Genomic DNA, 144,179 nt, shown 5'->3' on the forward strand with positions numbered 1-144,179 from the left:
TTTGAATGGTTGTTAGCCTTGACTTTGTGTTGTTTGCTAAAAAATACATTAACTGGTAAAATAACCAAAATATGCTAAAAAGCCTTCTGAATTTTTCCAGTGAGAAATTCTGCATAAGCAAGTTTTCTGGATAGCTGATCCTGAAGTTTTCTGAAGTTCTTGCATTTTTTTTTTCATTTTTATTGAAAAATCCTTCAGGAATGTGTTAAATCCCTTTACTTTTTAAAAATTTTTTAATTAAAAATAATGTTTTTTATTTGAGAGAGAGCATGGGGCAGGGGGTCAGAGGGGGAGGGAGGGAAGGAGAGAGAGAGAGAGAGAGAGAGAGAGAGAGAGAATCCCAAGAAGCTTCCATGCTGTCAGCGCAGAGCCCAACACGGGGCTTGAACTCAAGAACTGTGAGATCACGACCTGAGCCAAAATTAAGAGTCAGACGCTCAACCGACCGAGCTACCCCGGCACCCCTGACTCCCTTTCTTTAGACATTAGACATCCATTAAAGCCCACTGTCAGCAGACGGTCAGCTTGGACGAACACCGGTCCCCACCCCTCGGTGATACAGAGATGCCATGGCTGAGGGGAGTGGGGCTCCTGGCCTCGGTGTCACGCACCTCCATCTGGCCACTTGTACTTTATTTTTCTGATTGCTTTACTTCCTCCTTGGTGTCAGTTGCCACTTCTGGGTTATTACTCTTCTCTCTCCACTCTATTTGCAGATTCCCATATGACGTGAGGTAACCAGGTGTATTCACAGAATGACTGCTAAGCAAACTCCCATTTTCTGAGGGCCCGCTGCACACTAGGCACTTTGCCTGTCAGAATATACTTCATCTTTCTAATCCTTACACAACTCAGTGAATTAGATATTATACCCATTTTATAGGTGAGGAAACTGGGGCTCAAATAGTTTGTCCGAATTTGCACAGCGAGTCCGAGGCAGGATGTAAGATGGGTCCTCAGACCCCAGGCTGACCTGCCTCCCCCCGCCGGCTCCCCAGGTGCCACCAGAGCCTGCCTGCTTGCTGAGAATCTCTCTGAAGCGAGAACAGAACAGCACCGACCATGCAGAGGGCTCTCTGATCTTTAGAGTTTGTGAGCACGGTGAGCTTGCATTGTGGACACGTCGGCCAATTGTGTTCACCTCCTGGGTCAAAGGAGGAAATCAACGAAACCTTTTGCAAAATGTGAAACAGTCCATACAGATGTTGCCCTTGTCTTTTTTGGACTCATAAAGTGTTAACAGTAATAAAACTCACATTTTAATCCATTTTAGAAGCAAGCGAACAATTGGAGTAGAGTTGAGGCGAGAGATGGGATCCAGAGCTCACTGGCTGGCTCGTGGACCCTGAATTCCCCAGACAGAAGGTGTCCTCACCCTACATCAGACCTGGGAGTGTGACCCAGCAACCCCAGGGCAGGGACGGCATGGAAACAGATTTCAATGAGGATTCTCAATACCAGCTTTTGCCAATTTTATTGGAAAACAAGTACAGTCCATCGATCAGTGATACATGCTGTACATGAATCTGGTGTTTTACTATATAAAAATACTTGGTATCTGCTTAGAATTGTACAAACAAGTTTTTAAAAACCCTTCATCATTAACCAATAAAAATATAATTTATCAAAAATACCACTGAGAAAAATGGCTCACTACCTTTTCTGTTATTGCAAATAAACAAAGGGAGGTGGAAGAAGGAAGATATAAATTCTGCTAAGCCAGTTTTTGACAACTGGAAGCGAAATGCTTTATGGCAAACTCTCCTTTAAACACTCACACAAACAAAAAAAAATTACCATCAGATAATGCAGTAAAATCTAATTAATGGGAAAGGCCTGAAAGGAAGAGCTTAAAAGAGGTTTTCAGGGAAAACAATAAAACAAAGGAAGTTCCCAGGGAACTAGGAGTGTAGCGCCTTCCCCCGGAATCCCCCCTGGAAGGACTGGGAGTGACAGGCGACATGCACTTTCCTGTTGGGGCTCCTCCTGGTCCCAGGGCACATCCCCTGATTCTTGTCCCTCCAGAAATTCCAGGTGCAAATGCCACTGGTAATTCTTGGTAGTTCTCCCCACTCCTTACTTTCTGGCCAACTTTGCTGCTAAGTCTAATGTTTGGAATTGGCTTTCGTGACACTACATAGCAAGTATATTTTACAGATGACGGACTAAAAATGATCAGCAACATAATTTTTAAGCATCTGATAGGCCTTTTGGGGGCATAACAGCCCCCCCACCCGAGCCCCACAGACTTCTGGCTACAGTTCGTGTATATGCTGGCAAATAAAGATAAGGCAGTTTTTTAAAAACAACAACAACAACAACAACAGTCTCAAAACAGCACTATTACGCAATGCTGTCAGATTGGATCTAAGAAAAAGCAGGTAGAAAGAGAAGAGGCAAAGCATTCAACTCTGTTTCTGTCTGGCTCTAACTGCTTTCAGGGGGAAAAAATATGCTATATAAGACTGTGTTCACCCATAGCATTAAGCATAAAAAATAAAAAAAAACATAGGGCCTGTCCATGTTCACGCAACTTCTAAAAATGGCGCCCGTGCCCCTCAGCAAATGGCACATGAACTTGGCTTTGCAGTTTTCCAGGGTTTCTCTAAGGACTATCATCACGTTTTAAAAAACCGTGTCCTAGACCAAAACAGCAACTTGCTTTCATTTTTAATTCACTAAGAAATATCTACCTTTTGGGAAAGACTATATGACAGCAGAAATGTTTTCCGTAAACTCAAAACAATTTTTGTAAATTCCAACACTCAAAAGTTTAGAATTTGGCTTCTTAAAGACAGCATCTCTAGACTCAGCCACCATCTCAGAAAACAGTCATTTCTTCTCACAAAAGTGCCAGGGTAGGGGCGAAGGGGACACTCAATGACCTGAAGTCAAGCGTTCAGGACACTGCACTAAGAAGCCAGCGACGGAGCCAGAAGCCCTACGTCTGACAGCACTAAGCGTGATTTAAAAAACAAAAAACAAACAAAAACAAAACAAAACAAAACAAAAAATAGGTCACTTCTTTTCTCTATAAAATTAGGATGATTGTAAAACTTAAATATGAGAATCTGTGGACAGTTTTCAACAAGAAAGCCCCACACAAATCTATGTCACATGTGCTAATTACTGGTGAAGCCACCGCAGACTACAAGAGACAGCCCCTCCTGCAGAGAGCAGGGTCTCTCTAGTTGGGACACAGAACCACCTTCTCATAAAGTGACGGCCAGCAGACTAAGTGCTATCAGACTCAGAGCAGAGAGCAGGTGTCTCAGGGCAGTTTCTTGGGGAAGTCTCTTAGAGAAACAGAGTTGGGGTAAATTTTGAATTTCATACAACTCTGGGGGGTTGGAGAAAATTCCAGAAGACATTCTGGTCGGAGGAGACTGGAAGGAGAAGCAGAGATGAAGGAACACTAGGGGCAGGTGTAGAAGTGCGCAAAGGCCGACCTGGGAGTTCACAGAGCTGGACAGTGAGAGGCACAGCTGTGCGGACAGACTGGGGGTTTGGGGGCAGCAGTGGTGAAATGCAAATGCGTAATTGGGCTTTAGGTCCTAAACCAGGAGAGGTGTTTTCAGTAGGAACAGGAGGAGCTTGGAGCAGCATTTTATGAAGGAAGGGTAATCCGTGGACCAGGTGTGTGACAGAGAGGGGGGAGGAAGGGATTGGGAAGCTGTCCTTCCAAAGACATGATGAGTCAAGTGGAATGCACAAGAGGAAGGTGCTACAGAAGGGTCATTCCAGGGGGGAAGGTGTCCAGAGTGGATCTATTCTCTGCTACTCCTGCTTTTGAAATGCCCTCTCTCCAGCAGAAAGCTAAGGTGATTTCAAAAACATGCAATCCTTTTTTCACTGAAATGAGAATTTTAAAGGGCTGTGAAATGAAATTCAGTCTCTGGAAACAGACTGCTGGCTGTTGATGGGTAGGGAAAGTGCGAAGCAAATGGAAAGTTCTCCAAGCATACTTCTTCCCTCCTCTGTGAAATACCAGTCTCACTTTGCCTGCAGCACTGCCAAGGAAAGCCTCTGGGGGGGCCAGTGACCATGCTATCCCCGGGGGCTGGGTCATAGCCGCCCTCCTTGGACTGTGGACAGCTCCATAAAAACATTTATAGATGATAAATATTTCCTGATTGTTCTTTCCTCTCATTTGCTGTCCTGGTGCCTGTTCTCAGCAGTTCAAACATTTGGACAGGGCATTTGTTACCTTTTAAAAGGGACTGCCAAGCTCTCAGCTCTGAATTGCCCTGACCTGCTATTGTCACCACATCCTACTCCCTTAGCAATCCGATTCCAGGTGACCTCAAGGATAAGAGACTCTACACGTGCATTTTATGACTGTACAGTCAGTGAGGGCACAGCCTGGCCTGCAATGCCAGAAGACAGGAGTCACCCAAGGAACTCTTGGCCAAGCTTCTCCCTGCTACCCGAGAGGCACATGCACCTCCCTCTGAAGCTTTTTCTTCGAGTCTGGTCTCATGGCCAAGGACAGTAACTGGTGTTTGGATGAAGGTGGCTGCCGCTGGACAGGCATGTGGTACCTAACATTCTTCCAGAACCTTGTCTTTGCAGACTGCACGTCCTCTCTAAAGTCCCCTGACCAGCGTATGGCCCCATGTTTCTGCTTAATGAATTTAATGGTTTCTGGCATGTTCTCATAGTCTTGGATCGTCTCCAGTTCAAGCAGGACAACTTTAATCCCATCCTGAATGAAAGCATTGTACATTGCTATCTGCTCTTCAGATGAATTCTCCAGCCAGCCCAATCCTGATGCCTCTGGGACCAAAACGATGATCAGTCTTCTGCTTTTCTTTATGTTTTCATTAGTGACATCAACAATGTCTGAAAACAGGAAGCCCAGCAGAGTAAGTAAAATTTCAATTTATATCATTCTCTCCCAAACCAAGACCAGACCCCCATCCCCTATGTTGTACAATGTTTTTTTCTCATCCTAATTAAGATTAAAGAAGCTTCTGATTTTATAGACCAGCTTAACACCTGGCCCACAAAAGCTGAATATTTCACTTAGAACTCAGAATACTCCTGGTATAAACTTTAAAGCCTTAAACCATTTGATCTATTCCACTCTTATTTTACTGTCTCAGTTGTAAAGTAACCAGTGGATCTAACTAGTTCTGAAGTTTTCCAAAACTAAATAAAACTTCGTCAATTCTTGTGCCAACAAAATACAAGAAAAGTAAGTACTTTTTGCAGTTAATAGATGCAGAAATCATCACTACCAACCACTGAGGCGTTCTTAAAACTGCCAAATATATACACCTATGCCACAGTTCTTCTAAAAAGATGAAACCTAGCTTTAGCAATTATTTTTACAACCAGACTGGTTTTTTTTCCGTGACACACATACCTTCCCCAACATAGGCGTCCCTTCCATAAATGAACAGCTTATATCCACACTGTTTTTCCAAGACCTCAGGCAAGACTTTAAACACAAAGATATCTGAGTTCGAGGTGGACCCTTCCCCAAGGGTCTTTGGATATAGTATATATGCATCATAGGTCTTTCCATCTGAAGCTAGAGGGGAAAGTAGAATATTTAGATGGATTTGGATCCAATCTATCTGGACCAAAAGATTTGGTAAAGTCAATACCCCAAACATGCATTTTGGAATGAATTATTAATTTTGTGTGGGGGATGGTATGAACGAAGCAGCAATGCCAAAGTACAACAACTTTTTAAAGTGTTCATCGACAAGTTTCTATTTATTGTGCTTTACACTATGAAGGTGTTCTTATGTTATTGAATGGCCACCTCAGGTGCAGAGATTGTCTATCTCTTGGTCTGGGAACTATCCTTACCTCACTGGTCTTATCTTCTTCCCCAGTGTCTTGGCCCTGAATTCTATCATTCTTCCTTTTATGTATTATTGCAGTCTTGGGTTTTTTGTGGTTTTTTTTTTTTTTTTTTTTTGCAAGATTTAAACAAAAGAGAAAGCGAGAGGTTCCCTGACACATGAAAATATTTCTTTCTTTCTTTTGAAGACAGATCATGGGGTCATCTATGTCCTAACCAGCATGGAGCAGGCCCTCAACAATGCATATTGGATTTACAAACAGATGCTCTCAATGCCTGTCTACCCCACCATTATGAACACTAAAGCAGTAACCTGGAAAACAATGCTATTTAGTCTATTCAGTTCCAAAACTATAATTATGTACACGAATAGCTACTATTCTTGCATATGCCACATTTCATTTTAAAATTTAAGTAAACACCCTCTCAGCCATCTTCTACATCGCTTGACTACCCCTTATCTCCAACAAGGAAATATTGCATAGAATACAAAGTTGTACCTTTTGGAGGGAGAAAATCATAGCAAGAATCCCTGTACCAAAGCACAATGTCAACCTTGAAGATTTTGTAGATGAAAACAGAGCATGTAATTACTAGAGTTAACATGACAAACACACCAATTGTGTGCTTCTTGAAATCAGGGACTAAGGCAGAAAAGAGGGAAAAAATATATTAGAATCAAAATAATTAAAAACTTGAGCATACCAAATTAAATATCATCATCCCAGAGAAACCATTTTTGGGATTGGCCTGCAATCCCAAATCCCAGGTAATATTAACCTATTCATTATCACAACTTAGTAATGCATACTAATGTACAAAGCCGTCTAGAATTGATACTGTATAAAACTGAGATGCATTGTATTAAATTTCCACCTAAATCTTATAATACAGTTGACCCTTGAACAATACAGGTTTGAACTGTGTGAGTCCATTTATATGCATTTTGTTTTTTTTTTTTACAATACCATACTGTAAATGTATTTTCCTTATGATTTTCTTAATAGCACTTTCTTTTTCCTAGCTTACTTTATTATAAGAATACAGTATGTAATACATACAATATACAAAGTATGTGTTAATCAACGGTTCATGTTATCCATCACGTTTCCAGTCAACAGTAGACTATTAGTAGTTAAGTTTGGGGAAGTCAAATTTATACTCAAATTTTTGACTGGGAATGGGGGTGTTGGTGCTCCTAATTCCCATGTTGTTCAAGGGTGCACTGTATACAATAACACAGAAAAAAATGCCAAAGACCATAGGATAGAGCACTTCAGAGTAAAACAAGTCAAAGTCACACAAAAGCCTATACAAAAGTTTCTGGAGGTGCAAGAGTTAGCTGGGGAAAGCTGAAGTTTGGGGGTAAGGAAAGAAAGGGCTTAGGGATGCCATACAGTATGTTTCACTCTTCCACACTCTCTCAGCTTCACTCTCTAATTATTCATCCAAAGATTACAGTGGAGGAGGGACAGAGAAGTAAGGTGAAGGAGGGGTAATGGGGTGCGGTGTAGAGAAGAAAGAAGACAGTGGCTTCTAAATGTCAGGGGCCATGCGGAAAAGAGAAATCTAACAGTTACATCACTCTATTTTCCCAGTTTGGGTCTTTGATCCATCCGTAGCTGATTCGGGTATGAAACAGAAATCAGGATTGCACATTTTCCAGACCAATATCCAGTTGGCCCAATGAACAGTTCACATTTACAGCCTTAATTAGTGTAGCTTCACACAAGATCATGATACCTGTAGTGTAAATCTTCCAGATTTCTTGTTTTTATTCAAGGCCACCTTGATTATTCTTGTTCTGTTGCATTTCCATGTGACTTTTATTTTTTATTTTTTTTAATTTTTTTTTTTTAACATTTATTTATTTTTGAGACAGGGAGAGACAGAGCATGAACAGGGGAGGGTCAGAGAGAGGGAGACACAGAATCTGAAGTAGGCTCCAGGCTCTGAGCTGTCAGCACAGAGCCCGAAGCGGGGCTAGAACCCACGGACCGTGAGATCATGGCCTGAGCTGAAGTTGGCCGCTTAACCAACTGAGCCACCCAGGCGCCCCTCCATGTGACTTTTAGAATAAAACTGCCCACAACAACACACCCACCCGAACACATACCCACACTTGCACAAATACTGTTGAAATTTGGATTGGAATTTTTTTGAATCCATAGATTCATTTGGGGAGAACTGATATCTTTATAATACTGAGTCTTACAATCTATGAACATTGTATAACCTTAGGTCTTCTCTAATTTATCTCAATAATGTTTTGTTTCTTTTTTAGTTTGTATCACACTTTTGAACAGACTTTGCTAGACTTATTCCTCAGTATTTGATAATTGTTGAAACTATTGTAAATGTAATCTTCTAAATTTAGTTTGTTTGTTGTTGGTATTTATAGACATACATAGAAATACCATATATATGCACATATATGCATATGTTTACATATAGACGGAAAGACCAGTGATCTTGCTAAATTCATTTACTAATTCTAATAATTTGTCTATAGGTTTTTAAATTTTCCTCCATGTACACATTTATAAATACCCTATTTTTAGTTCAACTACAAACAACCAAAATATTGCACAAAGATTTTCAGTACTGTGTTTGATTACACAGTTGAAGAGAACTAGTGATTTCTGACTTCCTTTCTGGAAAGTGGATATTTAGGCTTCCCCTGTTCATCCATTATTCTGTCATTTACCTAAAAATATTCATCAGATACCTATGATATGCCAGATTTAAGTCACTACTAGCTCTGGATATAGAATGAATGGTAAGATAAATGGTCAGCACCATCACACAATTTAAGTCAAGGAAAGAAAACTAAGTATGACAGATACTGTGACAGGGACATAGGGTTCTCTGAAGTATGTAACAGAGACACTAACCTCGTCTCTTTGGGCAGAGAGCTTGTTAAGAGCAGGCAGCAAGACAGAAAGCTTCCTAGAGGTAGTTCAGCTGACAAGTGAAAGAATAGAAATTTGCCAGGTTAAGAGGAATCCAAGAGCTTCTAAGCAGAGGAAATAGCATTGCAAATCTCAAAGTCATGGAATCTTGCAACAGGAAACCAAAACTTCATTTCAAATATTTTGTTGTTTACCTGGATGTATCAATTGGATATATGCTGAATTTATACCATCTGTATTCTTGGCTACACAGGTAAATGGATATAGATAAAATCTACTTTCCACTTCTGAAATATTAAGTACTGTGATGATTGTGTTCTTTCTTTTGGTTGAAGGATTTTCCACTCTGTTCAAAAGAAAGAGAATACATGAAGTTGTTTGAGTAAAACTACTACAACTGAGACATATACACATGGTTTATCTCTTTATTCGCCACATGAATTACAGCAGAAGTTATCACCAGCCCTAAGCACAGGGATAATAATCAGGCTGTTGGCAACACTGATCTGAGATTTTATAGCCCAAAGACCACAGTCAGTGAAAGATTCAGTAGCAGAGATCATGTTAAAATTATCAGCTTCCAAGAAGAAAAAAATGGACGCACATGCTAGTCACCATGGGGCACTGAGAAGAACACACGAAACAGGAGATTGGGACAGATGACCAAGGAGAATGTTAAGGAGTCAGGAGCTGATCCCTAGAGAGGAATCAGAAAGCCACTAGAGACTTGAGAGGTAGAGTGCCAGGCTCTTGGCCTACCTAATAAGTCTTTCCTAAACTGCTTTTAAAAAACCAGAATATCATGAAGGGTAATTCAGGAAAGTTGCTTCATTAGAATTCTGTAACACATCTACCTATGGTCAAGAGAAAGCCTTCCAAGTGGTTCGGAATTTACACCACGAGGACATGTATTTTTACCTTAAGTGTGTAAGTTCTTATAAATCCTGTTTAGCTCAGCAAAACTCAATATGGGCAGCAAAGGGTCAAGGGCCAGTCAACTGCCAACTAACTCTTGCTATTCAATGAAACCATCAAGGTTGTATAAAGCATGATATGAAGTGTAATACCAAAACTTTTCAGTTGCACGATAGGCTTTTAGCATACTTACGGCAAATAATCCTCCACCAACACTGGGTCGTCTTCATCAATTAATGACCCATTCCACTTCCAGTAGACAAAGTCACTCAACTGGCCACTGACATTGCAGATCAACTGTAGCCTGGATCCTGCAAAGCAATGTATTTTTAATCAGAGCTATTGATTTTTATCTGATCTATCTAGATTAGTAAATAGCTATTGATTAAAAATTTTAAATTATAGAAAAGTACAAACAGAGGGGCGCCTGGGTGGCTCAGTCAGTTAAGCGTCCAACTTCGGCTCAGGTCACGATCTCACAGTCTGTGAGTTCGAGCCCCGCGTCGGGCTCTGGGCTGATGGCTCAGAGCCTGGAGCCTGCTTCTGATTCTGTGTCTCCCTCTCTCTCTGCCCCTCCCCCATTCATGCTCTGTCTCTCTCTGTCTCAAAAATAAATAAAAACGTTAAAAATAAATAAATAAATAAATAAAAGTACAAACAGAAAGAAAAATTGCCCTTAAACCTGCCACTTGGAGAGAATCGTGATTAGTAACTTCATGTATCTCATTCTTTGTGTATACGTGAAATTTTTTAAATGAAACATTATTGTCTACCATTTATAAATATTGTATACTGGGAACTTCAGCTCACATGATCAGCCTTCCAAAAGAGGCCGTTTCATGGCTGCTTAGTATTCTGTAATACAGATCTACTATGATTAATGGCTTTTCTATTGCTAAACACAATTTGCTTCTAATTTTTCATTATTAGGATTAATATTCTAATGAACACCCTTGTGCATCAATATTGTACATATCCTGAAGTATTACTTTGAATCTGGAAGTAGAATTAAGAGATAAACATGTTTAAAAACTCATCCTCCCTCTTCCAAATGAGACTGTACATATCTACACTTTGTCCAGCAGGGTATGTGAATGCTATCTCACCCCCAAGCCCTCAGATTCCAAATATATTTGCTTAGTCATTGTCCAATGAGATAATTCAAAACGCCATTTAAATTTTTGTGTGAATTTCTTGGGATACCTAGGTGGCTCAGACAGTTAAGCGTCTGACTCTTCATGTTGGCTCAGGCCATGACCTCACGCTTTGTGAGTTGAGCCCCACATCAGGCTCTGCACAGACAGTGTGGAGCCTGCTTGGGATTCTTTCTCTCTGCCCTTCCCTGCCTCTCTCTCTCTCTCTCTCTCTCTCTCTCTCTCTCAAAATAATAAAGAAAGAAACTTTAAAAAAAAAACAAAAATGTTTCTGCATTTCTTGAAATCATGGTGAATGGACATCTTTTATAAGTTCAGTATCAGTTTGTTTTTAAGAACTGTTTGTTATGCTTACTGTCCATTATTTAATTGCTTCTCATATTAACTCCACTGCTGTATGGGAGCTCTTTATTCACTGAGGATATTAACGTTTTATCATACATGAAAACTATTCCAAATAACTTTCAGAGTTCGTTGCTTTTGTTTTATTTCTGTCTATGGAAATTCTTTGATATTTCTCTCTCTCTCTCTCTCTCTCCCTCCCTCCCTCCCTCCCTCCCTCCCCTTTTTTGGTCAAATTTCTGTTTTATATGTTTTCACAATTTTTTCTAAAAGCTTTACCACCAAATCAGGAAAATACCCAAGTACATTTTCATTGAGGTATATAATGTTTTCATTGTTCTGACTGTTTTAGTTCTTTACTCTGTCTAGAATGTAATTGGGTACGGTGTGAGGGAGAGATTTAACTTCATGTTTTTATCCAAATAGCTCATTTATAATTTCAGAACCCCTTATTGGATAATAATTTGTAATGCCACTTTTGTCATAAAATAAATTATTTGGGACTTTCTTGGTTGAGCTAAATGTGTATACTGATGTCAAGGGTACCACAATCTTAATTACTATAGTTTTAGGGTAAACATTGGTATTATTTAGAGCTCTTCTTGTCAATACTATTTTAAAAATCTCATCATTTTAATATTCTGGGTGAATTTAAGAATCACTTGCAAACTTTTGAGCCCATTCATATTTTTGTCAGAATTCCATTAAAACTATAATTTTAGGGGAGCCTGGGTGGCCCAGTTGGATAAGCATCCACCTTCAACTCAGGTCATGATCTCACAGCTCTGGGTTTGAGCCCTACATGGGGCTCTGTGCTGACAGCTCAGAGCCTGGAGCCTGCTTCAGATTCTCTGTCTCCCTCTCTCTCTGCCCCTCCCATGCTCACACTCTATGTGTCCCTCTCTCTCTCAAAAATAAATAACCACTTAAAAAATTAAAAAAAAAATAAAACTACAATTTTAAGAGTTGATATCTTTACAATCTCTAGTTTTCCATACAGGAAAAACATACATTTCTATTAAAGTTTTCCTTAAATTGGTGTTTCTCAAGACTGGTTCCATTATTGCTCCCTTTTGAGTCTTTTTAGACATTTTTACCCTAATTGACTGCCTCCCCATGAATTTTTAATACCACAGATATACAGTATATCTGTTGATTGAGATTTTTTTCCTCTAAATACCAATTTTATCCCCACTGGAAACAACATAGCTCCCACTCCTTGTCAATATGCATGCTTTAAATCTCAGTTTTCCTGATATTTATATGTCAGAATTTTTTTCTCCCCTAAAAATCCTATTTATTTTTAAAAGATTTTGCCAAGAAACTATAGACATCTCTATGACATGTTGCAAACAGGATCTCTTTCCCCATTATGTTTTCTAGTTGGTTACTGCCAAACAAGTTCACCATTTTTAGAATAGTGATTTTGTTACAAGCATTTTATGTATTTTAATGAAGTTGTTATAGACAATGTCCATTTAAAACCCATATCCCCAGGCCAAAAAGTACAAATACAATTAAAAAGTGCAGTGTTCTGTGGTATACACTTGTGTATGAATAACTTTACTGACTGCTTATGAAAAGCAGAACTTTTCGGGGATCTTCTGACAAGATTTTTCTTTAATCTTAAAATGCTTTCTCTTCAGTGACACCATCTTTGGAGTCAGTCACTATTCTCACCATCTCAATGCCACCTCGACTCAAACCTGCTATTCCTCTTCTTTGGGGTCAGACCCCCTGATTTTAAAAGCAGCTTTAAATTAAGGAAAGGCCATTTTGCCACAGCTCAGTTCTCTGAGAAACTTCCATCTCCCACTGAAAGCCACAAGTCAGGAGGGAAACAATCACGTGCTGGAGCTTCAGGGCCAACTGGAAAGCCAGTATGAACACTCACGTCGGTCTTATTCACCACAAGCCTGAAGAAGCATGGTCCTGGAAAAGATGGCCCCTCTGTGCACACACGTAATTTATAAAAAGGAGAGGGCAAAGGAAGGAGACTGAGGCTCGATTACTAAAAATCAGCACCATGAAAACAAATGATAATGACTAATGGACACCAGAACTCAAATTACCAGAGGTTTTAACGAGGTGAGGTGACAGTCTTCAGTTCCACCTTGAACGCCACAAAAGAACTGTTTTTAAAAGTAAAAAGGGACTGACGGGAAAGAAGGAAAGATAAAAAGAATATCTAAACTGCTGAAGGACCCTATTTGCTCCTGATATCCTGATAAACCTCCATCACTTCTTCTTCCTCCATTCCCAACTCCTTCCGACTGTGATTATCAGCAATTCTCTGACCTTTGAAGAGAGGCCTGAGTGAATTCACTGGAACTCCCAGTCTTTGACAGTATGGTTCTTGGCGTTTCTTGAGACACGTTGTCTGTCCTCTTCATTTCAAAGTGAATCTCACTGCGATCCTGGCCAATGACTCTGAGTTTAATGTATGCTCTTTCCTTCTTATCCCGCAAGTCCCCACTTGCAGGCTTTGACTCCTGGTCAGACATGGTGATGATGGCTTCACCCAGGGTCTCCTCCTCACAGCAGTGGCCTCGGAGAAGTAGGCCTTCACTCTGGGATTCACAAATCTATCTCTTCCCCACAGTACACCACCACAGCTGGAGGGACTTCTGCTATACCTAGAATATTAATTTTATATCTGGCCAATTAGTAATATACTAATTCTAATTTTAATAATAAAGTCATTTTCTCCCTTACAGTAAGCATGACTTGGTTCCTTTACTTATGGTTGTATCGGTGGCACTTCTGAAATATGTTAAGTAATGCTGGTTATGTGGGCATCTTTGTCTTGCTCTTGACTTCAGTGAGGGGGTCTATACCTGTAGAAGGTCTAACACAACAGTGGCTCACCATGAAGAATGTTAGTGACTATTGGTTTGAACTGATGTTATTTATTAAGTTAAGGAAGTATCCCTCAGTTCCTAAGTTATTTTACTGGTAATTTGTATTGAATCTTATCAAATGCCTGTTAGACCTACAGGGTAATCATAGGACAGGGTGATGGGTGCATTGGACCAACATGATACATTAAAATATAATAACATATGATATATTAAAATATGTTTCTGAATATGAAGCTATTTTTAGATTTGGAGATCAATGTCACCTAAACTATAGAGCTCTAAAGTGTACACATCTAGAACAAGAATTCTTAACAGAGGCTATGGCCACCAGGGCAAAAAGTGGATCTTGGGCAAGAAAATCCTTAGATATTGCAATGGTTTGTGACCCTGCAAAGTGCACGGTACATCAATAGATATACAATATATCTGTAGCATTAGAAAACTGAAGAAGGGAAGAAGATAGGGTGGGGGTAGGGTGAGTGCCTTTTTAGGCTCTACAGGGGAGCAGTAATGAGGAGAAACAAAAAAGCATTGCTCTAGATTACTAGAATACTGCTCTAGATTCTATATTGGCTTATATGTAATTGTGAGTTTTCACATCTTTGTTTTTTTTATATCTGTGAATGCCTTTATATTACCTCCCACCATTAATAAACTGCTTGGACACATACAGCATCCACTGGTCCCAAACTTTTACCTCTAATCTCTGTACAACTATTCACGGTCTTCATGCAGCCTGGTGTTTTATCCTCTGATATAAAAATCTGTTTTTATGTTTGGGCCAGTGGTTTTCCATAAAATTTTCAGTGACAGCCGAAATGTTCTATATTTGTGCTAATGCGGTAATCACTTGTCACATATGGTTATTAAGCCCTTGAAATATGGCTACCATGACTGAAGAACTAATTTTTAATTGAACTAAATTAACTAATTTACTTAATTTAAATTTACATGTACATAGTCACATATCGCTGGTGGCTATCGCATTGTATAGTTTAGGTCTGGATGCTTATAGGATTATGTCTTTGTTCCTGAAATAAAAAATTTTCACTGACTTGATGGTCATCCTAGAAAAAAAAACTTATCCTTTTTGGTCTCTTATCTTATTCTTCTGCCTGAAAACTTAGCTCTGGTCATAAGAAATCCATCCTGTACCAGTCAGATAAATTACACTTCTCATTTTTAGTCCTTTTGAACTTGGCCTCTGGCTAATGTTTCCATGGGTAATAAGTATCCACAGGAGAGTGGGGGTGGACAAATCAGACAAGGCTAGATTTTTGTCCTGAGAGGCAGGAAATCCAAAGAAACATTTAAAGACATAATCTGTGCCACTTTCTCACTAATGGTAGGTGTATTCAGTAAATGATTTAGGTTATGTGTAGTGAAGGCAGAGTTTATCTTAATCTTGAGTTTAAAATAATGATTTCAGCATATTCTGATTGGAGCCCACTTACCCAGACTTGCTTCTATTGTCTCATTAGTTGGACTCACAATTATAGGCTTCACAGGCTTGTCTTCCTCTGAAAGACAAACATCAGCAGGGGTTCTTAGTCTCTTACAGAGCAGAATCTCAGCGGATGACAACAGTTAGCAAAATATACCAAAATATATCACATGGAGTCTGGCCAGATATTCCCCTGAGAGCCCAGCGCATATATGGCAGGAGAGAGAGGGCAAGAAGTGAAAGAAGGAGGCCACCACAGAGGCCACGGCAAAACCATGAACGCCTGCCAGAAAGCCTGGGCCCTGCTGAGTCCATCAAGTTTGGTGCTACAAACACACAGATCACCAGGACTCCAGACAAGTGCCTCTTCCTAAAGCAAATCAGGAAAAGCGAGTAGCCGTGGCAAGGTACTTCTGTGGATGAAGCATTATTAACCAGAAGGACCGTCCAGTGCTAGACCTGCTTGTATTTCGTAATTTTAGTAATGACCCATGAGTGGAGTGCCAAGAAATTTGGCATCATTTATTAAAAAGGGTGGAAAAGTATTAAGGAGCTCCAGAAATCCATCTGAGTTTTATTTACAAGAAGACAGACTTCAAAGGTTGATCTGTAGCCAAGCCTGAGAAACTATGAGCTGGAATGGCCAGGATTCCACCACAGTCAAAACAAAACAAAACACAAAAGGCAAAAAAACAAAAACAACAACAACAACAACAAAGCAAACTCCATCAGAGCAGGATATTGTCTCTTTTGTCCCCTGACATATACGTAGAACAGTGTGCCTGGCATAGAGTAGATGCTCAATTAATATTTTTGAATCTGCCTTTATGAAAACAAAATATGACCTCATCTCTGATGAAGTATATTATTTCTATAGAAGGGATCAGAAAATGAGACAGAGGGTATTTAAAACATATTTGACCTATCTAAAAAATTCTCTAGTTCTCTCTAAAATTTTGTCTGCCGCTCTGGTTGCCGTATGTCAAGAAAGACAAGCCAGAGCTACACAACGGCCAGAGAGAAGCTGCTAAAATCTCAGGATGGTAGTGATATAAAGACTGCTGGAAATTATAATGCACTGGTGCTTGTAGGATGTGGGCAAGGAATTAATTTTGATTCAATAAAATTAACGTTTAAAAAATATAAATTATTAGATGATTGAGAACACCTAGCTATAGGTAGGGTGATCATATTTTGGAATTACCTGAGATAGTCCCCATTTTTTCCTCTTGTCCCAGCATAATTACTAATAAGACTCCTTTAACTTTTAAAGTCCTGGTTAAAGTAACTCTTCTATTACTGAAAGTTTACGAAATCTGACATAGAAAGGTTGAACATTCTGCCCATCCCCAGGTAATGTAGGAGTGCATTTTCTTGTAAAATAGCTTCTAGGGGAAACATAGTTAATAGAGAATTGAAAGCCTCGAGAAGATTTACTAGAAAAATCATCATACACCTTTTTACTTCTCCTCTGTTCTGCACCAGGCACATGACCACACGATGAGCATACCTGATTGCTGATCTCCCCAACAGTCTTGGAAGGTTGTATCCCATTACAGAGGAGGAAACAGGCTTAGAGAGGTCAGGCAAGCTAACAAGAAACTAACAAGAGGTAGAGCATGCTCTGGGAGTGCAACGTGTTCCAAAGCCCATCAGCGTCCACCCCATCACACCAACAACCCTCACTGCTACACACTCAGACTCCCCAAGCGAAAGACCTTGGAACTACTCTTCCTCATACACCAGCCACAGGGAACTCCAGAGCTCTCTGGAAGAACCATCTTTAGCCATGCCAAAGAACAAGCCTCTTGCTTCCATTGGAAAACAGCTCTTAACTGTTGGTCGAATTAGCCCTGCATCTGAGGCAGGAATGCAAAATACAGACGCAGTATTAGCAACAAAGACTCAACTAACAGCCATGTGACATTTGGCAAGTCGCCAAGCTGCTCTTGGGTTTAGCTCTTCCATTAACAACGAAGGGAATACTAGAATCATGATTTCTGGGCCTTCCCAGGTTCAAACTCCTAGGACTGGACCTATGACTCACCTAGAGTGAGAAGTTCTATAACCCGGGTAATACGATACTGCTTTCCCAAGTATGTATAGGATGCTTGACAAGTATAGTTCCCCTTATGTGCTGCAGTCACATTCGTCATGATGAGTCTATTTGTCAGTCCAGTAAAGTTCACATTGTCAAGTAGTAGAGGTTTGCAATCCTAGACAGAGGGAGAGGAAGGGAGTATTGAAAACCAATTAATGAATTCCCCCTGCCTACCAGCAAAAGAAACTCTGTTTTTTCACATTGGTAAATGTTTTACAAATGTGTCTATTTATGTGTATGTATGTGTATACACACGCACACACATATGTATACATGCATATTTATGTTCATATATATTCATACATATGTGAATTGAAAACCTCAGGAGAATTTACAAAAATAATCTCACATGCCTATTTATTTCTCTTCTGTTTTGCGCCAGGCACATGATCACAAGCTGAGCACATGTATGAATACATATATGACCATGTTCCTTACGTACAAGTTTTAATATAGTACGTTTTTGGCAATACTCACAATTACATTTCCAGGATATTAAATGTTTATGCCTATGAGCCTTGCACTTTGAAGACAAGTGAAGACAAATTTATTTGCAAGAAAAACATGTTTGAGGAAAGAATGCTAACACCATATTTTCTTAGTAATGCTGTACTTCCTTTCTTCATTGACATTATTTATTTTGTATTTCTTCACCCCTATAAGATGATTCCCCACATAAGCTCCAACCAACTAGGTAGAGCAAAAGTACCAAAAAACGTGATGTGTTCCATGGAGTGCTAGCCAATCCACTTTCAAGATAGTCACAGAAACCACTAAGTTATTTCAGGATCACTTAATATTTTTAATAAGGCAAAAATACATACGTTTTATGATAAATAGGGATCTCTTAAAAACCTTAAATTTATAATCAGTCTTATCTTTAAATATCTTTTATTTCTACTATACTTTTCTCAATCTTATTAAATCAAATAAAATTAAGAGAAAGTAAGATTTTTATTAAGCTGCAAATTAAATGTATGTAGTCTTACAACTTTTTTAAAAATTTCTAATAGGTTTCACACACAAAAGCAAACAACATGTCACATGAAAAAGTCCTCTGCAGATTCACCCTATGGTCCAAGACAGAAAACTGATTTTATCTGACAGAAAAGTAAAATACCATATGTAATATAAAATTACCTTATGCCACTGTATTTTGGGTAACTCATGTTTTTCGTCTCTAAAAAAATCCAAATAAGGACACACAAGTTGTCCATCTCTTGCAATGGGTAGTTTCTGTGTAAATATAGCTTCTGCATTGTAACACAAGTTAGGTTCATGCTGCACAAACTTAATAGCTATTTTAATTTTGAGGCAGTAAGTTGAATTTCTAAAACAAATCAAAATAGATGAATTAAGCACCATTAAAGATGTTTCCATCCTTAACGACTGCAGCCACACAGAACACATGTTTGTAACATTATTAATCCCTTTCTTACCTTACTGCACAATAGTAATGTCCCGAATCCTCTACCTTAGCGGGAACAAACCAAAGTTTATCTTTGTGCTGATGAATTCTGGAGTCTACTTCCATAGATATAGGTGTCTTGCTGTCATTTTTATACCAAATTATAGTGCCTTTCTTTTCGTTCGGGTTAAGAAGACATGAACGAACATCAATTTCATACGCAGATGAAACTAAAACTACTTTTTCTTCACGTTCCTCACAAGTATCTTTAAAAGGGAAAAAGGGAAAGCAATTTCCATGAGAAATTCGTCAGTGATTTTTAATGTAATATCTACATATAAACACGTCAATTATAAAATACATCAATTCATATTATATATGTTTTAATGGCTTTATGATTAAAAGTATAATCTTGGGGGCACCTGAGTGACTCAGCTGGTTAAGTGTCCAACTCTTGGTTTCGGCTCAGGTCATGATCTCACGATTTGTGGGTCTGAGGCCTGCTAGGCTCTGTACTGACAGTGCAGAGCCTGCTTGGAATTCTCTCTCTCCCCCTCTCTCTCTGCTCCCCTTTGCTCGTGCTCTTTCTCTCTCAAAATAATTCAATAAACTTAAAAAAACTTAAAAAAAATAACTTAAAAACTTAAAAACTTAAAAAAAAAATTTTAAATAAAAATACCATCTTGGAAGTCTGAAAGATTTATGTACAAATCCAGTTGTGTCACTGACTAGCTGTGTGTCCTTGGGAAAGCTATTTAACCTCTCTTATCCCTTCCTGTCCATCTAAAATTTGGTGCTAATGTAGCAGGGGAGATATCTACTTCAGTACAAAATGGACTGGATTTGGTCTCCCACATAAACAATTTTAAAAATGGAACATCAGGGAACAAAAGACAGAAATACTAGAAAGATGGAAAACAAAACAGGTGAGCCCTACAATTTTCCCAAGTTACTGCCTAGAGAAAGATTCTAGGTCATGATATTGCAAGGAGGAAACACAGGCAAAGCCCAGTGTTCTCTCTGAATGGAGAAAATAGAGCTGGAAATCCAGGTAAACCATAAGTTTGCAGGACAGAATACCAAAGGGATTATAACTGTATAGATAGATAGAGCTTTGGAGATAAGTCTCCCTTAAGCTTTCAGCTGAGTACCAATTAGCATAAGCACATTAGAAGTGCCAAGGCCAGAGTGAAAACTGTCAAAAGGATTAGAGTGAATATCCACTGGAGCACACACTGGCTAGTAACATTTGATGTTTTCAACAGGCAGAATGAAAAGCCTCCTTAATCATGGGGCATCAGGTAAAGTACCCAGATGATTCCGACCCACCAGATGGGACGTATTAGGCCCCATACAAAACCTCGTACTGATCATGACTAATAAAGCTTAAAATCAAAACTTGAAAAGACCAACTACTTCCAAGTCATAACCTTGTGGCCGAACAGTTCAAGAACATTTTTAACAATACAAAAATATCCAGCACCCAAAATGGTAAAATTTACAATGACCAGCATTCAATCAAAAATTATCAGGTGTGCAAAGAAGTGGGACAATACAATCAATAAGAAGAAGAAAATAATCAGTCAATCAAAACTGACCCAGAATTGACACAGATGATAGAATGGATTGAAGAATTAAAATAGTTATTACTACTCAGTTCCATTTGTCCAAGATACTAGATCAAGCATGTTGAGTGGAGACACGAAAGAGATGTTTTAATGAAATTTAAATCAAATTTCTAGTAATGAAAACCACAATGTTGACTTAAAAAAAACACTGGATATGATTAATGGCAGATTTGACAATACAGAAAAAAAGATTAGTGAACCTAAAGGCACAGCATTAGAAACTATCCAGAATTAAACACAGAAAGAAAAATAACAGAAATTTTACAAAATAAAATTAGTTAGCTGCAGGACAACTTCAATACATGTAATATAAATTCCTGAAGAAAAAGGAGAAGAGAGGTGGGTGAAACATAAAAAGTACTTGAAGAAATACAGGCTTTCAAGATTTTATTAAAATAATGTACACACAGATCCCAAAATCACAATAAACCCTAAGGAAAAAAAAAAAAACCATGACAAAAACTACACAAAACACAAAAATGATGCAGCCTTCTTGTCAAAAACAATACAAACCAGAAAAGAGTAAAATAACGATAAGTACTGAAAGAAAAAATTACCAACCTAGAATTCATGATCTAGTAAAAATATCTTTCAAAAACAGGAGCAAAATAAACACTTTTTTTTCAAATTTATAAAAGCTGTAAAAATTCACCACCAGTACATCTATGCTAAAAAAAAAAAAAAAATATGTAAGGAAGTTCTTCATAAAGAAGGAAAATAGTATCAGATGAAAAATGAATCTATATAAAGGAATAAATTCTCAGAAATGTTTCTTACATGGGTAGTTATAAAATAATTTTTATTATTTAAATATCTTTAAAGATAACTGAATGTTTAAAGCAAAAATTTTTTAAAAAGCATTGTGAGATTTATAACACGTAAAGAAGTAAAATATATGGGAACAATAAGGCAAAGTTCAATAAAGGAGAAGCGGATGTATATTGTTCTAAATTTTTTATACTATAATTGAAATAGTATAGTATCACTTAAAAGTGGATAGCAGTAAGTTAAAGATGGATACCATAATCCTGAGAGCAGTTATTTTAAAAACAAACAAGTTATTAGTATAAGCCAGACATAGGAGATAAATATGAATTATGAAAATTCTCAATCCAAAAGGCAGCAAAAAAGTGAAACAAAAATGAAAAGAATTTATAGGACAAAGAGAAAATAAAATATGATGCTAAATTAAACCCAAATGTATTAACAATCATATTAAAATATTTTAATGGTCTAAATACCCCAACCAAAAGGCAAAGATAGTTAGACTGAATAAAGAAAGAAGGACCCAACTATATGCTGCCTATTATACACACACTCTCACACATACACACACTTAAGTATAAAGACACAAATACATTAAAAGTAAAAAAGAGAAAATATCTACCATAATACTAATCAAAGGAAAGTATGAATGATTATTATATTATCCAATTTTACAGTAAAGAACATTACCAGGATAAAAATGGCCACTTCATTACAATAAAGGAGTCATTTATCAAGAGGTACACAGTAATCCTAAATGTTTATTCACCTACTAACAGTGCTTCAAAATACATAAAGCAAAACGTGATAGAACTTCAAGGAGAAATAAAGAAACTCACAATTACAGTCAAAGATTTCAACACCATACTCACAATAATTGATAGAACAAGTAAAACAGCCATATAATGATAATGATATAAAAGATGTGAGCACTGTCAATGAATTTGGCATAATCAATTTTTTTAACTTGTTTTTAATGTTTATTTTTGAGAGAGAGACTGACAGAGCATGAGTCAGGGAAGAACAAAGAGAGAGAGGGAGACATAGAATCCGAAGCGGGCTTCAGGCTCCAAGCGGTCAGCACAAAACCCGACGCGGGGCTTGAACTCACAAACTGTGATATAACGACCTGAGTTGAATTCTGATGCTTAACCAACTGAGCCACTTAGGCACCCCTGGTGCAATCAATATTTCTAGGTAATTCTACCCAACAGAGCAGAAGACACATTTTTTTGAGTGCACACAAAAAATTTTATCATATTCTTGTTCATAATCTAATATTCAATAAATTCAAAAGGATTCAAATTAGACAAAGTATGTTCCCTGGTGACAACGGGACTAAACTAGAAATCAATAATAGAAAGAAATCTAGAAATTCCCCATATATTTGAAGGATGTAAACCCCTTCTAGATAACCCATGAGTTAAAAAGAAAGAAAAAGGGAAATTAGAAAGTAATTTAACCTGAATAAGGAAAACAAAACATATCAAAACTTGTGGCATGCACTGGCAGCAGTACCTAGAGGAAAGAAGACAGCACTAAATGTCTACAGAAGAAAAAAGATCTCAGATTACTAACTTCAGTTTCCACTTAAGAAACTAGAAAAAATATATATACCCAAAAGATCTGAGAGAAAAACTGATGAAATAAAAAACAGAAAAATAATAAAGTCAAAGATACCAAAAACTAGTTCTTTCAGAAAATCCATCAAATTGATATATGTCTAGCCACTGATCAGGAAAAAAGAGGGTGACACCTCTTATTACAAATATTTTAAAGAGATAATAAGAAAATCTTATGAACAATTTTATACCAGTAAATTTAAGAATTTGAATAAAATGAGCAAATTCCTTGACTATAAACTTCTCAGAAGAAAAAGATAACCCGAAGAGACTTGTAAATACTAAATAAAGTAAATCTGTACTCAAAAAACTTCCAAAGAGAAAACTTCAGGCCCACATGGCTTCACTAGGAGAAATAACACCAATTTTATATAGTCTTCCAGAAAATTGAAGAGTCAATAACACTTCCTGGTTTACTTTGAGCTCGGCAGTATTCAAATGTCAAAAACAAAGACACGACCAAAAAAGAAGCCCACAAGCCACTCCTCATCGTGAACATAGATGTAAATGGTTTTTAAAATATTTTAGCAAACTGAATCCTACAATAATATCAAAAAAGGATAATGCATTATAATGTACATAACATCAAAGGAATACAAAGTTGGATCCACCTCTTTTAAAAACTCTATGAAATTCCATATTTGAACACCTTTTAAAAGAAAAATTATATGATCATCTCAACAGTGCAGAAAAAGCACTTGACAAAATCCAACATCCGTTCCTGATAAAGACTCTCAGCAAACTAGAAATGGAGGGGAACTTTCTGAACCTGATAAAAGACAGGTATGAAAAACCTACAGCTAATCATATAGTAAGATTAGGAACAAAGCAAGGATGTCCACTGTAACCACTTCAATATTATCCTGGAAGATCCAATTAGTACATTAAGGCAACAAAAAGAAATAAATGGCATCCAGATTGAAGGGGAAAGAAAAATGTCTTTATTTGCAGACAATATGACCATCTGTGTAGACTATGCTATGAAATCTACATAAGACCTGGAAGGATTAATAAATTGTAGGATATGAATATGCAAAATTAAACGTGTTTGTATACACAAGCAAAAAATAAATGAAAACTGAATTTTTAAAATATCACTTTTAATAGCGTCAAAAGATATGACTAAAGAATAAATCTGACAAAAGATGCTTCAGACCTATCCAATGAAAATTACAAAATGTTGCTTAAATAAAGTTCTAAATAAATGAAGAAATGTATAATCTGTTCATGGGTCAGAAGAATCAATTTTGTCAAGATGTCACTTCCCTCCAAATCGATTTATATTCAATTCCATTTCATTCCAAATATGAGCAGGATTTTTTTTGTAAAAATTGGCAAGCTGATTCTAAAATTCATACAGAATGAGTCAACAGTTTTGATTTTTTAAAAATGTTTTAAGAAGTTACACTGCTTTATTTCAGCATTTATTGTAAAGCCACAGGAATTAAGACAGTGCAGTATTGGTATACAGATAAAGAGGTCACTGGAATAGAAGTCTCAGAAATAAGACTGGAAATTTTTTTCCATCAAAGGCTTCCAATAATCAAAACATTTATTTAAGGGCGCCTGGGTGGTTCAGTTAGCTAAGCATCCTGATTCTTGCTTGATCTCGGCTCAGATCATGATCTCAGGGTCATAGGATCAAGTTCTGCTTTAGACTCCAAGCTGAGTGTGGAGCCAGCTTAAGATTCTCTCTCTCTCTCTCTCTCTCTCTCTCTCTCTCTCTCTCTCTCTGCCTTTCCCCCACTCCCTCTCTCTCTCTTAAAAAAAATACAAAAACAAACAAACAAAAAAACACATTTATTTAATAACAAACCAGCTAAATCTCAGTGGAACAGAACAGTTTGTGTCTTTGTAACTTAAAATACTGTCATCCCCTTTTCCCAGCTCCACTCTAGCCTTGAAAACAGAAGCCTGGAAAACACAACAGCTGTGAAAAACAGCAGGCTTTCAAGAGGAGACCAGGTTTGGAGCTCCTCAGAAAGCCCTATTCTTAGAGCACTGCCATGAATTTACCTGACTGGAAGCTCCTTGGAAAAGTCACAGAGTGGTGTTGTACCAAAAAATAAATAATCCAATTAAAAAATGGGCAGAAGACATGAACAGATATTTTTCCAAAGAAGACATACAGATGGTCAACAGATACATGAAAAAAATGCTCAACGTCATTCATCATCAGGGAAATGTAAATCAAAACTACAATGAGATGTCACCTCACACCTGTCAGGGTGGCTAAACTCAACAACACAAGAAACAACAGGTGTTGATGAGGATGTGGAGACAAAGGAACCCTCTTGCACTGTTGGTGGGAATGCAAACTGGTGCAGCCACTCTGGAAAACAGTATGGAGGTTCCTCAAAAAGTTAAAAATAGAACTACCCTAAGATATAGGAATTGCACTACTAGGTATTTACCCAAAGAATACAAAAATACGAATTCAAAGGAATATGGGCACACCAACAGTGCAGAGCCTGCTTGGGATTCTCTCCCTCTCTCTCTGACCCTTCCCTGCTCACACTCTCTGCCTCTCAAAGTAAATAACTAAACATTAGGGAAAAAAAACATAAAATTGAGATAAAAGTGGACAGGGGCGCCTGGGTGGCTCAGTCGGTTAAGCGTCCGACTTCGGCTCAGGTCACGATCTCGCGGTCCGTGAGTTTGAGCCCCGCGTCGGGCTCTGGGCTGATGGCTCAGAGCCTGGAGCCTGCTTCCGATTCTGTGTCTCCCTCTCTCTCTGCCCCTCCCCCGTTCATGCTCTGTCTCTCTCTGTCTCAAAAATAAATAAACGTTAAAAAAATTAAAAAAAAAAAAAGAGAGATAAAAGTGGACAGGTTAGCATGGTACCCTGTGAGGACTTCTAAATATTTAGCTACTAGGAATGGCGGTAGCAAAAACAGTGTATGATAAAAAGAGTAAACTTTAAGAAGGTCTCAGCTAGACACCCTGTTCTGTTTATCTGGGATCTGCCCCACCACTCTACTGACATTGTTCTGATCTATAAGTTTTAAGCTGACACATCAAATAAACAACTCTAAGATATCATCTTACTTAACTTATTTAAGTATCTGCATTTGACACATATGATCCACTCATCCTTGAAACGCTTTCTTCACTTGGATCTCAGGACACTTGTCTGCTTCTCTTCTACATTTCAGGTCTGTCTTTCACTGAGTCTCTGATGAGTAGAAATTTGACCACCAACCTTGGAGATCTACAGTGTTGAGTCCTTGAAGGTCTTATCTTTTCCAACCACATTCAGGTGACCCCATCTCGTCTCATGGTTCTAGTACCAGCTGCTTTCTGAGGTCTCCAATTTTATATCCAGCCCAGAACTCTCCCCTGGGCTCCGGACTGCTTAGTCAACATCACTATTTCCACACGGAATGGAGCTAAACTTAACACGTGTGGTCTGAACATGGATCTTCCCCTGCCCCGTCAAGGGCAACTCCACCTTGCACTTGGCTCAGGCCAAAACCCTTAGAGTCAGCCGTGATTCTCTTTCTCTCATACCCACATCCAATTTATCTTAAAATCCTGTTGGCTCTATCATCAAAATATACCCAAATTTTGAGTACTTCTCACTTCTCCTTGCCACCCTTGAACACGCTCCCATCAATCCTTGCCTAGATCACTGCAACAGCTCTTAAATGGTCTGTTTCTGCCTTTGCCTCCCCACGATCTATTCACCATGTAAGAACCGGAATGATCCTGTTAAAATAGAAGTCAGATCATCTCTCTGGTTTTGAACACAGAACCCTGCAGTTTTCTATCTCACACAGAGTATAAGCCAAGATCCTTAGAAAGGTCTATGGGTTCTACACAAACAACCCTCCACCATCCTCCCCCCACCACCATTATCCACATGACCTCGGCCTTTATCACATCCCTCACCTTTCACTCTGCTCCAACCACACTGGTATTTTAGTTCCTAGAACATGCAAGTACTCCTGGCCTCAGGGCCTTGGCACATGCTGTCTGAAATGTTTCTCCACTCCCAACCTGATATCTATATAGCTCCTGCCTCCCCCCACTTCAGGTTTGACTCAAAGGTCAACTTCTCAGTGAGGCCTTTTCTGGCCACACTATCAAAATCTTTAACCTTTTGCCCACCCCAGTCTCCAAACTTTATCCAAACTTTATATATCCTTTTCCTGATTTTTTTCTATGTATGCTTCTTAGCATATGACATAATATATACTTACTTATCTAATGCATTGTATCTCTTCCCTAGTGGAATGCAAACCCCATGCAGGCAGATATTTCTATTGGGGTTATTCACTGTGTCCCCAGCACCTAGAGCCTAGCACACAGTAAGGGCTAAATGCATTTGCAGTATGGTAAGAAGAGGAAAAAAGGAAAAAAAAAATGAAGAAATCGAGAAAACAAAGAACTGTCTTATGATGGTTTTCAGTTCAGTTGTGGGTTCATAGTGAATTTTGATACTTCTTGTGAATGAGAGCCAGGATTTCCCTTATCACACTCTTCAATCAGCAACAAAGTCGGAGAAGGCTTGGCCCTGACATTGGAGACCTGGACTTTAGCTCCTGCTCTGACACTAGCTACGTGAGCTTGGGCTTGTAAGCTCACTGTGCCCTAGTCTACCGTTCCATAAGTGAGAGAATGAGGAAGGAACATCCAGCAGTACGGTTTTGCGACCAGGAGGTCACAGATTCAATAGAACAGGAGAGAAAAAAATGACTCCATCACAGAAGGTACTTCATGAATTCTAAATAACAGAGTTTCTCAGCAAACAGGAACACAAGGAAATGCTTACTTACCGGCTTCCAGAGAAGAAATCAGTACAGCTATGAAACAAAGCCTGAGTAACACTTTCATATTCTCCTGGAAAAGACAGAAATCGAAGAAAAACCAAAATAAAAATGTTACTATTCCAGAAAAATCTCTAAAACCACACACGCTAACTCCCACCTGCCTCCACCCTCCTCCCCAAGTCACACTGATGGGTTAGTGCCCTGCATCAATGTGATCATGCTTCTGGACAGAAGTGGGGACAAATTCAAACAACTTAAGGTTAAGAAAGCATCCATCATCTGTCCCAACATTCATTTCCCACCTTGTTTCCCATTCAAATTTCCCCCCAAGCTAATCTATGCTATATCCAAAGTGACTAGGCCCTAAACCAGCTTGCTTCTACTTGTGTGGATTTGTTCCCCACCCAGAATGTACCCTATTGCTAGGACCCACTTGCAAAAGTCTTCCCATACTCCCAGGTCCAGCTGAAAGGCCACACCTTCATTCTATAAGGTAAGATACTAAATCATTGGTACCAAATGGTATACTTAGTAGAGATGCCCCAAAGAAGACTTCAAAAAAATAGTAACAACATGTATAGAAAATATTGGTTTTCGCTTCTCTGAAGCTATTTAAAATTTCTACAGTGAGCATGTATTTGTCTTGTCACAAAGGAAAAACAAAACAAAACAAAACAAAACAAAAAAAGACTCCACAGGCCCTGGGTGATTTAGAAGACCACACCAACATAGCATCGGCCTCAACAGGTATCTGTCAGCCATAGGGTTACATGTGGGATGCAACCACATCAGGTACTTGATTGATACTGGAAAGAAAACGTGCCCACTGCCTCATCAATAAAACAATGTCACTAAAATCATATCAATTGGATGTAAAAAGAAAAAAACCCAATTTTTCCTACTCTTCTAAACTTCTCAAACCCCAATGAAGTTAATTTTCAGGATAGCCTCATTTTCCTTCTGAATGTTCCTCGTGGGTGCTCCTGAACAGGGCATACAGTAAGTTCTAGTCTCACACCTCCAGTGAACTTCTGCACAAATTGAGGGCCTGTGAATACCTCAGACTCAGTAGGCCCCCACCCAAACTCATCTTCTCCCCACCTCAATGACAGGCACAGCACTGCCCTGCACAGGCCACACATACTCCCACCCAACAAGAGATCTAGGCCAATGACCTTGAATCTACCACCGCCCCCCCCAGAGCTGCTCTCTTAACCACCCTAACCATTATCAAGTGGCCCCGTTCACTCACACCCACTGCCGATGCCTCTAGCTCAGGCGATCACCAGCTCCTGCCTGGATCAATTATGGCAACAGACTTCTCATCGGTCTCTTTGCCTGTGGACATACCACTTCCCCCTCATCCAGAGAGCCCACAGACCCACAGTTACCAAATGATCTTTTCAAAATACCTCCACTGGCCCCCCAGTGCACACAACAAAGTCCAAACTTCTTAGTAAGTACATACAGGTTCTTTGTGCCAAGGCTCTGACTTTCTTTTTCAAACTCAATGCCCCGCCTCCTTGTCCCCCACCGTGGTCCACGGCCTGTTCTTCACCTCAGAGACTTTGCCTTCCCTAGTCCCTCCTCCCTTCACCTGGCTACCTCCCTCATCTATCAGGTCTCAACGCCATCACCATCATCCCCGACAGACCCCCAGGCCGGCTGGGCCTTCCTCCTCTGTGCTCATGCAGGTCATAGCCCCCACCCGGCACATCTTACTGTGGTTATCCCAGGACAGGAAGCATCATGAGGGCAGGCACCATGACAGGCCCCTCACTGCCCCCACAGAATGCCACTACACTTGGAGCTCAAGCCCTTAATAAATTTGCATGGAAAAATGAAAAAATTAACAAAAGAAATAGCTCCCCCCTCTAACCCAATTTCAGGGGCAATGTCCAGAGTAAACCATGCAATTTCACATTTTAACAACACCTGTCTGTTAATTTTTACAGGAGATGAAATCTGTCTATATTATCTGAGGCTACAAGTTAATTGCAAGCACAAAACAAATTGTAACAAAGACATCACTAATTCAGACACTAATGACGTGCAATCATTTAAATATTATCTGAAAAATGTTCTATTTAAGAAGTGGTATTAAAACCCATAAAAAATGTCACAAGGTGCTTTTTCATAAATGCTGAGAGAAAAAAAAGACTTTCTCAGTATGATAGATGCTCCCATTTATAGTCTCCCCACTTTACCCCCAGCATGAAGACTATGATCCTTAAGCCTGGTTCAAGCCTTGAAACCTACCTCAGAGCAGTAAGACTGCATTCCTTAAATATCCTGTAATTCTGACATTTCATTCACGTAAACTGGCCTTCTCCCAAGTTAGCCGAGGTTAATCGCGCTATTATCATTATATATTGCCTTTAAACTATATTCAGATTATCAGCAGCCTGGCTTATTAGCTCTTTCTGTAGCTCTGTGGAAGTGTTTTAAGTCTCCCTGATAGAGAGGCAGAAAAATAAAGGTTTACATGATTTCCCAATGACCAGGTCCAGGCCAATCAACTACTCACGTTACTTTCTCTGAAACAATATAAAGGCACTATGAACCAACTGAACAGTGCCAGCTATTATTTCATGCAGTTACAAGATCTGACTTGTGTGATTACGGAACAGGGAAGAAAAGGAAGATGCCCAGGTGAATTTTATGTATAGACTGTATCTCAGGATCTAATTCCAAATTACTCGTAGGGTTGTAAGGGTTGTAGAGAATTACTTGGAGAGAGCTACATGATGACGCAGGGGTGTCCACCCCCAGGGCCCTAACTCAGCCTGGAGGAGGGCTCTTGGATGAGGTGTTACCTGAACCTCAGGAGGTGGTGGGGAGCCCATGGAAGAGATCAGCCCCATCCTGTTTCAGAGTATAAACCAAAGGTGGGAAGTTGAGAGGCAAAGCTGGGGAGGCCCAAAGTGCCCAGAACACGGAGTCTCGCTGTGGAGATGACTGCAATTTGTAGGTGGCAAAAAAGAAAATCACTTAAGCCACAGGGTGGTGTGCGATCAGATTTTCATGTTTTATAGAAATCTTGGCACCCATGTGGAATACAAAGCAGAGATAAGAGGGTTGGCGGGGAGAGCAGGCTGCTGTGAAAGGGAGTCCAGACGAGAGGGCATGGGGCCATGAGTCAGCGGCAGTGATGGGGTGTATCTGAGACCCAGTCAGAGGCAAGCGAGAAGAAGGGTGACAGAGGGGGTCTGGAATGCACCAGCCCCTGTTGATTCAGGTGGAGACCAGCAAGGGGCAGGCCAGAAAAGGGGGACAGGCTCCAGAACCCACAGACAACCCGAGGAGATGCCCAAAGGGTGTCACTCACAGCACGACTGGGCCTGGGTCTCCTGTGGCTAGCTAGCAGTGTGGCCTCCAACAGAGACCGAGAACCCCAGTGTCAGCTGAAAGCTGAGTGACATGGACACAAGGCCTGGAATGTGCCAGAACTGGAGAGCATACAGAGCACTGGGAGCCATCATCACACAGGTCGTAATCGTAGTGACAGGTAAGTGACCTGGTCACTGGGAAAGTGACTGAGCGGTGACCCTCAGAGGGGCCACAGACCCCTTCAGAAATCAGATAAAACCATGGAGCTGACCCAAAGGAAAATGTCCGGACAGCTGTCCAATATTCGGTATACAATGAGAGATATGCCAGGATCACCTGAAGCTGAGGCTGAAGACTGCAGCTGTCTGTGAGAAAAGGCCGGTGAGCCCCTCACCCCTCGAGAGGTGTGAACTGGTGTGTGAGGTGCTCCTGCTTCTCAGGATGGAGTCAGCATCTTTAAGGGGCGAGTCTACCTGGGGAAGGAAGCACACACACCAGTGTAAGCTCGACTGAGGAAGCTTAGTCACCGACCGACCACTGCACAGATCTCAAGAGGTGTCCAAAAAACCCTCAACAAGCTGGAAAAATGTGCCATACGTTTAAAGAGCAAGATGTCCCACGGTCCTCTGAGACGACGGTTTCAGAAGATCGAATCGGGGGCGTGAGAGATGCCAAGAGGTGAACAACCACCATCCCTTCTGGGAAAAAAAAAAAACACATACAACCTGGCTCTTTGCCAGCCTCAGGGATGCAGAAAAATGGAGCCACCTGTGGGGATCTCACCGCTTTCTGCACTTGGAGAAGAAAGCTCAGAGAAAGACCCAGATGCCAGGAAGAAATGAACAGGTCCCTTGTAAGAACAGGCACACTGGGAGTCCTTCCTTACATCAAGTGTATTGATACACCTGCATTCCAAATTACAGAATTTGAAACAACTTCCAAAAAGCTGAGCTGTTATGTCCTGTAGACATTCCACAATTCTTTCCCTGGTTTTACGGTTTACTTTCAATATGTTGGAGTCTGACATTTTCTTCAGGTCTGATTCATTTCCTTAGGCCCTGGAAATGCTGGTAAGACTGAGGCATAAGGCCTTTTAATGTCCAATCAATAAAACAGCCTAATGCAACACCAAACACGTTGCTTAGGTTAAATAGACTAACTACTGCCTGATTATTCACATTAGATTTATGAGAAGATACAGCATAACGTGAAGGGGTCAGAGGCACAGTGGCTTGTCCACATGAATCACACAGAACACAAAATCAAAGACTCCCTGATCTTCCTGCCCCCTGTCCTAAGCACAGTGCCCTCTCGGTCTCCAGGAGTATGGCCCAGAAATGAGTGCAGCGGGGGGCAATTACCTGAGGAATGTCAGAGAAATTAATAGAGGTGGGGGGGGGGGGGGGGGGCGGGGAGAGGATGGGCAAGAGGAATGAATCTACTTGGAAAGTCCAGGAAATCTTTTGCAGAATTGACTTCCCACCTCCCCTAAACCACTTCACTTTCCCTCTTCCTCTTTGCCCCAGAAAGTTGTTTAAAAGAACTTTTATATTCTGTCTCCACTTCCCATCCTCTGCTGTTTGGGTTATAGGGTCTTCTCCTTGCCCATCTGCAAGCACGCTGCCTTCCGCTTCCACCACGCCTCTCCAGTGCTTCTCAGGGCTGTCACTTCGTTCTACTGCTCCCAGTCCACCTGCTTCTTCTGTGATGTCCAACCAGCTCTGAGCCGATTCTGATCTCAGGCCTTTCCCAGGGGCCCTGTAGAGGCCCCTGCCCTCAATGGCCAGGACCACAAGTCACATAGGGCACAGGGCACCGCATGCCTCAGACCTCTGGCTCTGGGACCCAGGGCTTGGGCAGCAGTGGTGGTTCGTCCCAGTTGCTGGCCTTCCCTACCTGGGCCGGGAGAGAAAGGTACAGAGAGGACCCTCTACCTCTCCTATGTTCCTGTGAGGGGGGGCCCATCCTACTCACCTTGCATGTGGTAAGAGCTCAGGAAGGAAGGGAGGGAGGGAGGGAGAGAGGAAGGGATTCACCCACCATCTTCACATTAGACTACACGAAATCTGGCCTTGAAGCAAGGGGGAGAAAGGATAGAATATAGGTACTCAGTGTGAGTCAGAGAAGAGAAATGCAAGGGAACCACCCTGGACAAGGAAGACTACCACTTCAGGGGTTACACAAAGGACGCACAGCCAGGAAGCCACGCAGGACGCTGGGGGACAGCAGACGGAGCAGGAGCAGACACTGGGAGCGATTCCTGCCAGAAGGGATACTGGCCAAGTCACCCTCCCTTGTTCAGAGGCAACTGAGCAAAGCCTGCAGTGATTTTTGAAATTGGTTTATAAGTAAAATTCAAAATATTTTTAGAAAGTATTGACAATAAAAACCGTCATGTATTTATTCCACTGTGTTATTTTTCAGATGCGTTTTTCACATAAAAAAAAATGACTAAGGAAGGGGAAAGGATTAATGCTCCCAATAAATTAACAATCCCTAACACAATGCTCCCGTCCTGCCCGCAGGTGCCGTGATGTCTGTGTTCCATAGGAAATTTCCCACCCTGCCTACCCTCCTCTCCATGGCAGCTTCCAGCTGGTGTGCAGAGACCCAGCTGTGCACTGAGGTGCTGATGCCCAACCAGGGTAGTCAGCCAGGGCCTGGCATGACAGGAGGCCTCGGCTGGTCAGCCCCCTGCCCCCAGCAACCTGGTCTATTCACTGCAGTGCCCCGGGGTGTGAAAATGGGAAACACAGCTTTCTATGACAATTACATGAAATGTATAGTTCCCCTTGCATTTTGGTGATTATAACGTATCTGGAAACTGGAAACTGGTACATCACACCACGATTATGTGTCATATGAAAAATATGTATGAAGCTACTTGTTTATTGACAATAAAATGGAGGGACTCCTGGGTGGCTTGGTAGGCTGAGCATCTGACTCTTGATTTTGTCTCAGGTCAGGATCCCAGGGTCAGGGGATCGAGCCTTGCATGGGGCTCCGAGCTGAGTGTGGAACCTGCTTAAGATTCTCTCTCTCCTCCTCCTCTGCCCTTCTCCCCTGCTTGCACATGTGTACTGTCTCTCTCTCCCTCTAAAATTAAAAAAAAAAAAAGATAAAATGGAAATGTGAATTTGAGGCATAAAGCAATGTCCTACCAGACCTAGAAGGACAAACTTCAACGTGAACTAAATTACAAAAGCAGAGATCAAGTACAAGAATTAATAATGAACATACAGGCCCCCAGCAGAAGCGTCCCACTTCACCACACAGTGCTGTCCTGTCAGTCTGCAAGGAACTCCATATCCAGCACTGACACAGGAAGGGTGACAGCTGGGGGACAGAGTGACTGTCACCAGAACCCAAGTGGTTTCCACGAGGCCCAGGGCCCCAGTGCAGAGGGAAGGGGCATTTATTCCTACTTTGTGGCCACACTGCATCTATTAACGCCTTCTTGTTCTGGAAGAATTTCCCACAACCTCGAGGAATTTCCTTCCTATTGCTGAGGAATCCCCCCACATTGTGAACCTGGCTTTCCAGGACAGAAGCCAGGCCCAGGACAGAGGTGGCATGCACCAGACATCATGAAGAGGCAGGTGCTGTGTGGGCCCACTTCTGGGAGAGGGGCAGCGGAGGCACCAGGCTCTGAGAGCAGCGTCTGAGCCCAGGCTGTATTGCCCCGCAAAGGACCTGTGGGGAGCAGACCCTGGGATGGTTCACGCTCTCCCTGCCTACATTAACCTCTGAGATGGATTCCCTGATTGCCCCCAGCTCGGTCACATATCATGAGGGGCCCTGCACGTGCACACAGGTAGACATTCCAATCCACATATCCAAGTTCACCCCCGCCATACAGCCTTGGCCACTCAGCAGACCAAGGAGGCATACCGGCAGCAGAGTCCATAGGGGAACGACTTAAGAAAGAGACCTGTTATACTCTGTCCAGGCTGTCTGGACAAGGCATTTAGGGGGGCCCGGGTACCTGGGTCATGGCCATGCTGCCGTTCCATTACATGTTCCAAGTAGGCACATCCTTTTGGTTCTACAGACTCCTGGCCATGCTAAGGCACACAGCTGGTTGAGAAGCAGAGCAGAACCCTCCAAAGTACAGAACCTCGGAGGGACCACTTTTGCCTGCCTCTAAGGGAAGTTCCGCAGCAGCCAAGCCTCCACAGAAACCCAGGAAGAGAGAGAAGACAGCAGCAGATGCCCCCTCCTTCCTCCAGGGACCTGAAGAGCCCCACATCTGAAATTTAAGTGGAAATCCTAACAGTACTTTCACATTTCCACCTCATACCAGCTCACTGTTCACAATGAGTGCCTTACAAATACATATGCAGCATCATCTAATAAAACTTCTCATCCCAAACATTATTCAACGTGTGTATATATGTATATTTGACCTAAGAGAAATATTCAGAGAATTAGGCTTCAACTAAGTGACTGTAACTAAGAAGCGACTGTGGATAGCCCCTGGAAGAAACAAGGACTAAATCAGGTTCTTCAGCTCAGGAATCACCACAACCTCCATGCTCTATTGAAAACCATCTTGTTGTGGCACCTGGGTGGCTCAGTCAGTTGGGCATCTGACTCATGACTGCTCAGGTCATGATCTCACGGTTTGTGGGTTCGAGCCCCGCATCAGACTCTGTGCTGGCAGTGGGGAGCCTGCTTGGGACTCTGTCTCCCTCTCTATGCCCCTCCCCTACTCACTATCTCTCAAAATAAATAAACATCAAAAAAAAAAACCCATTGTGAACACATATGGGGAATGGAATATGGCATTAAAATCAGGTCCATAATTTTGACCTTTACCTGTTACAAGGATTCAAACAGTAATTAAACAGGCTCCAATAATGTTAGGACCCAAAACGTTAGGTTTAAAGACAAGGCATAAAGAAACTTGCTCATAAAGCCATAGAACCACAAAACTGTGGAAAATACTTTAGAATTCTGGACTTACACAAATCCCTCTTTCATAATCTAGAATCCGCAAATCCCCAAGGAGAAGCTGTAGACAGCCAGGGAACTTGGAGTCTAACTTCCTAGGGTACTGATTTTACTCAAGGATTCTCTGGGCAGAGTTATATTTCTATTAGAGAAAACATGGCTATATTATGAAATGGAAAGAAAGATCTCCAAAAGGTAATGCATGAGTCATCAAAGAAGCCCTGAAGGTGAGTCACTTTGGAGTGCTAGGTTGAGCATTTACTCCTTTGGTGGTAAAATCTGAGAGGCATTGCCCTATATAAATACCCGCAGTCATCTCTGTTCGGCCCCAGTCATGAGAAAGGGAACAACGAGGGCCACACAAAGTCACACGTGTGGGGCCAGACTGTCAGAGCAACCTAACCCTAACACTGAGACACCTCCCCAGGAAGGTTCCATGCCCGAGACAGGGAAGGAGAACAAGGATGTGAACACAAAGGGGGTCACCACAGTGTGATACAATGATTTCCGTTCTGCAGAGAGGAGAACCATGTACCCCACCACACACAGGGCTCCTAAAACCCAACTGTGTGTTCAGCGTGGCTATCACTGATTTTCCCCCAGAGACAAAGTTATATAAAACTATGAGCTAACAAAACCACTCCCACAACAGAGGCCACAGAAACACGCATCATCTCAGAAAGTCTGAGAAACACTGAAACTTTGGCGACTTTCCTTTCAGATGATCCAAAAGCCCGGCTCACCGCAGATTCATCCGGCGTATTTACCCACACGAATGAGGCAAGGAAAGTTTTTTTAATCACCAAAGGCTATCACGCACAGGGATATGGAGATAAAGTAAACACAGTCACAGAGGTTTTAGATGTTGCTGTATAGTCTAAGTTGTTCCGCTATTACAAGGCACAAAGCCACCGGATTGGTGGTTTCGTGTGGGTTTCAGGGACAACGGGGAAAATAAAGCAGAAGGACGGGACTGCCATCACTAGAGGGCTACAAACAGGAATCGGCCAGACCTATCTCTTGGTTGGACTTGAATTTTAACACAGTCCAATTTCTCCCCAGTGAACCCTCTAGGGCTCCTGGACCACAGCAACCAGACCCAGTTGACAGGAAGGGCTCTGCTCTCCTGTCCCTTGTCCCCCTTTCAAATGCTCTGCCTGGCCCTGTCAGCTCTCCAGCACAGCTCCAATGCAGTGCTTGCAAGGGGCCTGATACTGAGTCTGGCCTCACACAGCTTGCCCTTAAGCACTGCCTTCCAGTTGTGAGAACGGTTCTGTTGCTCTAAGTGGCAGCTACAGGTAGCCTCAGGGGACTAGACATTCTCCATACGAATTTTTCTTTGTTTTCACGCCTGTGTTTTTTTTACCGAGATGAAATATGCATACAGTGAAACACACAGTAAATCTTAAGTGTATAATTCCATTAACTATGATAACTGTATACACCAGAATACCCCATCAAGATACAGACCGTCTCCATCCTCCCCTAAAGTTCTTTTGTGTCCCTTACTAGCCACCCCTCACTGCACAGGACTCCACGTTCTGATTTCTATCATCACCAATATGACCTTTTAACAGTTAACTTTGGACGGCTGGCTTGCACCCAATCAGTGCCCTGCTATGTTAGGGCACACAGGGGCATGAAGGCTTCAGTCACTCACTACCAAGTGATGCAAGGGAAGCACTAGTTCTCAAAGGGGCCAGTGTGGCTGCTAAGGTAGCACTTTTGGAAGTGTGGAGAAGGGGACACCTTGGGTGATCACAACGAAGCATTTAGTGGTAGAGGCCCTTCCACAACAACTCGAGGCAGTTCCACAAAGTAAAGATGGACTCTTGTCCTGCATGACTTCGAAGCATCTCATGTCATTTATCATCTGGGGAGGCTAGTGCCTAATTCCGTCCTACACTTACAGATTGTTGGCACACTTTTCGTACATACTAAATTTTTCAGGAATGCAAATATGGTGAAAACAGAGAGGACTGACTTTGACAACCACTTAGACCTTGAGCAAGAGTCACTCATCATTCAGTGGTACTTGGATCCCCCACCAGGATGTCTCTGATCCGGACCAAACTTGGAGTTGTCCTCTGTGATCCTACAGTCCAGCCTACATAACCCATTTGGCAGCCTCATTGGGTTCTAGTTTGGTTCTGCCCAAGCATCCATCCACACAGTGATCCTTTACATCTAGCTATTATAGTGGCTATTTGGAAATTACATTGTCGGTAAGTTTTATTATATTATTTCAGAATTGCAAATATTTGCATTAGTAAGGGGTAAGTGATGAATCACAGGAATCTACTCCCAAAGCCAAGAGCACACTGCATACACTGTATGTTAGCTAACTTGACAATAAACTATATATTTAAAAAGAGGGGTAAGGGGTTCTGAATGAGCCAAGAAGCACTGCTCAAAGTGACAGAATTTAACTCTGGATTGAACTCAGGGGCAGGAATCATGGGCTGTATTTGCTGGTGGCCTTCAGTGCTCTGGTTTGCCAGGCCACACGTGCAGAGCTCACGATGCATAGGCCACCTCCCCCACCTCCTACTAGCACCCTAAGTCCAGCTGAAACTCGGCTACCAAACCGCACTGTCGATGGGGAATCGTTTCAAGAGACACCCTAAAAGTTTCTCTTTGTACCTCTTCAACAGGGACCCTGTGGGGGGGGGGGGAAGGTCCCACTTTTCTCTGTTACCAGGCATCCTTTTACTTCTCCTAAGCACTTCATTTACAGCTTGAAGACACAGACAATTGTGTCCCACCAGGTTTCCTCTCTCCCACTGCCTGCAGGAAGCTACACTGGGGTTGTCAACCTTGGTCACACGTTTAGAACGCCCAGGGGGCTTTAAAAACACCAGTGCTTGGGCGCACCCCCAGAGACGCTGCTTTGTTTGCTCTGGAGTCCTGGCATTTCTCGTCAGAGTACCTCAGGCAATGCTAAGTAAGGTACAGGCAAGGCCGGGGTACCCAGCTTACCTCCAGATTTATAGCCCCACTTGGCAACTTTGCAAATAGTTCAGGAAGGTTTACGTTTGACACTTTTCTAGACTCACTGCAGGCTCCACTTCCTCTCCACTCTTGTTTTTCTTTCATCCTATTTTTCATTTATGGCATCTTGTAAATCCTTTCTGGAACAGGTAGGAATGGGGAAAGCCTCCATCACCCTGCCACGTGTATTAGAAGCGCAGAGTTCAGGCGTTCAAACCTTCAGGAACCCCAGCCCCTTTCAACACTTGGTGAGCTCACTCTGGTTCCAGGGCTCCCCCACAGGCTCCCCAGTGCCGAGCACGGCCAGGAGGCTGCAGCAGCATTTTCTGGGGTCACAGCCGGCAAGGGCAGGGTGGAAGGAGCAGGCGAACAAAGCTGCTGACAGCACAGATCCTGTAAGCCGGCCGACAAACTCGAAACCTCAAGGGAAAACACAAACCCAAATACAAACGACAGCAGATGGAGAACATCATGAGGCTGGGCCATGGCCAGTGAGTCTCAGTGCCTTCTGATGGCAGCTGTCCTTCAAAGTGGCAAGTTCACAGTGAGTCTGTCATGTAGCATAATCTCTGTACTTCCCTCCTCCCTATGCTGGGGTAGTTGCAACTGTCCGGCTTTGGCACTTTGATTAATAAAACACTCTGTTTACAACATCATCTCTTCCTGCTTCCAGGAGGACACCCATCTCCCACTGGTGCATCCCAGCCACACGGTTTCCATTTTCCATGATCCAAGTGCACGGCCAAGCCCTAGAGTATATCTCAGCATCCTTGGGAACCACCCATATAAGTTGTATCTGTATCCATTACCTTCTTGCCCTCTCCAGTGGAGACACTGAACGGTGTCCTGCCTGTGGGTGGCCAGCGTGCCCACTCTCCATTCAAAGAGGCATAGTTCAAAGAACCCCCTTAGGCAGAGAGACTGCAGTTGCCCTGTGACTTCACCAAGAGGACTCACATCCATTAGAGGGCAGAGATTTTCATCTATCCCATTCACTGCTCTGTCCTCAGTACTCGGAACAGTGCCTGGCACAAAGTAGGTATTCAATAAACATTTGTTAAATAAATAAGTGAATCTAATATTAAGTAGTATTTCACCAACAGTAAAAGAATTACTGACAAGATGCTATTTTAAAAAGCCATAAAGAAAGCCTTTCCGCATTATGCCACACAGAGCTGAGTAGAGCCTGTTTAAAAAGGAGGGTTTAGGGGCACCTGGGTGGCTCAGTCGGTTAAGTGTCTGACTTGATTTCAGTTCAGGTCATGATCTCATGGTTTGTGAGTTCGAGCCCCCCCTCCGGCACTGACAGCTCAGAGGCTGCTTGGGATTCTCTCTGCCTCTCTCTCTCTCTCTCTCTCTTTCTCTCTCTCTCTCTCAAAACAAATAAATAAACTTAAAAAAAAAAAAAGAAAGAAAAAGGAGAATTTAGTTTTGCCCTGCCAAGATCATGTGAAAATTCAGGTCAAACATCCTTTCTGGAACTACATGGAGGCCACCCAAATGTAGACAGGGCCAGGTGATGCTCCACACGCCACAAAGCGGCAGCTTGCCAAATAAGACTAAAAATACATAAAGGGTTCCACGTCCCTTCTCGCATCAAATCCCATCCCGGAGGCCCCACATTTTCATCTAGCACAAAACATAATACAGGATGTGAACACAGAATATTAAATGCAATAACAAGGATATGAAATAAGAAATTAAAAGCAGTCAAGAGAAACAAAGGTGGCCACAAATGCACAGTAAACTGGGTGTGGAAAGGGGCAGCAAGCCCCCCAGCACTCCCCCCACCCTACATCCCTGGCTCTCCTCAGTTCGCCAATAGTCCTGGAGTTCAGTGTTATACATTCACCTTCCAGAAGCTTGGTACCAAGCCAGGGTGACCCAGACAGCACCTTCCAATAACAGACGGATCTCAGCTCACCTTTTTTCTCCAAGGCATCAGTGGCCCAGAGATGTCCCTTACTTGGTTCCTACGCTGTGGCGCTAAAAGCCCTAGAACATGCCCATCTGATAAGCATCTCCTACCACCAGAAATCACTGGGGACATCTGCCCTGGCAGGAATCCACACACCCTCAGCAGCACAGAGGAGAAAGCCTGGGCAGGCACGGACCATGGAAGCCATCGGGCGGTAAAGCAGAAGGCATAGCTTTGGAGTCCCGAGGGCTCACTCTCCTTCTGGGTGCCAGTCCCCCAAGTTAGTCACCTTGTCTAAGCCTCCACTTTCCCTGCTGTGAAAGGAAGGTGGTAATAGCGTGTCTCTCACAAGACTTTGGGGAAGATAAAAGAGAAGCTTAAAGAGCCTTATAAACTGTGAAGTACTGGACCTGTCTGTTGTGAATGAGTCTTCTTCATGTCTGTTTGTAGCTACACCCAGCATCAGCCTCTCTCTGGGGTCGTGGGAGCACAAGTTTCTCTCCCCCACTGTAGGGCTTTCGCATTCGTCCTTATCTTGTTGACCAGACTGACAGCTCTGAGCCTAAACCCCGGAGAGGGACACTCCTGAACCAGCCACACTTGGCTGCATTCAAATTCCTGGAAGCAGTTTACATACATACACACACACACACACACACACACACACACACCCCACAACAACCCGCCAGGACCATCGTCAAGTCCCCCCCACCCCCACCCCGCAAAGGGATTTGAACGATCCTTATTCCGGTTTCACACAAAAATAAAAACAAGCAAAACCCCCACAGATTTCACCGCCATCACCTTCTTCCACAACAAACTGACAACCAAGTTCAGTCTAACTGACTTAAGAAGGACGCTTTCCGCGCGGTCTGTGCGGAAGGGAAAGGTGTCAAAGCCACGGTGGGTACCCACCCCACCCCCCACCCCCGCTCCCGCCCGCCCGCCTACCCGCCAACACTCCAACCCCGCAGGCTGCAGCTTCCTCCTACCTGGGCGAGCCCCGGGCCGCCCCGGGCCCAGCGCGGCGGGGCGGGCGCCCTGGGAGCCGGGCGAGGGGCTCCGGGGCGCGGGCGCGCGGTTAGTCACATGCCCGCCGGCACCTGGGGGCGCCGGGCCGCCGCCGCCGCCGCCTCCGCCGCGCGCTCCGGGTCGGCTCCGGGCGCGGACACGAGCAGGAGCCGCGCCGCCCTTGCGCCCGGGAACAGCCGGGCGCGGCTCCTGCTGCGCTGAGGCTCCGGCTCCGGCTTGGACGCCTCGGGCGGAGACGGACGGGGGTGGGTGGGCGGAGAAGGCGGGGCGGGCCGGGCTCAGCAGGGAGAGAGCTGGCCCGGTGCCCCCGCGCCCTACCCCCGGGAAGCCCGGGACTCCGGCCTGCCCCCGCTCATCCCCCTCATCCCCGGGGGCCCCGGGCTCCCGCACCCTGGAGGGGCAGTGACCGTGGTCCCACCCGAAGTGACTTGGGACGACTCACCTGGACAGCGTAACCTGGCTACCACCCAACTGCGGGGTCCCTGGGCATGACTGCAGCGAATGGAGCTTGGGACTTTCAGGTCCCAGAAACACACACTTTCCAGCCTAAGAGACCAGATAGGGTCAGTCACTGGAGCCTGAGGCCTGGCCCTTGCTCTCTCACACTGGCCCTGGGAACTTTCACAACTCACCAACCTCTTGGTACCTCCTTTCTTCTTCGCTGAAAAGGGATCACAGCAGCACCCACCTCATGGAGTGGTTGGGGAGATTACATAAATTAACACTAAACCAGCGCCAAGCACAGGGTTGACACAAGAGTCACTTGCTGCTTGTTATTGTTTTGCGCCCGGATGAAAGAGCAGCTTATCGGTGGTACAGTCTTGATACCAGACTTCTTGGCCTGACCAGGTATTCTTTTAAGCTTAAAACCCACTTACTCCCATCCACTCATTTTGCACATGAGAACTGGTAGTCCTAGAAATGCAGTGAATGGCCGGGGTCAGGCGTAGACTTTGGTGCAGGGAGGGGTATCAGCAGAGGCTGGCTTGGGCTCCAAGCCCCACAGCCAGGGGCTTGGAAGCTGCTCTTCCCTTTCCAAAACTCCGTACCTCCAGCAAGTGCCTGGACCCTGACTTGTTTTGAGGACCTAATGAGCCATCCTCTGGGGAGACATTGAGTAAATGATGATTGCTTCCTTCCTAACAGAACACACACACACACACACACACACACACACACACACACACACCCTTCCTGTATCCCTTCCAGGCTGGGCAGGTGCTGGTTTCCATAGTCCTTCCCTTGACATCTCTGTCGGAAACCCAAGAATTGAGATAACCCTGGCCTCAGCTGGCCCAGATAATTCTGGGCTGGAGGAAAGCATAAAGAAGCCAACAGCAATAATTCATCAACCCTAATGCTGACTTGTGGCCTGCTGTGATGATAATTTCTTATTTTTTAAAAAATTTTATCTGGTTCCAGCCCTTGCATCTGGTTCCTCTTTCTCCAAGGAACAGGCTTAACTCTGGGGCCAGTGACATGGTATTATGAGAATTCACCAGGCGTGCCTGGGTGGCTCAGCGCCTGGGGTCATAATCTCACAGGTTGATGAGATCGAGCCCCACATCAGGCTCTGCGCTGACAGCGCTGAGCCCGCTGGGGATTCTCTCTCTCCCTCTCTCTCTGCCCATCCCCCTGCTCACTCTTTCTCTCTCAAAATAAATAAATAAAATTTTAAAAATAGCTTAAAAAAAAAAAAAAAGAATTCACCAGATGTCCCCATCTATTTAGTATTCCTTTTTAGAGTGGTGGTTCTCAAAACATTGATTATACATCAGAATCATCAGGAGAGAGAGCTGGACCACTGTTGCCCAGATCTGTCACATGAAAATCTCTGGGACTGAGGCCCAAATCTCAGTGTTATTAAAGCTCCTAGGTGATTCCAACATGCAGCCAGGGGTGGGAACAACTGTTCCTCTGAGCCCCCCTAGTGATGGCCTTACTGTGAACCCTCCGCTTGAAGCTGCTTCAGCACGTGTCCCAGGGGCACTTAATGAAAGCTAGCGTGAGCAGGTCAGGCTCAGTGCTGCAGAACTAGTGTTGTTAGTGAGCATAAACATATCTCACAGTTCGTATAGTGAAGGTTTTTAAACAGTTTACGAGTAGAAAACATGATGAGTCTGTGTAGTAATGTAGAATTTAAAATTACATTTTAATCTAAATTTCAAAATTAAAATTTAATTTTAATTTAAAATTACATTAAAATTAAAATTTAATCCTAATTTAAAATTACACTTAAACTAAATTAAATTTAAATTAATAAAGTTAAATGTAATTAAATTTTTAAATTGGAATTAAAATTACACTTCTCCTTGTTTTTTTCATTGTATTCTGATGCCTCCCACCCACCCCTACCCCAACCATCCTGCTAGACACGTGAGCCCTTAGACCCAGATAAAACACGCATACACCCGTCTATTATGAGGATGGGATTTGAAGACCTTCCCTTCTTATCTATAGCCACTGTTCTCTCTGGCACTTTGAATGTATCTCCTCCCTCACTCAGCCATGCTGACCACGTTTCCGAACTCTCCCTTCCCTTTGTTTCCTTTCCTAGGTGGCTCGTGTGTCTACCTGTCTTGCTTCACCCCTGAGTTGAAAGCTCATGGTGCGGAGATTGTCACTCCTGTATGCTCTGGTCTCAGCACCACACAAATGCTCTGAATGTGAATGTGTAAGACATATGCCTCCGCGGAGGTGATGATTTTTGTGTGTTTCACAAAAACTTATGAGAAACGGAAATAACATCCAGGGTCTGGATGGCACCTTCTGGAGTGTTATCTCCCTCACTACCTTCCCATCTCTGAGACTCCTGTCATTTGGAAGACTCGACTGTCTGCCATCGTCAGACCACCTTTCTTGAGAGAGACCATATTCTCTGAGGATTTTTGGTGTATGACCCGCCTAGCAAGCTGCCCAAATCATGGGACTGTCTTTGATAAGAGTGTCTAGTAATACACAAGAAGCAGAATCCTGGAAACCACCAGTGTCATAGCAAAGCCCTGTGTCCAGGGTGGTCTGTGCCAAGGGACAGCTGTGACAGTGGAACTGCCTGGGCCTGAGAACAGGCTGTTTCACAAATGGTGACACAACACTCCTAGAGTGTTCAGAGTCCCCAGACCCTCAGAGGGGGATGCCAAGGGGTAAGAAGGCCGACACTGACCACCCCTGGCAGCTGGGGACACCAAGGCAAGCATGATCCCAGCTGGGGTCGGTAAGTCCGGAGGACGACGTATGGAGAGAACTCCAGTCAGTGTCCACAAGGACAAGGGGTTTAGAAAGAGAAGGATTCTAAACAGAGGAGGCTGAGTCTTGCACCAGTAGAGACTAAGCAACTCTGAAGTGGCAAGCTTTTTTTCTAGCGCTAGAGATGGAAATGAGGATCCATGAACTAAGCTGACTTCAGTTGTGGAAAATAAAATGACATCTTTGCACACAGGGCCTCTGTGATTCTTGCTACGCCTGTTTTTCGTTATTTATAGAACTGCCAGTAACTGCTCACAGAACCACAGTGTTCCCTGAGATAGGTTTAAAAACCACTGTCCTACATGGACTTCCTTCTACAGCCTAGTTTTTCGTTCCTTTCACACATTTTCCATCTCCTGACCTCCAAATAACCACCTTTTCAATCTGTGTCTCATATTACCTCCCATTACTGCCACTTGTCCGTTTTCATTGGCTCAGGACTGTCCCTTTCTCTAAGCAGTTCTTTGTGGGTTTCTCTGATCGTTTTGCTGTTCAGATTCCTCTGATTTTGCAAGACCTTTACCAAGCAGAAAGCCGCATGTGAACCAGAGATGAGAGTTGATGAGAAACTGTAGAATATCATAAAATTGCCAATGACGGTAAACTATTTCTTAACTTCCTTTATAAGACGAGGACAAAAAGATGGACATGGCAGGCAGCCCAGCAAACTTTTTATTCTAATTGCGGCTTTAATCTTGCTCAATGAAAGCAACTGAGGGGCTCCTGGGTGGCTCAGGCAGTTAAGCGTCTGACTTCAGCTCAGGTCATGATCTCACGGTTCCTGGGTTCGAGCCCCACATCAGGCTCTGTGCTGACAGCTCGGAGCCTGAAGCCTGCTTCAGACTCTGTGTCTCTTTCGCTCTCTCTGCCCCTCTCACACTCACATTCTGTCTTCTCTCAAAAATAAATAAACATTAAAATAAAATTAAAAACAAAAAGCAACTGAGTGCAAGTGGCTTCTTACACCTGGTTTTATTTCCTTGTTAACAACACAGAAACAGCACAGAAGTTCCAGAGACCGATAGAGGGGATGGCTTCCAAGAACTGCTGCACCGAACAGAACCAGACTAGTGGCCTCTTACTTTCTTATGCCAGATCCTTATCCGATCATTGGTTGAACACATGAAACTCAAAGCACCAATAGCCAAGCCAGCCATCACCACCCAAAAGGCAGCCATTACCAGCTTCCCTCATCATCCAAGAAGGGCTTTTTCTTTTTAATGTTTAGTATTTATTTTGAGAGAAAAAATAGAGAGCAAGGAGGGGAGGAGCAGAGAGAGAAGGAGACAGAGAATCCCAAGCAGGCTCTGTACTGACAGTGCAGAGCCCCTCATGGGGTTTGAACTCATGAACTGCGAGATTGTGACCTGAGCTGAGACCAAGAGTCTGAAGCTCAACTGACTGAACCACCCAGGTGCCACCAAGAAGGGTCTTTTGAAATCTTTGTCCTCAGTCATGTAAAGGACACATAACAAAAGCACTGCCTTCCTTAAACTCATCTTTGAACATAATGAAAGAACTGGCTGCCTTAAATGCTTTCCCTTGTATTTCTACAAGGTCCTGCTATCTTTGGTTCTCTGAAAGTGTCTGTAATCTGTCTCTATGTTTTGTCACTTACTCTCTTCCATAAGCACCTTCCAAAATCCAGAGTTCTTGTTGTAGCCTTTTAACTCTTCAATCCTTTCTAAACATTACTGCCAATTTGTCTTCTCTAAATGGTTTCCTTTTAATACTATCACTGGAGTAGATTAAAAAATGGCTTCAAATTCTTCCCTTCTCCAATTAAGAGGTGAAGTCTAATTCCTCTCCCTTGAATCTGGGCTGGTCTCACTGGCTTACTCAACCAATTCCGATCAATAGAATGAGGTGGGATTGACTTTCTGGAACTTCTGAGGCCAGATCATCCAAAACCTTTCAGCTTCTTCTTAGGCTTCTTGAAACACTCAGTCTTGGTACCCAAAGCTGCCAGATAAGGAGTGTTATCATCCTGAGACTGCCATGCTGTGAGAAATTCTAAACAACATGGAGTCCACAACCCCAGCTCACAGCCAGAACCAACTCCCACCATGGGAGAGCACCATTTTGGAAGTTAAGCCAGCCAACCCTGGTCAGCTGTTAGCCAACTATATCCATAGGAGAGTCCCCAAAGGAGAACCACTCAGCTGAGTCCCATCAACCCCAGAACCATGAGAGATAATAATACATTGTTGTTCTAAGTCATTGAGTCTGGATCACAGTAATAGATAAGCAAGGCAATGACCCAACTCAGAAGCATGTCACAACTCACTGTTGGCCTGTCCTGTACCATACAGAATCAGCCTAGCATGCAAGGTCTCTTCAAATTAAAATGACACCTATCCTCCCTTCTCCTGCATCACCTCTGACCACTGCCCAGTTACAGACTTCCTGAAGATGATTATTATGATTATCTCACCAGCAAATAAAGGGAAAGGGAGAATTATGAGATACTGAAAAAGGTTTAGCTTGAAATATACTATTTTGAGTAAAAGAAGTAGTTATTTCCTTGTACGTTTCAGCAAGTGCTAACTGCAAGAATGATTTAGTTTCTAGTATTGTTATTTTTTTAAGTTTATTTATTTATTTTTGAGAGAGAGAGAAAAAGAGAGAAAGAGAGAGATAATCCCAAGCAAGCTCCATGCTGTCAGTGCAAAGCTGGATGTGGGGCTCAAACCCATGAACCTGAGATCATGACCTGAGACAAAATCAAGAATCAGACACTTAACTGACTGAGCCACCCAGGTGCCCCTCTAGTGTTGTTATTTGATGGTTTGCCAAGAAGTAGTGCAACCATCAGAAGTAAGCCTCTACAGACAAAGATACTTAGAAAGGTAAGGAGCAAGCTACTACCCCTGACAATAGAAGCAGAAGAAAAATCTGGCCAGACTCAGGAGTGTCACATTTGTTGAATCATTTTGCTAATTTCCAAAGACTATGTTAACACCTGTTCCATTCTTTTGTGTCCTCACAACAAACAATTTGGCAATAGCAGCAGGTGGACTACTGTCCAACAGTAATTACTATTATCCACGACTTTCCTGAGAGAGGATGGGAGCTGGGAAAGTTCTCTGTCCTGGGTCCAAAGGTTGAGAGAAGAGGCCTTAATACCACTGATTCCTTCTTTACCTCTTGCATCCTCATAAGAAAATCGCTGAATTAAGAGCCTGGGTGATGAGTGCTGAGCTCTTCGTACCCTGGGATAGTTAGATCTGCTGAGGAGCTCAGCTTACAGTCTAGAACATAGTTGGTATTGTCCTCACAGGAGGTGAGTGATACTGGGCTTCGGGTCCTCCTGAGAGTGACAACAATAGAAGCCTATAATATCATTTCCCCCGAAAATGGCATAAAAGATTTAGGATCCAGTCTAGAACAGACTCTGGGCAGGAGACACAGAAGGTCCCCTGACTGTGACTTATGCACAGCTCTCAGGAGGTGACTCCAAGGACTCCCTCTTGTATTCTTCTCCATCTGTGGTGTGCTATTTAATACCTCAGCCTCTAGAATCATGACACTATTTAAATTATTTAAAATTAAATAAAATTTAAAATTCATTTGCACTAGTTACACTTCAGGAACTTAATAGCCATCACATGTCATGAGTGGCTACCATATTGGATAGCACACCCATAGAACATTTCCATTACTGCAGAATGTTCTATTGGACATTGCAACTCTAGAGTCTAGACAATTCAAGGCCTCTGGAAAAGAGGTCTTTCCCTGGCAAACTAGTCTTCATCCAGAATAAATAATCTGCTCATTTTAAATCTATACTTAAGTGAAAATATTTACACCTTCCCCTTTCCTTCTCATCAACCTTGTCATTGTTTAATCTGTCTTCCATTTCTCAGCTAAAACATACCAGGTCACATGTTTTCTCTATATTTTAGGAGCTCATTTTTTATTGTTATTTTTTGTTATTATTGTTATTTATTGTTATTATTGTAATTACCTTACATTCATCAATATGATTCTTTGTCCATAATTGTTTCATGTCTATATTTTTATTTTTCTAATAAAAATATATGTAAGATCTTCAAGGATAGGAATAATGCATGGGGGGGGGGGAGGTGGATCTCTCCAATGCCTGTCCCAGAATACTCATTTACAACCTTGAATGTGAGAAGTAGTCAACCAGGAGCGCCTGGGTGGCTCAGTTGGTTCAACTTCCGACTTCAGCTCAGGTCATGATCTCACGGTTTGTGAATTTGAACCACGCATCGGGCTCTGTGCTAACAGCTCAGAACTTGGAGCCTGCTTTGGATTCTGTGTCTCCTTCTCTCTTTGCCCCTCTCCTGCTTGTGCTCTGTCTCTCTCTCTCAAAAATAAAAATAAATAAAAATAATTTTTAAAAAAAGAAGTAATCACCCAACCAGCTAAGGAAGAGGGTATAGGGAGGTTTTTCATGATAAGTATCACCGCAAACTTGTGCTGTGCCCATAGTGATTTCTAGCAGAGGCAACAATCTAGTCCCCAGTCACAAGATCATGAAATCAGCAATAGAATATTTATTACTTTTCAATTAAAAACAAAAAAGACTGAAGGTTTTAAATACAATATATTACCACTGTAAAATCTTACCACACTACATTTTCATCACTCCTTTTTTTATTCTCTAAGAAAAAAAATCATTTACAGTGCTGCTTTGCCCTGCTGCTTTGACATATTGTGTGCTTGTCAAGGAACTTGGCGATTTCCCAATCTGGACGTGAAAATAATAACACAGAGAAACAATCTCAGAGAAGGAGCCCAAGGAGAAAAAAATGTAGGTGACACCCAGAGCCCAGGCTTTCTCAAGAGTGTGAGGACTGGTCCCTATGCATAAGAGTTGAGATGCGGATGATGGGGCGCCCGGGTGGATCAGTTGGTTAAGCGTCCAACTTCAGCTCAGGTCATGATCTCATAGCCCATGAGTTTTAGCCCGCATCAGGCTCTGTGCTGACAGCTCAGAGCCTGGAGCCTGCTTCCGATTCTGTGTCTCCCCCTCTCTGCCCCTCCCCACTCACGCTCTGTCTCTATCTCTCAAAAATAAATAAACATTAAAAAAAATAATAATAATAATAATAATAAAAAGCTTAAATGTAGAGGAAAGCCCTATGTGTCCTAGGAAGAGAGTTTTTCCCCATGCTGTCCCAGGAAAAGGGGAGGAAGTCAGGAGTAAAACAAATGCTTAGAAAGTGTTGAGCACTTTTTCCACTTTCCCTGCTCTCTGTGTGGAAGTAGTGAGGTAGGTACCTGGATGACCCAGTGAAAGCCAGCAATTAGGAAAGACTCTGAAATAACATCTGCGGAGAGAGAAACCCAAGCCAGACATGGCAGGGAGCAGAGACCATGGACAAGAACAGGGCCAAGCACACTGTGGGCTCAGGGGCACAACAGAGCCCCCATAACTACCACCTCACACACTGATCTCATACATCTTCTTTCCAATGGATCCCAAAGTTTTTCATATTATTCATATGAAAATGATATCAATAATATTGATACGATATTACTGATTGTAAAGGGCATTGCTTTTTTTAAGATTTTATTTTTATTTTATTTTTAATTTTTTTAACCTTTATTTATTTTTGAGACAGAGAGAGACAGAGCATGAATGGGGGAGGGCCAGAGAGAGGGAGACACAGAATCGGAAGCAGGCTGCAGGCTCTGAGCCACCAGCCCAGAGCCCGACACGGGGCTCGAACTCACGGACCGCGAGATCGTGACCTGAGCCGAAGTCGGACGCTTAACCGACCGAGCCACCCAGGCGCCCCAAGATTTTATTTTTTAAGTGATCGCTACACCCAACTTGAGGCTCAAACTCACAACCCCAAGATCAAGAGTTGCACACTCCATGGACTGAGTCAGCCAGGCACCTCAAGGGTATTGCTTTTAAATTTAGATTCCTGACTGTTCATTACTAGTATGCAGAAATACAACCAATTTTTATATATTTACCTTGTGATCACAAAACTCACTTATTGGTTCTAGTAGCTTTTTTATTGAGTTCATAGGATTTTCTATGTAAACCACCATGTTGTCTACAGAGTTTTACTTCTTCTCTTCCAATCTGGATGGCTTTTATCTTTTCCTGACTTTTTACACCAGCCAGATCTAGTACCATGCTGAACAGAAGTGAGGAAAGTAGACATTCTTGCCTTGTTCCTAATCTTAGGGGAAACTTTCAGTCTATGATATTAGATGTAGGTCTTTCACAGATGCCCTTTATCAGGTTGAGGAAGTGCGCTTCTATTCTTAATTTTCTGAGAATTTTTATCAGGAATAGATGTTGGATTTTGTCAAATGCCTTTTCTGCATCTTTTGAGATGATCATATGGTTTTTCTTTTTTGGTTTTATTAATATGGTGAATTACATTTATCAACTTTCCATTGCTAAGCCAGAATTACATTTATCAACTTTCCATTGATAAGCCAACTTGGCATTCCTGGCATAAAGCCCTCTTGGCCATGATGTATTTGTGTTTTTACACATTGTTGGAATGGACTTACTAATATTTTGTTTATAATTTGTATGTCTTTCTTCATGAGGAATACTGGCCTACAGTTATTTTTTTCTTGTAATGTCTTATCTGGTTTTGATATCCAAGTAATACTAACGTCAAAAAGTTGGGGAGAACTCATGACTTGGGAAGTATGTATTCCTCTTCAATTTTCTGGAAAATTCTGTACATAATTGATACTATTTCTTCTTTAAGTGTTTGGCAGAATTCACCAGGAAAGTTATTTGGGCCTAGAGGTTTTTTTGCAGGAAAATTTTCCATACAAATTCAATTTCCTTAATAGACAGAAGACTATCCAAGTCATCTATTTCTTCTTGAATGAGGTTGGTAGTTTGTGTCTTTGAAAGAAATTATCCAGTTCATTTAAGTATCAATTTTTTTTGCATAATTTTATTCCTAATATTCTGTCATTATCCTTTTAATATTTGTAGTGTGGTGCAGTGATATTACCTAAGCCCTGATATTGATATTTCTGTCTTCTCTCTTTTATTCTTGATCATGCTACCCAGGGCTGTATCAATTTACTGCTCTCCTTAAGCATCAGCTTTTGGTGTCATTAATTTCTCTAGTATGTTTCTGTTTTCTATGTAATTGTTCTCTGCTTTGATCTTTGTTACTTCTTATCTTCTGCTTGCTTTGGGTGTAATTTGTTTCTCTTTTCCTAGTTGTAGTTGAGGCTGAGGCCATGGATTTAACACTTTTCTGCCTTTTTAAATAGGCATTTCATGCTGAAAATTTCTCCATAAGTGATGTATATCATTCCACATCTAAGAACCTTACTTAAAAATAGAACTATCATATGATCCAGCAATCCCACTTCTGGGTATTTATCTAAAGAAAATGAAAACACTGATTTGGAAAGGCACATGTACCCCTATGTTCATTGCAGCATTATTTACAACAGCCAAGATATGGAAGCAGCCCAAGTGTCCACTGATAGAAGAATGGGTAAAGAAGATGTGGTATATATACACGAGGGAATATTACTCAGCCATAAAAATGAATACAATCCTGCCATTTGCAGCAACATGGATGGACCTAGAAGGTATTATGCTAAGTGAAATAAGTCAGACAAAGACAAATACCATATGATTTCATTTATATGTGGAATCTAAAAAACAAAATGAAATGGAAACAGACTCATAGATGTGGAGAACAGACTGGTGGTTGTCACAGGGGTGTGGGGTGGGGGGACAGGTAAATCAGGTGAAGATAATTAAGAGGTACCAACTTCTCAGTTATAAAACAAATACGTCACAACTTACTGAAAAGTATCACATAGGGAACATAGTCGATAATATTGGAATTATTGGAATATTGGTGTTATTGGAATAACTTTGTATGGTGCCAGAGGATAAAGGTGATTATGTTTTAATGTATAAAATCATCACACTATGTTGTACACCTGAAACTAACATGATATTGTATATCCATTATAATTCAATATAAAAAAAAAAGAAACTTACAATACCATAGCCCCATCTTTTCCTGCGTGGCTTTTGTGCTATGTGTGTCATTCATTTTGCTTTTACGTATGTTAAAAACCTCACACTGCACTATCACTCCTTCTGTTTGAACAGTCCATTTTCTTTTAAAGAAATTTATGCCATAATTTCACCTCCATCTGTCATCATTTTCCTTCTGCCTAAAGGATTACCTTTAATATTTGGTAGTGTAGGTCTGCCGGTGATGAATTCAGGTTTTGTACGTTTAAAAGAGTTTAATTTTGCCTTTGTTTTTGGAAAGCATTTTCACTGTATATAGAATTCTAGGTCGTCAGCATTTTTTTCCCCAGTACTGTAGAGACAATGCTTCAAAGCCTTTTGGCTTACGTTGTTTCTGTGAGAAATCTGTCTTCTTGTCATCCTTGTTCCTCGGCATGTTCTTTCACTGACTGCTTTTAAGATTTTACTCTTTACCACTGGTTTTAAGCAATGTGATTATCACAGAACATAATGTATCAATCTCTGTTTCTCAGGGTTCACTGAACTTCTTGGATGGATGGGCTTGTAATTTTCATCCAATTTGTAAAAGTTCTGGCCATTGTTTTCAAATATTCCTTCTGTGACCCCTCCTGCTTTTTGGAGACTTTGATAACATGTGTATTTGGCTGCTTGAAAGTGCCCTACAGTTCACTGATGCTCTGTTCTTTTTTTATTTGTTTTTCTCCTCTGTGTTTCATTTTGATAGTTTCTACTGTTGTGTCTTTAAATTCATTATTCTACATCGTCTAATCTGATGTGAATCTCATTTAGTATACTTTGATCTCAGACTTTGTAGTTTTCATCTCTAGAAGTTATAGGTGGACCTTTTTTTTTCTTTTTTTAACATCTTCCATTCCTCTACTTACTGCTTTGAGCATATGGAATATAGTTGTAATAACTGTTTGAATGTCTTGGTCTGTGTTGGTTTTAGTTGGTTTTGATTGATTGATTTTTCTCCTCCTTATTTGTCTACTTCTTTGCATTGCAAAGTGATTTCTTATTAGATGCCAAACACTGTGAAGTTTAACTTGCTTGATGCTTGGTATGTTTGAGTTCAAGGATGCATTCTAGCTCTTGGAAGTGCTTCCATTATTTGGGGTGTTGCCCTTATGATTCATCAGGCAGGGCCATGGCAGCATTCAGTGTGGGACTCATTTCACCCCACTGGTCAAACACAATCCTAGTTCTCTATCAAATGCCTGCAGGTTGTGAGGGTCTCCATTCTGACGGGCGGGAACAGAAATTATGCCTGGCCTTGCTGTTTACTACTTCATCTAATCCCATGGGTGGTTAATTTCTGGCCTCAGGTAGTTCCCTCACACGTGGGCTGACCCATACTCTGCTGAATTCTAAAGGGAGACACCCCCCCCCCCCCCCCCCACCCGACGCTCTTCCTCATTAAGGTTTCTCCTCTCTGGCATCCATTCTTGTGAACTACAGCAACCTGGGTCTCCCTTGGCCCTCAGCTCCATCTCAATTCAGCAAGTTTGCTGAGTTCTGCCAAGACTTCCCTTCCCTGTGGAAATGGCTAGACACCCTTCCACAGCCTGGGAATTCTCTCATGTCAGTAAGTGGGGGCAATCATAGGGCTCACCTCATTTTTCTCCCAGTCTCTCAAGGGTCCCTGTCCTTCAATGGCTGATGTCCAGTATCTCAAATGCCCTGGTTTCATGTATTTTATACAGCTCTTTTGTTGTCTGTCATGAGAAAGTAAATCCAGACCCTACTAGTCAATCTTGGCTGACAGCAGAACTTGGCTACACAGTTCTCAGTGTTCATAAATATGACAGTTGGCCAGGAACATGTCTAACATTCTTTACACATCTCAAAACTTTTTCCTTTTAATTTTGTTTGGAAAAGTTTTTGAAATATTTCTAAATCACAACCCAGAATTAATAAATGTTAGCCAAAACCAAGACTTTTGAGGAAGGAAGGAAATTGTGAATGATGTCAGATAAAGGGCAGTCTGGCAACCGCTGGGTCCCAGAGGCAGAGAGACGAAGGTTGTGCCATGGGGAGGGGAGAGGAAAAATAGTGAGGGAGGAGGAGGGGAAGGAAGGAAAGGGAAGAGGAAGGAAAAAAGACATATAAAGTCCAAAGAACCTAATTATCTATCCCCAGGGTTGCCAAACCCAAGAATTTTAAAGGAAGCATTATTAGCAATTGTGATTGTTTGAATACAGGCATCGGGAGGGAAAAGTTGAGAGGAATTCTATGAGGGCCCCAAAATATTGTTAAAGAGAACAAATAGTTTACATTAGTGGCTCTCAAAGTTCCCTGAGATCCTTTTAGAGGTCCACAAGGTCCAAACTACTTTGATTTAATTCAAAGACGGTGTTATGTGTATTCTTCACACACATTCTCTTGCAAGCACACAGTGGATTTTCCAGAAGCTACATGATGTGTAGCTCAAAGATTGAATGCAGAAGCAGATATAAGATTCATCTGTACTCTGTTGCGCCAAACATTCAAGAGATTTCCAGAACAATGTAAAACAATGCTACTTTTTCCATTTGTTTTCAAAATACATTTTTGTAAGAGAAATGTTATGTTAACTGGTAATGGATTTTTCTTTTTACATGATCAATACAATTTTTAATTGTTTTTTTTCAATATATGAAATTTATTGTCAAATTGGTTTCCATACAACACCCAGTGCTCATCCCAAAAGGTGCCCTCCTCAATATCCATCACCCACCCTCCCCTCCCTCCCACCCCCCATCAACCCTCAGTTTGTTCTCAGTAATTGGTTTTAATGTCTAATATGTGTAATATCAGTAGAGTTAATCAGGTAAACAAATCTCTTTAAAGTTTTCAATAATTTTTCAGAGTGTGAAGGGGTCCTTAGCCCACAAGCCTAAGAACTTCTGTTCTAAAGCTTTTGCAGCCTTACAGAGACCACTGAGTACTTCATGGAAGTATCTTCCCCAGAACAAGGATCAAGAAGATCCTTGAAGATCAAGGAGTCACAAGGGAGAATCACCCCCAACACCGGCTGCTTTACCTTTTATCCAGACTTTGAAATGATGATTCATAGAACAGCAGCCCCTGTAAGCCTCATCCACAAGGAACTGGGTCTTAACTCATTATTGAGATCTGAATTGCTCTTTTCAGTGCTACAAGTCCCACCCCGAATTTCTCGAAAGGGTTGTGAAATTGCCAGTGTCCTCTCCAGTCTACTTCACCATAATTTTTCCACTATTCATCTGACCCATGCCTAATAATTGATCATTTATGAAGGAAGGAAATGTATAATCAAGCACCTATTACATGTCTGACAGTGAGTTCAGTGCTTTCATAGGACATCACATTTATGCTCACCACCCTATGAAAAATATCATTATCCCCTTGTTTTATAGATGGAAACATAAAAGTTAAGGATCTTGCCTCAGATTATCCAGTGAGTGAAATAAACCAACGGGGACTCAGCTCACTCTCCAAAGCTCATGGTCTTTGCCATTCATACTGGTACCTTTCACTGCTCTGCCATTATCACTATTGTGTTTGTAAAGTAAAAAAACACCCTGAAATATCGGAACTCTGCTTTCTATAACCAGAGGGAGACAGCTGTAGGTTGGATCCCAGATCTATCATGTACTAGCTGTGTGGTGCTGAGCAAGTCACTAAACTTCTTTGTTTCCTTGATGGTAAAAAATGTTCCTAATTACACCTGCTTTATTGGGTTATTATGAGAACTGAAAAAGTTGATATGTAAAGAGCATTTAAACATTGTCTGATACATAGTCAATGATAGAGATGAGTGTTATTTGCCATACATTAATTATATTTGGGTAAATTACTCAGGATCTATGAACCTAAAAAAACAGGTATAAAAATACCTGCCTGGGGCACCTGGGAGGCTCAGTTGGTTAAGCACCTGAGTCTTGATATTGGCTCAGGTAATGATCTCATGGTTCATCAGATCGAGCCCTGCATCAGGCTCTGCAGTGATCCCGTGGAGCCTACTTGGGATTCTCTCTCTCCCTGTCTCTCTGCCCCTCCCCTCCTTTCTCTCTCTCTCTCTCTCTCTCTCTCTCTCTCTCTCTCTCTCAGAATAAATAAATATTAAAAAAAAATAACTGTCCAGTTACACCAGAGAGTTATTGAGAAAGTCACAGATAATGAATGTACTAGACAGTATTTTTAACTTCATAATATGCAAATAAGCAAACAATATAGAAGCTTTATTTGCCAAAAACTCCCAATATTATGTCATTTTTGAATAGGGAGTTTTCTGGTAAAGAGGAGATTAGTATTTCTGGCTAAAAGAGTATGTACTTGTCACCACAGCTAATAAATCCCTTATTCCAAAACACTAACCGAAACCACAGTTAAAAAGCAGGATATTTCTGCACAAACACTCAAGTCTAAAGTAACCAAGTGTGAAATGTAAAATGACTCAGTCTCTCTCTGTGTGATCGAACAGTGAATTTTGTTAATATCATGAGGAACTATCGGGAGCTGAAATTTATACAGTCCTCAGAGATAATGAAGGACTTAAAACAAACAAAAGGTCAGTTTGCAACCAGAAGTTTCTCAACATTCCTTACGTAAACTCAGAAATTCAATTATTGCCATGCCAAAGTTGTTCTGCTGCCCTTCATTTTTCATTGTTAAAAAGTTTTACCAAAACTTGAATCATTTCCTGTCCTGACAACCGCAATATCTTTTTCCCATTCTTTCTACACTACTAAACTCCAAATTACTATTGCCAAAGAAATTCCCTTCCGCATTGCCAAATGGTATCTCAAGCCATTAGATGTCACATGCACATGAGCACACACGGGAGCATGCACGCACACCGCTACTCTATCTGAGGTCCCTACCGGTGCCTCATAGCACGTTTCACATCTAACTCACTGTCTCTATTATTTGTGACCTTGTTTCTTAACCAGCTATGCCTACTAGAATGTAAGCACCCTGAGGGTAGGATTTTGGTCTGTTTTGTTCACTGTTGTACTATCATTGTCTACAAGAAAGCCTGACATGTGGTAGATTCATTTTCACTTATATTGATGAATGAATGAAAGAATGAATGAATGACTTAGCTCTGCACATTGACGGTCCTTATACTTGATTTCAGTATTCTTCATCCCTTCCATTTGACAATGTTTTATCTTCCTTGCCCCACCTCTTATGCAACCGGTTATAGTTTTCTCAACCATCTGTGTTTTGTCTCATCAGTCCCTAGCCATGAATATGTAGGTTGTTGACATTAAGACAACTTACCTGTCCTGGATCTTTCTAAGGGTACTTGGGGAGCTGACTCAGCCAATAGGACTTCACAATATGGAGACCTGAAGCAAAGTGTTTCTCACCCTTGATGAAGTGAGGGTTCGGAACATAGGAATGAGCACATCAGAGAAAGCTGAAGTCTAAATCACGAATCAACCACCCCCTGGGCTGCTGCACACAAGGAAGGACCCAAAAAAGGGATTTACATAGAAGCTTAGACCACTGCTCCAATTCATGGCTTGCATTTGGGCTAATAAGTGGGCTGGAAAGAGCGTTGATATTACAACCCTTCTCCTTCAAACACAGACGAAATAGCCATTGGCCCTAGATATGAGAAAGGGGCCTCATGAATCAGATCGAGAGATGGCTGGGTCAGTGGGCTGCATACCCGGCTATGCACCAGAGTCCCATGGGCATTCTAGAGCCCTCCTTTCCGAGCAGAATCTCCACAGATGATGCCTGGAAATCTGTATGTTTAAAGAGCTACCAACTGCTCCTCAGAATAACAGCCACTAACCAACAAGCCCAGAATTTTCCCAGGGCAGTTTTAAGTGGAAGTACTCTGGGTTGTCTGTTTGGGAGGGTGCATTATTTACTGGACAGAAATTGGGAATACTAGAGGTTCTGCAATACCCAGGGCCGCACTAAACGACAAAATGTCCTCCATCCTACAAAACTTGAAAATATCCCACCAGACAAGAAAGTAGGTAAAATCTAAGCCCAGAGCCTAATTCTGTTTTTCATAGGAACACATAGCATTTTTTGTGTCATTTTCATATGTGTTGAATTTTTTGGAAATGCAGCTACCACAAAAGTTGAGGTGAAGTAGAACTTTATTTTGGGGGGAACTTTAAAAAAGATTTTTCACCACTGGGGAAAATCACATCATCGAAGACAATGCCACTAATGATATTGGAATCTCCAGGGAGACACAGACTGCTTCCATCTATATTTGCAGCTGCCACTTTACAGACATGTCTGTGTGTTACTGCAAGCATCTGTTTCTTTGTGTCTTCCAGCTCAGTCATACTCATGTACATACACATTGAATTGAATGTGGAATCACTTTTATTTCTCCTTCACATCATGGTTAGGGTAGCATAGTTCAATTTTTAATACCACACGCAGGTAGGATATGTTCTCGGTAAATTTCATTATAGAATAGTAAAGGGGATTTATAAAATATTTTTTAAGAAAGAGAGCATTAAGTCCTTGGAAGGTAAGAGCCACTGATCTACTTCTGTCCCCCTTGCTCTGATGCTCCCCTACTCTCTCTCTCTTTCTCTCAAAAAAAAAAAATAAATAAATGTTAAAAAAAATAAAACCACTGATCTAAATCATCTAATTCATGTCTCAAAACAAAGCTAATGGTTGGAGATGACAACACCATTTTCTTTGACTTGTCCTCATTGTCTATATGTTCACCCTTGACTTTATCCCATTCCTTCTCCACAGTTGGTGACCTATTCAATGGCAAGTCTTCTAGGAAAACCATTTCTAATTCCAAGTTTTGCAGCATCCAGAGCATCACAAAAGAGGTCTTTTTTCATGGGCATCGCCTCCCCTCCAGAGATCTTTTCGCTTTCCTCAGCTTTCCTTTTGAAACACGGATAATTTGAGTTTTGTCTTTAGAGCTTGTTTTTTTATTAACACAAGCCCTGCTTTGAAATATTACACCCAAGACTGTGAGAAAGGCTTGACCCAACCAGCTTGGCTGACACTCCTGAGCCATAAGTACCACAGTGGGGCTGAGAGTTCTTAAAGTTTTGTGCTTCCCTTTTTAAACATCTCCCTTATTCTCATGTCTCACCTGTGTGCCACATTGTCATTTCAGGCTGCTAAATGTGACTTAATTCTAACTCACCTTTGTGACTGCCCTCAACCCATGTCAGAAACTCTTCCCTTCACTTTCTCCGGAAGCCCTCAGTCCAAGAAACGATATGGTTACAAAGACTTGTGACCAAGGGGAAGGAAAAACATTGTTTGTGCCAAACTAAATCCCAGTACAGAATTAGTCTTCATGGAGAGACGATGAAGTCACAAGAGTAAATCCTCTACTGTGGTTTTCCTACCAAGTTGTTCTTCAGGGAGAACACAGCACATGCTAAGTGATCAATGGGTTCTAGATAGTTGGGTAGTAGCTGAGAAAGAGCCTCCAGGAGATCCCCTTAGCCAATAGTCTACAGAGCTATGAGGGTGGCCACTCTGCTGTCCCTTGCATTATCCTTGTCAAACCCTTCCTTGGCTCAAATAGTGCAGGCAGCATCTGAGGGCTCTACTGAGATGACCTCACTCAAAAACCTTCCCTTCTTCTCCCTCCCCTTTTCCAACCTCTCCCCCAATTTCCTCTCCCTGTTATTCTCCATCTTCCACTACAATTTCTTCCAAATCCCCTTCCTTGCTCTCCATCAACCAAGAAGGATCCACCTAAGACACTCTACTCATTTCTCTATTTCCTTGGAATTGTATTAGTGTACACTATTTTAAACCATAACATTTTATTATTGCATGTGTGTAAAGCATATATGTGAAGTATTTCCCCTGATCCTTTCATTGACCACTGATTCTGGTAAATGTACTTTTGCTGTAGTCAAATTTTCTTTGAGCATGGAACTCTGGGAATACTTCATTCCAAAGAAGCTAAATGTATTTATAAGAAAACTCAGCTTGCTTCTCAAAGTTGGCTTCATAATGCTGTTTCCAAAAAGATAAAAAAAATGCAACTTCCCATGAAATAAGGGTAGCATGGTACCTCTGTGGTTAAATGTCTTTGACCAATCTTTGACATTATATTATATCATCCTTTGAATCAACCCACCTTGGATTGGGACCCAATGTCACCTTAAGGAAATAGACTAAATATATTTGTATATTTAACTCAAGGCTGCATTTGATCTTTATCCATTTATATAGATGCCTTTGGGTTGGTATCTACTCAGTACATAGTATACCCCTATTTCTTAGGAAAATAAGCCAACCTCCCTGACCCCCACTTCCAATCCATAGGTGTGGGGCTAGGGACACTTGGATGGTTGGGCTGAGAATATTCACTAGACCCAAAGTTGGGACATTTACATGCTCTCTCCCAAGAACTTTGCATCAAGCCTGAAATACGTGGAGCTAATTCCTACATGTCATGGATGGAGTCAAAATGAAAGTATTGTTCTTCTTTGGACTCCATTTGGGAGGGTGGCCATGTTTTCTTCCATGTGAAGCAGAGAAGAAAAGAAAGCCAGTTTTCAGAGAAAGAGAGAAGCAAGAAGTGGGGACAAAAAATGAAAAGAGATTCAGATTCTGACAGACAACCCCCCAGGCTGATTCAGCCCTTCTGGGAGCCAGGCTGCTTCCTTGTCCTTGTTCCCAGAGGCACTTCTGAATGGTGACTAAATTTCTTCCTTTCTGCTTGAGCAGGTTTATCTCCTTTAAACATGCCCTTGACTCTTGCCATTGCCAATTCTTATTGCTTACAATCATCAAAATCTAGCTGAGAGCCCTCATTCTTATCAGATTTTTTTCGTAGATTCTTAGATTCCATTGTTTTTCCAAGAGTTAGCTCTTCTCTATTTCATGTCCACTCATTCATTATTGTGTGCATGCACGCATGCGCACACGTGTGTGTGTGTGTGTATGTGTGTGTGTGTCAAACACACACACAGATTGCCAAAGGGATAAGGTATTATTATTTACTGATAGCACATTTTCTTCTTCCAGGAAGTACACACTGAGAAACCAAGATATCATCAGAAGTGTTCTGATCAGAAGTGATCATCAGAATGATCAAGGAATCAGACAGGAGGGTTACTCCAGTGTTTAATGGCATCACTTTTGGGGGCCTTCATCTTCACCCTGCACCAGGACCTACCAAGGGCTGTGACTTACCCAAAACCTGGGTGGGCATTGTCTCATTTGTCTGGGAGTCCTTATGTCTTTGCTATATAACAAGCTGGACTTCTTTGAAATGGACAAAGAAGAAAGAAATGGACACATCTTTTCTTTAGCTGTATAACATGAAAGCCAATCTATTGCACTAAATTGCTCCAATCCCACTTATATTAATTCAGAGAGTAATCCTATGTACGGGGATTTCTATTTCTTGAATATATAACAATGTATACTCTTCCAGGATCACCCTTTGTGTCTGGTTGCCCAGTGGTTTCATACCTTTGAAGAAGAGGCATCTATTACCTTGGGAAGAGGAAGATGGAGGCTAGAACAAAGAAGGCATCGCTCATCTTTGAACTCCAGAATACAGTTTAAGGCCATGGCCAAAAAAAAGCCTAAGTTAAAATGTCATTAATTGTAAGATGTGTAATAGAAAAGAAGAAAATGCTGCCAATTAACTATGACCTATCATCTATTGCAAGATGTATCTTCAAATACGCTGGGGAAATGGCAAGGCTTTGTTGAGAAAAAAAAGGTATTTGTTTGGAACTCCTCAAGTGGACTTTGCATCTTAAGAGTCAGGGAGGAAGACTGGACCCATGAACCAAAGACTAAGCAGGGCTAGACTAAAGCAGTGGAGACCCTCTACCACACAGATGGTTAGGGAATGTCCTGAAGCTGATGGAAAGAGCCCACAGAAAGAGAAAAAGGAGAAAGCAAGAGCTTAACTCCTACAGTCACAACTGAAAGGGGGAATAGAAATCTGCGGTGAAAGGGCTGGTGGCTTCCTCCCCACTGAGGTCGCCTGGGGAGACAGCAATTCCCTCAGAGAAGGTGGGTGCAGACTGAGACCTGGCTTCCAGCTGGGCAAGGAGAATTGCAGAGCTGAGAGAGGTGCCACCAGCAGATGGAGAGAAGCTGCTGAGAGTTTCTGGCACCAGAAGACTGGAGTCCAGAAGCCTCACATCTACACCAATACCCAGAGTCATCAGTACTGGGTGACTTGATGGCCTACACCCAGGTGAGACCTGTCACACCACAATAGACACGTGGTAGACAAAACACAGCAGGGACCCAAGGACAGGGCTACCACCAATGACAAAACAGAATGAGACATCTCACCAGGGCCAGATTGGGTTGGGCCCCCTCCACAATGCTGGCATGGGAACCAATCCCTAGAGGATGCTAGATCTACCTTAGGGAGAGGACCAGAGAAAAGCAAGAGGGAGAGACCCTGAAAGGCTATTTACGAAGAGTTACTGAGATTGAACACAAACTATGACAGAGATAATAACGTCTCTATTTGGCTAAAAACCTTGACTTGTACTGAACATACTAGAACTCCTCTTACATTTAGTCATTCAATAAACAGTGATTGAGCACATACTATATACCAGGCAGTGTTCTAGGTACTTGGGATGTATGTGGGAACAAATCACACAAAATCCCTACCCACATGGAGCTTACATTCTACATAGTGTAGACAGACAATAAAGAGTAAACATAATAAAGAAGGAAATAATATAGTACGTGAGAAAGTGAATGTGGAAAATGTCTGCCTCAAGAAGACTGAGCCTGAGAGCAAGACTGTAGTTTGCTACATGATATATATTTCCCGTCTGAGCCCCTATACTTATCGTATGCCAGTGGTGTCATAACACAAGTTAGACCCTACTCTCAAGAAATTGACAATCCAACCTGTGAGTTTATACAGTGAGCTTCATGGGAGCAGGAATTATGCCCTTGCCTCATTTAATGAGTATTTACCAAGCACCCAGTAAAATATATGCTAAGTTCTGGGCACTCCCGCAACACAAATACAACACACAGATATGCACAACACACAAAATACAAAACGCACACAGCAAACACAATACACATGTAACATACACACTCACACACAACACTCACCAACACACACAGCACACGAAAAACAGGCACATGACACAGCCATACAACATACACACAACACATAAAAACACACACCCATACAACACACATACACAAAAGCATACAACAATCATAACACACACTCACATAACACCCACATCAAAGTCTCTGTGCTGAAGTATTTTAACATGAAGGACCCCATGACAGAGATGAAGGCTGATCTAATCAAATTAAGCACGTGAGTCAGTGAGACCTGAAAGCATTGAGACCTCAGAGGGAAATTCCAATTGAGCTAGTTCAAGACAAAACTATTTGTCCACCTGAGTTCCCGAAACAGCCATTACAGAGTGCCATGAAGGGATTTCTGGCCATGAGAATGAGTTATAACTAAAATCCACCTGCATAGCTAAGAGCTAATGGTCTGCACTTGTTATGTAATTCCCATTAAGACTCCAAACTCTGCCCCTGCCAGGCTGAGAAGGCCATTGGCACCAGATGTACCTTACATCTTTCTCAACACCTGGAGCTTACACAAACATTACAATCGCACTGTGAAATTGTGTCATTGGGATTTCAGTTCCAGAAGTTAATCTGATGCAGTTAAGTTCAGAACAATAACTCACCGACTACACACAATTTATTTTCTAATTTTCAGCAGAAAATTAGAAAAGGGAAACCCTCCTTAGACAAAGGCATGTTTTTAAAATACAGTAAGGAGTTTGTTTCAAGGTATGCTTGAGTTATTGGAAACAAGGTTCAACCTAACTTGAGCATAAGGTTACTGTTTTTACCATTACCCTCTGACAAATGTTTTCTTTGCTTCCAGAATTGTATGTTTATTTGGAGCAATATTCATTTATATATCTTTTCTTGATACTTTGCAAAACATTATTTACCATGCCAGAGGACTGATTTTGGTGGAAAACTCTCAGGAGGTAGCAGCTTCAGCACTCCTCCAAAGTCTTAATAAGTGAGGATATAACTTCTGAAACTCAAGTGCTCGGAACAAAATAAATATTTTCTGCCCAGCAGTGTCCCCCACCCACAAACACCATTTCTGAGAAGCCCATATGACACATCCCCAAGGGGCCATACAGACTTGGACACACATTTAAATAAGCAATAAGCTGTCTTGAGTCCTTGAGTTACAAGGTGAGATTAACCTACTGATAAAAATAACATGCCAGAAGAAACATGCCAGGAACGTGCCAGAAGAAAGATAGGATAGAGACCCAAAGGCAGCAATCTGAGTACAGAAGTAACTGAAGAGAGATGTTGGAGGCTGTTTAATGATCTGAGAAGTCAGAGATAACTAACAGTAATATACGCAATCACTTGATTTTGTGATGTCAACAAGAGAGCTAAGCAAGAAACGTCCATGCACGACAATGCCACAAACAGCATTAACTCACAGGAGAGGCCAAGGTGCCTCCAGCTCTATTTCCAAATATTCTTCATCAGTCTCATGCCCCCTCTGTCACCTTTCCAGAATGGCAAACACACAGATAAAAGTGTTTATTGTGATACTTGGCATATGGTAGGTGCTTGGCATTGTTATTTGTGGTCCCCCAAAGGTGGGCAGAGAAAGTATTAGGATTTCAAGTGTAGAGTAAGGACCTCTTCCCCATCCCAAATTGGACATGTGGTGTGATGAGAAAACATGTGGATATGGGACGACACTGCCCAACATTTAAAACCAAGATGTTAAAACTAAGACTTGTTAACATTTACTTTGTCACGCACCTAAGATTCATAGGGAAAGAAGCATAACCTTTTTAAAGACCTTTTAAAGATTTTTTAAGCCATTTTGAGGGTGTTTTTTTTTAAACCTTTTTAAAGGTTTAAACCTTTTTTTAAAGGTTTTTTTTTTTCCTTCCCCACTTATCACTAGATTCTTTCAAACTGGGTCAAACACGTATTGCAGTGGGATAATAAATTAACATGAGAACAGTAAGAAGCAGAACTAAGAAACTATAGATGTGCAAATTTTATTTAGAAAAATGTAGCCTGATCGTGAACACATTAGGATCAAGTGTCGGAAGTCTGCTGCCATGATTTCCCGATTTGCCCGATTTGTTTCTTCCACTGTGCAAAAGGGACAAAAAAAGCAAACCCAGAGGTTTTGGGGACAATGTCCTTCCTCCTCATTTTATTTTATTATTTTATTTTATTTATTTTATTTTATTTTATTTTTATTTTTATTTTCATTTTCATTTTATCTTTTTGTATTCTCCAATGCGCCGAACCCAGTGCAGAGAACTCATTAAATACTTTTTGATGCTTTAAAGTCAGACTCACACAAAGTGATCTCAACTATAGGAGTACTGATGTCTCAGAGGCTGACTCACTAGCAGCACTTAGACTTTCTTATTAATAAAATTCCCCAAATACACTAAAGAGCATTCGGATGCAGTAAAATTAATCCAGAAACATCATTTGCAGAAGTATGTTGCCCATTTATTCCAAAATCTGCCTTACTTTTAAAGTTTGTTTTTGTATTTTGAAAAGAAGAAGAACAAAAAGAAAAGCAGTTGCCATATTTACTTAAGAGTCAATATGGCCCCAAATTGTTAAGTAAAGACTGTGCAAACCATCAAACCTCTTAATGGCTGCACCTAATCTTCTCATATTCAGAGTTTCACTGTTACTACTTTAGACAAGATCCTGTGTGGGGGGGAGGAGGGGGAAGTTCTTAAGTGTTTTCTCAGGAGAACTGGGGAAGAACAAAGGAAGCTTTAGCAGTTCGAGAAAAGGCAATTAGAAGAGTCTGAACCACCAAATGCAATACACTTACCTTGCCAGTGCAAAACTGGGTAACCTATGTGGGCTTCTTTTCCACCTTATCAAAAAGGATGGTTAGACCAAAACACACTTTTCTTCTGAACCATCCACGTTAGCTGAATAAATAGTACTAGGCAAGTCCCTACTCACTCTTTGCTTCAACGTTGGCAGTCAAAGTCTGCCACACAGGGGCCCCCACTGCGGCTGGGATGAGGCCAGACCACTCCATTGCGGGTCCTACACCCGCCCGGGTCTCCCTGGACTCTAGCTTTTGCAAGTGTTTGCCTCCTCGCCAACTTCCCCAGTCGCTACCTCTTTCCTTCCACAGAGAAAGTCACTCTTCCTCCTCCAGCTCATGCCTTCCTCCCCACTCCTCCAACCAGGGGGGATTCTCTCCCCTCCTCTGAACCCTTGGCTTCACCTCCCCCTCTCTGATGGCACTGGCAACCCCAACTTCATTCTGGACGAGTTCTTCACTGCCCTGATACTCAAGTTCTTAAAAGTAGGCTCTTTCTCTGACTATAGCTTGAACAGAGCAGACATGTGAATCTTTGCCAAATAAGTACACAGTGGCTACATTTACACGACTAATGCCCACCGTGCCTTAGAAAATTCCACCCACACTGATGGGATGGAGAGCCTTTGAAAGTAACTTCTAGGGACAAGGTTTTCTGGGAAATGGATGTAAATTCCCCCAGCAGGCAGGATGTGGCAATCGCTCTGGACAGCCTTGCTCCAGCCAGCTTCTTGTTTGCTCAGGTAATTTACTGAATTTATGGCTGTCTACATCCCAGGTCAGTGGTTCTCAACCCACATTATACCAGTGGCATGGTATAATCACCTCGCAAGCTTTTAAAAATCCCTGTGCTGATGCTGTGTCCCAGACCAATCACATGAGAACTTCTGATGGTGGGACCCAGGCATCAGCATGTTTTAAAGCTTCCCAGGTGATTCAGATACACAGCCAGGATTGACGACCACTGGCCTAGACCATAGAGGATGATCCTATTCAGCAGACGTATATCCAATTTGCACAGAACTGCATGGTTCGCTAACACAGCAAAACCTGTTTTCTACATGGACCCAGCCTACTGTGGCCAGGCAAAGAAAGAGAGTTGAGCCTCAGGGACTTAGTCACACACAGCAGGTTTCCCTAGAACAGTAATTTATAATCTGGACATCAATACATCAGTTCCAGACCAAAGGAAGTACCTGTCTCCACCACCCCTCCCCGTAGCATTTTTCGCTTTCCTGTGGATGTAGTTTCTGTACACTTGTCACACTGTCATACCAAAGTTACTAAAGGTTTCAACTGGGAAAAAGAAGTTTAGAACTCTAATCTTGCTGTTAAATAAAACTCAGAATTTGAGGTTGATGATAAATATTCAAGCATGGTGAATGATGTTGGGTGTAATTTCCCACGTTATTACAATAGCAAAAATGGAACTGCCCCTTCTCCTTACGAGTCAGCTCAGTAACCCACCATATTAATCTAGAGAAATGCTTAAATCTTGAGGGAAATTTATTAAAAAGAGGTAGTCGTGGTAAGTTCACATGAGATTTTTCAAGTCAACTAAGTCTAAGTACACGTTCTATCACCAGTGATTATAACCACGTATTTTCCTTCTAGGAAAGAAATCCCTCGAATCTTTGCATTGCCAGCTACATTATATGTATAGGTACATGAATATCAATATGATTGGCGTATAACATTGTGTAAGTTTAAGGTGCACAAGGTGTGGATCTGATGCATTTATATATTGCAAAATGACTACCACCATAGCATAAGCTAACACCCCCAACCCATCACATAATTACCACTTCTTTTTTTATGGTTAGAACATTTAAGATCTGCTCTTAGCAAATTTCAAATGCATGATATTAGCTCTAATAGCCATGCTGTACATTAGATCCCAATGTGTTAATCTCACAACTGGAAGTTTTTATCCTTTGATCAAAATCTATTTCCCTTTAAGAACAACACTCCTCCACTCTGTTGCTCTGAGTTTAGCTTTTGTAGACTTCACATGTAAGTGATGTCATATAGCATTTCTCTTTCTCTGTCTGGCTTATTTCACTTAGCCTAATGCCCTAAAGCTTCATCCATGTTGTTGCAAAAGGCAGGATTTCCTTCTTTTCTCGTGGCTGAATATTATCTCATTGCATATATATACCACATATTCTTTATCCATTCACCTGCTGACAAATATTTAGGTTGTGTCCGTATCTTGGCTATTGTGAATAATGCTGTAGTAAACATGGGGGTGCAGATATCTCCTCAAGATCCTGTTTCTACTTCCTTCAGATATACACCCAGATGTGGGATGACTCAATCACATGGTAGTTCTCCTTTAAATTTTTGAGGAACCTCCATACCGTGTTCAGTAGTAACCATAACCAATTTACATTCCCTCCAACAGTACACAAGGCTTCCCTTTTCTCTACAATCTTGCCAACACTTGTTATCAGTTGTTGTTTTTTTGATATACAGATTATTCTTTAATGGACAGATGATACTATTTGTGAAATCAGGTTTTTCCCACCTACTTCAGGCAGGGTCTGTTTAATCATTCCAGAGAAATATCTATCAAGTTAATTTGTACCTTATTATTATGTATATTTCATCTAGATTGATTTTAGTTTAAAAATTTTCTACTGACTATTTCAGAGCATGGAAAATAACCCTTGCACATGATACCTTTTTAAAAAACTAGCTTACAGATAACATGTGCCAATTTGGGTGATAAATCCATATCAGAGGAGGAAAGAGGGAACCTTAATCATGTGCTTCATGTGAACAAACTTTGAAAAACATCAACACTCATAAAAATGTGACTACTTCAACTACACCTTAAGAAGAATGATTCCAAGGGCGCCTGGGTGGCTTAGTTGGTTGAGCATCCGACTTCGGCTCAGGTCACGATCTCGCAGTTCGTGAGTTTGAGCCCCGCGTCAGGCTCTGTGCTGACAGCTCGGAGCCTGGAGCCTGCTTCAGTTTCTGTGTCTCCCTCTCTCTGCCCCTTCCCTACTCATACTCTGTCTCTCTCTGTCTCTCAAAAATATTAAAAAAAATTTTTAAAAAAAAGAAGAAGAATGATTCCATAAACCAGTGCTTCCCTTCTTCAAGTTCTCTTACCATTTCAGTACAACAAAATACAAAGAATGTTGGGATTCCAGCAGACATGTGTTTATATCTGGACTCCTGTTAATCATTCACTACATCTTGAGAAACTACTTGCTGTCTCTGGGTCTCTGTCTCCTTCAGGAAAAATTAAAAATAATAAAATCCATGTAAGGAACACAAGTAATATCTGAGAAGCACCCAGAAATCATGGGGAGGAGACCAACAGGGGCAGGGGAGGAGGGTGCTACATTGTTGGTATTTCCAGAAGAGTGTGGCGGCTAGTCAGCCTACAACAAAGAGATCAAGAGGTGGGAAAATGAAATCACAGACAACAAAAGACCTAACAAAAGATAAAAGAAAAGTTGCCCGAGGATTTCCAGTCAAGTTCTACCCTCTCACTAACTCCGGGAATAGAGTTAGGGTAACCACATCAGTTTTTTGGGGGGGTGCACTCATGGCTTTGGAATGTGTTGGTTTTGTGACCCATGTTGGAATATGCTGTCGGCAAAATTGACTGAGTGGCTACGGTCATCAAAAGCAACACTGCTTACCTCAACCAAGAAAGGGCTCACTGTCAAGAGGTTTGGTATCTTTAGAAACAAGATGGGATAATTTATAAGCATGGCTGTGTCCAATAATACCCCTTCAAACTATAAAAAGAGGCAGACATCCACAAAAGACGCACACATGCCATCACCTAGTTAATGTTAGAACAATGTCATTATTCATTCATTGAGCCCGAGAATGTCTGAGGTCTTCAGACATCAAACTTGCTAAAATCCTTTCTGAAATTTCAGTCTTTAAAGCAAATAATGCCATTGTTATGGACTGATTGAACATAGATATAAGAAAACTAAAAAGCCTAAAAATCTAGGAATCCTAAGATATTTATTTCAACTATGTTTAACAAGTATGTTTAGACACATTTCAAATTTTACAAATAATGTTTCTGGACTTTTTTTGTTTTGCTTTTTGGTATATATCCCTTTTGCTTCCTTTTTTACCCATCATTATCACTTGACAGTCCCTTCCCCAAGTTGCTTTCAACTGGACAGTTCTGTCTGGGTTGGTTGAGCACCTAGAATTCACCTGAGGAGTCCCTTCCTCTCAGAAGGAAACCCTGCCTCTTTTCCCGGGACCAGGAGGAGAAGCTTCCTGAGCTTATGAAACTGACCTACAGCCTTCCAATTTCCTATCCAGATGTTCTATGTCCATGGAAGCCTGCATCCCTTAACACCTCTTCAGGGCCAAAGTTCATGGAGTCTTCATTCCAGGTGCCCCTCCATGCACATACATTAATCCCCACTCTGCTCTGGCCACAAATGACCAGTTGTGCCATGCATACAGGCCTGAGTGCCCCCCCCCCCAATCATCAATACTTTGTCTTGTTCTCTTATGTTTCTTTACAAGATGGAGGCTCTTCTCAACTTGGAGCCTTATCATCAGGTACCCAAGGGCACGGTCCATCCATACCCCTTCTGCAGAGCCCTCCCAGCATCGCAAACTCATGAGCAAAGTAGCCCCATAAGAATGGAACCGAAGGACCAGGGTGGAAAAGCAGGCATAGTAGAGGGAAAACCTCTCCTCAGGGTCTTCCCCAGATAATAAAACTTAGGTATTTGCTTTATTATGGAGTACAGAAAGCCATGGTCTCGGTGCTCAGGGGACAGTCCCAGCTCCACCCCTTGCTCACTCAGTGGTCTTAAGGAAAGCTCTCTATTCTTCACCTCTAAAGTTAGAATGATAACCCTACCTGTACCTCCAGAGAAGGATGTGGGAGAAGCACATACATGGCCCACACCATGAGGTCAGAGTTTTTATCTGGAAGCTGAAAGGTGCAGGGCCCTTTTGCTGTTCCTTTCCTGCCTTCCTTTTGGTTGTTGACATTTGATTCTCTAGAAGCCAGACTGTAAACTGCTGCACATTTTCTAAAGCTTTCTATTTTCCCTCCCACTTCCTCTTCCTTTTCCTCCTGGGGGCACCCAGTACAGTGCTTGGCCCAGACTGGAAATGCAACAGTGATTTGTGAAAACAACCAGTTAATTCAGCGAGGTGTGAGATAATGAAGGAGAAAGTCCTTATAAGCTGAGTTTTACTTCTGGGAGAGGTAGAATGTATTTTTGTGGAACATCTCCATGTCATGGTTTGGGCAAAGCTTTTGTCACTTGTCACACACACAGGAATTCAGGGCTGGGCAAAAGAGTGAAGTATCTTGGGTGCCAACGCTCTACCACATGTCAGCCATGTCACTGTCTCTTGTGGCAAATGCAACGACTTCTGCCCATGACATCCACTATCCAGATGAGCTATTATGGTCTACAGCGTAAGGCTTTATAGACTCTGTCACTATCTTTCCAGCCCATGACTGAAGGCTACCTGAAATTCAGAATAAAAGCCAATCTCCTAACAATGGCCGCAAATGCCCACCATGATCTGCCCCCTGCCCGTCTCCAAGCTCATCTCCAAGCGCCCTCCCTCATACTTGACCAACCCTATACATGTCTTCTTCTGTTCCTTCAACAGGGCTCTACTGTGCTGAACCCTCTGCCCTCCACCTGTGTGCCTCAGACCCCGCCCTCCTCCACCAGGACCTGCATCACCAAGCTAATGTAGATCTTGGCTCATCAGTCACCATCTTAGCAGCAGTCTGTCTCTTTCATGGTGCTAATCACTATTGGTAGATGTGCTGCTGCCCGGCTTTTTTGTGCCGCCTTTGCAAGCAGCAGCCAGACTGCCCTCACTCGCTATGGTGTCTCATGGCTAGACACCTAGCAAGGCCTAAAAAAACAATCATTGAGTAAACCAAAACTTATGATCACAAACAGTTTTTAAAACAATCTCAATACCACTACATACTTATTAGAATGGCCAAAATCCAGAACACTGACAACAACAAATGCTGACAAGGAAGTAGAGCAACAGGAACTCTCATTCATTGCAGGTGGGAATATAAAATGGTACAACCACTTTGGAAGATAGTTCGGCAGTTTCTTACAAAACAGACTTACCATACAGTCCAGAAACTGTGCCCTTCGGTATTTACATAAAAGAGTTGAAAATTTACATCCACACAAAAACCTGTACATAGATATTTATAGCAGCTTTAATCATAATTGCCCAAATTTGGAAGCAACCACCAACATATTATTCAGTAGATGCATGGATAAATAAGCTGGTACATCCAGATGGTGGAATATTATTTAGCACTAAAAGGAAATGAACCATCAAGCCATGAAAAGACACAAAGAAAACTTAAATGCTCACTTCTAAGTAAAAGAAGCCAATCTGTTCCTTGATTCCAACTATATAGCATTCTGAATAAGGCAAAACTACGAAGACAGTAAATGATCAGTGGTTGCCCCAGGTTGTCGGGTGGTGATGGGGAGAATGAATAAGTGGAACACCGAAGACGTTAGGGCAGTGAAAATACTCTGTGTGATACCACAGTGATGTGTGCATGTCATTATATACTCATCTAACCCACAGTACAACAGCGAAAGTGAACCCCAATGTAAACTATGGACTTTGGGTGAAAACGACGTGTCCGTGTCGGTTCATCAATGGTAACAAATCCACCACTCTGGGAAGGGAGAGCATACTGATAATGAGGAAAGCTATACATGTGTGGGGGAAGAACATAAATGGGAAATCGCTATACCTTCCCCTCAATTCTGCTGTGAACCTAAAACTGCTGTTAAAAAATAAAGTCTAAAAAAAGAAACCTCCATCATGACATGAGATATGAAAAATTTAAAAACAAGCTGAGTTAATCTCTCCCTCCAAAAGATCACAAAAGTTTCATAAAAACCAGTTGACTGGTGGGGGGAGCCTGGGTGGCTCAGTCGGTTAAGCGTCCGACTTCAACTCAGGTCATGATCTCACGGTTCGTGGGTTCAAGCCCCGGATTGGGCTCTGTGCTGACAGCTCAGAGCCCAGAGCCTGCTTCGGGTTCTCTGTCTCCCTCTCTCTCTCTCCGCCTCTCCCCCGCTCATGCTCTGTCTCTCTCTGTCTCTCAAAAATAAATAAATGTCAAAAAAACACAAAAAACAGTTGACTGGCATACTGTGTTGACAAGTGCATGGGGAAATATTCTCTCCAGTATTCCAGAGGAAGTGTTCATTGGCATAAGTAGGTGGTACGTGGATGGGCAATTTTGAAATACATACAAAATCACAAATGCACATAGTCTTTGACCCGTAATTCCACTTCTAGGAATTTAGCCAATAAATACGCTTGTTTGCCCCTCTGCAAAATGACACAGGTGAGGCTCTTATTCATTGCAACACTGGTTGTAATAGCAAAAGACTGCAAGCAACTTAAAAGTCCACTGAAAGGTTAAAAATGCACCTCACTAGATGCAGATATGGAATAGGGTGCAGAGGAGGGTACACCATCCGTGTGCGTGATGGTTCATTTTATGTGTCGGTTTGACTGAGCCACAGGACACCCAGATAGCTGGTTAAAGACTGTGTCTGGGTGTGTCTGGGAAGGTGCTTGTGGAAGAGATTAGTGTTTGAACTCATAAAGCAGATGGCTCTCCCCAGTATGCATGAGCATCGTCCAATTCCTTGGGGGTCGCAACAGAACAAAAAGGCAGAGAAAAGTTGAATCAGCTCTACTTGAGCTGAGACATCTGTTTTCTCTTGCCCTCCATGCTTTTTGTTCGCAGGCCTTCAGACCTGGGCTAGAATCTACACCTTTGGCTCTACAGCTCTTAGGCTTTAAAACTATGCCACCTGCTTTCCTGGGCCTACAGCTTGTCGACGGCAGATGGTAGTACTTCTCAGCCTCCATAACCATGTGAGCCAATACTTTATAATCTCTCTCGCTCTTGCTCTCTCAGGATCCCAATTACATGCCCAATTTTATATATAAAACCAATAGGAGATTGATATATGTATCTCCTGCTGGCCCTGTTTCTCTAAAGAACCCTGACTAATACAGTGTGGGAAAGGTGGAAAAAAACTATTAACCCTCGTTTAGCTACTTGTTGGTGAGAGTGAGGGAAAGAGGTGTCCGAGAAAAGGAAAGAGAGGAAAGACTTCACTAGATACCCCTTTTAAATTGTGTGTTATCTATTCAAAAGTACACAAACTATATGTTATTTGTTGGAAAAAAAATCTAATTCCAAAATCTTACTGAAAAGTTCAACAGAAAATTGTATAAAATACTACTTTAAATTATATTCTTATCCCCATCTTATAACTGGAACAACTAAACGAAGAGAAGATAGGTCAGTTGCCAGGAGAAAACAAAGCTGGGCCTCCTCTCCCAAGCTAGTACTTGCCTTACTTCATTCTAGCTTCCTTGGAGACATTTCTTGGACATTCCTGGTGCAGAACCAGGGGCCCAACGGATAGAACGTTTAGGGAAAGTGTCCCCATGTATTAAACACTCAACGTGTCTAGGCTGAGATGATAAATTGGATGATTCTGCTAGGGAATGTCAGCCTGAAAATCAACTCCAGGTACCATTTCAAAATGGCCCACATAGAATCAGAGAGAACAGGGCAGAGCACCCCACCTCCCCACAATCCCCAAGTGAGGGGATGAACTGGCTGTGTTTCCAGGCCCGACACCTTCAAATGTAGCACGGGACTCATGGCACTTTTGGACAAGGAATCCATCACATCAGCACTCAACTGTCCAGACCAGTGTAGCATGGAGGCTAGGAAGTTCAATGGACTTGATATAGATTGATGGGGATCTCCCATCACTAGCTCATCTCATCACCTTTGGGCCACTTGCCGAACTTCTCAGAGTCTGAGTTGGTTTGGTCCCTGAGCATGTATAATGATGCCAATTTTGCAATGTTATGAAAAAGATGACATATAATGATGTAAGAATGCAGATCAGTGTGTGTTCCTTAGTGGGAACTCAGTAAACGGTGGCTATGTAGCCAACTGGACAGCACAAACATCGTCGGTGGGTCAGCAGTCCCAAATCTACGTGCCATTCATCGTCTCTAGGGTTCAGTCAATCCTACCCTCACCAACCTGTGGGTTCTAAGTAAGACTGCATCATGAATCCCAGCTGTGCACTGACTTTGAGCAAATCACTTCTCTGTCCTTCAGCTTCTTAATCTGCAGAATAAGATCATAACAGTGACTACCTTATACACAAAGCACTTAGAACTAGATCTCACGTATAGTTAAGTGCTTTATGAAGTATTAGCCCTCATTATTATTTATTCGGCACCGAGTTCAGAGCGTTGCTAAGCATCAGTTTGGTTCTGATGTTGATAGCCTAGCACCGAGCTGAGGATCAGAGTGAAACTCTGTACCCCCTGTAAAGCTTCTTATACTCACACTAAGCCCATTTGTGAGACTTACTCTTACAAATCTATGATCTCCGTTTTCCTGGTTCTACCCTTGGCTTGTATTCATTTGCTTAATACCCATTAAGAGCTTTAAAGGTTTACTCAATAACAATGGAAACCAACCCAAATGAAATTAAACCATTTCCAAACTCTTCTGTGATTCCTTTCCTGGCAGAGTTGGGTAAAAATGTTCCTGGCTACCTTCTGTTGACTCGTTCAAGAAACATTTGTGGAGCCTGATACCGCGAGGTATCAAACCCCCAGCCCAGGTGCTAGAGAGAGAAACGCACATAAAACAAGCCCCGCCTTTGAGAAGGGGGAACTGAGCAAAGCAAGTGGAAAATGACAATGCAATATAAGAAGGATGGTGCATTGTCCTACATTCAAGTGAGATAAGTAAGCAACAAAATAGAAACCATCTTCGATCTAAAGTATGTCCATATGCTGCTAGAACATACCAAATGCTAGGACTGAATCCAAGAACCAAGAAATATGTTGCAACACACAGACACACACACACACACACACACACACACACACACACACGTGTGCACACTCTCAACACACACACTTTCCAAGTCTAGAATTAGAACGCATTGCCAAAATTTCAGCATGCTGCTCTCCAAAAACAACATACTTTATAAGAAAAGAATATAAATAAACAAAACAGCCATCATAACAGTACCATTTTGTATTTCTTCCTTTTTTTCTATTCAAAAAACTTTCCTCTGTCTCATCTCTCCATGTTCCCAATACAATCATATGGTGGGATGAAAAGTCAGTCCTTACTTTTGAACTTTATAGACAAAACGGAGGGGCTGCTGGGTGACTCAATCGGTTGAGCGTCTGATTTCAGCTTAGGCCATGAACTCGCGTTTCATGTGTTCAAGCCCCCGCATTGGGGTCTGTGCTGACAGCTCAGAGCCCAGAGTCTGCTTTGGATTCTGTGTCTCCTTCTCTCTCTGTCCCTCCCCTGCTTGCACTCTGTCTCTTTCTCCCTCTCAAAAATAAATAAAAATTAAAAAAAATTTTTTTAATTTATAGACAAAAAGGAAGTAAAATCATAAAGACTGAGTTTTGCCCTGGGTTGTTCAAATGGTGGCAATTCAGAGCAAAAGCCTCTGATTCCCCACATCTCAGTCTACCTTCTGAGTGACATCAAATGAGGTCAAAGTCCCCAGAAATTAGGTTGGCATAAGTTACTGTAAGAAATGATTGCTTTGATAACCAAAAAGACAAGAAGAGACTGAACCCAAAGGGGCAGAATAGGAAGCCAAAAGGACTTACAAAGGGTTTTCTTAAAGCAAATCAAGACCACAAAATAGCCTTTGCCAGTTATTAGATTAGCAAGCACATTAAAAAAAAAAAAAAAAAGGCAAACCCCAGTGTTAGTGAAAGTGTGAGGGAAATGGTATCTGTACAGAACTGGAGGGCATATACATGAATAGCACCTTCCTAGATTAATTTCGTAGCAGGGACCAAGAGCTTCAAAAATGCTCATGCCCTTTGACTCCATGGTGTTCCCTCTGGGGAAGACAGTCCAAGGAAACAATCAGGAAGAGATAGAAAGGTTAGTGAGTACATCAGTCTTGTAAGGTTAATAATAAAAAAGAAAACAATCAAATATCTACCAACATGATTTCTAAATTCTGTATATAATGTGATCAAACAACTTTTGTAGAAAGAAATTCATTAGCATGGCGAGATGATCACAATATATTCCCAAAAGGGAAAAGCAGGTAATAAACCGGCAGGTACAGTACAAGGATGTTTTTCTTTTAAATGCAAATGCAATCGGGGAAAAAACATACGCACCAAAATGTTAACAGCATTATTCACACAGTGACAGGTTTTTATCTTTTATCTTTTTTCTTGATCTATGTCCTTTATTCTGTATCTGACAGTGAGCATGGGCGATGCGTGTCGATTTGCCAATTTTGCAAGGGCACATTTTAGAAGTGAATCTCAGCCATTCCTCAACCATGCCTGGCAAGGTTTTCTCCTAAGTAAGCAAACAGGCATGTGCCCAGAAGGGGTTGAGGGATAGAAGACTAACCCCTGCATGTGGCCTTGAGAAAGGCCCTAAGTATCTCTTGAAGTTCATCACCAGGATCAGGAAGGTTTAAATCACCTCAAGAAGCACTCCCTGCTCTTTCTAGGAAGCATTATCTCCTTCCTGTCCCCAGCAGATTCACACGTTTCCAGCAAGCACAGATCCTTCCTTGGCCTCCAGCACATTTGGTGGTCTCCAGCCACCCGTGAGTGGGTCGCCTGATTCACAAACCAGCTGGTCATCAGCTGCACCTTCTGAAAACATCCTTCCTCACCACAGTACCTACTAGCAGTTTGCGTAAGAGCAAAGAGTCGTGAATTGAATTGAATTGAATTGAATTGAATTGAATTGAACGGTAAACCTCATTTTGCTCTCCTCCTGGTGTTCTCATTTCTCTTTAATCTTCCAGATTCTATCCCATTTTCTTATTCTTTCCCACAACAATGCTACTGCTAGTATTATGGAAGTCAAGGACGTCCAATGAAGAAATACCGGGGGATGTTTCTAATCTCTGAGAGTGTAAGGTCTTCCTTACAGCTGTGGGTGTAACATTCGTAAGGCCTCTGAAAAAAATGGTTGCGCTTTTAAGATTACATTTTGAGCCCTTACTGGAGGAAGCTCCTGCAAGTGTTGCTAATACAATACATTATAACATTAAATGCAACCAATGGATGTCTGTTAATAGTAATGCAAGGCCTTCAGTCAAACATTGGCCCAGGTTGCGCCCCTCTAAAACTGACAAAACTTAATGGAAAGTGATAAAATAAGTCTTAATTCTAACATCAACAACAATGTTTTTTAAAGCTTCTCATTTATAATACCCGTCCCTTAAACCTCACAATTTACCCAAATTCATGCAACTATTTACGGTTTATAAGTAGCATATATTTCCCATATCACTCATCGTTAATCTTCCAGACAGTAAAACATACCTTATCATAGATGACCTCTTCATATGACTCACAGACACATCTCTAGGTCAAATATGGCTACAACAGAGCCATATAACTCCAAGAAATCCTTAAAAATCCTGTTTTCAACAAACAGCATAACATTATCAGTTTTATCAAATTCCATTTGTTCCTCCTAAATACTTTCTCAATGTGTAAGTAAGCAAAAAGAAAAAGAGGAAAAAATACGGGAACAAAAACCAGAAGTGCAATTAATCATCTTACCATGTCCTTTCTTCATCGTAGGGACATTTGGGGATGGCTGGCCTCACAGGAGGTGGTGACTCCAAGGGTAAGCCCACAGGGCTTCTTCCCCCAAATAAGTCAGCTGAGTCGCAGTTGGTTATTAAAAACAAAAGTGCATTTTGATGTCAGCCCTGGATAGACTTGCTAATTCCTCTTTTCTCTCTCCAAAGAGCTTTGGATCTGGTTCGTGCAGCACCAGACGGTACCTCACATCTTGTCGGCCGACCCAGTGGTACTGAGGCTAAAAGAAAGGAGAAATACTCTGAGTGATGTGTGTGTCAGAGCCTACAGGGGCTTTAATCCTCGGCAGTGACACATTTGGGGAGCTACGAACAGGAAACTCAGAGCTGGGCAGACTGCCAGAATCATTCCGAAAACGTGCCAAACCCTTACGAAATACCCACACACTTTATTTCACATTCACCTCGAACACTTCACAAGCCTGTGTCTCTGTCCTCATGTGACTTTGCGTTAGACCTAGACAAGCCTTGCCCGCATGTCCAGCCTACCACAGGTCCCGTCATCCCCCGAGTCAAGACGGGGACTGGGGTGTCCTACCCTCTCCCTTGGTTGCTGTCCTCCCAATCCTTCTTAGAACAATATCCACAAACGTGAGCCTGAAGGACCTTTCATTCAGTTCTCTTTATCTTTTAGCCCCAGCGTCTCTTTGTGCCTCTGCCACATGCCCTGGGAACACCACCAGCCTCTCTCCTCAGCGTCCTAGAGGTGGGAGGCCCACTGATCACCCTCCAGCACAGGGTGTCTGGATGCTGGGACAGTGGCAGGCAGGGAGGGTGAGGGGAGATGAGGGCTGTGTGTAGCCAGAATCTCTGCCTTCCTCCAGAAGCAGTCGCGTCTATCCAGGAGAGATGGTGCTGTCTGTCCGGTTACCTCTTTCCTCCCTCTCTCCTTTGACCCCTTCTACACCCGGCATTCATGTTCTCAACATGACATAGGGTCCAGCTTTTCACAGTGCTGCTCACGTATCTGCAGCAAAGGGGCACCTGGGTGGCTCAGCTGGTTGAGCGTCTGACTCTCGGTTTTGGCTCCAGTCATGATCTCACAGTTTCATGAGTTCCAGCCCTGTGTTGGGCTCTGTGCTGCCAGCACCGGGCCTGCTTGGGAGTCTCTCTCTCCCTCTCTCTCTGCCCCTCCCCCCTCAAGATACATAAACAAAGAAACAAATAAATAAATAAACTTGAAAAGCAAAGTCTGCGGCATAGCCAAACCTCTCCTTCTGGCCATCAGCTGGCCTCAACACATCTTTCTGCCTCATTCCCACTGCCCTCACAAGAACGCCTCGTGCCCATCTGGATGGCCACCCACTGACTCGAGAAGACACTGTTCAAAGCCTGGCTTGCCCATGCTGGGCAGCCACCACCCTACCACCATCTCTTATCTTTGCGAATGTGATGACACCCACATGCACGTTTCCAACCCTCCTCATTGCCCCACCCCCAGACTTCTGATCTTTACCACCATTCACTCAAGCATACCCCCCCCCCCGCCACTGCATCCTGGGCTGATTCTTCTTGCTCTGAACCTGTTTCTTGCCTGCATGACTAACAACAGACAGCAAGAGTAGCCACTTATTAGGTTTCAGGCACTTTTCTAGGAAATTTAACATTTTTAGACCCGTGTTACAGATGAGGAGACTGAGGTGTAGAAAAAGCAAATCCCTTCCCCAAGATCCCTTCCCCAGGCAGGGTGGAGCCCAGATTGAGGCCATCTGGCGTTGTTCTTCAAGTCTTACCTGGAATCAGTGCTATTTGGGGGTGGGGGTGGGGGGAACATATGTACTCAGGGACAATGCAATTTCCTTACACTATTGGTATCCTTTCCAGAGGGTATCCCAGAATGCCTTCCCATTCTAGGTAATTACCAAATAACCACAATTAATTGGTATATTAATGAAATTTAAATGAGATACCAAATGTTTTGCTTTAACCATGAGCAGGAATTTCAACAACATTAAGAATAGGCAGAATGGTCTTGAGGTTTAAGGCTCCTGCAATAATTTCACTGACATTTCTAACCTATCTATAATGTGAGTGTTCAGGTCTAGGCCACCTGGTAAATCAACAGACTGCTTAAGACATAATCCCACTGAAACAGCTGAGAAGTCCCTGAAAGGTCTGAATGAACTTTCTACCCTTTCTCCAACGAGGAGTAGCCATGAGCCTTGAGGGGCTAACTCCATCCCTAACTCTAGGGTTGGCCCCACTGGTCTGAGCCAACCAGGGTCATTCTACTATTCCTTCCAAAGAGATTGCAGGATGGGCATAACAGGGCAAAGCCAAGTGCCACACAGCATCCTCCTGGCCATAGCAAGCACTTAGGGTTGGTCCAGTCAGAGCAAGTCTTAGGGCTTCTACCTGACAATGGTAGGTAGCACCCACTTAGGGCTGCTATGTGAAACTTTCTTAAGACAAAGAGAGAAACAAGCTTGAGAATGAAGCCCACACACAAGGGAGGGGTTTCCAGAGAACTACAGAGAAAGTGCTAGAAACTCATCCAACCCATATTATCTCTGGAATGTTCACTGATGAGAGACATCTACTTTTTGGCATTGCCAGGTCAGTTGAATCGGGTTTTCAAACTATACTGACTAATACAGACTCCCAGAGCAGAGATGAGTGGTGGCTGGGGAACCAGAAGGAGGGGCATCTCAGGGGAAAGAGTCTGACCCCAGTTCCTCTGCACAAGCAGCTTGCCATCTTTCTTTCTCCAGTTCCTCCCTGTTCCTCATCTCCTCCCCTCCTCCCCTCCCCTCCTCTCCTTCCTTCTCCTTGGCCTCCTTCTTCCCCCTCTTTCGTTTCCTCCGTTTCTTCCTTCTCCTCCCACTCTTTCCTCCCATAAAGAAAAGGAAAACATCATCAGAGAGATTCCGAGTGGTAAGAAGAGGCCGATAAGGAGAGAGGAGACAGTCAGCAGTGGCTTGCAGCTTCAGATGAACACCAACTCATAAGCTCTCAGACTTGGCTCTTACGCTCTTTGAAACATACCAGCAGCTTCCAGGGTTGCTAGCCAGGAGTGATTGATGCTGGAGGATGAACAATATTTCATTCCAGAGATGCTTCTGTCCTTCTACTGGGTGCAAGACCCTCTTCTAAGCATTTTGGAAGGAGAAAAAAAAAAAGGCCTGGAAGACCCAGCCTTGGCCTCAAGAAGCTTACCCTACAGTAGATAGGCAAGCTGCAGATGCAAAAATGGGCTTAGCCCACCATTAGTATTTGCCTCCCAAAACAGGAGTTTGTGACCTCAATTTTTCCCTCCTTGTTTAGCTTATCATCTTATCTAAGCCTTTAGTGGAGGAAAGAGATTTCATTTCAAGGATTTTTCTGGTCCTCTTTTCCATTCCAGAGAATTTTCTCTCCCTTCCCCTTTCCTGCTTCTCAACAAGGAGAAAAAAATGTCAGGAATCTAGAGTGTTTAGTTAACATGTGTGAACACACACACACATACACACACTTCTGTGTGGGATTTCTCAGTTGCTTAGTCCCTCCACAGAGTTCAGGGGAAACAAATAGTCATAGCTGGCAACAAAAATGCAATACCAGAAGTTAATGGAAAATCTCCAAACTCTAGGGTTCTTTATAAATGCTGGAGCACAGAACCTACTGAGTCAAGCCCAGAGCTTTTACTATTCAAACTATAGAAAACATCATTATGACACAGTTTTATCAGTAACATGGTCTTTGTAGAACCCCAGAACATTCTGTATTTACGCATAAGCGGTCAGAAACAACTCATGTATTTTCCCAGAATATTTTTATGGAAAAGTTTACACATTCAGAATTGACTTGCATTTAACAATATCTTTAATGTGTTTGTGATTCATGTGTTTCCTACATATCACAACTGATGAGAAAGGAGAATATGAAGAAGCACATACAATATATGTGTCCATGACCACGTGTGTGTGTGCCAGTGTGTGTGCCTGCGTGCAAGCATGGACATACCTAGAATCAAACCTTGGCTGCCCGCCCTATGCTATGAGTCCTTAAGAAAGAGTAAACCTCTGTTTTACTAGGTCCAGCAATTTTGCAATTAAACAAACACTGACCGGAAACCCCAGGAGACCTGAGTATGGCTTTGGGGAAATCACTTCACCGCTCTGGACCTCAGTTTCTACATATGAAAAAAAAATGCAGGATAGTCTAAATCCTTGTTATATAAAGCGTGGCCATAGGCCGAGAGCATCACCAGAGAGCATGTCAGAAATACAGAATCTCAGGTCCTACCCCAGAACTACTGAATCAGAATCTATATTTGAATAAAATTGCCCAGGTGACTTGTGTGCACATTTAGTTTTGAGGAGCACTGGTCTACATGATCTCTGAAGTACCTTCTAGCGACACATTCTGTTAGTTTAACATTTGTTCCTTTAAACTGGAAAATTAACACACTATGCCAAATGGCCTCCTTGTAACCTTTGTGGTTAAGCCCTGGGAGAATCTGGCTCGATATTTGCCTACTGATTTCACTCCTGTCCCAGGCAATGACAAATAAACAAATCGGATTGTCTCCATGACCCTTCCAGACCACTAAGCCACACGGGGTCTTCCAGCTTCCCTACCAAACCTCTTAATACTTCATACCTCCAGAGAGCTCTTTCATCCATCACAGAGTTGGAGGGATTTTGCAAGTACAGATTAGTGAGCAGGAAAGATTTTAGACAATTATTACAGAGCTAGCCTTTTAGCACTTAATGAAACCATGATCACTAAGAGAAAACATGAATTGACTAAGGACAAGCCAAGTCTGGTGAAGCTCATTCAATGTTTGATGGCATTATAGATGGGAAGATTACACAGAATACTTCAGACTCAATGAATCAAGAGTTCATGAAAGCATTTGCAAACTTCTTTCTTGTGAGCAAAATGAACAATACAATTAGTAGACCTGGAAATCTTCATAAATGCCCATACTCCATGACGAATGCGTCAATCTGAAGGGTGGTCTCCACCCGAAAACCTCAGGTGCCATACCTGCTCCCTACCAGGAAACTGACAGCCAGGATGGGGATATACATGGTCATGGGTGACCCTCCAGTTGTGATGAGTCAAGAGTGGAGGAGTGTGGTGGGGAGGAGTACTGAAAGGAATACATTTCCCCCCACAAGAGCAAATTCAAGGTTAGAATGCAAAACTTGAATCTGAAACCAAAAAAATTATCAAGTGAGCATTGCCAAAAAGATCCAGAGAGTGTAGAGATGGATCCTGGTAATATTTCCAGAGGCCATGAATGAGGGAGAGGAGAGGGCCACAAAGCCAGGTTAGAGGCTAGAGGTGGAGCTGGTAGGCCCGGGGCAAGTTCCTGAAGCCTAAGGGCAAGGCTGGTATGCTTACACAATGGGGGGCCCCCGAGTTTAAATGGACTGCAAATTCACTGAGTAAGCAAATCAGGATCCCAAAAACCCCATTAGGAGGGAGCCATAGACCCCAACGAATAAAACAAAATTTAACAGAGACAAATGTGAAACCCTATTCTTTCTTCCCAAACCTAATTTTGTAAGTATAGGATAGGGCAAAGAGAAAGCAGAAGCATTGGTGGAAAACAAAACCAAACAACTGTAGGGGTTCTTGATTGACCAAGACATCCTCGATGAATCCTAAGCGTGATCAGAGACTGCATGCTTAGCTTCCCTGGTAGAAAAATGACTTCTAGTAAAAGGGAGGGTGGTCATTCTCATCAATCTCCAGAACAGTGTTTCCTAAACATTTTCCCATCATGGCACTCAGAGGAAATTATAACAAGGGCTTTCCTGGCCAGAGAAGATGAGCCAGGCTCTCCTGTTGACCCATAAACCAAGGGGATTGATATCTGCACACCTGGAAGCCACCAGGTATCCTACTCCATAGATGGAGCTAGGACAATGGAATAGAAAGTTCTAGAGGCCGATTGAAGAGAGACCTTTGTAACAATAGAGCTTCCAGCAATGAAATGGGCCAAATCCAAAGGTGATATGTTTGACAGATCCCTGAACTATTCAAACAAAGGCCACTTGGGATGGACATGAACATCTAACAGGAATCCCTTCCACCATCTCTTACTGGCCCTCTGATTTTTCATGAAGTTTGTGGGGTTTTTTTTGTTGTTGTTCATTTGTTTTGTTTTGTTTTGTTTTACCCTCATGGCGAATCACTGTGCTAGGCAGGCGCATTTTCTTATCATTCACAAACTGAAATAGGAAACCAGAGCTAGTATGAGAAAATCCACAAATAGAATTTAGATCTACCAACTTCAACTCCTTTCCTCATTTTCTCTATTGCAGTGACTAGCTGTACATTTCTGTAAACTTTGGATGTGGTTTTCAGTTCTTCCAGTGAATAAGGAATTCAGTGTCTTTAATAAGGTAAGATGATATATTGTTTGTACCCATTATATTTCAAGTTCTAAGTGAGTCCCAGGCCAATAAATGTGTCCGATTGACTGTGCCATTAAACTTTAGATGAAACTATTTTGTCTTCAGTTGTTCTTTGACAAAAGTTAATACTATTACTAAATCTGTGGGAAGGTTCAAAGGTTTTGAGTAGTACAGACTTTTTAAATGGTTTTCTTATTTAAAAAAATATAACCACAATATAGAAGATAGGGAAAATAAAGTTTAAAAAGTCCTTCATGATCTTGCCATCTATTTCCTAATTATTGTCAGCATTTGGAATACTTCCATCTATTCCTTTTTTTCTATGCCCATATATGTTTGTAATCTCTCTCCTTTTTTTTTTTTTTTAAGTAACCCCTACACCCAACGTAGGCTTGAACTCACGACCTTGAGAACAAGAGTCACATGTTCTACTGACTGAACCAGCCAGGCACCCCTCTTTATAATCTCTTTTGATTTAACATTTCATTACAAGCAGTTTTTTGTGCTATGACATGGCTTTCATAATTATCATTTTTAGTACTAAATTATCACATGATGCATATCACCTCCTATTCTGACACATTTCCCCTTCTTTGTTCCCTTTATGGCTTTTGTTTTACATTTAGAAATTAAACAGATTTTTTTTACACACTACATTTTAAAAGTCTGGATGGATGGACATCTTCATGTCATTCACATGTCATTTGAAAAGGACAGGATTGTCCATGATACAGAGTTCTTTTCCTCTTCATATGTTTTCTGTATGTTGTAGATATCTTACCAAGCAAGGAACCTCACCAAGATTTCTAATAGAAACCTTAAAAATCTATAAGATATGACATCAAAGGCTCAGTCATTACAAATTGAACACATGTGCTCCTGCCCCTTCTGTAGCTGATGCTAAAAAGGATCACAAACACGATCACATTCAGTACAAGGAAATCAACAGATCATGTGTCAGCTTGATTTGCTTAACATCAAGAGCCATTATGAAGTACCTTGGGAGGGGTGTGTGTGTGTGGCTGGAAAATATCGCTTTCCATGTTTATTATTCCTATCTCCTCATAGATGAAGATTTTATGAGCAAAGACACATTAATTATGTGGTTTCAGTCATAGAAATCACAAAAACAGAAGTATCCAAATGTACCTATTGGTTAACAAAATGCTGTGAAACTATACTCAGTTCTTGACTCAATTTCAAACCCTGTTCTTTGTAACAAGCAGTTCTCCTTAAAAACTCAGTTCAATTTCATTACTTCATCTCCAATTCCCTCAAGGTGGAGGAATCCTAATTAATCATGTTCCCTAAAGTTATTGTAAGTAATTCTTCCTTTAGAGGGGTTATTTCTACTTCCTCTCAAACTTCCTCTCTAAGAAATCTGAGTGCTTTTTGTCTAAAGGGATAATTCTTAACAAGATATTCTCATGATAACCGCTGTAAATGTATGGGGTAAAATGATGCCTAAGAGAGAGGTTCAGCCAAATTCAGATGCCATGATTCATTTACTTCTCAGGCCTGTCCTTAGGACTTGAGCTCATTGTTCTGTGGCCAGTCTCTACAGAACAGCTCAGCTCTACCTGTTACCAGCTCTGTAAACCTGAGCAAGTTTCATAACCTCTCTGTGCCTTGGTTTTTCATCTATAAAATGGCAACAACATTTATATGTACTTCATTGTGTTATGGAGAATTTTAAGGGAGATCATATATATAAAGCACTTAGAATGGTGCCCAGCATATACATTTTTTTTCTTTTTAAAAAAGTAGCGTACCACATAAATACAATTAAAACAAAATTTTCCTTTGGGGGCACTTGACTCAATGAACAGTCTCCTTCTCTAAGCACTTCTTCTGTACTCTGAATCCTCTTCTTCCTCCTAACTTCTAGCTACCAAGACTCCCCAAGGATCACAGCTGCCAAATGAGTCTCTTCACCTACCTCCTTGCCTCAACCCTTACCTTCTGGGAGGAGAGCTTAAAATAGTACCTCGAGCCCAGGCTGCTGTTCTAGTTCAGGACGAATACCAGTCTCTGGGCACTTCCCCTTGTGGTCGCTCAACACTCAACCGTTGCAAACTATGTCGAGTGCTGCGCCAGCCTGAGAATACAGCTCGGAAAGGACTGCTCTCAGGAACCCTGCCAGTAGGATGTGAGCCCAAAGTTGTATCCTGCGGGTGTGAGAGATGTTTGGACGGCATTAGCAGGAGGTTGGCGGGATCCACATAAGATCAGCTTGGCTCACCAAGCCCCTCCTGCCAGTTCCCCCACAACTTGACCCCACACCCAGACTTGCCCTTCCAACTCTCTTCCCTAGACACGACTACCAACTCCCCTTTAGCTAACCTTGTCCCATTCCCCCATCCATCCAGTTACTAGAATCCCTTTACTTTCATTTTTTCTTTACATTTGGTTCTTTAAATAGCCAGTAAGCTTGATTTTATCTTAAAAACCTTTCTTCTAGAAGGGTGGGGAAAATATTAGACTATTTGTTCAGTCATCATTAACATTTTATGACACAAGGTTGAAATGGTACACGTATATAAAATTATATATAATATATAATATAAATTGCATATACATGTATATATGTGCATATATATATAATTATTTATGTAGTTATTGGTTTATATGAAAAATCAATGACTAGGGATTTCCATCGGATGGACTCAAGAAACCCTCTGATAATAAACTGAGGATAAACATTTAAACCACACAGGGTAAAGAGTGAGAGTAAAAACACTTCACACATAAAAGTAGAACTTAGAGGGGCTCCTGGGTGGCTCAGTCAGTTAAGAGTCCAACTTCAACTCAAGTCATGATCTCAGGACTCAGTGGGTTCCAGCCCATGTCCCGGTCTGTGCTGACAGCTCAGAGCCTGGAACCTGCTTCAAATTCTGCCTCCCTCTCTCTGCCCTTCCCCCACTCATGCTCTGTCTCTCTGTCTCAAAACTAAAATAAAAACATTTTTAAAAAATTAAAAAGTAGAACTTAGAAACCGTTAAAAGCTCTCAGAAGGAGGTTCCTGGGTGGCTCAGTTGGTTAAGTGTCCCACCTTGGCTGAGGTCATGATCTCACCATTCCTGAGTTCAAGCTTCCATCGGGCACCCTGCTGTCAGCACAGAGCCTATTTCAGACCCTCTGTCCCCCTTTCTCTCTATCCCTCCCCCTCCCCCTTCAAAAATAAACATTATAAAAAAAAAGCTTTCAGAAATACAAACTATAAAAAAAAAAATAAATCACCAGAGGCAAATAGCATAGAAAAATGGTTATCTCAGCCTTATCTCCAGTTGAGGACTGATAAAGAAGTCTCCCATGATAATATGTGGCTCCTGGCACCCCCTTTCAATGGGTTTGGAACTTGATTTTACACAAGTCTGTATGTTCAGAAAAGCCATAAGCCAACTTAAAGTACACCTAAGGCCCCTGGCCAAGGGAATGTAAATACTCCCTGGAGGAATGTACTCTCAAAATGAGCCTCAAGCTTTTTTCGCAGATAGATTTTAAGCAAACGTGACTTCACGATGAAAAATAAAACACACACACACACACACGGATATAAACTACTAAATATTCACATAAAAATCCAAGAGAACCAGCCCGGTTAGAAAAAAACAAAAAACAAAAAACTATTAAGTGTCCCGATCAGATGTGGGGTGGGGGGGAGGTCACAAATGTGGGGCACTCCAACCAGGTGGAGGCTGGTAACCTAGGCAGGGAAAGAATTCACCCAAGGCAGGGCAAAAGAGGTAGACGTTTATTGAATGCAAGGCAAGGGAGCCTCTGGCAGGACAGCAAAGGAGAGACTGTCTTCCGTGAGGCGGTGGGGAGGGGCTGCTTTGTAGGGCAGACTGAGGGAGTATGGGGACTTATGGAATTTTCCCTGTTTTGGTAATCCTACGAACTGTGCCTGGTTGTAACTGGTCAGTGAGAGCCTATGGCTATTTCATGGTAAGTTGCTCAATGAGCCTATTTGCATTCAGCTCAGTAGGGCCCTTACACCTTGCTCGGGTTTCCATTCCTCAAGCCTGTTGCCTAAAAGTGGCCTCTACAAACACCTCTTGAAATATTAAATGAGCAAACATAGGATATAAAGCAAATATGTATACATTTTAAAATTTTGAAAAGGAATCAAGAAACATAGTAAGAAACAAAAAATATACAAAATATTCAGGCAAATATTTTTTAAGATTTTTTTTTTTTTTAGTGTGTCCTTATTTTTGAGACAGAGACAGAGTGTGAGCGGGAGAGGGGCAGAGAGAGAGGGAGACACAGAATCGGAAGCAGGCTCCAGGCTCTGAGCTGTCAGCACAGAGACCAACACAGGGCTCGAACTCACAGACCATGAAATCATTACCTGAGCCAAAGTCAGACGCTCAACCACCTGAGCCACCCAGGCACCCCAGGCAGATATTTTTTAAAAATACATATGTACTATACTATTAATTAAAACTGAGCATACAATTAAGCCATAAGTTTAGAACAAATTTCAAGCCATTGATATACATACAGATCCTATTTTTTTACTACAGTGCAATTAAGTTACAAAGAAAAACTAAAACACATATATATTTGGAAATGTAAACATACATGTCTACTTAACTTATGATAATAACAGAAATTAGAAAACACTTAAAATTAAATAATACTTTTTAAAACCTATGTTTCAAAGCTAAAAGCATATGGCTATGGAGGGGACATTTTTACCCTTAAGTGTGTATATTGGAAAAGAGGCTAAAAATTAATGAGTTCAGTGCTTTCCTTAAGAAATTAGGAAAAGAAGACAGAAAATTCAAGGACTTCTACAAGCAGACATCAAAACTTATTATAAAGCCATAGCAATTAAAGTTTTGGTCTGAGAATATGCAAACAGACCAGGAACACAATAAAGAGCTCAGAAAGAGGGTCATATTGAGAAAATTAATGTCCATTAAATACATATGTAATCCCTAAATTTCACAGGCTCCCTTGCAGTATGGCCAGAACTAAGTAAATAGTTCTGGATAAATTGCTGCAAGCGGAATTGACCTGTTTCACTTAATGAGCCAAGACAGTTATGAGCAAACGTGAAACTACACTGAAGTGGTGAGCACAGTTTAATGTAAAGAATTATTGAATCACTATGTTGTACACCTGAAACTAATATAACATTGTATGTCAGCTAAATACTTCAATTTAAAAAAGAAAGAAAATAGGAGCAAGTGTGAGTTCTCCATCATCCTCTTTCTCCCATATGTGAAGCTGGAAAGAAAGAGTTCCAAGATTGTAGGATGGCCGAAAGGTAGCAGCCTAAATGGAGCTGCCATTAAAAGACAGCCACTGGGGTGCCTGGGTGGCTCAGTTGGTCGAGCATCCGACTTGGGCTCAGGTCATGATCTCGCAGTTCATGTGTTCTAGCCCCACATCCGGCTCTGTGCTGACAGCTCAGAACCTGGAGCCTGCTTCAGATTCGGTGTCTCCCTCTCTCTCTGCCCCTCCTCCCACTTGCACTCTGTCTCCCTCTCTTTCTCAAAATAAATAAACACTAAAAAAATTTTTTTAAATAAATTCATTCATTGTTGGTTTTTTTTTTAAAGAAGAGCCAATTACCAATACCAGACTTACAAGTGAGAAATGAACTTTCATTGTGCTAAGTCAGTGAGATTTCAGGCTTTGTCACTGCATTGTATTGTTTCCTATCCTGACAAATATTTGTGGAAGGTTAGTACATGACAGAGGTGACAATGCAGACAGTTCAATAAAACATTCCGGGACAAGCGGTAAAACACATGCAGAGAAAATGGAACTAGCTTCTGATCTCGTACTATCCTAAAAGAAAGTCTTTCAGCTGGATCTAAGATTGATGATGAAAGGCAAAAATCTTCATTTATTTTTTACAATAAAATATAAAAATATATATTTATTCTAAAATAAAAGAATTTCAGAGTAGTAAAAAAAAACTTTAAGAGGACTCAATGTCTTTAAAAATATATGAAGATTGATAAATTTACCTATGTCGTAATGAAGAACTTCCCATCACCAAAAGACATCATAAAAAAATAAAGGATAAGCCAAAAGTGGGAGATATTTGCAATGCAAATGACCTATAGAGAATTAGGATCCAAAACATACAAAGAATTCCTAGAATCAGTACAGAGGGAGAAACAGACAAATGTTAAAATGCACAAAAAAGATAAAATAGACATTTCATACAAGGGGAAACTCAAAGACGAATAAAGTAAATGAAAAGATGCCTCAGTTAAAAATCCAGGAAAATTAGAAACACAATGAAATACTACTCTACATTTGCTAGATGGAGACACAAAAAATTTAAGTCTAAGAAACCAAATGTGGACAATAAATAGTAATTCTATTTGATGTGCTATAAATCATTACAACCACCTGGGAAACAATTTGAACATATACTTACCCTCAGATTCAGTTTATGCTTTGTCTAGAGCATATCGTGAAATATATACTGTATGAGATGAGTACCAAAATGCTCATAGAAACATTTTTTATAATAGCAAAAAACAATGAAATCCCCAAAATCCAGTGGTAAATTAATGGATAAATTAATTACAGTATTAATTATAATATATTTACACCATTCAATACTATACAGCTGTGAAAACTAAGTTTAGCTACATGTATTGACATGATTATAGCTTAATTTTTTTTTAACATTTATTTATTTTTGAGACAGAGAGAGACAGAGTATGAATGGGGGAGGGTCAGAGAGAGAGGGAGACACAGAATCTGAAGCAGGCTCCAGGCTCTGAGCTGTCAGCACAGAGCCCGACGTGGGCTCGAACTCACGGACTGTGAGATCATGACCTGAGCCCAAGTCAGACGCTCAACCGACTGAGCCACCCAGGGGCCCCGACATGGTTATAGCTTAAAAACAAAATGCTAAATTAAAAAAAGAAGCAAGTCACAGAAGAATAAGGCAATATTTTTTTACAATATAAAAAAAGAAACAAAATAATATATTTTTCCCTTTATTTTTTAAATTTATTTAATTTCAAGTTAGTTAACATACAGTGTAATGTTGGTTTCAGGAGTAGAACCCAGTGATTCATCATTTACATATGATTCAGTGCTCACCCCAACAATTGCTCTCCTTAATACCCATCACACATTTAGCCCATCCCCCTCCAACTCCCCTCCAGCAACCCTGTCTGTTCTCTGTATTTAAGAGTCTCTTATGGTTTGTCTCCCTCTCTGTTTTTATCTTACTTTTCCTTCCCTTCCCTATGTTCATCTGTTTTGCTTGTTAAATTCCACATATGAATGAAGTCATATGGTATTTGTCACTCTTTAACTTATTTTACTTAGCATAATACACTCCAGTTCCATACTAGAGTTCCACATTGTTGCAAATAGCAAGATTTCATTCTCTTTGATCACAGAGTAATATTCCATTGTATATGTATATACCACAAATATTACATATACATATATTATATGTGTATACCACACACAATACCGTATTCTTTATCGATTCATCAGTTGATGGACATTTGGGCTCTTTCCATAATTTAGCTATTGTTGACAGCACTGCGATACATATTGGGGTGCATGCGCCCCTTCAAATTAGCATTTCTTGTATCCTTTGGATAAATACCTGGAAGCGTAATTCCTGGGTCGTAGGGTAGTTCTATTTTTAATTTTTTGAGGAACCTCCATTCTGTTTACCAGAGTGGCTGCACCAGTTTTCATTCCCACCAGCAATGCAAAAAGATTCCCCTTTCTCTGCAGAAACACGACAAGGATGTCCACTCTCACCACTGCTGTTCAACATAGTACCAGAAGTCCAAACCTCAGCAATCAGACAACAAAAAGAAATAAAAGGCATCCAAATCGGCAAAGAAGAAGTCAAACATTTCACTCTTCACAGATGAAATGATACTGTACATGGAAAAACCCAAAAGACTCCACCAAAAGACTGCTAGAACTGATATGTGAATTCAGCAAAGTCACAGGATATAAAATCAACATACAGAAATCAGTTGCATTTCTATACACCAATAATGAAGCAACAGAAAGAGAAATCAAGGAATCGACCCCATTCACAATTGCACCAAAACCATAAGATACCTAGGAATAAATCTAACCAAAAAGGTAAAAGATCTGCATGCTGAAAACTATAGAAAGCTTATAAAAGAAATTGAAGAAGGCACAAAGAAATGGGAAAATATTCCATGCTCATGGATTGGAAGAACAAATATTGTTAAAATGTCTATACTGCCCAAGGTAATCTACACATTCAATGCAATCCCTCTCAAAATAACATCAGCATTCTTCACAGAGCTAGAAAAAACAATCCTAAAATTTGTATGGAACCAGAAAAGACCCCGAATAGCTAAAGTAATGTTGAAAAAGAAAACCAAAACCGGAGGCATCACAATCCCAGACTGTAGCCTCTACTACAAAGCTGTAATCATCAAGACGGCATGGTACTGGCACAAAAACAGACACATAAATCAATGGAATAGAGTAGAGAACCCAGAAATAGACCCACAAATATAAGGCCAGCTAATCTTTAACAAAGCAGGAAAGAGTATCCAGTGGAAACAAAGGCAGTCTTTCCCAACTGGTGCTGGGGAAACCGGACAGGAACATGCGGAAGAATGAACCTGGACCACTTTCTAACACCAAACACAAAAATAAATTCAAAATGAATGAAAGACCTAAATGTGAGACAGAAAACCATCAAAATCATAGAGGAGAACACAGGCAGCAAACTCTTTGATCTCAGCTGCAGCAAATTCTTACTAAACCTATCTCCAGAGGCAAGGAAAATAAAAACAAAAATAAACTATTGGGACCACATCAAGATAAAAAGCTCTGCACAGCAAAGGGAACAATCATCAAAACTAAAAGGCAACTGATGGAATGGGAGAAGATATTTACAAATGATATATCAGATAAAGGGTTAGTATACAAAATCTATAAGGAATTTATCAAACTTGACATCCAAACAACAAATAATCCAGTGAAGAAATTGGCAGAAGACACAAATAGACACTTTTCCAAAAAAGACATCCAGATGGCTAACAGACACATGCAAAGATGTCAACATCACTCATCAGAGAAATACAAATCAAAACCACAATGAGATACCACCTCACACCTGTCAGAATGGCTAAAATTAACTCAGGAAACAATAGATGTTGGCAAATATATTGTTTTGATACGCAAACATAAATGCTAAAATTATAGAAATGCTAAATTCAAGAGAGTGATTCTATCTAGGGGGAAGTGGGAAGGGGCAAGGGCACACAGAAAACCTTAAGGATACTGATAATGTTCTATTTCTCAGATTACTTGGTGGGTTTGTGAGGACAGGTTTTTTGATTTAAGGCCTATAAATTATATCTATCCCCTTGTAAACTCTGAGTGTTTTATAATTTAAAAATAATCACTGCCCTTCTCTTGTCTTCTTGCTTTTAAAGAAAAAGAAAACAATGTTGTAGTGAAAACTTCATCAGATAAAACAGAATTTATAAACAAGGAGAATTTTTCTTCCTAATAGATACATTGCTGTCCATTCCCACATTCTTTATCATCTCTGCAACCTCTTTTTAAAAAAAAAATTTTTTTAACGTTTATTTATTTTTGAGACAGAGAGAGACAGAGCGTGAACAGGGGAGGGGCAGAGAGAGAGGGAGACACAGAATCTGAAACAGGCTCCAGGCTCTGAGCTGTCAGCACAGAGCCTGACGCGGGGCTCGAACTCACAGACCGTGAGATTATGACCTGAGCCGAAGTCAGACGCTTAACCGACTGAGCCACCCAGGCGCCCCTGCAACCTCTTTTTACCATGACAGAAACTGTATTTTCCCCCAGTTTTACTACCAAAAGAAAATGGCATCATCACTGCTTGCCACGCAGGAATTGTATGTATGTGACTCTCAGAGGAAATGTCTGGTTCATGATTTGGCAATAAGAAAGGACACTATAGTGGAGCAGGCAGGGAAATCCAAGGTTAAACTCTTGGGAAATGCTGTGAAGTGGACATTTGTTAGGTTTTGACATATGTATAAAGCTGTGAAATCACCACTACGATCAAGATCATGAATGTATCCATCACCCCTAAAATTTTCTAAAATCCCTTTGTAAATTCATCATTCTTGCCCCTCCCCAGGCTGCTGCTGATCTGCCTTTCTGCTTTTATTGATTAGCTGGCATTTCCTAGAATTTTATATGAATTGAATCAAATAGTATATGCTCTTTTTGTCTGTCTCTCTTCACTCAGCATAATTATTTTAAGATTCACCCATATTGTAGTATGTATCAATAGTTGGTTCATTTTTATTGCTGCGTAGTATTCCATTATATGGATACACCACTGCTTTCATTCATTTAATTATTGGTGGACATTTGGGTGGTTTCTGGTTTGGGGCTCTTATAGGTAAAACTGCTATGAAATTTGTGTACAAGTCTTTGTGGGCTTTCATTTTCTTGGGTAAATACTTTGGAATGAAATGTCTGAATCAGATAGTAGGTACATTTTGAAATTCGGGGGAAACTATCAAATTGTTTCCCAAAGTGGTTGTACCATTTCACATGCTCACCAGTGGTGTTCGGTGTATTAAATATCCTCAATATGGCTAGTATTTTTCATTTTAGCCATTCTAACAGATATTTCCCTGAGAACTAATGATGTTGAACATCTTTTCAGGTGCTTTTTTTCCAGCCACATATCTTCTCTGATGAAGCATCTGTTGAGATCTCTTGCCTATTTTTAAATTGGATTATTTGTTTTCTTACTATTGCATCTTGAGGGTTCTTTATATATTCTAGCTACAAGTCCTTTCTCAGGTATAAGATTTGCAAATGTTTTCTCTTGAATGACTTTAAAAGAAAATGTTTAATTACGGTGACAGCCAACTTATCAATTTTTTCTTTTACAGATTGTGCTTCAGTCATAAATATCTTTGCCTAACCCAAGAGCACCTATGTTGTCTCATGTTTTCTTCTAGAAGTTTTATCATTTTAGGTTTTATATTCAGTCCTATAATCCATTTTGGGATCATTTTTGTAGTGGTGTCAAGTGTGAATCAATGTTTCTTTGTTTTTTGGCATGTGGGCTTTCATTTCACATAAGGGTGTCCGATCATTCCAGCACCAATTGTTGACAAAACGATCCTGTCTCCAATGCCTTTTTAAGCTTTGTTGAAAATTAGTTGCCCATATGTGTGGACTCTCTTTTCTGTTCCATTGGTCTATTTGTCAGTCTTATATAATATCATACTGTCTTGATTATTGTAGCTTCATGATAAATCTTAAAAATGGCTAGTTCATGATATGGGCTCTGGTGTGGGGAGAGAAGGTGAAGTTCAAAGGTTAAGCTCTTAGGAAATGGCTGCCTTTGTGCCTCTTCCTAGCTTGTGTGTGTGTGTGTGTGTGTGTGTGTGTGTGACTGTATGAGTGTGTGTGTGTGTGTGTGTGTGCGTGTACACATGCCTGTGTATCAGGATATCAGAGAACTGACTGCTTTTTCACTGCTAAATAAAAATTTCTCCTAGGAAGTTTCCTTCTATATATATCCACTCCTAGGCTTTATTAGCTGTTTCTAAAAAATCAATCAAGTATAAAAACTCACCTTCAGCACTCTGTTAAGTATAAATGCAGCATCTCCTCACTTACATATACTGACCTGCCTTCATGTGGCCTAGGTTCTTATCTCTGAATATAGTAATGCATGCAGCCATTTCCTAGATTCAATATCCAGCAACAATGAATGTTCAAAAGTTTGGTAAGAATGGGTTAATAGCTTTTCTGGGGTAATCATGTGGCAAACCTGGAGACCTAGTTGACCCATTGCTCTAACCATACTGTGTAGATTCTCTTACATAAGGGTTTTTGTTTGTTTGCAAATGAAATACCTGATAGAGTGTTAGTATCCAAAATATATAACGAATTTACAAAACTCAATACCCAAAAACCAAATAATCCAGTTAAAAAAATGGGCAGAAGACATGAGTAGATCTTTTTCCAAAGAAGACATACAGATGGCCAACAGATACATGAAAAGATGTTCAACATCTTAATCACTCATCATCAGGGAAATCAAATCTACAATGACATGTCACCTCACACCAGTCACAATGCCTAAAATCAACACAAGAAACAACAGGTGTTGGCAAGGAAGTGGAGAAAAAGGAACTCTCTTACACCGTTGGTGGGAATGCAAACTGGTGCAGCCACTCTGGAAAACAGTCTGGAGCTTCCTCAAAAAGTTAAAAATAGAACTACCCTATGATCCAGCAATTGCACTACTAGGTATTTGCCCAAAGGATACAAAAATACTAATTCAAAGGGATGCTCCAATGTTAATAGCAGCATTATCAACAATAGCCAAATTATGGAAAGAGCCCAAATGTCCATCGACTGATGAATGGACAAAGAAGATGTGGGAGATATATATATATATATATATATATATATATATATATATATATATACACACATACATATATATATGTATATACATATAAATATACATATATATGTATATGTATACATATATACATATATATAATGGAATATTACTCAACCATCAAAAAGAAAGAAATCTTGCCATTTGCAATGACATGGATGGAGCTAGAGAATATTATGCTAAGCCAAATAAGTTAGAGAAAGACAAATGCCATATGATTTCACTCATATGTGGAACTTAAGAAACAAAACAAACAAGCAAAGGGAATAAGAGAGGAAAACCAAGAAACAGGTTCTTAACTATAGAGAACAAACTGATAGTTGCCAGGGGGAGGTGGGTGGGGACTAGATTAAATAGGTGGTGGGGATGAAGGAGGGCATTTGTGATGAGCACCAGGTGTTGTAAGGAAGTGTTGAATCACTAAATTTGACACCCAAAACTAATATTACACTGTTTGTTAACTAACTGGAATTTAAACAAAAACTTTGGAAGAAAAAGAAAAAGGAGGGGGTTTGTTTGCTTGCTTGCTTTATTCTGTTATTTTATTGCGGTTTGGTTTTTGCACAAGGGTTTTTACAGAGTTTTGCTAGCTTTCTCAAAAAAAAAAAATGAGTTAGATTAGGGGCGATTTCTTGTCCTTTAAAATAGCTGCTCTCTCTTTTTTTTTTTTTTTCTCATTTGGTGTTCAACTCATTCTTCCCTTCCCTGAGCACCATTAACCACCACCTACCTCAAGCAGTTGGGGCCATAGAAGCCTAAATCCACATACCGGTTCCATGTTGCATTACTGGAATCACAAACAAGTCCTTCACACTGAATATTATTTTCTCATGTAAATGGTGGAAACCAATTACTATTCAGCCTCTCATTCCAAAAGCTCTCCTAAGATGTATCACAGAGAGACATCTACAGATGTACCTTTGGTTTAGGGGTAAAGTTATCTCCCTTTCTGGACTCTGAGTTTTCTAAGAGCATGTTAGCAAAATTTTTACTTGATCCTAATACATTCATATTAACAAGATATTCTACTCTTTTTAAGTTTATTTATTTATTTTGAGAGAGAGAGAAAGAGCGCATACATGAGTGAGGGAGAGGAAGAGAAAGAGGGAGAGAGAGAATCCCAAGGAGGCTCTGCATTGTGAGCACAGAGCCCAATGCAGGGGCTGAAACTCATGAACTATGAGATCATGACCTGAGCCAAAATCAAGAGTCAGACACTTAACCAACTGAACCACCCAGGTGCCCCAATGATATACTCTACACTTGACCTGCAAAAATCCTAGTCCTGGAACTAGAAAGTCGAAACACATTTTGCCTTGGACACCCCATTCCCTCAGGCATCAGTTTTGACTTCACCTTCCTCTTGCTTCTCTCCTGTGTGCCCCATTACGCAGATAAACCTCAGACCTATTGATCGAGAGCTCCACTTCTAGAGGAACTAGCCTGCAAGTGTGCTTCTCTGTGCTCTGTTCTGCAAGTTCATATGTAGTGTGCAAAGTACAATTTCCAATGTCATTGTTAGCACAAGCCAAAATGCTAATTAACTCATGAGTGAGGAAATAAACAAGGAAAACCAAAAAAAGTTGGTTTAGAGAACGCTGAGAAACATGGGGCTTATATAATCAGTTGGGAAATGAATGTGAAGATAACATTGTCAAGAACTGCTTCTGGGAAGGATGTGCTAGATAAAAGATACACTGGACCTTGCCACAGTAATTGGGCAAATATGGATATACTTAAGAAGCTGTATTTTCAAACACGTCAGAGAGCTGTGAAAGCAATAAGGAATCGGAAAAAAAAAAGTTTTCAGGGAATAGAGAACAATTAGAATATGAGCTTATGATTGCCAACCTTTGCTCGTTCTCTCTCTCTCTCTCTCTCTCTCTCTCTCTCTCTCTCTCGACATTTACCCATTCTATCTGCAAGCAGAGATTGAGCTTGGCCCAGGAAGAGAACCCTGCTGGGGCAAAAAACCAGCAAAGTTTTTAGTGACTGTGTGGAACAATTATGACAGTGTAGAAAACAGGGATCTCAAACACATGACTAATCTGCAAAATGGGACGTTTGCAGAGGCCTGAGTAGGGCAGGTAGCTAGGCACAGGGTCTGAAAATTTTTCAAGTGCAGAGTGAAATCTACTGGAGTTTTGAAGTAATTACAAATCAAAACCTCCAAGAGCCTGCCTCAAACACATACCCTGTTTTCCCCTCCAGACATTCGCCAGTTTTCATCTATAGGGGACTGAACACTGGAGATCGGGGCGGTGAATCTCTGGAGAGCATGCCTGCATCTCACAATTTTTCAGGACTAAGGAAACACAGACTCACAAGGCTCTTTATGAAAGCCCAGAAAAGCCTCAGTCATGACACAGGGGTAAACCAGGGTCTCATGTGTCTTTCTAAAGTTGCAAATCCTGATTGGATTGAGTTTACCAAGATCTCATTTCAACTGTCTAACAAAAAAGAGGAAACTGTCTGATAAATAATGACATCTGAAGCATCTATGATCCTCTAATGCACATTTTCTGGAAAAATTAAAAACTTACTGACGAATCAAGAAAAGATGACCAATAATCAAGAGAGAAAAAAAAAACAGGCAATAGAATTATACACAGATGACCAAGAAATTATGGTTAACAGATGAGGACTGTATAATAACTACAGTTAGTACATTCAAGAAGATAGAGAAAAACATGAGCTAAATAAGTAAAAGGATAATACTATTAACAAAAGGAAATCTATGAAAAGTAGTCCAATAGACAGTCTGAGACTAAAAACTCTAACATTTGAAATAAAAAGGCAATTGATGGGTTAACAGCGAATCACACACAGAGCCAGGGTTAGTGAATCAAGAGACAGTTTAACAGAAATTGTCTAAACTAATGCATGAATAGAAAAAAGAATCGTTTTAAAAAGAACACAAGAGATTTGTGAGACATACTTAAAAAGTCTAACATACAATTAATCTTAGAAGGGGCAGAGAGAAAGAGCAAGTCAGAAGCCATCGTTGAAGAGGTAGTGTTAGCTAAAATGCGACAGGAAGTTACTCAAATAAGAATGCTGCCAGCAGAAGGGAGGAGGGGAAGGGACAAAGCAGGGAATGGATGTGTTTTGTTTTGCAGAACCAACTGCTCCAGCCAGAGTAGCTCAGCTAGGTGTTTCGCCTGATAGTCCCTTACCTGAGCCAGTTTGAGCCGGATTGGAGCTGAGGACTGCACAGAAGCCCCCCTGAGTTGTCCTGAAGTTACCTTTAGCTCATTCTAATACTAACGTCTCCTACAGACAGAGCTTTCCACCATTTTTTGAACACACGATATGTGCACTAGCATGTTGACGTGGGAGACCCTCGCAACTGAACCAAAAGTGCCCAGCCAAGGGCCCTGCCCCCACCCCCTAAAACACTGAATACGGCTACCTGTGCTCACCCCACAGGGACAAGTGCTTTGAGAGCAATCCCCGGATCTCCTTACTTGTGTGGCAAGCAATAAAAAGGTGATTTTTTTTTTTTGCTTTCAGCATTTCCTTGGGTTCAATTCGATGCACCCTGAGTGGTGAACCCCTTGGGATCGGTTATAGCCATGGCCAAAAATTTTCTGAAGGTGCTGACCCTCATATTCAGGCAGCTGAGCAAGTTCACTTTGCTGTTACTGCCACTTTCCTGTAACATCAATGGGCTGGGTTTGATTTAACTGGTCTTCACTTAAACAGGTTTTCCTGGTTTTTACATGGCCTTTCTCTTTTGAGCCTCATGTTGTAGCTGCCGAATGTCAGTTGTGCCAAAAAGGAAACAGACTCAGGGAGACCTTGGTCAAAGCCACACAGCTAAGTAGCAAGGCCACAACAAAAATTAATATTTGGCTACATATTGATATTTCCATTTTTACAAAGGACTGGCGTACATTACAGTTGTTTTGAAATAACTGGTAACTATGGTTTTTAGGTACTTGAGGAAAACACTTTACAAATGAATCATCAGAAGTGTTCAGACTTATTCAACCGTTCTAATATCTCCATCAGACCTTGAATCAGAGTAGCCTGAGATAGAAAAGCCCATATGCTTGTATCAAGACTGGCTCAGGGATTACCCTTGACCACTCAGAACTTCCAGCTCTTTGATCAAGAAGGCATCAGCAGGATTACACGCGAGATGATATCACTCCATACCGCAGCACTTTGGGGCACAAAACAACTGGGGAGAAGGTGGCTACCCGAAAGAAAAAAAAGATTCTATTCTAGGCACCCTCAATATAAGTCAGCAGCTGACAGGTAGGAGAGTTCTATCTATTTTGCATTTTCTTTCCGAACACCCACTCAAAGAAAGTGTTCTCTAAAGTGTGGAAATGAGTCAGCACATGAAGCTTACTCTCCTGATCAGCAGCAGAATTTCTTGGAGTCCAGGGCAGGACTGGATGTACTTAGAAACCAGTCAGCATTTACCGCTGTGCTAAGTCATGCGTCTGTCCCACAGAAGCCTCCAGTCCCCCTGGAGTTGCCCCTGCTAAGCCTCATGATGTTTCTGACATCACTCCTGTTCTCTCATGAAACTGGCATGGGTCCAAACCCCACCCCTGACTATGGCTCCCAGGAGGAAGTCATTCTTCACATGCAAAGCTCCATGTTGGTCACAGAGTTAGTTATTAGAAGACATTGGAGGGGCACCTGGGTGGCTCAATTGGTTAAGCGTCTGACTTAGGTTCAAGTCATGATCTCACAGTTTATGAGTTCAAGCCCCGCATCAGGCTCTGTGCTGACAGCTCAGAGCCTGAAGCCTGCTTCGTATTCTGTGTCTCCCTCTCTCTCTGCCCCTCCCCCACTCACATTCTGTCTCTCTCTCTCTCTGTCTCTCTCTTTCAAAAAAAAATAAACATTAAAAAAAAAAGAAGAAGAAGAAGACATTGACAAACTCTAACAATCTCTAAAAGCCAGACAGTTTTAGAGGCTGAACCATTGGCTTTCACTTGCGCTGACCAAACATCTCCCGGCACTGAATCTCTCTGAGACAGCCTGACTGATGGCATGCTCACTCAAAGCATTTAAAGAGAGAGAGAGAGAAGTGGTATTGTCTCCAGAGGCTGTTTGTTAGAGCAGGTTGAATAGGAAAAAGCAGGACAACGAACACCACTGTTGCCACTGCCTATTGCTGAGCGTGTGGAATAATCATGGCACCATTTCCAAGAAACTGCTCTTAGTCTGCCCTGATTCCAAAGTTTTATACCAAGTAAATCAGTGGTGTCTGAGAACTTAAAGTATGTGCTTTGATCCAAAGCATTCCAACACGCACTACACATCCTTGGCTCCAGGACAAACAAGGCAACCATTTTTTAGAAGACAATTAGTACTTGCTTCTCGTGTGGTTTCTACCAGGAATACGCCACGTGAAAAGAAATTTTCCAGAAATAACATTCAAATTAAGGGATTAGACATAAAGTGTCATGGAAGCAATACATAGGATAAGGAAACAAAGATAATTATAATACCAAAAAAGAAACAGGAGAAAACTTGAAGAAGGAAGAGGAAAAGAAGAAAACGTGGGCGTGAATGACCGAGTGTTGGGCTGTCTGGCCCACATCTACTGACTGAGAAACTCCGGAGAGGGGGTACCTAGCAACCTGTACTTTCCAGTAATTCTGAGACAGGCTGAAGTGTGCAAAAACACTGAACTGGAACATTCTGTGACCCACATTTTAGCTTCTTTAAAGGTGGGACTGCCTCTTTTCTGTTTCATGTATTCCCGTGTATTTCGTGTATTCTGTTTCATGTGGGAATTAATGGGCCATTAATAACGATGGGTGACTGGCTGGGCAGTTCCTATTACAGTCACTGAGATAACCAAGAGAGGAGCCCCTGGAACTGCCCTGGTCCAGTAAACCCAAGTCCACTAGGAACCTGAGGCTACTACAACTTCCGGGGTAGCAGCAACCCACAACACAAGTGTTCCAGTACATCTGCTGCGGTTTCCACAGGACAATCAAGGTGTCGTTCACATCTAATTAGTCCTGGGCTTCTAATCAGGGGTGGCAAGATCCCTGGCTTTCTTCCTTAGCAGGAAGCTGGATTACTCACTGGCAGCTGAGGTGCTTCCCAAACCTCTGACCCATGACTGGAGACAGAGCTGTTATTTCCTGTCTCTGGGTACAATTAGTCTAACTCAATCCTCATTTTTATTCTACTGTTAAACTTGATCACTTGTAGGACAATGGCTGAAACCATTGTGGAGCCAGACCAACTGATAGATGCCCTGCTATGTTGCAAGTTTAGATTTTATTTTTGGTTCTTGGGAGAGTGCCAGATAGGCCATTTGGGTGTGGTTCCAATTCTCCCAACGCATTACAATTAACTCAGTATATCTCTATAGGATTTTTTTAAAAAACTTCTGCATTTAGAAATAGGTATTCTCATATACTCATATGTTCAACAAAGCTTTATTGAGATATAATTCAGACACTATAAAATTATCCATTTTAAAAGTGTGTCATCCTGTGGGTTTTCGTATATTCGTAGAGTTGTGCATCCATCGGCACGAATTTCTGATCATTTTCATCACCCCAAAAACAAATCTCATGTGCACTCTCCATTCACTTTGTACCAACCCACTCCTGGCAACCACCGAACAACTTTGTTCCTATTGATTTGCTTATTCCAGACATTCCCTATAAACAGAACCAAACAATATGTGGCCTTTTGTGACTGGCTTCTTTCACTTAGCATAATGATTTCAAAGATCGTCCACAAAGTAGTATGTACTGTAGTACAAATTTCCGTTGCTATATGAAAGTTTGCTTTACACTTGGCTTTTACGAAAGACCTATATTAGTACCTGTTTTCACTCACTGAAAGATATCTGATGAGATTCTTCACTTTTACAAAATGGTAATTGCTTCTTTGCCTTACAGTGCTTCAGATTACAAAAGGTTTCTTAGGAACACTCTGCGTTTGAAGTGTGGAGGACATCTGTACTTCATTCCTTTTCATGGCCAAGTAATACTCCCCTGCGTGGATATACCACACGTGTTTGCCCATTCATCAGTTAATGGACATTTGGATTGTTTCTACTTCCTAGCTATAATGAAAAATGTTGCTATGAACATTGGTGAACAGGTTTTGTGTTGTTAATCATGTGAGGTATATATCTAGGAGTAGAATTACTGAGTCATGTGGTAACTCTATGTTGAACATTTTGGAGAGCTGCCAAGCCATTTTAGGCAGTTCTCAGTGAATTCCTGCCAGCAATAAATGAATGTCCCAATTTCTCCATATCCTTTATCACTTATTATTACCTGTCTTTTTAAATGTAGTCATCCTAGTGGGATTTACATTCCCTAATGACTAATGTTGAGCATCTTTTCAAGAGCTTATTGGCCACGCGTATTTCTTCTTTTTAAAAATGGTTGTTGGGGCGCCTGGGTGGCTCAGTCGGCTAAGCGTCCAACTTCAGCTCAGGTCATGATCTCGCAGTTCGTGGGTCCGAGCCCCGCGTCGGGCTTTGTGCTGACAGCTCAGAGCCTGGAGCCTGTTTCAGATTCTGTGTCTCCCTCTCTCTGACCCTCCCCAATTCATGCTCTATTTCTCTCTGTCTCAAAAATAAATAAACGTAAAAAATAAATAAATAAATAAATAATAAAAATGGTTGTTCAAATCCCATGTCCTTTGTTTAACTGGGTTATTTGTCTTTCTGTGTTAACTTGTAAGAGCTTTTTTATATGTAGGGATACAAGTTCCTTATCAGATATATAATTTGCAAATATTTTATTCCATTCCATGGGTTACACTTTCGGTTTCTCAAAACATGATAGGTTTTATTTATGATGAAATGCAATTTGTCTATTTTTCTTTTGTTGTTTGTGCTTTTGGTGTCATAGCTTAGAAACTATTGCCTATTCCAACACCATGAGATTTACGCCTGTTGTTTTTAAGAGTTTGATAACTCTAGCTCACACAGTTCAGTCTATGATCCCTTTTAAGTTAATTTTTATATATGATGTAAGGTACAGGTACAAACTCCTTTATTTACCTATGGATATCTATGTGTCCCAGGACCATTTTTTGAGAAGACTGTTCTTTCCCCACTGATTTGTCATGATTCTCTTGCTGATATCAGTTGCTCACAAATGTAAGTGATTTCTGGACTCTAGATTCTCTTTCATTGATGTTTGTTTTTATGTTTAGACTTATGACAGCACCACACTGAAAACTGTAACTTTGCACCAACTTTAGAAATTGGGAAGTATAAGGCAATGAACTTTATTTTTGTTTATTTTCAAGATTATTTTTGATATTCTGAATCTCTTGCATTTCCATATGGATTTTATGATCAGCTTCTCAATTTCTGCGATAAAGGCAACTAGGATTTTCATACAGATTGTAATAACTCTGCAGATCAATTTAGGGATTATTGCCACCTTAAAAATGTTCAGTCTTCTGATCCATGAATGTAAGATGTCTTTTGATTTATTTACGTCTCCTTTAATTTCTTGAATTTTTCTTTCTTGAATTTCTTGAATTTCTTGAATTCCTTTCTTCCTTGAATTTTTAATTCAAAAATACAAGGTTTTGTATTTTTGGTATACAAGTCTTGTACTTCTTTTAACTGTTACTATTTTATTCCTTTTTAGACTATTATAAATGGAATCGTTTTCTTATTTCGTTTTCAGAGTTTTCAGTACTATTGTATAAAATACAATTATTTTTGTAAACTTAATTGGTTTACTAATAAACTAATTGGTTTATTAGTTCTAACAGTTTTCTGTAGATTCTTTAAAATTTTCTATGCAAAAAATCATGTTATCTGCAAGTAGGGGTACTTCTTCCTTTCCAATATGTATGCCTTTTTTCCCTCTGACCTAACTGGTCTGGCCAGCACCTCCAGTACAATGTTGAATAGAAGCCATAAAAACAGATATCCTTCTGTTGTTCCTGATCTTATCTTTCTCTCACCATTAAGTATAATGTCTGTTGTAAGTTTTTCAGGGATACACATTATCAACTTAAGGACATTCCTTTCTATTCCTAGTCTGTTGATATTTCTTTTTATCATGAAAGGGTGTTGCATTTTGTCAAATGCTTTGTCTGTATCTCTTGAGATGATCATGTGGTTTTATCTTTTATTCCATTAATATGTTATATTATATTGATTGATTTCTGGATGTTGAAAAAACCTTGCATTCTTAGGATAAGTCTCCCTTGGTCATGGTGTATGATCCTTTTATATGTCGCTCTATTTGGTTTTCTGGTATCTGATATTTTGCTGAGGATTGTGCTGTCTATATGTATAAGTGATATTACCTTCATTTTACTTTTCTTATCATGTCTTTGTCTGTTTTGGTATCAGGGTAATATTGGCTTCATAAAATGAATTGTCAAGCATGCCTTCCTCATCTGTTCTTTGGAAGACATTTTTGAAGGATTAGTATTAATTCTTTATTTTTTTTTATAAATTTTTTTAACGTTTATTTATTATTGAGAGACAGAGAGACATAGAACGTGAGCAGGGGAGGGGCAGAGAGAGGAGGAGACACAGAATCCGAAGCATGCTCCAGGCTCTGAGCTGTCAGCACAGAGCCTGACGCGGGGCTCGAACTCACGGACCGCAAGATCATGACCTGAGCTGAAGTTGGACACTTAACTGACTGAGCCACCCAGGCGCCCCAGTATTAATTCTTCTTTAAATATTTGGTAGACGGTTGCCTGGGTGGCTCAGTCGGTTAAGTGGCCGACTTCGGCTCAGGTCATGATCTCACGGTCCGTGTGTTGGAGCCCCACGTCGGGCTCTGTGCTGACAGCTCAGAGCCTGGAGCCTGTTTCGGATTCTGTGTCTCCCTCTCTCTGACCCTCCCCTGTTCATGCTCTGTCTCTCCCTGTCTCAAAAATAAATAAAGTGTTAAAAAATTTAAAAAATAAAAAAATAAATATTTGGTAGAAATGAATATTCTTTGGAACTCCAGTAAACCATCTGAGCCAGGAATTTTCTTTGTAGGAAGGGTTTATTATTATTATTATTATTACTAATTGAAATTTTTTTTTACTTTTTATGAGCCTATTCATATTATCTTTCTTGTTGAGTCAGTTTTGGCAATGCCTTCCTAGGAATTTTTCCATTGAATCTAGGCTATTCAACTTATTCGCATACAATTGTTCAAAGTATTCCCTTATAATACCTTTTATGTCTCTGAGGTCACTAGTAAAGTCTCTTTCATTCATGATTTTAATAATTTAAGCCCGTCTCTTTTTTTTCATGGTCAACCTAACCAAAGTTTTGCCCATTTTTCAGGAAACTAACTTTTGGTCTTGCTGATATTCTTTATTTTATTTTCAGTTTTCTATTCCATCTGCTTCCATTCTAATCTTTATTATACATTTCCTTCTACTTGCTTTGGATTCGGTTTTCTCTTCATTTTCTGGTTTCTTAGAGTGGAAAAATATGTTATTTATTTGAGATCTTTTAAAACATAGTCATTTACATTCCTATATTTCTCTCTATGTATTGCTTTAGTTTTCTCTCATAAGTGTGGTGTATTGCATTTTCAGTTTCTTTGATCTTAAAGTATTTCTAATTTCTCTTTTGATTTCTTCTTTGATTCATTATTTAGGATTGTGTTGTTTAATTTCCACACATTTGTGAATTTCCTAAATTTCTTTCTCCTATTGGTTTTTAATTTTATCCTATTGCAGTTGGAGAACATACTTTGTATGATTTTGATCCTTTTAAATGTATTGAAGATTATTTTATGACCTAAAGTATGGTCTATCCTGGAGGATGTTGCGTGTGCAGTTGAGAAGAATGTGTATTTTGTTGTTGTTGGGTAGAATACTTTGTATATGTCTGTTAGGTCTAGCCCAGCAGTGTAAAATTCACAATGTCTACCATCCAATCAAAAACTACTAAGCATAGGGGATATAGTCAATGATATTTTAATAGCATTGCATGCTGACAGATGATAACTACACTTGTGGTGAGCATAGCATCTGTATAGAGAAGTTGAATCACTATTTTATACACTTGAAACTAATGTAACATCATGTGCCAATTATCTCAAATTTTAAAAATTAAGTTTATTTTATTTGGGGGAGGGAGTAACAGAGAGAGAGGGGGGGAGAGAGAGAGAGAGAGAGAGAGAGAGGGAGAGAGAGAGAGAATCCCAAGCAGGCTCTGCACTGTCAGCATGGAGCCGGACAAAGGGCTTGAACTCATGACCCAAGCCAAAATCAAGGGTTAGATGCTTTCCTGACTGAGTGACCCAGGCACCCCTAAAATAAAAAATAAAAAAAACCTTAAACTACTAAGCATTCAAAGAAGCAGGAGAATATAACCCGCAATGAGAAGAAAAATCAATCAAAACTAATCCAGAAATAACACCAATTATAGAATTAATAAACAAGGACAATAAAACATTATTTGAATGTACTCCACATGTTCAAGATGCTAAAGTATCTTGAAGTTTGATCTCAAACATGTTGAGTAGAGACATGAAAGAGATTTTTAAAGATCCAAATCATGTTTAATGAAATGAAAACCACCATATCTGAATTTTTTAAGCTTGTTTATGCATTTTGAGACAGAGAGAGAGAGAGAGAGAAAGAGAGAGAGAGAGAGAGAGAGAGAGAGAAAACAAGTGGGGGAGGGGCAGAGAGAGAGGGGGACAGAGGATCTGAAGCAGGCCCTGTGCTGACAGCAGGGAACCCGACATGGGACTTGAACCCACTAACTGTGAGATCATGACCTGGGCTGAAGTCAGATGCTTAACCGACCGAGCCACCCAGTCACCCCCATATCTGAATTTTTTTAATGAATGGGATTAATGACAGATTCGATACTGCAAAAGAAATTATTAATAAACTTCAAGACATGGGAATAGAAATTATCCAAAATAAAACAGGGAGAAAACAATTGGATTGAAATGAATAGAGCATTGATGAATTGTGGAACAACTTAAGGTATCCAAATATACATGTGATTGTAGAGTGTGGGGGGTGGGGAGGAAAGAGGTAGGGTGTGGTGATAGAAAAAAATATTTGAATAAATAATGGCCAAAAGTTTTCCAAATATGATGGAAACTATAAACCCACAGATTCAAGAAATGCAATAAACCCCTAGCACAAGAAACCTAAAAAAGACTACACCAAGGCACATCATAATCAAATTGTTTAAAATCTGAGAGAGAACTTTAAAAGTTGCCAAAAGAACAAAGATACAAATGACAGCAGATTCCTTATCAAAAATGATACAAAGCAGAAGATCTTGGATGAATATCTTTAAAGCACTAAAAGAAACAACTGTCAGCTTACAATTTTTTAGGCCATGAAAATATCTTTTGAAAATGAAAGGGAAATGAAGCTGTTTTCAGACACATGAAAGCTGACAGAATTCATCACCAGCGGACCTACAGTACATGAAATGTTAAAGTGGGTCCTCCAGGCAACAGGAAAATTATACCAAATAGGAACCTGGGTCTATAGAGAGGAATGAAAAGCAACGGAAGTGATAATTCCATGGGAATATATATAAGATTTTTTTTATTATTTAAAATCTCTTTAAAATATCATTGTTTAGGGATGATTGGCCAGCAACCCTACCTGATAGCTCCTTCCTCCGAACCCATCTCCCTTGAGAATTGTTTACACAACTCATAATCATGAGTTCAAGCCCCACATTGGGCATGGAGCCTACTTAAAAAATAAAACAAAACTATTTGAACCAAAATAACAAAAATGTATTGTGGGGCTTGTAACATGAGGAAGAAAAATCTGTAATACTAATAGTACAAAAGCTGGGTGGAGAGAAATGGAAGTGCTATAAAGTTCTTATACTATACATGAAGTAGTATAACATCTCTTGAAATTAGGCTGTAGTAAGTTGAAGGCATGCTTAATAAATCCCTTAATGGCACAGATTGCAGTTGACATGATTGGGCGTCTGGCCAACAGTGCCAGTAGATTGATCTTCTTAAAGCTAGTTGTGTCACCCCTTTGCCTGTAAAAGATTAAATGGCTCTGATAATCTCCCCCAATAAATTCTGAAGGCTTTAACCTATCTTTCCATTCTTGTCTGTCAAGATACCCCTTACATGCCCATTGAAGAAACAGACCTAGTCATCTGGGCCTCCTTGAGACACGTCTGGAAACGTGAGTAGACAATTAGGATGTGTGGGTGGTGTTACACCGCAAATTTGCACCTGGTGAGTGGGTAGACCTGTAGCAAGTCTCAACAGTCATGTGGAAGGAGATCCAGGAAGGTAAAAACCATTTTCCAGATGGCAAAGAGCTTCTCATGTGTGGCAGAACCCTCACATTACCCTTGAACTAACTAACACCCATAGCTGCACACCTTCTTGGGTAAATAGAGGAATGGAGACCCATACCTGGAGTCATCTGTTTAGTTCCTGCTTTATAGAATGTCTCCTTCAATTTCCATATCCGTTTCCATTGGAAGAACTTTATAGACTCTGAGCTATTGAACACCATTGTGAAAAATATTCCCACTTTTTCCCTTAGCAGAATGTCAGTGAGAAAATGAGCATTCCTTATTAGACATTGCAGTGGATTGAGGGAGGCTGCAAATCTTTGTCTCTCTGTCCTTTGAGAGGGGTGGTTTGTGTTCCTTCCGCTTGAATCTGGTGTGAATGCCTTACCCGTGAGAGGCAGGGAAAGTGATATGCCAGGTGCAGACCAACACCTCACAAATACCCAGCAGCTTCCAGTTTTATACGTTTGAGACTTCGGAATTACTGTGTAAGAAATAGGCTACCCTGAAGGAGCAAACACGTGGGAAGACCATGCAGAGAGCCCCTTAGGCTACATGGAGAAGAGAGGCCTGGTCAACAGCTGTCCTCACCAAGATGCCCACAGTGTGAGGGAACCACATTGAACCCCATCGGCCCAAGTAAGCCCCCCCATGACTGCAGCCCCAGCTGACATCGTGTGAAGCAGAACTGCCTGACTGACCCCAGCCCGCCCACAAAATCATGGGAGGAAACAAAATGGTTGCTGTCTTACTGGATTTGGCAGGGGGTGTGATTGCACAGCAATGGATAATTAAGACAGCTGCGAAAATCTTAACATTTGAGCTTCTCTCAGAATTGCCAAAACTAAACTCAAAAACTAAATGTCAAGTCTTATTGTGAAGCTAGAAACCATGTGCTGGTCATCACTGGTGACATAAAAAGAGGGTGGGGCTGGAAGTGGTACTACCGGGGTGAGAACGGACTGAGCTACTTATGAGCTGTTTGACCTCGATAAGTCACTTGACCTTTGGCTCCTCCATTTTCTCATCACACAGTTAACATCAGTTTTAAGAAGTTCCGAAGAAGGCCAAATGCAACCATATGAAACGCAGCTTTTTACTGGGTGAGGTAGGATCGCATTTTGCCTCTTCTCTTCTCTTTGAGCTTAGAGATTGGTTGACCACACGCCATGACTTTCCAAAAGCGAGTACTGTTGTCTCCTGCCTTGGGAAGGCAAGAGGATGTGAGATCTCGGCTATTAAAAAGGCAGTATGTTGTCCATTTGACATCCAAGAAAAAGTCCTGAGGGTGGTTCTTACCTGCTCAAAGTTTTAAGGCATTTCAGAGGTTCTGCAAAATTGCTGAGTAAGTGGTGACAAGAACAGTGGAGGAGTCACACGGTGAACTTCTGAGAAATCCACCACACTTCACCTTTTCATCACTACCAGTCTGCACTAAGCTGTCAATCCCTGGGGGCGGAAAGTGCAAGGAAGGGAAGGAACTAAGAGCAGAGACTTTTTTTTTTCAGTGATTGAATCTTTGTTTCTGTTCCAGTTTGTGGAGCCCATAGCCCCTTCCTCCACCCCAACATTTTTTGCAGAATCATCCTGTTGCCTAATGGATTCTTTCAGTACTCAGTTGAGTTTTTGTTTATTGGTTTTCTTATTATCTCTCTCCCCGACCAGGATGTCAGCTACATGAAAAGAGAAACCTGTCTGCTATGCTCGCCATGTTTTAACCGTGGTCCCCGGCACAGCACTCTGAACACTCACGAGATACCTGTGCAATGAATGTCTTAGTGTGTCCACACTGTTACAACAAAATGCCGCAAACTGGGGGGCTTATGAACAACAGACATTTATCTCTCACTGTTCCAGAGGCTGAAAGGCTGAGGTCAGAGTGCCCACGGTCAGGTGAAGGCTCTCTTCTGGATTGCAGACTTCTCATTTCCTCACACAGCAGAAGCAGGGAGTTTTCTGGGGGTCTCCCATGGGCACTAATCCCATTCATGAGGGCTGTACTCTCATGACTAATCATCTTTCAGAGGCCCCACCTGCTAATATAATCATCTTTGGGGGGGCGCCTGGGTGGCTCAGTCAGTTGGGCATCCGACTTCGGCCCAGGTCATGATCTGGTGAGATCGTGAGTTCAAGCCCCGCGTCGGGCTCTGTGCTGACAGCTCAGAGCCTGGAGCCTGTTTCAGATTCTGTGTCTCCCTCTCTCTCTGACCTTCCCCCATTCATGCTCTGTCTCTCTCTGTCTCAAAAATGAATAAACGTTAAAAAAATTTTTTTTTAAATCATCCTTGGGAGTCAGGATTTGAGCATATGAATTTTTGGAAGACAAACATTCAGGCCATAGCAATGAAGAAATACATAGTCTCTCACACTCTGGCCCCATATCTACCTCTTACTGAGTTTTCTAAGTGGTTAATCCTCTCACACACCCTTTTTTTAAGTTATTTATTTATTTATTTATTTATTTACTTATTTACTTATTTACTTATTTATTTAGAGAGGCAGTGAGAAAGCAAAAGTAAGCATGAGCAGGGAAGGGGTAGAGAAAGAGAATCTCAAGCAGACTCCACACTGTCAGCCCAGAGCCTGATGTAGGCTCAGACCCACAAACTGTGACACCATGACCCAAGCTGAAATCAAGGGTCGGTCATTCAATGGACTGAGCCACCCAGGTGCCCCAATCCTCACACACTCTTAAGTTTGAGAACCACCAGACCTAATGCCTGGATCAAACAAGAATGTTTAGGAAAAAACAAGGAGACTGAGAAGGTTTCATGATATTCCAGACCCAAGAAGAAAAAAGGAAATTTTATGCCTACTGGCCCAGGGCTGTTTCCAAACAGACCAACCAGCCCATTTTACTTAGTACAAGCTCAAAACTGGCCAGGAAGGGTACTCCCTCAGTCCCTGCACTGTGAGAACATCCTCCTGAAAGCTCTTTGACACTATTTCTAGGCACATCCAGGGCTATATGACAAACCCTGATCTTGTCCTAACATGTGAGTGCGTGTGTGGCTCTGAGGCTAACCTATTGGATGGCAGAGCCGGCCAGGAGACTGAAGACCGGCTTGTCTGAGGGAGGCGGGCAGTACAGAGGGCCTGGCTTGAGGGCCAGACAGAAAAAGATTCAAACCCAACTTCTAATCGCACTCTTTACAACAAGCATATTTTAGAGAGATGAGAGATTGAAATTAAAAAAGAAAGGAGAGGGGCACCTGGGTGGCTCAGCTCATTAAGTGTCTGACTCTTGATTTTGGCCCAGGTCATTATCTCATGGTTCGTGAGTTCAAGCCCCGCCTTGGGCTCTGTGCTGACAGCAAGGGGCCTGCTTGGAATTGTTTCTCTCCCTCTCTCTCTGCCTCTCTCTTTCTCTCAAAAAAATAAATAAACTAAAAAAATAAAAATAAGCAAGATATAAAAAATAAAGGAGAAAATATAGGAGAATTTCTTATAATCCTCAACAGAGGAAGGACTTTTCAGCATGGCCTAAAACTCAGAGGCTATGAAGGAAAATGACATGTAATTTCAGCCACGTAAAAGAGAAATACTTTCATATAGAAAAGACAGTGTTGGGAAAACACTAGGTTTGCCAAACAAATGAAAACTTAGGGAAAATGTTGGCAACGTGTGTTACCAACAAAGGGTTAATGCTTGTGAGAACAATTCCCACAAATTCAAGACAAAACTGGGCAAAGCAGATTCATAAACAATCTGCAGAAGGAAATAAGCAGCCCATAGACATGAAAAATATGTTTGAGATTACTAAAAATGAAAGAAATGTAAATTAACATAGCCGGAAAACAACTTGTTTTGGCAAACACTAAAAGATTTCTAAGACCCAAGAGAGTGAGATAAAAGGAACCAGGCACAGCTATCATGATCATAAATTGTTAAAACCTTTTTTGGAGGATGAAGCGTCACCATCACGCAAAAATTTGAAGTTGCATTCTGCTTCACCCAGCCATTTTATTTCTAGAAGTTTATCTAAACTGATTGTGGCACAAGTAAACAGCTCTATGTGTATAGTACAAAGCTATTGCTTTTTAACAGCATTTGCAACTCCGAAAACTTTGGACTGATGCTACGAGTCTGTTGTGGGGAAGGCATGGCCCAAATGGTTCCATGGAAGAAGAGTCTCGGCCAGTCATTGGCCATTGGCCATTGGCCAGGGGACACATGCATTGAGGAGTCCAACTGGGGTAAATCACAAAACTCGTTGCCTGGCATGTAAGGCAACAGCTTCTCTCTCTCCCTCATAACCCTGATGTGAGACTGTAAAGCTGGGTGCTGCTACAACAGTCATTTCCCACCAGGAGGGGAAGCAAGCTTCCAGAAAACACAACTTGCAGAGGAGGGCACATCAGAGGAAATGCCAAAGATAACAAGATAACCAGTGAAGCTGGAACCACTGGATTAACATCTGGAAGCTACTTTTTCCATGAACTTCAATTACATAGGCCAAGAAATCTCTTCACTGTCTACGCCAGTTTGAGTCACTTTCCGATACTTTCTGAAAACCTCACGACATAGCTATCGGTAGGGAAGTAGTTGAGTAAATCATGGCACAGGGGCCTCTGGGTGGCTCAGTCGGTTAAGGGTCCAGCTCTTGATCTCACCTCAGGTTGTGATCTCATGGCGGTAGGATTGAGCCCTGCATCTGGCTCTGTGCTGATAGTGCAGATCCTGCTTGGGATTCTCTCTCCTCCTCTCTCTCTGCCCCTCCCCTGCGCACACACACGCTCTCTCTCCCTCAAAATAAATCAATAAATAATTTTAAATAAATAAATAAATAAATAAATAAATAAAGGCACTGCCATATAATAAAATACTGTGCTCAGGATAAGAAGCATAGGGAGCTGTATCACCACTGTTGTGCACAGACTTCCATTAATAAGGAAAATGCTGGGTCACCCGGGTGGCTCAGTCGGTTAAGCCCCCGACTTCGGCTCAGGTCATTATCTCATGGTTCGTGAGTTCGAGCCCCGCATTGGGCTCTGTGCTGACAGCTCAGATCCTGGAGCCTGCTTACGATTCTGTGTCTCCCTCTCTCTCTGCCCCTCCCCCATTCATGCTCTGTCTCTCTCTGTCTCAAAAATAAATAAACATTAAAAAAAAAGAATAATGTTAAAAAAATAAAAATAAAAAAATAAGGAAAATGCTAGGGAATCATATGCATGGTATCACCCATTTAGTTAAAAAGATAATCTGTAGAGAGAGAGATTAGAATCGTAAGGGTATCATATGCATGGTATCACCCATGTAGTTAAAAAAATAAATTAATCTATATAGAGAGAGATAGATTAGAATCATAAAGGAAGAGAAAGCTTTTATTTCTACCTATATAAACTGTTTTTTTAAGGCTTTAGCAATAAATACCTGTTACTTTAATGTGTGTATATATGTCTGAACATATATTTCAGCTTTAGAGCTCTGAAGTGTTCTGGATACCATCATTTAAAAAGTTAAGGTGTAACAGATGCTAAGGGCATAGTCTCCACATATCTTAGTTTTCACATAAGATCAATTTGCATAACCTTATGCTTATTTAGCTTTTGATCACTTTCTCCAGTTCCTTGTCTGCCTTGAAATAGAACATGTGTCTTGATCTCCAGAAGTAATAAAAATAAATAGAAATCCCCTCACAGAGCCTGGCACAAAATGTCCAATCTTGTTACTTCATTTTTCTTGGAGTAAAGGGAGCCCTTCCTGAAATTTATTTTTGCTTGGAGTTCAATGAAACTCCAGTGAGCTCTGACATTATATGGCTTCAAACACCCTAGAGCAGCAATAGCTCCCTGAGCCCAGCTCAGGAGCTGTGCTGGGGCTCCTGACCCTGGAAATAACACGGTTACAAACACAGCCCCAGGGAAACAGGAGGGGCCCTTTAAGGAAATCTTGGACTCATTCACCCAACCAGCTGTAAAGGAGCCTCGGAAAAATCATTTGGCTGCTCCGCTCATTTTTCAGAGGATTAGTCAAGACAAATCCCTTGGAATTTTCCTTAACTGGATGTCACCTCCTGTTTTCAATATGAAAAAAATAAAAGTGAAGAGCTGCCAATGAGTGGAGTCTTGGGCCACATCCCCGGGATTACTCCAGGCCAAGTTTTCCTTCTTCAGGGGTGGGAGAACTGAGAAGCAGTTCAGTCAGGGCTTCAGTGTCCCCAGAAACCAACAGCCTGGGGCTCTGAGCGGGCTTCAAGGCCTCTTTCCATCCCAGCTCACACCTCTGTTTCATTTTACAATGATGAATGTTACACACACACACACACACACACACACACACACACACTTTGATCTTTTTTAAGTTTATTTATTTATTTTGAGAGAGAGACAGTGTGAGTTGGTGAGGGGGAGGGGGGGCAGAGAGAGAGGGAGACAGAGGATCCCAAGCAGGCTCTGCTCTGCACTGTCCTTGCAAAGCATGACACAGGGCTCGAACTCAAGAACTGTGAGGTCACGACCTGAGCCAAAATCAAGAGTCAGACACTTAACCCACTGAGCCACCCAGGAGCCCCAACTTTGATGTTTTTGAAGGGCCTTCAATAAAGCTTTAAATTGTTGTCAGTTATTATTGGTTTTCAGGGTAGCAGCTCTTCTAAATGAAACGCTGAACAAGGCTTGGCTTTGAAGCTGTCTTACCCAGATGTATGCGCATCTATGTATGCGTAGGTAATTTCAGAAATATTCCCATGCATATCATGTGTGCTACAGAGACTCAGGGAAGACATCCAAGTCCATGAATTTTCACACAAGGGGGCAATGTTCTATTGGGTTTTTTGAAATGTTTATGAAGTACGAAAGAAACAAAATGTCATGGTGCTCACGTCTGGCACACAGGAGCACTCAACAAATATTTGTGGGATGACCGAATGACTTTGCTCTGGGACTCACGCAGATGACTTGGGCCCTGGTTTCCTCTCTACCAATAGAGACAATCACACCCACTCTGTGGGATGGTGGTCAAGGCTGAGGTGAAATGCTTTGTCAAGGAAAGGCATGCTGTGAATATAAGACACTGGGAATTGAGGGGTAGCCAACCTTGGTGTCCCGCTCTGCCTACTGGAAACCAGCAGATGATCTGAGGTGAACTTTCCAAGGAACTGCACAACCACCCTCCACTCTTATCTCCCCAAGAAGCACATCTCCCCTGTAGTCAGGCTGCCTTATCAGTGTCCCCACATGGCAGGCTCAGCCAGCTTTGTGCTTGTGTTCATGCTGGGATCCTTCGCCAAAATGAGTTTCCTGGCCCTCTGCCTGCTTAGCAGAGTTTACCCTCCCTTTAAAGTCCAATCTTCAGTTCATCTTTCCAAGAAGCCTTCAAACCATCTCTCTCTCCTGTCCTCACCTGTGCCCGCCACCCTCCCTGTGAGCAGGCAACTTTCCCTGGTTGCCACCCTAACAGAAGGCAGGTGCCAATGTAGCCACCAGGTTGATTGTCAAAGTGCGCATCCTAGAAGCCTTGACTTTTAAGTCTGGCCCTGGAGTGAGAACAGAGTTTTGTTTTTATTTTTGCTTTTATTTGTTGTAATTCGAGAAACATATCCTAATAAATCAAAAGCCCAAAGCCTAGAAGCCCGGGGCATTGAGTTTATGTCATAAACCAGACAGGGAGTACACATCTGAACCAGCACATAACACAAGAAGTATGAGGACATATGACTGGGTTTGGGACTTCAGTGGAAATGGCATGGGAGGGATGCCAGGAGGAATCTGCATCTTGATGCCCAGACAAATCTCGCGTTGAAGCCCTACCTCCAACATGGAGCCTGTGGACGGGGAGCAAGGGGGCTGGGGTAAAGGAGGCCTGAGGGAAGCCTCAGAGTTCCAGTAGCTTCAGTGGGCTCGGATAAGTTCCTTGGCTACCCACCCTTCCCCACAAAGCACCTGCCTCATGAGACCAGGGACAAAGCAGGACACCCAATGACCAGGTCGACGGGCATCACAGGCCAGCATCCACTGTGGGCAGCACTGGGACAACAGGGGAGAAGAGGCAGGTGGAGAATCTTGAACTGGTCTAAATACTTGAGGAAACATGTGAGACTGAGAGGGCCTGAGTTCTCTCCAATTAGAAAGACTGGATTTTTCCAACATCTGCACAAGTAGGGATTCATGAACTAAGATCAGTTACAGAGAAAGAAAGTTCCATTTGGGTGTAATGTCACCCTCCTATCCAGCAGCTACCCACATCCCCTGGGTGACCAGCCATCCCAGTTTGCTGGACTGACCCAGAATTAACACTGAAAGTCCCTCGGCCCAAGAACTTCTTCAGTCCCAGGCAAGCCGGGACAGCTGGTCACCCTGCCTGGTGCTAATGTAGCCTCTTCTCAGGATGTCCCAGCTTGAATGAGAAGCAGAGACTCTGTCGATATTCAGAATATGTTCACTGGACCAGCAAAGGTGACTGTAGCTATCCCTACACTGAAGTCTGATGGGGGTTGGAGTGGGGGAGGGGCGTGGAAACTACTGTTAAACAAATAATTAAAATACGGTGTGATAAGGGGAAACACAAAATAGCACAATGAGCTAGAACTGCACATCATGGCTAAAATCGAAGATTGACAACTGGAACCTCATACGCGCTCATGGGAACATACGGGAAGCAACCGCTTTGGGAAAAGTGATACTTTTTTTACAAAACTATAAACTATAAAATTATAAACTACCCTTTAACCCAACGAGTCTAATCTTAGATATTTTCTCAAGAGAAATAAAGCCATGTGCCCACCAAGTACCTGTACTTTATAGCAGCCTTAGTCACAACAGGCAAAAACTGGGGAAAGCTCAGGTGTGGGAAAGCTGGCAAACAAAGTAGGGCATATTTGTACAATGGAAAAGTGCTCTTGAAAAAGGAGGGACCTACACACACGTGGATGGATCCCCACAACCTTATGCTGAGTGTATATGACACGCCAGGAGAAACAAAGCTAATCAGAAATCATAGAAATCAGATCAGTGGTTTTACAAGGCTGGGGTGGGCAGTGGTGGCCAGGCAGGGGCACAGTGGAACCTCTCCACATGTTGGAAATCCTATATCTTGCCTGTGGTGGTTGTTACATGGGTTTTTATATTCGTCGGAGCTTATCAAACTGCACGCTTAAAATGGATGCATTTTCGTGTTTGTAGATTATACCTTAAACGAGTTGATTTTTACAAAATCAGAATGAGAAAATAGAACATGATGCCATAAAACACTGTAACAAGCATGCACACCAAGGGGGTGAAAGGAGCCTTGGTCACTGGGCTGGGCCAGAAAAGTCAAGGAACCGTGCCGACCGGGGAAAGAGGAGGAAGCACACTCCTGCAGAGACCATCCATACGTGCAAGGAAGCACAGGAAGAATGGTGGGCTGCAGAATGGCACAGAAGGGGTTGGGAGGAGCCCACTGTGAGAAAAACGAGATCTGAAAGGTAGGTCCAGAAGAGTTTGGGAAAAGTCTCACGGGCGCTGCCTCTAGACTAATGTTGCTCAATCATGATGTGCTGATTCACGGAAAGAGCAGCTGGGTAGTGTTACTGTGGCATACAAGTGGCATGTTACTAATCGGGACTCAGTCAAGGAGATCCCTGCAATGTCTCGTTCCTCATGTGCAGGCTGCTATGTTTTCTTAAGGGAGAGAGAGAGAGAGCACTCCCTCTGAGTGGGACCTTCCCTGTGCTGCAGGGTAATGCACAGTCAGGGGCCACTGCTGTTGGCAATGGCTGGGAAGAGATCCATGCTTCAGAAAGATGCTCCGGCCACAGAGTCAGGAGAGGACTGGAGTGAGGTGAAACTAGAAGCAGGGAGACCAGTTAGTAGGCTGGGACGATGGTCCCCCAACACCAAGGCATGATGGGGTTTGGGTTAAGGCAGTGGAGGCATAGGGAAAAACACACATGTATGTTTTGGCAGCAGATGCAGCAGCATTTTGTAAGATTAAGAGCACTAGGAAGTTGGATAAACCATGAAGTGCTGACTTGGTGAGTAGCCAGGCCATCCATCACTCGGGACAAGATGGAGAAGAGGGAGGGCGGTCCAGGAGCCAGTGGTCTTGTGTCCTGTGACACTACTGACAGTAGCCCGTGTTCATGATCTCTGCTCTTAACTGAAGTCAGGACAAAACTGTCCTTGGGGCTCTCTGCAGGACATATTTGCTCCCTATCAGGCAGGCTTCCTGGAAGCATAACCCCCAGTGTACCCCGTGACCCACTTCAGACCAGGGACGAGAGCACCAGTCCGGGTGAGAGAGGTACCCACAGGCTCTCACGGTCCAATACTCACATCGCTCCGCAAACATGCGTGGCCCTAATTACTCCATTCACTCTGTGCTGTGCAGACCTAGCCTAATGCCCCTTCAGAAGTTCAATACGAAGTCCCACCCTCAGTGACAGGCAATGGGTCCTAACAATTAGAAACAAGCTACTCTGTAGGATAGGACACCGTAGGGTTCTTGCTTCCGGGTGTGTATCAATAAAACCTGGCACGCTGGGGAGTTATGTAATCAGATTCTCCCAGGGCAGAGTTTTCTGGAAGCAAGTTCAGAGTCCAAACAGTCTTGCCCCTGTCTCTATATCATTACTCACCAAACTTCCTTGTGGAGATGGAAAGAACAGGCACAAAATTCTGAGGTACAGATCACGTATGATTTTTCGCAATAAAACTAGGCAGGAGCAGAAACCCACAATTCAAAATCACAGTCCAGAGAAGTCTAAGGCGAGAGTATTGTTTTTAGTTGGGGAACGGATGCCCACCCGTGCATCCGGTAAACAATTCCCAAGGGACATGGGTTCGGAGGAAGGAGCTACCAGGTAGGGTTGCTTCCCTAAGCCCTGAAACCTAGCATGGCGGTAAGTCTGTCACACAAGATCAGAGTGTGCCATGACTCAGAATTTACTTGGTTTCTCAGAAAGAAGGAGCTCTTTGCCCCCTTGACTCAGCCTTCCCTTCTGGGAGCAGTCCTCCGCCTCAGATGCACTGAGCTCCTTACCCCACTGTCCTCGCAGTCCCTCCTCTGGCCCTGCCCACCTGACCCAGAGCCCCCGTCCCTGCTCTGTGTGTGCACCCGCACGTGCATCAGGACCCCCACCCTGGCCGGATGCCCATGAGGGACAAGGGGCAGCCGCCCCTCTCGGGGGCCCTAACTCTCCCTCTGAGATGTTTGTGTTTCCTGCCACCTTTCCCTGTGGCGGGATCAGAAGCAGCTGGAGGCAGCAGGTGTGGACTCCCAGCACCCCCAGGGTCTGCCGCCCCTGCTGTGGACAGCAGCGGGCCTGGGATTTAGGCTGTGACCAGAGAAGGAAAGGACACTTCAAGACTCTTCTGGGCTATCAGTTTTATCTGTCGAAAAATAATAGCTGGGCTTATACTGTCAGGAAGAGGAGAGGAAATAACATTTCTTAGGTATTCAGGGCTTAGTTACTTATCAGCCAATTCTTTTTTAAAACGTGATTACTGGTTTCCTGGACCAGACAAGCTTTGGAGCCGAGCTTCTCCCGGCAGTGGGAGGGATAGAATCAGGAAGCCATGTGCGAGTGACAAGACCTCAGGCCCAGGCTGAAGCTGCCACTTCCTGGGGACCTTGGGCAAATTGTCTAGCCTTTCTGTGCCTCAGTTTCCCTATCGGTAAAAGAGGAATGATGGATAGTGATGGAAACTAAGGCACAGGGTTCCTGTGGGTACCACTCGCTCGCTTGTGTATGCATGAGCACCTATTGTGTTCGGTCACAGTTCTAGAGGATTGTTCTGTATCAGGGAATAAAACAGACAGAGATTCCAGTCCCTACAGAGAAGGAGGGGGGCGGGAAATAGAGTGGTTGGTGGGGTGGGGCAGGGACTTGGGAGAGGCAAACAGGTACCCAAGGCCCAAAACTGATGGTGGCATTGCACACGGCCGGCACTTGCAAGGCCTTGACAGTGAGTGCCTCCTTCAGGGGTGCTCCCTGGGTGCCTGCAACTAGGTCAGGTGCAGGGAAGGGTTGATCAAGGCAAGCAAAGTACCTCATAAAGCCCTTAATAACTATTAGCTGCTCTTAAGAGCAGCAGAAAAGCTCTGAAATAAAAACATAAATTCTCTGGGGTGCCTGGGTGGCTCAGTCAGTTGAGCATCCAACTTTTGGTTTTAGCTCAGGTCATGATCTCATGGTTTGCGAGTTGGAGCCCCGTGTGGGGCCCTGCGCTGGCAGCACAGAGCCTGCTTGGGATCCTCTCTCTCCCTCTCTCTCACTGCCTCTCTCTGTCTCTCTCTCTCAAAATAAATAAATAAACTTTAAAAATACATATAAATTCTCAAACGTTTCAATAGGAGCAAGCTATTTAGTGTTGGAGCAAATAGCTGGACACATCTCAAAGCGTGGGTCCCCAGCTCCAGCTGCATCTGAGAGAGGCCAGGGGGGAAGCAGGCATAGATGCAAACATATCCAAACAAAAGCATTAATGCTGGAGCACAAGCAACCCCCGAGATTTTGATTCCATTGATCTGGGGCGGGGCCCCGGCGTCATGCTTGAAAAACTCGCCCAGGGGACTCTAGTGCAGGATCAGGGTTGAGAACTACTCCCCAGGATGAGGTGACGTTTGAAATCATAACAGCAATCACCCCATGGGAGCACACTATGTGCCGATCACTTTGCCAAAGGCTTTACGAGAATTATCTCATTCCACCCCGCCTCACCTGGTTCTACCGGGTCAGTCGTAGTATCATCCCCATTTCACAGAGAAGGAAACAGAAACTTCAAGATTTTATGTAACTCTCTCAAAGTCAGGCAATTCACCACCTTCTGCTGCCTCTCTGCCACAGCCCAGACAATAACTCATGCTTTTAATGGGTCTACTAAGTTTTCAGGGAACGATCAAATGTGCACGATGAGTTCTGCTTAAGAACACAAGACACCGTGTAATTTATTTTTACAAAGATAGACATGCAAAATAGTTACAAATTTCCAAAACTGGGTGTTCAGAGCAGTGAGCTCTGATTCCTGGAAAATGCACTTAAGAGCACATTCCTGGATGATGCCCAGTAAGTGAGATGTGCTTGCTCCGGAAGGATGAGTCAGGGTAGACAAGAGGCAGGGGGCTTGTCAAGTCTGACGCACCAGAGATTGAGCAGGGCGCCGCTTTAGAAACAGTGGTCTCCTCCCTGAACCACAAGGTGATGTTTAAGAGGAAACCTAAGTTTCCGGAGGGGAGTTAGCCAAGTCACAGAGGAACCCCCGAATCTGGGAAGCCACACAGGAAAGAAAATGTTGAACGGAAAGGAGGCTCTGGCCACAGTGTCCTGATGCAGGACCATGATAATTAAAAAGAAGCATTGGCAGCCACCCCAGAGCAGGGCTCCTGAGGAGAGGCAGAAGACAGCTCCCCTGCAGTTCTGGGGCGAGAGTGGTCCCTGGAGATCTGAAGCTGGGGTGCCAACACGCTGTCAGCATGGCAGAGGATCAGTTCCATGGTTCACTCTCTTCTCCTGCCAAACCATCACCGCAGAGTCCCCGTCTGCCACTTACTAGCTGTGTGACCTTTGGCAAGTTACTTAACCTTTCTGAGCCTCAATAGGCGATAGCTAATACTACCGCTTCCTGTTATTAAAAGTGGATGAGTTTTTATAGGATTGTGTCATGCGCAGCCAATCACCAGATAGCACTGCGTTGGGCAAACTTTTCCTATTAAATACCAGATGGTAAGTATTTTAGACGTTGTGGGCCAGGAAGCAAATATATATTTGCTCCGGAAGGCAGGCACGTGTTTGGGCCCAGGTGCATCTGTTGGAGACAGTCTCGGGAAGAAGAGCAACCTGTGCGTCAGATCAGTGCGGTGGGGGAGTTGAAGGAGACTGAGACCCTTCTGAGACCCCACACCCTCTCCTCCTGCACTCAGGCAGCCCCCTAGAAGAGAGGTCACTGAGGCTCCAGCTCCCAGACTGGGCAGTGCCCAACCACATTGGGAGCAGAGTGGGGAACAGGGTAGGGGAGGACACATCACCTTGGCTTCACAGTGCTCACCAGTTACCCCCAGAGCCATACAAATACAGGTGATAGGTGGCCCTTGGCCTGAGGTCCGCAGTTTGCCGACCCCTGACGCAGCAGGAGAAGCCTAAATGTAACCCAGTTGTGAGTTGTGGGGTGTGATCAGTGAGCACACCCTCACCGGCATTCTCCAGAGCAGGACCCCATTAATGGGTTATGAAAATACTTTAGTGGATGACTCCTGGCATTTTTTTTTTAATACAAGAAAGAGAATGGAATATATCCAGGTTTTCAGTGGCATCCCTCTATATGGACGTATGTTCTGGGTGCAATGTCAAATGTGTCTCTTACTGAGGATTGGACTCTCGGCATACTTTTTGGCTTCTGTATCCCTCAAGAAGGGAAGTTCTCCCATCTATTCATCAAATATGCATGGAACGCTATGATAAGTTCTTTGAGGAAAGGGGTCAAGTCATAATCTTCTGATTACCCTGACACCTACCATCTTAGCTGGTGGGGAGAAAGTGATGGGAGGAAAGGGAATCTGCTGGCATGTGCAGCCAATGCATATTCCTGGAAGGACCCTGGCGAGGGGCAGATCTTTGCTGGTAACCCCCCCACCATGGGCCTTATGGGCTTTTACAAGCAGAACTTCTTACAGAGACTCCTCTGTGTTCAGAGGAACCCTAGGGTTCCTTGATGTGCTTTGGAGGCACACAGGCTCTTGCCTTCCCTCCCTGACTTCAGCCAGAGTAGCATCGCATTTTCCTTCCATGTTTTGAGATGTCCTGTACATTTTCTTCTGACCCCAGGGCTCCAGTTCCCGAACATTAAACACCAAGCTGCTCATAGATGCACGTTTATGTATACACGAAGCCAAGAACCCCCTCCCACCAACCTTCCAGTAATTGCTCTTGACCCACAGGGGAGGGAAGGCCTTGCCCTCATAAGCAAACAAACTTCAAAGAGCTGTTTGAGAAGGGAAACAGGTCATGTGTACTTGAAAAAAGGTCAAAGGACATTTGATAACAGGGGGAGTGATTATTTTTTCTGGAGTACACAAGGGAACGTGGCATAGAAGATCTGTGGAGAGGTTATGAGGCCTGTGCAAGCAAGGAAAACTGCAACTCCTTTTGGTCAGGTGAGTTTATGGCGGGGGGATGGGGGAGTCTGGTTTCCTAAGCAGGATATGAAAATAAGTTACCCCAAATTTACAACTGAAGCTGTGTGCAACTCTGTCTGAGGTTGGGAGACGCAGAGAAGGAGTCAGGGTTCCAGCGGGGCCCCAGCCAGCATGTGACATTGGACAAGAGGGTCAGGTGACACCTCGGCCTCTCCACCTACAAACCCAGTATAAGCTCATCTGTCTGTCTCTCAAAGTGAAGCAGTGCATGTGGGATCATTTGAAGCCTTTCGATAGCTAAGGTATCATGTTATTCATTTTCTCCCAGTCATTTGTTTCCGGGTCTGGAAGGAAAACCTCACAAAAAAAGGGGAATTTTGATTAATACCAATTCACTGAGTTCTCCGCATAGCCCTGAGAAAGTGGTAACTCATTTCAGTTCTCAAGGGGCTTTCCTAGAAAGGGAGGTGTCCCTGGTGATTCCACACCCTCATTTCTGAAGAGGAAAAAGAATCACTTTCCACCACAGCCGCTGTATCGGACAAACCATTCATCTGAACAGTATGATGCCCAACAGAAGTTAAATGATGCAAATGACCACCACATTTCATAGGAACACACCAGCCCTTGATTTGGGCCAATAAGAGACACACTGTAAGGCTTTGTGAGTCTTCAAGAATCAAGTCCAAGCTTTTCATTTTGACCTAACTTTCTACTTTGGGCTCTGGATGCAATTCACCATAGGGACTAAAAATCTCAGGAAGGGAGAAAGCTCTCCAGATATCCTTAGAGGAGGAGAAAGTGGGGACCAGATTCAGGGCCTGCCTGAGTTTATGACCAGCCAAACATCTTATTGACCCCACATGTGTCTATACCCACCTGTAATCGTAGCACAATGCTACAGTCCCAGGGAAACAAGTACATGATGGAAAGCAATCACCAAACAATGTACCTACATGACAGACTTCGGAAACAAACCAGAATATTCTTCTCACTATGTTAAGAAATAAGGAAACTGATACAAAGAAGAACACTTTATGAGCTGTGGAAAGAATGAGGACATGTGACTCAGGCCTGATCAATCAGATTGTATCATGCTCATGACCACAGTGACTAGCCCAGAGAGGATCATAGGACATAGCTGAACAGAAATATCATAGAAAATGATCTTTTCTCATGTGAATTGCTGTGCAAATATAACGTACACCTTGAGCTACCCGTGGCTGATATGCCTACATGCAGGGAACACATTCAAGAGACAAAGATAAGGCATCGTGATGGCCCCTGGATTCAGCCATGCCTGATGCTGTTCTGTTCCTGGGTTTTACTTAACTTCACTGTCTTTTGAACCAATAGACTCTCTCTCTCTTCTCTTCCTCTCTCCCCCTCCCTCTCTCATATGCTACTTTGAGATAAGTTGTCACTTGCAAATAAAACAGACAAACAAACAAACAAACTACTAATAGATCTTTCTCAAGAGAAGTTTGGGGCATTTCCAGAGGCATTGGGCATACTTGTATCGCTACCCAATAAAAGCTGTTCATATAAAAAAAAATTACTAATAAAAGAACTTAGTTATGAGTGAGATTATATGTAAAAGCTTTATATTTTTATTCATGTGTATATTTTGACTATGATTCAAAAAGAAAACAAAAATGACCTAAATGAAAAACATGTAACTTAGAAATCTTGAAATATTATCTTTATAAACATGTCAGTGAGAGAAGTTGCCGGCTCATTCAATACAAATGCAAAGTTAATCCTTGGTCAAAAGTAGTCAAACAGGGGCTTTCCAAATTGGGATGTATAATAGGATTTTGCTGCTCTGAATGCCATCCAAAGGAAACATTTCCAAAACACAGAATGCTCAGTGGACCCACTCAACCGTTCAATTCAAGAAGAGAAAAATGTTTATTGCTGTTAAGCTATAAAAACACGTCCAAGAAACTAAAATCAAATGTTTTCTGGAAAATCAATTTGCTACTTTGCACTCACTAAGATGTTTTAACAATAAAACACCTGTGAAACCATGGCTCTGAATTCTAGTCTACTGTTGCTGGTGGGCCGGGATTCTTCTGTCACCCTCGTTCACTATGGAGTCCTTGAGATCTGTCACCATCACAAGCATGAACGATGCCACGAGGCAGACGCTGCCACAGGCACCGTCCAGACTCTGACCCAGCGAGAGACATATTCTGCTAGAGAAACCCCAGAGGGCAAACATAATCATTCTTGCCCAAGGTCAGAGAACTATTCAAGGGAGAAGGTGGAATGAGAGACCCCAGTGGGGTGTCCCCAGCCCCATTCGCCACGGGTCTCATTTAGAAATGATGAAGAAAATCCACTTGGTAAGTGTATCAGCCCCGAATCATTGCCATCCTCACCTTTGCATGTCAGAATAGAGCCAAGGCCACGTGATCATCCTCCCGGTGCTGTGACACTTGGGCCACTGGGATGACCCATGACCCATGACAAGAGTCTGCAGATCCTATTGCTCCGTGACTGTAAGTCAAGGAATGTTCTGCAAGGATCTTGTGGGTCACTAAGGGATGCTTATTTTACAGAGGGGAAAATTGAGACCCAGAGAGGGGAAGTGATTGTTCAAGGTCACACAGCCACACCTGGTCACAAAGCTCAGACCCAAACCCAGATCTCACTCACCTTGCCAGAGCACTCTGCCTCTTGAACTTTTCTACCTTCCCACATGCTTGCCTTCCACCTGGTGCCCAATGGCAGGACCTCCCGTTCATGATTAATCCTGCAGGGTGATAGATGTGCAGACTCGCAGGGGCTCTGCCTGACCCCAGCTCCCCCAGACTCTGGAGACATTTGCTGTACCTGTAAAATAGGGATATTTTTTCATTTTTTACATTTACATCTACATAAATACATATAGGGAAAGGCAAAAGAGATCATATCCCATAAAATGGTAGCCCAAACTCTGTCCCTCTCTCCACCCCCATCCCTGATCGAGCTTTTAGCATTGCTCACATCCCTGTCTGTGACTCATACTGAAGATGTGGTGTCCTTTGCCCAGTGCAACTGCCCCGAAGTACCTCCAGAAGTGGGAGGTGGTGATAGCTCACAGCAGCTAAGCCCAAACCAGCCAAATTGATAGAATTCCCTTCAGGTGGTGCTCTGCCTGAATCAGCTGCCGTCTCTCAAATGATTCCAAGCTGAGAACAATCGAGAAGCAAACCAGAAAGAAAAGCAGCGATTACATCATGGCTTTGGGTACAAAGTTACCGAGGTTGGGCTTGTCGAATCCAAGTGTCAAAAAGGGACTCATCACCGCAGGACCAGAAGGCAAGCGCCCTGCAAAATGGCTGTCCTCTGGAGTACTGGGAGAAAGAACAACTGAAGTCTCCGATGGCCAGGGGTCAGGGGGTGTGAGGCAGGGGGAAAGGAGACGAACCGTCCTGAAGTGGTTTGGGGCCGCACGTAGGCTTCATGCGCACAAGAGTAGGGGAATGATTCCTCACCTCGCTGTCCAGATTAACAGAAGACTCTCACCGAGCCCCTAAGTCAAGCCGGCTGCTTGTCTATGACTGAGCGTTGACACCGAGTGTGTGAGGCGGTCAGAGGACATGATCCCATGAAGAGTGTTTGCCTGGATGCCTGATCAGAGTGGGCAGCCAAAAAATGTCAGGTCTGTCTGTGCCCATCATATGTGGCTGGGTAGCCAACTGCCTGTTAGGTTGACAGCAGGTTCTCTGATCTGAAAGCCTGAAAGGGTTACGGGGAGCCATGTGCTGTCAAAGGCCAGATGCACGGAGCCTCCCAGTAGCAGGGAAACCTGTGGCCTGTGCTGATCATGCAATCATTTCCCCTTCCCCATGCACCTACGGTGAACATGGAATTAAATGTATGAATTGAGTAGTTCATTTGTTTTCCCCCTTGAAAGAGCCCTCTTTGGGTAATTAGATACTTAAAAAACTGTTCTGGGTCGTGGCATAAAGACGGTCTTGCATGCTGGGAGGGAGGGCCTAGAAAACCCTCCTTCAGTTGGCAGACGGGGAGCAAGGTCGGCGCTCAGATATTCTCATGTCTTCATAGGGTTCACACTGGGGAGGAAGCTAATGATTCTGGACCAACAGGTCACCACCACCCTCACACACACACACACACACACACACACACACGCACGCACATACCATCCCCTCCCAGGAGAAGCCTACACAACTGACCTGTCAGTTCATCAAAGCAGACCCTCATAGCCACCCCAGAGATGATGGCCTTGATGAAATGACAAATCTGAATGGGCCTGGAGGCTCATCTTCCACTAGCAGCTGAGCTGGGAGCTGATTCTGCAGGTCTGAGTTAGCTGAAGGCAAGAACAAGCTACCATCACCCCCTGAGTTCTAGAGGCCTCCCCTGTCCATCCAGGTCACTTAGCAGGGAGCATCCATTTTCACATAGTTGCCTAGTCCCTGTCCCTTGACCCCATGTAGAGCTTTATGAGTGGTGGGGCTCCTCCAGTAGACCAGATGTTCTGTGCCTGGCCCCCAGTGCAGGGTGAGGAACACGCCAGAGCTTGTGTGGGCTCTTAACCAAGACCTGTGTGGCAGCTTGCCCCGCCTCTGAATGTCCCCAGAGGCACACTCTGAGTATTTACTTCTGCTTTGTGTCATTTTTCTGTTTCCTCAATCTCTTTCTTTTTTGTTTTAATTTTTTTAAGTTTATTTATTTATTTTGAGAGAGAGAGAGAGGGAGAGAGTGCATATGCAAATGCAAGCAGGGAGGGGGCAGAGAGAGTGGAGAGAGAGAATTCCAAGCCATTTCTGCGTGCTGTCAGTGCAAAGCCTGATGCGGGGCTTAAACTCACTAACTGTGAGATCATGACCTGAGCTGAAATCAAGAGTCAGGCCCTTAACTGACTGAGCCACCCAGGTGCCCCTCCTTAATCTCTTCCAGCCGACTCTTCACATTACAGTCAATGCTACCTGCTTCAGGCAGCCACTCCCCTTTTTAAAAGAGCAGATTTGGGGCACCTGGGTGGCTCAGTCGGTTAAGCGGCTGACTTCGGCTCAGGTCATGATCTCGCGGTCCATGGGTTCGAGCCCCGCGTCGGGCTCTGTGCTGACAGCACAGAGCCTGGAGCCTGTTTCAGATTCTGTGTCTCCCTCTCTCTGTCCCTCCCCTGTTCATGCTCAGTCTCTCCCTGTCTCAAAAATAAATAATACGTTAAAAATAATAATAAAAAAAAAAGAGCAGATTTGAATCCTCTCTCTACTGAGAGGCCAGATAAACAAGTATCAGAGGGCAAATATACTCTTGGAGAAGACCAGAGAACTCTCCTTTGTGGAAGAGATCAAAAATCCAGAAAGGAGCAAAGTTCCACAAAGACCACAAACCTTTTGAGCATCTGTAACTAGGATGTTAGAACATCAGAAACAACGGAGGAGACAGCCATGCAACAATACGAAGGGCCCTTCCGAGAGTCCACTCAATAGAATCAGCCCAGAAAACATTGTTCTCCACCTACATGAGAGCCCTCTCAAATCTGGTCCCCCTGTGCTGCAGGCAGCTTTCACTGGCCCTTTGTAGAAGAGCCTCCCCTCATGAAGGAGCACCCAGCTTGAGCCTACAGTATTTGACCTTTCATGCAAAAGCCAACAAGAGAGCAAAGGGCTCCACACCAGCCCCAGCACACAGTGTGTACACAGTCACAGTTAAATAAATAAAATGAGTGAGTGAGTGCATGAGAACAGAAGGATCTAGAACACTAGAAACACAGTTAGTGGAGCCCATAGGATTCTGTTGGTAGGACCCAGTCCTTTAAAGATGATCCTTAGCAATACAGAGAATCTCTGTAACTGCTGTGTCAGATGAATTAAAATTGAGAAATGGAGCGGATCGTGCGGAATGCAGAAGCTGTCGAAGGTTAACCAGTGAAGAGGACCGACACATCACCATCGCTCTCTAGGGCAGAGACTGTGGCCAGTTCTTCAATGGGGAAGTATCAGTGGTTAATGTCAGGATGATACTGTGCATACATTTGGGCGCTATTCATATTCACGTGGACTTTTGACGCTCTGGATGTGGTTATCAAATACTTTTTGTGTTTCTTATGAAGTCCTGAGCCCAAGGACTTCTTTAGGCATCAGTGAGGAGGTATAGCTGAGCCAGGTGATGGCAACATCTGTAGGCCCAGGGCATACAGAGGACAGAGAGAGCAATGTTTGCAAAAATAGGGCTGGGATAGGGCCAATTCAGTAAGGTGCTGCATCTTACACAGGGATATTATAGCATCCGCAGGAGCCAGCCTCCAATATGACCCTCCCCAGATGATCCTCACTTTAACTAGTATCTATGCCCTTCTACCTTAACTATTAAATCAGGACTGGCCTACAGAAATAACAGTAGGTGACCCCTAAGCTAGGTCATAAAAGGCATGTAGCTTCCACCATGGTGTTTAGGATCACACATTCCAGAGGAAGCCAGCTGCATGTTATGAAGACACTCAAGCTGCCCTGTGGGACATGTAGATGGTGAGGAACTGAGACCCCCTGCCAACCACCAGCATCGACTGATCAGCCATGAGTTATCTTGGAAGCGGAACTTCCAGTCCCAGTCAAGCCTTCAGATGACAGCACCCCTGGCCAGCATCTTGACTGCAACTTCATGAAAGGCCTGAGCCAGAAAGCAGCCAAGCCAACACTCCCGAATTGCTGGCCCTCAGAGACTGTGAGCTAATAAATAGTTGTCATTGTTCAAACAAGGAAAACTTATTAAACAGCAGTGGATAACTAATGCAGTGTCTCTTTTAGCTGTGGAGAAGGTATTTTTCATTCCATTCCAAACTCTTAACTCTATTAACTGAATAGTTGAGAGTGGCAAATAAATGGCCCATGTACACACTACCCCAGCCCCCCTCATATTCAGACAATACAGGAGACAATTTTGGAAGACAAAATGAAAAAACTAAACAATATATGTGTGTGTGCATATTATGTGTATACACGTATTATACATGTATATGTACACATTTATATATATATGTATACACACACACACACATATGTGTATTCTCTCTTTCTCCTACACACACACATAATAACGGTACAGTAAAACTTTGGATTGCAAGTAACTTGTTCTGTGAGTGTTCTGCAAGACAAGCAACATTTCTAATAAATTTTAACTTAATAAGCGAGCGATGTTTTGCAAAACAAGTAGTATGTGACATTGAATGTCACAGGATCACAAGTGAGCCAATGGTGCTTGAAATTTGCTTTCATGTATTAATGCTTTGAATTACAAGCACTGTTTCGGTTTCCAGAACGAATTATGCTCGCAAACCAAGGTTTTACTGTACTGAACTAGAACTCTGGTGATTTGGGGTTTACTTTGATCTGCATAAAATGGGTAAAATTTGATGCATGAAAGGTACTTTAAGGGAAAGGAGTGTATGCCAGCCAGGAGAGCTTTGACTAAAGTTAAGTGTGTGTTGATTACATATCTAGAAGGGACGTGTTCAGGAGCCAAACCAGGAAAACCAGGTGACCCAGGAACACAAGGTGCTGTGAATTTGGCTAGGCTCGCTCCTAACATTTCTGAGGTTTAAAATGAGACTACAAACAGGGACCACATACTATGTGTCTGGACATTTCTATGGTATTTAATATACACCTAGCAATGTTATGTCTGAATTTCTACCTATTTGTGTCCCGGGCCTATGGCCAGCAACCAGTTGGTCCCCTGACCCTAAAACTATAGGGGATTCCCCACCATCCCGACCACACCACACCTTACTTTTCTGACTCAGGATTTCTAGGCAGTTCCAAAACCACATCCTCCCAGCCAAAGGGAGGAAGAAAATATAATTATTCAGGGAACCCAGCTCCTGCCTAGACATCTACTTTTAGCGATTGGTGGCAGCCAACTGTAAACAAAAGCAGCAGCTTTCTCCTGGTCTTCAGAGCAGACCTGTGATTTTCTCCTATTCCCACACAAACTCAGTGCTCCCGCCCTGCCACCTCAGGCTCAGAAGAGTCCTCAAGCAACTTTCTTCCATAATCCCTTTTTGCTCAGGTCTTGGCCAAACTTACAAAAAAATTTCTTAGGAGACTGAAATTAAATTTAAAAGGAAGACTTGAGGATTTGTTGCTTATTTCTCTAAAGTGTGGGGCCCAGGGCAGGGACCTCTTACAAATCTGAGGGCAGTTCTGACCTCAGCCATTATGGATGCTATTGCTGGAGGATGCTCTTGGTCAATGCCAGCTGAGGATTTACTCCACACTTCTCCTTGGACAGGATGTAGTTGAGGGAATAGAAGCATCTGATGGTTGACCACTAAGGTCCCTTTTAATGGAGATTCCATTTTTCATGATCCTTCAATATCCCCCACTGGAAGCTGGTCCTTGGGTAGGATTTTATGTCCCTCATCCCTTCGCAAACAAACATGATGGATTCTTGCCATCCATGTGAGCACTGAGCTGCTCAGGGTTGGGGGAAAGCACTGAAGTCATGGTTAAGGGAATCCGATTTTGCTAACTTCACACTACGAGAATGAATGCCTCGGTCTCCCTATCTACCTCTTCCAACCTCCCAAAGGGTTGGAGAGTTATTACTTTAAGGATAAAGGCTAAACAATCCTCTTCTTGGTCCCTTGCCCACATTCAGTAATCACATGGTGCTCCAGTATCACAGGAATTCTATAGATGAGAGGTCAGTAGACCCCAGCCCAAGGACAAAATCCTGCCCACTCCATGTTTTCATAAATAAAGTTTTACTGGAACACAACCATGTCCACTTTTTTACATACAGTCTATGGCTGCTTTTGTGCTATAATAGCAGAATTGAGTGGTTGAGATAGACACTGTGTGGCCAGCAAAGCCTGAAATATTTACTATCTGACTCTTCACAGAAAGAATTTGCTGACCCCTGCTCTAGATGATGACGGCCATTAACACTCCTCTGCCTCCTATGTGCCGGGCATTGTTCTAGGTGCCATATCTCATCGTCACACCAAACTTTGAAATTAGCTGATGAAATGATACCAATTTCATAGGTAGGGAAACAGAAGCAGAGAAAGTGCTTAAGGAAACCTCTCCAACGTCACCAATGTAATAGGGGCTGAGACTCAGTTCTGGCCAGTCTGGGTCTAGAAATCATGCTCTTAATGGCAGTACTATACGGCTTGAAAATTCCATCAGAAAAATTCTACCTGTATTACTGGTGGCATTGATTTTATGAGGCCTTCAGATCCCAAAATCAGACCCCCAGTTACCTCCATAAATCACTGGGAAGGGAGGTGCCAGTTATAGTGGACAAATGGGCATTCAGGAATGCAATAGCTTTTTAAATTTGGTTAGAATGAATCTATCCCTGGGAACCTGAATGCCGCTGGGCACCAACAAGACGAAGTTTCTGGCTCCAGTGTGAACCCTCCTGAAGACCTCAGTGGCCTCACTCACATAAGGGCAGTGGCCCTAAGTAAAGTCTTTCCTGAGCCACCAGCCAGGTCCTTCAATGTACACCAAATCAGTCACCCAGGGACACACTCCTAGAAAGACCAAACTTTGCCTTAATCAGAGCACCTTTCCTGTAAGTGACCCCATTTTATCAGTTTGCCTCAAATAAATGTTAATGGTAACCTTCAGCCTATTAAAGGCCCCCACTGAAGGAAGAAATCACTATTTATTTAAGCTCCTTGGTTTTAGCAAAGCATGAATACTTCCATTCTGGAAGCGTTTTTTAGAGAATGCCAGCCAGCTATTGTTCAACCATGGCTTTCAAAGCGCTCGTTGGTATCAATGAACAGCAAAAGGAAAGCTTCTGAAAACAAGGCCATTTGATGGAAGATCCCAGAAGACTTCACACATCCTGATCAAATAGGCTACTGGCTTCCTCAGGCTGTTGGCCTGAATCCCAGTTTTTGGCTTGACTTAAAAGGATTCAAATAGTCCCACCCATCCACACACACAGGAAGATCTGTTGCATCTATTGGATCTACTGGAAGTGATACACACTCTCCCTTTCTGGTCACGTTAGGAGACAGAGAGCATGTGCGATTGATCTTAAACATCTCCATTGTCCTGGCTCTCTGTGGAGCAACGTTGGCCGGGTTTCAAAGCACGGTGCAGGCGTCGTGGCCAACTTAAACATCTCAGATAGAAAGTTGCTTCTAGGTACAACCTACTTCCTAAAGTACTTCAGACTTAAAATTAACCCTCAGAAGGAGATAGAAAAGATGTTAAAAGGCCTCTCACTCAAATCCTTTGTTTTTCAAATAAGAAACGTGAAATTCAGCAATGTTTGGTGATATGTGGCTAAGATCACACAGTTAGCCCTAGTAGCTCGAGAGAGTCAGTTTGGTAAATGAAATGGAAAAGGAATATGTGCCTTGGGTCAAACAATGCTTCAAAAAGTAGTAGCCTTCCCATCCCAAAACGTCTGGCCTTCCCAGAGAAACTACATTTACCATTCTTTAATGCATCCTTTCAGAAACATTCCAGACTGAGACAGCCTTGGTATATATGCCGATACACTTCCCTTCCACAAATCAGCAAGTACATGTGATCACTCTGGTCCTTGCCCCCAAATAATCTCCACCTGTAAAAGTTGTCACAGGCACAGCCAGGACTGTTTGTATTGGTCAGACTCCACCAGGCCCACATGCCTTTCATACAGTCATCACCTGCCAAGTTCTTCAGGGACACCTTCCATGTTCATTCACGTCTGCAGAACACAGCCCCAGCTGGCAGTGCCTAAACTTGGACTAAACGGGCTTAAATACGAACTCCCTGAACCCTGGCTGTGACAAAGGGCATTTAGATGTTACCTGCATAGGCGGGTGTCATGGCACTGGGTATTTCACCAGATGGGGAAAAATCCATTTTGGCTTGGACACTATTCAGGAAGTTACTTCTCCTACCAAGAGGATTTGGAAACACCCCTCCATCAAGTGCAGCAGGGCCACAGAGGCAGGACACAGAGCCCCGGACTAGAGGCAGCGGTCACCACCAGATCACCTCCTGACCACACTAATTGACAAAGCAGTAGCCGAAGTTCTGCAGAGCTGGCCAAAACACCCTCCTCAGCCACACCACTGGCAAACGCTGCTAGCAACCGCCTCCTCACCATTTCATTGGCTTCCCGAACAATGACCGAAAATTGAGCCATCTTAAGTCAAACCCCTTTTTCCATGGGGAAATGTCACGGGAGTTCTGCTCTTGGAAACCTACATCATGCAATAAAACAATGCCCAAACTAATAACTAAAATAAACACACACATCTGTGCCTTTACTACTATTAAAATCAAACCCAGTTCCAAAGCAGCCTAGCGGCCCCTGGCTGGCTCAGTAGGAAAAGCGTGCAACTCTTGATCTTGGGGTTGTGAGTGCGAGCCCCACAATGGGTGTAGAGATCACTTAAATAAATAAAAACTTATAATAAATAAATAAATAAATAAAGCAAGCAAGCAACCTCATAAGAGTGCCTTTGGCAGAATTCTCCTGCCAGGTAGACATACTGCAGTTTCCTTTAAGTCCAATGACTTAAGTGCAAAGAAATGCACGGAAACCACTTCCTTCAGCATCTTCATTTTGTCTCCCTAGAGTAAGCAGATCAGTTTTCACTACTTCAAGAACCTGGAATTCTCATTCAGAATGTAGTCCAGCTGTCTCAAACATTTTATTCCTATTTGATGCTACCAAAAAAAAAAAAAAAAAAAAAAAAAAAAAAACCTTTTAATAATATATGGTGGGCGGGGGGCACCTGGGTGGCTCAGTCAGTTCAGCATCCAGCTCTTGATTTCGGTTCAGGTCATGATCTCACAGTTTGTGAGTTTGAGACCCACATCAGGCTCTACACTGTCAGTCAAAGACTGCTTGGAATTCTCTCTCTCCCTCTCTCTCTTGCCCCTCCCCCACACTCTCTCAAAATAAATAAATAAACTTAAAATAATAATAATAATAATAATATGTAGGAGGATGTGGAAATTTCCATGGTAACATCTACTTTCACTTGACCTACCCCATGACCTGCCATTGCAATTTATCACCTAAACCACCTACAAGGTGAGTAAACAGTCTTGTGATCTGAGGGGCTTAAGAAAATTCCCCCATCTCTCTCTCTCATGACCACATCATGTTGTCAAAAACTCGACCAGCAGCGGTCAATGAAGACACCTGTTTGAAGGTAAATGCTCTGTACAATGGAGAACTATGAACCTCATCAGTTAGTAAAATCTCAGTACACCTCAAGATAAAACTCATGGTGAAATGAGAAGAAACTGAGGAGTTGGGGACATAAGTCCACTGATGTAGTCAAACCTCAATTAAATGGGTGCATAAGAGCTTCCCTGCCCATCCCATGTTGGAAGAATGAATTGGGTTCAGTATAAACTATATAAAAGTATGAGCTCATGATTTTCTTGCCCATAGCCAGACTCTAGGAAAGAAGAGAAAACCAAAAATGAGGGAGTTCACCACCTGGGACCAAGGTTCTAAGAGGAAGGAGATGCTCAGGGACAAGGTGAAGTGGCCTGAGGAGGGCTTGTCTGCAGAGCACAAGGCTGAGACACTGGGGTGACTGTTTTCCCTGAGGCCAACCTCAAAAGGTTCAGGATGTTCCCACTGATTTCTGGGCACACGTTGCTATGACACTCTCTCTACGACTTCTAGATCTTTGGCAAAACCCCCTCTTCAGTTTGTGCCACCTCTGGGGACAACATGTTCCATGAGGTTACTCCCTGCTCTGTGGGGTCATGTATTATTTTCTTGTAAACTTCCATGCATCCCTGGGCATGCCCTGCTTCTCTTGTTCCAGAAACAGGTGGACAAAGCCCATTTTCAATCTAAAGGTATCTTGTTTTGGGGTGCCTGGGTGGCTCAGTTAAGTGTGCAACTTCGGCTCAGGTCATGAACTCACAGTTTGTGATTTCAAGCCCCTCCTCGGGCTCTGTGCTGACAGCTCAGAGCCTGGAGCCTGCTTCAGATTCTGTGTCTCCCTCTCTCTCTGCCCCTCCCCTGCTCGCACTCTGTCTCTCTCTCAAAAATAAACATTTAAAAAAATTTTAATAAAAAATAAAGGTATCTTGTTTTAATAGTTTTACAGATTTGTATTCTCAAGGCTGTTCAGTCTCAACCACTGAGCCTGCCCTCATACACCCTCCCTGATTTGTTCAGCCTGTAAATACCACTCTCAGTTTGCAATGAGTTGCTGGGATTATCACAAGCAAGGTTTGGGTCTGGGTGGCACATATCAGTGCCTCCTGTGACGGTCCTGTGCCCGGAAGGAGACTTCAGGCCAGGCAGCACGTGGGGAGAGACAAAGGGAATTAGAACTCCCCAGTAATCTAGGAAATCAACCAACAAACAGAGAAACCCCCGTAATCCAATAACCTCTAAAACCTAGGCTCAGAGAGACTGGGAATTGGAAATCATCATCAGTGTCATCTGATGATAATGACAATTTAAGCAGTATTTATTCTGTGACAGACAGTCAATATTATTTTACCCCGTTCAATTCAATCTCTAAAGTCACTTTATGAGATAGGCATTATCTTCCTAGCTTATAGAGATTTTAAGGAGTCTGTCCAATGTCACACAGTGAGCAATTAGCTGTGCTAGGATTTGAACCCAGGCTAGCCTGGTGCTTAATTAGCCACCACATGATCTCCCTGATCTGATACATTCTGGAAAGGTCTGGGAAGGAGATGGGACAGCCAGAGGTGAAGGACAATTCTGAGGCTACAATTTGTGGCCAGATCTTTTTTAAATATAAAATTAATTAGGGTACAAGGAAGAGATCATAGGAAAAACAGATCTCAGAGCAAAGAGTGTTGTAGAAAGGCAAAAACAGATAAAATCTTTCATCTCTGGTATCTCTAATACTTCATCTTACAGACATCTGGTCAACCACTCTCGGTAAATGTGTGCTATAGAAATTGCTACCAGAAATAATTTTTAAATTAGTGTTTCAATTAAAATCAATAATCTGCACTTGGATTCTTCCAAGATTTGAGAGCTGTCCCTGGTCAGGTGTTGCTTAACTGCCTCTTTGTTGCTAAGATCCTGAAAAGTTGACTCTAGAATGACCTGTCTGCCCAAGCCCTGACCATCTGGGCAGGCAAGGCTCACAGAAACCCACGACAGCATCCCCTCAGAGCCATGTTCCAAGCACCCCCTCCCCCCTACTCAATCAAGTGGATCCTGGTTCTAAACTCATAGGCTGAGGATTCTCTGGGGGTTGGCAGCACCAAATGACATCATAGCCACAGCCATTAAATAGCTGATTCCAAACTTTGGGCACATTCCACCCACACACTTGATGTGAAAAAGAAAACACCAGAAATTGAGGGAAATAAGAATGTTATCTACTTCTCTGTTCAAAGTGTGCATTGTGAAAAGCACTTATTCAGTGAATTCTGCTTCCTGGGCTTAGTGGTTCATTGGCCTTGAATTTCTCCAGAAGAAAAATATATTCCTGGCAATGTCAAGAACAGAGACACCCAGGCATCTCCATCACTGCTGGTGAAAATGTAGGCATGCAGTACCTTTCTGAGGGTATTTTACTTAAATCCCTTGAAATGCACATCTCTTGGATTCAGCAGGTTCATTCTTGGGAATTTACCATAAGGAGATAATTAGATAAGTGTCAGCAGAGTCAAGGATGTTTACTGTAGCAGTGTTTATAATAATTAAAAACTAGAAGCAACTTAATGCCCTATGGTAGAGATTTGTTAAATAATTTTTATGATGTTGACACAAAAGAATATAATTCATACCATTAAAAACTATCTTGTAGATATGCAGTTATTGTTGTGGAAAGATTAACCCCAACCCTACTTGAACCTTTTGGGATTTTAGTGTGTGCCTCCTCTTTATGAATGACTTCTCTGCATTTCTTTAATTATATTTAAATAGCCATTTCATTGTCCTTGCCCCACTCAAACATCAAGTGACTAGTATGTTATAGTATGTTCAGTAAGTATGATTTAAATTACCTTATGGTAATGTAAGGTACAAGCTTATGGTGCCCATTCTTGACTTGCCCGAGTGGAAATCCCAGGTTTGATAAATTATCTTATCCGGAAGTTAGCATCTCATCTGGTTTCTGGTCACACTTCAGACCTGCCCCAAATCTAACCTAATGACTTCAAAATACAGCCAGTAGAAAAGGAGGCACTTATCAAGCTAAACAGGAAACCCAGTGACCAAAACCAACTTTCAAGATAAATGAATACTTCAACGTGATCCAAAATGAGGGAGTACACAAAGAAATCTCTAACTTTGCAGATGACTCAGTTCTTCCAGATAATAAAATGGCAAGCTGCTGAACTTCAAGAAGGTCCGACAAAGGAATAAGTAGTAGACAGGAATCTACAGCTCTAATTCTCTGGGAGTATTTGTGGTTATACTTTTCCTTAAAATGACTTCCAGAAATGTTACCTCTACTATTTTTATAAAATAAAGATGTCAACCTATCGATTATAACCCTGAGAAGAAACGTGGCCATTCACTGCGTCCAGTTCTTGGCAACATTTACCCATTGCCCCACTGAGTCAAAGGGTAGCAAGACCACCAATGTCGGAAACAGTCATTCTGTGTTTGCCTAAAACCGACTTTGAGCTGTATTTGGAAAACTATGTGAACTCTGGGTCACCACAGCTTTAAAAAGAGGCTCAAGGAAGCTCTCAGAGCACAAGTGTTGGTTGTAGAGATGTGTACAAGGTCTACATACACTAGACAAGAAAACAGAGAACTGGATAAAAATCCCAGTGGGTGTGGCTTGAGCAGACTTCCCCTTCTCAGTCTCTGTTCTCTCTGGACTTGAGAGAGGATCTGATCAGGTAACATTTGTGAAAGTTCCTTTCAGGATGGCTGGAATTGACTAAAGGCTCAGAAAAACCCCGATTTGCCTTTTCATGGGAAGCATGCTATGGGAAGATCCCACCATGCTGAGGATCTTCAACCAGAACAGATCAAGGCACTGGGGATACTAACATTATTACAAAAAACCAGGAGAATGTGTAGAATGAGACCATCCTCCCCAGGACCCTCAGGAAACCAACCAGTGTACCTTCCTACCTCCAGATAGCCAGCATTTAGTAGAAAGCACCACAAGGACCCCAGGCCAGTTCAAGACAAGATCTAAAAGCAGTGACAGCCAGCAGAAAAAAGAGAGCAGCCTGGCCAGGGGCAGGCATCCATGGAATCTTCGAGGGCTTTCTCTGTCCCCCTGCCAGCCCCAACCAACCCAGAGGTGTGCATTCAGGGGAAACAAAGAGGGTGTAAGATAACAGACCTCACTATATACACCAGTACACAACACACACACACACACATACACACACACACACACACACACACACACACCACACAGCAGTGGGTAAATGGAAGAAATATATCATGAAATTAATTTTTTTTAATGAACAATACTAAGTATGAGCAATCAGAACCAGACTGTTCCAATAACCCAACATTATTGAAAAGTTATGAAAATGGACCAATGAGTCATTTGGGGGATCCACGGCCAGAGAAAAATGGGTATGTCAGGACACAACTGGCTATAGTTATTGAAAAAATTTCAAAACCATGTCATGCCTTTGCCCCCAAAGAGGTGAGACACCTGAATAAATTAGTTCCACAATTAGTAAAAGAAGATGTCTTTTTTCCAACAGTACCTGTGTGACATAAGGAACCATGATGAGGGTGCCTATAAGGTGGAGAAGATGATAGCCTTATCTGAATGGCCAGTCTCCTGGACCTCACTGTGGCATGGGACACCACTGCTTCCTGCTGGAAGTCCTCCTCAAGCCTGGACGTGAGCTCAGCAAACCAGCCCTCTCATCTTCTGAGTACCCGGCTAGTCACCTCAGACTTCTGGCTTCTTCAGCTGCAGGCATTCCCCCAAATTTTTGTTGTACTTTCTGCTTTACTTTCTCTCAGGAAGCTCATCTATAATCATCGCTGTACCTACTAACCGCTCATGGAAACCTCCTCAGATGGCCTCTGATACATCTGACTTATGTTTGCAGGTTGACTCAGAAGACTTAGGTCCACCCCTTAAAATTCAACGCTGAGAATGGAGCATGCTTTCCCCTCTTGGGGACAGTTTCTTCCGATTCTTGATCCCAAATCCCAGATGTGGATCACAGAGGAAAAGAGAGAGGTGCTCAAATTTTCCCCATGATTTCCTAATATGTGTATTTGGAACTTAGTCGAAACAGTTGTATTTGGGCCTAAATGTAAAGATGGTACATGTCCTTCTAAAAAGGGTAAGGCTTAGGTGACTACAGGAAACAGAAAGTCGTGGCGAGTTTCCAGTTATCTACTGCTGAGGAACAAATTACTTCAAAACTTAGAAACTTAAAATAACAAGTATATTACTTCATCTTACAATTTTGTAGGTCAAGAAGATAGGCGGTTGGGTGACTCATCTGTTCCATGTGGCACCTAA

At 42.2% G+C, this 144,179-nt stretch overlaps 1 protein-coding gene and 1 pseudogene across 8 annotated transcripts; both read right to left on the bottom strand.

Annotated features, from left to right (window-relative positions):
* Nucleotides 1-1,457: 1,457 nt before the first annotated feature.
* IL1R1 (interleukin 1 receptor type 1) lies at nucleotides 1,458-80,008 on the bottom strand. 8 transcript variants are annotated; one of them, XM_049651277.1, is made up of 12 exons: nucleotides 79,670-80,008; nucleotides 31,406-31,542; nucleotides 27,746-27,809; nucleotides 18,984-19,218; nucleotides 18,685-18,874; nucleotides 17,491-17,659; nucleotides 15,454-15,519; nucleotides 9,836-9,953; nucleotides 8,922-9,073; nucleotides 6,316-6,459; nucleotides 5,369-5,536; nucleotides 1,458-4,842 (listed from the first exon to the last, which is right to left on the bottom strand). In XM_049651277.1, exons 3-12 carry the CDS (start codon nucleotides 27,801-27,803, stop codon nucleotides 4,424-4,426), a joined length of 1,719 nt encoding a protein of 572 aa, XP_049507234.1. In that variant the 5' UTR covers nucleotides 27,804-27,809; nucleotides 31,406-31,542; nucleotides 79,670-80,008; the 3' UTR covers nucleotides 1,458-4,423. The 8 variants fall into 8 exon arrangements, with proteins under 8 accessions (XP_049507234.1, XP_049507232.1, XP_049507231.1 ...); XM_049651275.1 differs by having other exon boundaries at nucleotides 79,427-80,008; XM_049651274.1 differs by lacking the exon at nucleotides 79,670-80,008 and adding an exon at nucleotides 42,406-44,070.
* Nucleotides 10,312-13,733, bottom strand: LOC125936906 (small ubiquitin-related modifier 1-like; annotated as a pseudogene).
* Nucleotides 80,009-144,179: the final 64,171 nt, after the last annotated feature.

This window comes from Panthera uncia (genome assembly GCF_023721935.1).
Source record: "Panthera uncia isolate 11264 chromosome A3 unlocalized genomic scaffold, Puncia_PCG_1.0 HiC_scaffold_11, whole genome shotgun sequence".
NCBI lineage: Eukaryota > Metazoa > Chordata > Mammalia > Carnivora > Felidae > Panthera > Panthera uncia.

Bases quoted from the DNA above. Each gene is read 5' to 3' on its own strand.
- IL1R1 (XM_049651277.1), bottom strand. From the start codon at position 27,803: ATGAAAGTGTTACTCAGGCTTTGTTTCATAGCTGTACTGATTTCTTCT. The intron at 19,219-27,745 runs GTAAGTAAGCAT...TCCCTTTTAAAG, and splicing joins GATTTCTTCTCTGGAAGCCG to ATACTTGTGAGGAACGTGAA. The intron at 17,660-18,684 runs GTAATTTTATAT...CCCTCTGTCTAG, and splicing joins CCAAAATACAGTGGCATAAG to GATTGCAAACCTCTACTACT.